The sequence below is a fragment of the Eretmochelys imbricata genome, chromosome 10 (genome assembly GCF_965152235.1).
Source record: "Eretmochelys imbricata isolate rEreImb1 chromosome 10, rEreImb1.hap1, whole genome shotgun sequence".
NCBI classification, from domain to species: domain Eukaryota; kingdom Metazoa; phylum Chordata; order Testudines; family Cheloniidae; genus Eretmochelys; species Eretmochelys imbricata.
Window position 1 is genome coordinate 47,348,334 of NC_135581.1, and position 144,179 is coordinate 47,492,512.

General features: G+C 45.7%; 2 protein-coding genes, 1 long non-coding RNA gene and 1 pseudogene across 13 annotated transcripts; all 4 read left to right on the top strand.

Annotated features, from left to right (window-relative positions):
• The first annotated feature begins 2,386 nt into the window (after positions 1-2,386).
• Positions 2,387-22,692, top strand: SCAMP5 (secretory carrier membrane protein 5). The gene is made up of 7 exons (XM_077828527.1): positions 2,387-2,518; positions 9,371-9,437; positions 9,859-9,987; positions 14,068-14,224; positions 17,225-17,326; positions 18,038-18,155; positions 19,582-22,692. The coding sequence occupies exons 2-7, from the start codon at positions 9,431-9,433 to the stop codon at positions 19,774-19,776; spliced, it is 708 nt and encodes a 235-aa protein (XP_077684653.1). The 5' UTR covers positions 2,387-2,518; positions 9,371-9,430; the 3' UTR covers positions 19,777-22,692.
• PPCDC (phosphopantothenoylcysteine decarboxylase) lies at positions 19,755-89,124 on the top strand. Of its 10 annotated transcripts, none has more exons than XM_077828519.1 (6): positions 19,755-19,772; positions 53,191-53,367; positions 69,446-69,541; positions 80,086-80,214; positions 83,265-83,433; positions 88,536-89,124. In XM_077828519.1, the coding sequence occupies exons 2-6, from the start codon at positions 53,215-53,217 to the stop codon at positions 88,619-88,621; spliced, it is 633 nt and encodes a 210-aa protein (XP_077684645.1). In that variant the 5' UTR covers positions 19,755-19,772; positions 53,191-53,214; the 3' UTR covers positions 88,622-89,124. The 10 variants fall into 10 exon arrangements, with proteins under 10 accessions (XP_077684645.1, XP_077684642.1, XP_077684646.1 ...); XM_077828516.1 differs by lacking the exon at positions 19,755-19,772 and adding an exon at positions 33,336-33,392; XM_077828518.1 differs by lacking the exon at positions 19,755-19,772 and adding an exon at positions 33,448-33,463.
• Positions 26,066-26,983, top strand: LOC144271211 (histone H3.3C-like; annotated as a pseudogene).
• A 7,392-nt stretch (positions 89,125-96,516) lies between the features above and the next one.
• Positions 96,517-116,448, top strand: LOC144271442 (uncharacterized). 2 transcript variants are annotated; one of them, XR_013347350.1, is made up of 4 exons: positions 96,517-99,602; positions 101,526-101,673; positions 114,525-115,073; positions 115,956-116,448. It is a non-coding gene; the product is annotated as an uncharacterized LOC144271442 (long non-coding RNA). The 2 variants fall into 2 exon arrangements; XR_013347349.1 differs by having other exon boundaries at positions 96,520-101,673.
• Positions 116,449-144,179: the final 27,731 nt, after the last annotated feature.

A 144,179-nucleotide genomic window follows, 5' to 3' on the forward strand; every position in this document is an offset into this window, starting at 1 on the left:
AACCTCAGCCTGGACCAGTCCACTTCCTGGACTCTACAGTGCTAATAAGTGATGGTCACATAAACACCACCCTATACTGGAAACCTACTGACCGCTATACTTACTTACATGCCTCCAGCTTTCATCCAGACCACACCACACAATCCATTGTCTACAGCCAAGCTCTAAGATACAACCGCATTTGCTCCAACCCCTCAGACAGAGGCAAACACCTATAAGATCTCTATCAAGTGTTCTTACAACTACAATACCCACCTTCTGAAGTGAAGAAACAAATTGACAGAGCCAGAAGAGTACCCAGAAGTCACCTACTACAGGACAGGCCCAACAAAGAAAGTAACAGAACTCCACTAGTCGTCACTGTCAGCCTCCAACTAAAACCTCTCCAGTGCATCATCAAGGATCTACAACCTATCCTGAAGGACGATCCCTCACTCTCACAGATCTTGGGAGACAGGCTAGTCCTCGCTTACAGACAGCCTCCCAACCTGAAGCAAATATGCACGAGCAACCACACATGACACAACAAAAACACTAACCCAGGATCCTATCCTTCCAACAAAGCCCGTTATCAACTGTGCCCACATATCTATTCAAGAGACACCATCATAGGACCTAATCACATCAGCCACACTATCAGAGGCTCGTTCATCTGCACATCTACCAATGTGATATATGCCATCATGTGCCAGCAATGCCCCTCTGCCATGTATATTGGTCAAACAGGACAGTCTCTATGTAAAAGAATAAATGGACACAAATCAGATGTCAAGAATTATAACATTGAAAAACCAGTTGGAGAATACTTCAATCTCTTTGGTCACTCGATCACAGACCTAAAGGTCACAATTCTTCAACAAAAAAACTTCAAAACAGACTCCAACGAGAAACAGCAGAACTGGAATTAATCTGCAAACTGGACATCATTAAATTAGGCTTGAATAAAGACTGGGAGTGGATGGGTCATTACACAAAGTAAAAACTAATTCCCCATGCTAATTTTCCCCCTACTGTTACTCACACCTTCTTGTCAACTGTTTGAAATGGGCTGTCAACTGTTTGAAATGATTATCACTACAAAAGTTTTTTTTCTCCTGCTGATAATAGTGCACCTTAATTGATTGGTCTAGTTAGAGCTGGTATGGCAACCCCCATTTTTTCATGTTCTCTGTGTGTATATATATCTTCCTACTATATTTTCCACTACATGCATCTGATGAAGTGGGCTTTAGCCCACGAAAACTTATGCTCAAATAAATTTGTTAGTCTCTAAGGTGTCACAAGTGCTCCTCGTTCTTTCTGCTGATACAGACTAACATGGCTACCACTCTGAAAAATGACTACTTTGTGTGTCATGCCTACTATTTTTATCTCTGCCTAGGAATTGCACTGCTGTCAGAAGAAGTGAGTTAAGTATTATGCTGCTGCATAGTTCCAATGGAAGCATTTCATAAAGTCACTGAATATGTGTGTGAGTTGTTATAGTTCCTATTGTCTGAGCTGTTTATCTCTGTTTGATTAAACACCAAATCACAATTACAAAAATAAAATAAAATAATCAACAGCAATCAACATGAATGGTGCAAACACTACATGTTACATTAGTGTTGCTGTGGTGTTTGAGGACTCTAAATACATATTTCAATAATTTTGATCGTTGTTGTATTATTAATAATAATACATTGATTTTCTATGGCACCTTCCATCTGAAAATCTTAAAAACCATTTATAAATGTGATGGAATTAAGTTTCACAGTCCCCATGAATGTATTTATACCTTATAATCAAGTAATCTCTCAGTCTTCTTTTTGATAAACTAAACAGATTGAAAGATACTGGAGAATCCTGTAGTGGTATAATTTTGGGGCCTCCAGCCTGCCCTGCCTATCTTAAAGCCTGACACCCCTAGACCAGTGGGCCCTTCTGTACTCCCTGCTCCGCTTAGGGCCAGGGGCCCCCTGCTCCACCCACAGCTTGGCCCTCCTGCCCCTCTCACAGCCTGGGGCACCCCAAGGGCCTGGGGCACCCCAACCCAATAAGACCCTGGTCCCTCCTGCCCCCCTCAGAGCCCAGTACCCTCTCCCCCCTAGAGCCTGGGGCACCCCACCCTCCTCAGAGCCTGGTCACCTCTGCCCCCCTTAGAGCCCGGTACCCCCTGTGCCCTAGCGCCTGGGGGACCCTCCCGTCTCAGAGATTAGAGCCTGGTCCCCCCTGCGCCCCCTTCCCCTCGCGCTGGGCGCCGCCGGAGCCAGCCCGGGCTGTGGGGATCGCACTCCGCGCCGCCACCGGGCTCAGGACTTTGGACAGCGGCCGCCAGGCTGCTCTGGGTCTCGCGAGAGTTGCGGGCCCCGCCCCTGGCGGGGGTGGGCGCGTGAGTGGGCGGAGCCAGGCGCGAGCCGCGGTCGCTGCGGCAGGAGGCGGCGGCGGCGGCTGTGGGGCGCGGAACCGGAGCTTCCTGCCCGGGACGGGGAAGGGCTGCGGGGCCTGACGCTCTGCACTGCACGGGCGCTGCAGGGAGGTGAGTCCCGCGGGCCCTGTCAGCCTCGTCGTGACGTCAGCCGGGCCCCGGCGGCTCCAGCCCCGCTGGCCGAGCATTGCTGGGGCTGGGGCTGCCCCTGTGCCGCTGCCAGTATGCGCGTGCCAAGGGGCCCTGCACCCCCCTACCCGTCGGTGCGCGCCAGTGCCAAGGGGCCTTGCGCCCCCCCACCCGTGGGTGCGCGTCCGTGCCCGGGGGGGGTGTCTTGTGCCCCCCCAGCTCATCTGCATGCAGGCACCCAGAAGGGGCCGTGCAGTCCCCAGTCCGTGCGGGAGCGTGTCTGCCAATATGCCGCCCACCCCCTGTGTATGTGTGCACCAGCACGCATGCGAACGGGCCGTCCATTTCCCCTGTGTGTGTGTGTGTGTGTGCGCGCGTTCGGCAGGGTCTCCCTTGTATGTGCATGCATGCAAAGGGGCCACCCACCACTCCTCTTGTGCGTGTGTGCAAGTGCACATACATGCAACGAACAAAAATACCTTTGCAGGTGTGTGTATGCAAAGGGGCCTTCTGTCCCCCTCTGTGGGTGTGTGTGCACATGCAAAGGGGCCTTCCACCACTTAATCTCTCTCTCTCTCTCTCAGTGTGCAGGGATTTTTTTTTGGAAGGCCTGATTGCCTTCTGCACAGTGACCTGATCAGTGGAATGCCCAACTGGCTTGTTTATTAACATGCAGTGAGTAACTGTCATGTGTATTGCAATGAAAGATGAGCCCAAGCGGAGGAAACCTACTTTGCTGATGTTGTGCGGTGTTTTGAAATTGGAACTTGGATTTGTATTTTGTCCATCTTTATAATGTGCTGAACCAAAACCCTAGATCTGAATGCCTTATCATGCTGGGGCACTGGCTAACCAGATGTGAGTCTTGTGTCTTGATTCCAGCTCCAATTACAATGCAAGAGAAAATTCCTTCCTAAAGTGGTAGGCGGGTGAATTAACGCTCCCCAGTTGAAATACACTGGGACTCTGTGCCTACTGCATGTGGGAGGTGGGTTAATATCCCAGTGACTCTCGCCACAGACCTCCCTATTGCAGGAGAGAGAGGAGTTGAATATTCCAGTGAAATCTCCACCACAGTCCTCCCTGAAGATGAATGGCAGGGTTGTGGGAGAAGATATTGTACCTGCGTATTTTTATGGTCCTTTTTCTCACTTGTATGTGTTTCTCTATCAAGGGGAAAGTGTGAATTAGTGTAAGCCCTATTACCACCCAGTATGTCACATTTTAGGGAGCTGGAGGTGTTAGCCATGTCAGATAAATGTTTAGGATAGATTCAGAGAGTGCTTTTTTGTGTATAGTATTGTCTATACAGCAAAACCGGGCCCTGATGTTGAGAATGTGGAGCCCACATGCAGCTGATCTGCAGGCAGTAGTGGGAATTTCACTTCATAAAGAGAAAATGTCTGTTACTTTTTTTTATGAAGGCCAAATGGTGGTCCAATTAAAGTCAATGGCAAAATGTCCATTGGCTCCAGGAGGGCTAGGATATTGTCCCAAATATGTGTCGTGTATTTGTTTAACTTTTCATCGCTCTTAGTTAACCTAATGGGCCTTGTCTGTGCGCATGGAGGGCTAGATAGGCCCCATTGGTGAAAATGACCCTGTCTCAACTGCACTTTTACCACAAATAATAACAGAGGGACTAGAATATTCAGCAAGCTGACTGTCCGAGCATGAACTTAATAGCTGTACTAGATGTGCAGGTGAAGGAGACAATAGACTGGGTTTGGATGGTTGTGTTGGGTGACTTTGTTTATGTGAAAGTGACTTAGTGTCAGTTTAAGCCCCATACTTGGGTTTGATCACTAAAGGGGCTTTACAGATTTGTGTGCTAGGGTTTTTGTAAACGTTTGCTAATTTTCTGTGCATCAGTGATGGGGCACTTAACTTGAGCACCCTTGGGGCTGATCTTTTGGAATTGCTGAGTAGCGCCGACTCCCACTGTCTGCAAGTGGAGCTATGTGTGCTCATCTATTTTTAAAAATCAGGCCCAGTGTGTCTTGTGTTTTGGGCACATGCAGTCAGAGGCCTCAGCTACTCATCTTGGCAGAAATGCCGAAGCAGTGTGTGTTATCCCCAATGCCAGACTTTCTTTTGCATCCTCCTGGGTGCCAAAAGCACCAGCTATCAGGACCTCACTTTCCCCTGGCACATTCTGTGATGCTCTTCTGTTTTCTATGCAAAAATCTCATCATCACTCCAATAACCACATTGGTCGTTGGGGCACCATCACTGATGAGCAATCAACCAATTGTCTCCACTCGTGACGATTGTGTATCAGTGCTTGAGTCTCCGCACAGTCCATTGCTGTCCACTCTTTTATGTTGTCAGTCCATCTCTTCTTCTGTCTACCTCTTCTCCTCTTCTTGTAGATTCAAAAATCTACAGCATGGTAAAAATTGAAAACGTGGAGATGGTATCCAATTGAGCTTCTTATCCAAATAATACGGGAGCTGCGGAACTGACTTATTTATTTCCATACTTAATTCAATGAAACCTCACTTTTTTACAAATGTTAATGAAGCTGTCTTGCTGCAAAATTTAGGTCCAGCTTGTCATTGGTACAAGGACTTAATAATAAGGTGCTATTTGTACATATCTATTTATGGGGTTTTTTTATAGCATTTAAGCACTATCACTTTGAAGCTCACCAAGGAGATACACTGGGAGAGCTTCAGACAGAGACCTACAAGATGAACATATGTCCCTCATTGTTAGTGAAATTAAACAGGTACCAGGTCTGTTATTGAGAATAATGCCTCCCTGTGAGAGGGCAAGGTGTCAGTGTAACTCGAGTGAGTGGTGGTTAGGCCTCTGCTACAATTAAGAATCTCGCTAGTGCAGCTTTGGTATCACCTGGAGTCCCTTAGATTTCCTTGATCCCTTTCAATCTGGCTTTTGGGTTGGGTAGTGTGACATGCAATTGACACTACTGCAGCCTAGTTGGTGAGCAAACTCTGCCTAATGATGGTCAAAGGGCAGGTTTCTATCCTGCTTCTTTTAGATCTGCCTGCAGCCTTTGGTACCATTATCTGTGAGGTTTTGTTTAGCTGACTGAAAGCGGTGATTGGGTGGATAGTACCACTCTTGAGTGCTTCCGGTTTTCCTCTCTGGAAGGATCCCAGAAGGTGTTTTGAAGCAATGGCTTACCTGTCTTGTGGGCTCATGTGCAGGCTTAAGTGGGGTTCTAGTCAAGGGTCTGTGTGCTCCCATTTCTTTCTCAGTGTACATATGAGGACGTTGTGGGAGCTAGACTATTTGAGCTGTGATGCAGTTAGTTCAGAGCTCTACAACTTCAGCAGACACATGCTCCATGTGGCGACTGACCTATTTGGCAACCTTGGTGTGTATATTAAACCGGTGTTCTGACAAATGCTCTGCCTTCTGGGTGCAGTTCATGGTGCTTATACTAATTTCTAATACCCTGTGTGTGCCTGTAGATCTATTAATCTAATTTCCTGAGAGAGACTTTCCTTCCCTATGCACAGCAGTAGTAGCTGAGGTCACTATGGGTCCTTGAGCAGTCAGCCCATACCTTTAAATGCCTGGGGACATGGTGTTCTAAGTGGATGGCCCTTGACTCTAGAATTCTCATTCCTTTTCCTCCTTCCCCACCTCCTCCCCCAGTTGCTCTAACCAAGCCCAAGTCTGCTGACCTTCAGGGCCTAGTGTAAGGCATTTGAGATTTATTCATTTATTTTACAGTGTATTGTTTTTTAAACTCTGCATGTGCCCAGAACTTGGTGCACTTTATAAAGCAAAAACGTTCCCAAGCACTTTAATTTCTGAATGCAAGTAAGTTGAGGATGATACAACTTTGTGTTGCTTCCCACTGCTCATTGTCTTATTCTGGTGATATCCTATGCCACAGCATGTCCCTGGATCAGGATTTCAAACTACTCACAGTCTGGGCTTTGATTCTTACCCGTCTCTAGGAAAATACAAACCCAAACTTGTGATTGTTGTGTAGCGATGTGATGAAGTGGGAATATTCATAATGTTTTCTCTGAATATTGTATGGGTGCCTCAGTTTCCCCTATGCAGTTCTTAAGTATCTTGGCGGGGGGATAAGCTGTGTGATTGTTGCAGAGCCCTAGAGGGACAGTGTGATGCTGTCTGCACAGAGAATGGCCGACACCCTGTCTCCTGGCAACTGATGGCCTGGGCCCCTCCCCTGCAAGGTGCCAACTGAAGGTGTTGGAGAACAAAGAGATCAGATGGCCTCCTGGCCCAGGAAAGAGACAAAAGCCAGAGGAGGGGCTGGAGAGTTTCAGTATGGAGCTGGCTGGGGAAATGGAGGGGGGCCCAGATGGGGCTCTGGCCTCCTTGGCCCCAAGATGGACCTGACTTAGGGCTCCTGTTTCCTGTACCTACAAGCTCTGTTTTGGACCATGTTCCTGTTGTCTAATAAACCTTCTGTTTTACTGGCTGGCTGAGAGTCACGTCTGACTGCGGAATTGGGGTGCAGGACCCACTGGCTTCTCCAGGAGCCCTGCCTGTGCGGACTCGCTGTGGGAAGCGCAAGGTGTGGAAGGAGATGCTGAATGCTCCGAGGTCAGACTCAGGAAGATCAAAGCTGTGTAAGCTTCTTGTCCTGGAGACAGTATGCTCACAGAGAGGAGGCATGCTCCCCCAGAGTCCTGACTGGCTTCGTATGGAGTAGTTCCAGAGCATTGCTCGGTGACTCCATGACAAGCTACAAGAGCTGAGCTGGTTGTTCCCAGAGAGCTATAATAATGGCCACACTAGGTTAGACCAAAGATCCGTCAAGCCCAGTATCCTGTGTTCTGACAGTGGCCAATGTCAGGTGCCCCTGAGGGAATGAACGGCTCAGGTAATCATCAAGTGATCCATCCCCTGTCACCCATTCCCAGCTTCTAGCAAACACTGAACAATGTGCTCCCTGGTGCTTCACTGGACTACTCCCATGGATTAGAGAGTGGTGGGCTCGGTGTTTTGAATGTGTCTCTGTCCTGCTCTCCAGCCTGATTGTCTCTCCTTGGAATAGACTACAGGTGGATATAGGCCACTTGAGTAGGAGGGCGTCTACACTTATCGGTAGATCCACACTGCTGCAATTGATGAAGGGTCTGGTGAAGACACGCTAAATCGATGGGAAAGCACTCTCCCATCGATTTGTGTATTCCACCTCCCTGAGAAACACAAGGGAAGTCCACAGGAGACGCTTTCCCGTTAACACAGTGCAGTGAAGCCACTGCGATAAATGGATCTAATTACGTCGACTTCAGTTACTTCAGTATGTAACTGAAGTTGCATAAATTAGATTGATTTACCAGGCTAGTGTAGACCAGGCCTAAGCCTCTCCTTGCCCCACATTGCTGAATCTGCTTTTACTCTTCTGGCTGCAGCCAGCACTTTAGTTGGAACACGTGTTTTAGGCCTTTGTAGCCAGTGGGCTACACTAATGGCTTTCCCAGGGGTGAACAATAGATCTGCGTATATGCATAAATACTGTAGAGACGTGTGTCTAATATATAAGCCCCTTCATTTACAGTTTACCCGTTTTTTACCCCCCAAAAATCCCAGGTTTTACAAAAAGTATTTTTGATTTTCACCCTACTTTTGGATCATTCAAATATATAAAAAATAACTTGTTTTTTAGGAAAACATACAATATATTGAATGAGATATATGTATTACGATATATGAATGAGATATATGTATTATGATAATGTATTAGTCTGCGTATATATGCAAAGCTGCCTGTTGAAGGAAGGCTATGTGTTAGTCTAGAAGATAAACACAATAAACAAACAGGCATGCACACAAGCTCTGAAGTGCAAGAAAACCTGAACAAACTGATGAATCTCATGCCTACCATGTACACATTTCAAGCTGTTAGCAGATAATGTTGTAAAGATCTGACACACTAAAATGGGAAGAAAACAAAAATCTGTATCAGAATACATTTCAGAACTCAAGGAAATATTTGAAAGTTTAAAAAAACAAACTGGAGAAAAGGATGAAGTTGAGTATATGTGCCTCAAATGGTGTGGCGCAATTATTAAATGTAAATATTTATAGGCTAATAGTTCTAAGTCTGCAACAGTAAACTGTTTGTTGGGGATTAGAGATATATTGTTTTCTTAAACTCAGAGGTGGCATTCTGTTTTGAGTTCTGTTTTAGTTCTGCAGCAAACCACACTGAATTCTGTTAATCAAAGCATTAATCTACTGAATACTTTCCCCCCGTCCTTCCATCGACCAAAATAAACCCCGATATTTGCCTAGAAAAATTAAGAGTTTTTTGCACCTGTTTTTGCTGTTGTAATAATAAACACAGATAAATTCCGAGGAAAAATTAAATAAAAATCGAAAATGAAGGGATATATACACACACACACAAAATATAGCATAAACAATGGGAAATTCAACCATGCCTTATTATAGCACTGTCCCTGGGAGCCAGTTATTTCTGTAAAGGGGTGATTTGCTGTACTGGGGGTTATTTTCATGTTGATTGAAGGTAACTGGGATCTTTCTGTCTGAGGATCATCCCAGGTACTGTCGCAGCGAAGGCAATTGTTTTGTTGTTGTTGCGGTTTTTGGAGGGGGAGAGGAGGAGGCCGGAGAGGATTCAATATACTCCCTTAATTTGGAGAGGATATACATTGGAGAAATGCCAAGAGACTACATGAATTTCCCCAGGCTTGAATCAGTGGGATGGTGGGGAAGGATTATGGTGTTAGGACATTTGAACTTCCGGTAACAGAGTAAATCCTGGGAGGTGGTTGAACGTAGAGGAAACATTATTTCCTGTTGTTCTCAGTGTCTGTTTCCTTAATGTCGTTACTGTCTTTTGATTTCTTCCAGTTTTGGCAGAGGTGCGAGCTGTTCACTAACTTAGCTGCGGAGTAGAGACAGACAGACACCATGGCAGGTAAGGAAAATCTCTGCTGGCTCTTGTAGAACCCTTTTTTCTATTAAAGGGCTTAGTGCTTTAATGAAGGTAACATATTGGCTTCAGTGGGCTCATGTGTCACAAAGGGTATAATTTGGTCTGCATGATCTTTATTCCTGGTGATTGTGTGTGGAAAGAAAGAGCCCAGCTGGACTGTCAGAGCTCAGACTGAGTTGCAAGGCTGGCAATGAGGGGAAATCATCTTTTTTTACTTATAAACTGAGCAAATCTGATCTGGAAATCGGTGAGACACAAACACGTAATCCCACTAGGCCACTTTCAAAGTCACTGCTCAGGTTAGATCAGCACTTTAACCAATCAGCAACATCAGATCAGTTTGGAGGAACGGAGACTTGCTTTGGGTTCTGTTCAGTGATACATATTTTATCTCTTGTCATAGAAAAGGTGAACAATTTTCCTCCGCTTCCAAGATTCATCCCCTTGAAGCCATGTTTCTACCAGGATTTTGATGATGACATTCCACCACAGCATCGCACCATGGCCAAGCGCCTTTACTACCTCTGGATGTGTGAGTCATCCCTGGGGCAGGCACCCTGTGTCTGCAGGAGGGGAAAGGATCAGATGGGTCGAGAGAGAAATGCTCATGCCTGCTTCTCTGAATGCTCTTCTCTAGAAGTGTTAGTGTAAAGAACAGAGTGGCACTAAGGGAAACATCATCCTGCCCCAGAGTCTAGGGACTTTTTGCCTCTTGCATATTTCCGAAGAGGTTTAAACTAGTGATGGGATCTGGGTCCTGTCATTCAGCTCCAAATCTCAGCTTCTCCATATCTGGGGAGTGGGGTTCTGGGCTGGGCCATTATAAAGAGGCCCCAGTCACAGTGTTTGGGTTCCCATTGGGATCTGGTTTTCTGAAAGGCTTGAGCTCATCTCTAGCTTTAACTCTGCTGGCGCCAGTCATAGAACTCGTCTCAGGGAGTCCTCCCCAACCCTCTAGGTCAGAGGTGGGCAAACTATTCCCACGGGCCACATCTGGCCTGCGGGACCCTCCTGCTCGGCCCCTAAGTGCCTGGCCCAGGAGGCTAGCCCCCAGCCCCTCCCCTGCTGTTTCCCCTGCCCCGCAGCCTCAGCCAGTGGCGCAGTGCTCTAGCAGCAGCTCTATGCTGCGCGGTGGCTTGGCTGGCTCCAGCTGGGCAGTGTGGCTGCCTGTCCTGGCGCTCTGGGCAGCGCAGTCAGGGAGCAGGGAGGGGATTGGATAGAGGGCAGGGGAGTTCCGGGTGGTGGTCAGGGGATGGGGGGGTGGATAGGGGTCAGGGCAGTCAGAGGGCAGGGGTTGTGAACAGGGGTGGTTGGACGGGGCAGGCATCCCAGGGGGGCAGTCAGGAAGGAGAGGAGAGGTTGGATGGGGCGGCTGGGAGCAGTCAGGGGCAGGGGTTCCAGGGTTGGTCAGGGGACAGGGAGTGGGGGGTGTGTGTGCATGGGGCAGGAGTCCTGGGGGGGCCATCAGGGGACAAAGGGAGTTGGATGGGGCAGGAGTCCTGGTGGGGCTGTCAGGGGGCAAGAAGCAGGGCAGGGTTGGATGGGAGCGGGTACAGCCTCCCCTAACCGGCCCTCCAAACAATTTCGGAAACCTGATGTGGCCCTCAGGCCAAAAAGTTTGCCCGCCCCTGCTCTAGGTGATCACGTGCACGTCACAAACCATAGACCACTCATCAACTCTGCTCCCTCACAGAGCCTGCCCTGAGGTGGAACAGATCAGCCAACAAGCTTCTCTTTGCTGAAGGATTTACTGCTCTGATTTTCTCCCTGTCAGGCTCCCTCAGCCAGAGAGCTCATCACTTGGGAAATGCCAGCACACTTCTGAGTTTTATATTGCAGCGATATCTGTGCTTGGATGCTCCCTTCTCTGCCAAAAAACCCATGCAAGGTTTCTGCAAATGGAGAGCCTCTTTTTTTTTCACCACCCAGACTCCTGCCAGGGCCCTCCTGAGTCAGGAATTTGAGCCAGATTGAGGTGGAAGCCATGGAGCTGTCCTCCAGCCCGGTGTTTTAGGTCACTACTCCCCCATTTCCCAGTTTGCAAATTCCACATCCAGCCCAAAGCAGCATGGCTGCCTCTGAAGCTGAAATGCCACTTTAAATTAATGTGTACAGGGCCACTGATGCAAAGTGCGGTCTTTTTCACCCAGCCAAAAAGTATAACCTCTGCAGTACCCTGCTCCCCAAGGTGCAGGTGCTTGAGGCTTTCCTCAGAGCCAAACCTCACCCACCCCTTCTGCAGCTGCTGTGTGATGTGCTCTCCGCCAAGCTGTGGTCCCTTGGGTAGTTCCTAATGCCACTGATGCAACTAGCTGGCAGCTGGAATAGATTTCCCTTGGATAGGGACCATCTACTAGTTTGACCTGTGGACAAGTAAAGCAGACAGAGTGGCAGGCTTCCCTATGAGGGGAAGAGAATAGGTTTTACACCCCCTTTGGGCTGCTCTTCCTTCAGGTGTGTTTTTTTTCCCCCTTCTGAAGCCTGGTATGGAGCTTAGGAAACCCGGCCAATGCTGAGAGTCAGTGTCACAACTGCCCGAACAAATTGGGGTATGCAGGAAATGTTTAATCAGAAATCCACTTCTGAGAAACCACCTCTGCATTTGGCATGATTTGGCCCCTTTACTGGCTAGCCCAGTGGAGAAGCCAAGGATTGAATGGCCCTTGGAAACTAAACTTGTTCCCAGAGGAAATCCCTCCAGGTTGAGGTTACAGCACTCCTGGCGGAGAAGCTTGCATGGCTACTCCACCTGACCTGTGCCTAAATTGAGGACTTCTGGGTAGCGGTGACAGTCCTAGTGACTGAAGTCACTACCCTTTTTTAAATGAGATCAAAGATTGTTCCATCTGTGTCCCTCCCTTCCCTCCCCACACCCACGCTGTTTCTGAAGCTTTACTGTTGAGTTTGCTGCTATGTAAACCAGAACAGTGCAGATGATTTTTTTAGCTAGAAGTTCTGAGATGGGGTGGGATGGAAGCAGGGAGAGGAGCAGCTGTTAATGAACATTTCCATCCTCCTCCTTGCGGGGGGGATACTACTGGGTGATTGGATGACACATACAGGGTCCTTGGGAGCGGGCGCCGGGCAGCCCCTGCCTTTAAGATGACCTCTGTTCCTTATCAGGTGTTCTCTCTGAACATTGAAAGCAAAATGGAGTGTTGCACTGAAGCAGCCTTCCCTGGGGAATGGTGTGTGCTCCAAGTGCAGGTTAGAAGGAGCTGAATCAGCACCAAAGGGACTGGGTGCTTGTGCTTTTAACTCATACATCTATCTCCTCCAATGGACTTCCCACCCTGCTGCCTTGCTCAGTTTTCAGCTTTGGTTCTGTGTCCTGCTAGGAGTCTGGAGCTGTGCTGGCTTTCCCCTTCCTCATTCAGGGAGGCTGTTATAGTGAAATTGACAAATTATTCTGTTAAGTGTATTTTGCTGGGTGCCGGGAGGGAGGTGTGCAGTCACTTTGATGCCCCATCCCTGATTTGGCTGCACTCATTACACTTGTATTTAATAGGCCCCTTTTTGTTCTCAAGCCTTGAAAAGCAAAAGCACAAACACCACATCTCTGTTGAACTTGCTGAGATTGTTTCTATTAACGTGCTGTCCAAGGAGACCCTTTAGGTGAGCCTGTTTCCTGGGGAGAAGACGTGTCAGAAAGGAGTCCAAACCATCCCCTGGAAGAAAAAAAAAAAAAAAGCTGGGGGGGCCTCAGACAGTGAGGGGATGTCCTTGAGTGCTGCATGATGTAATGCACATGTGGATGTCCTGCCAGTCAGATCACTGGGTTGGCTGAACATTTTCATCTTGTACAGCGAAGCATCCCAGCTGGCTGCTCCATTACATTGGTTGGTGGGAGGGCGTTAATTTTGATTGAAACAAAGATTCATCCTGAAGTTCTGAGGCACAGGAATGCAGATGACAGATTCTCCTCTGCATTGTCTAGTCTCTGGTAGGGTTCCCTTCATTTTAGTAGGCCTGTATCACTTAGCGTCCTAGTATCTTATTGGAGAAATATTTTTCCTGTTGAACTGATCTGGATGTGCCATAGACCAGCCAGGAACTTGTGACTTCAGTTCTCAGAATCAGTCAGTTGGTGTCCAATGGCTCAAGCAGATTTGTCCTGGGAAAGGCAGCTTGGCTGCTTGGTCCAGCTCGCCTGGCAGCTCACTCCCTTTAGAAGCCATTGCTGGTGGCAAGTGAGGAGTTTCCTTTACTTCTCTCATTATCATCCTTTGGTGGCAAGAGAGAAGATAATTGTGTTTCAGTTACTCCAACTCGTAGATGATTGTACTTTTCCGCCACCCCCAGACTCTCACCTCCTGTAATGGGTGACATATGCAGGGAACCCACAATTGGGCCAAGGTTCATAGATGCCAGCCTGCTCCGGCTAGCTTGGAACCATTGCTCCAGGGAGCCTGTTGGGTGTAGTAACTGTGACAATTATAGACGGGAGAAGAAGAATAAAACTGAAGACAAAATCCCACCCTTTGATTAAACCTGCCTGAACATTTCTGAACCCCATGGACGTAGCCATCTGAAGGGCCCCTTCAGTCATAGCTTACTTTCTTGCAGTGTGCTACTTTGCTCCCTCTGTGTGTCTGTATGTATATGTTTGCAGTGAACAGCATCACCTTGGCAGTGAATCTGATTGGCTGCCTCGCATGGCTGATTGGAGGCGGTGCAGCTGTTAATTTTGGACTGGCAATTCTCTGGCTCCTGCTCTTTACACCCTGCTCCTATGTCTGCTGGTTTAGACCTATTTACAAAGCCTTCAAGTAAGTGGTCACAGCTGGGCACAGCTTCTCAATGTCTTTCTCCTTTCTTCTCATGAATAACCAATGCTTAGGCTTGGTCACCTCTATTTGGGAATCCTTCCCTTCCCTTCCCACCTTTAACTTTACTTTCCTACCTTGAAAACTTGGATTTCAGGATTAAGATCTCAGCTCTCCATAAAGACTAATATATCAAATATATATTTTCTCTCTGAGTGGAGTTCTTGACAGTGAGTCATGGGAGATTGGGAAGTATATGTGAACAGAAAACTTTGAATGCTGTGTTCTATCACATGGTAACTTGAACTAGAGTCCACAGGTACAGTGCATAATGAATGGATACATTCCAGCTCTGTTTCTGTCAAGTTGACAGACTTTGTGCTTTTGCTGCAGAATGTGGAGGCTCCTAAAGAGAAATGCCTTGGGGATCAGAGAAACTCTGAGAGCCCTTCTCTGATTCTAGAACTGGAGATGGGAAGATAGGTCAATATTTAGATGAGTTGCAAGTGCTTCTTCCTAACATCACAGCCCCCTCGTTCCAGCTAAGAACTACAGGGTTCCAGCAATCCTAGCATTTACAGCACGCTTCTCTGACTCTAGGATCCTCTGCATTGAGTCAATAACCAAAGGGTTCTTCAGTCCCGAGAGAAAGAGGAGGGAGCAGCTAAACAGCTCCTTCTCTGACTCTGATTTAGCAATGTACTTAAGCTCCCGCTTAATTTTAAGCATGTGATTTGTTCCGGTGAAGTCAACAGAAAGTAGGAACATGCTTGTGTATCTTGCTGAATCAGGGCCTTTAATTCTAAGGTTCATGCTTTGACTTTCAGGTCTCATTGGGCCACGATGCAAAAGTGTGAGGGAAGAGGTACTGGAAGTTGAGGTTCTTTCAAATTCCTTTTTCCTGACACTAGATTCATTCGCAGGAAACCTGAAGACAGATCCTCAGCTGGTGTAAAGCTGCAAAGGTCCATTGAAGTCAATGGAGCTGTGGCAGTTTACACTAGTTGTTGGGTATCCAACTATCCCTTTACCTCAAGAGATGTGGCTCTGTGGACCTCTCTTTGTACTAGAGAACACACTAGCTCCAGAAACTCAGTTCTCTGCAGCCCCAGCTTGCAGGGGAGATCTGACACTTTTTTTTTTGGTGGTGAATATTTTCTTTCTACTAGAGGCTCCTTTTACAAACCTTTTGGGGGTGGATAGCATGTATTTGTATTGGTTATGTGTGCAGATTAGAGCAATCCACGCATCACCAAATGTAAAGTACACCATTCTAGCAGTCCCCTGCAGCTTGCTGAATGCTTCATTAGTTCCCTACTTGAGAGCAGGGTGGACTGATTTAAATCAATGTGATTTTAAATCACCAAGTGGAAAGCATTGAGTTAATCATTTTAATCAACTTTTCCATTTGTACTTCAGTCATTTTCTAAAGAGAGGTGCATTCTCATTGGTTGGTATAACCATTAAAGCATGTTCACTTACAACTAAATAGAACCTTTACATTAGTTTTGGTACATCTTTTTTGCTACCTAGGAGGGTATGCTATAACTATATACATGTATTTAAGCAGTTATATAGCTTCATATTTTCAGATTCTTATTCATTGTACATTTTAGTATCTTAGAAAATGGTAAATGGTATATTGCATATTTGCCAGAGAATTTACTTTTTGCTCTTGATTTGTGTCAAGCTGCATTGTGATGGTAACTGGAACTGAATTTAACACTCAGAACAGCATATTAAATTACTTTATTAAACAAAACAAGCTGTTAATACAGTACATGACCTACTGTGCCATATTTATAAAGCTTGACCTCAAAAGCTAGATGATGTCCCCCTGATTCTTTCTTAATACAGAAAAACAGCCTTTAACTCAGTTTTTGATACAGGCTTATGGATTTAGCTTAGTTATTTTTTATTTAAATGTTTTAAGAGCTTATAATAACTTTAGTCCTTAGCCAATTTCATTTTAAACAGGTTTATTTTTAATTTAAATAACAAAATAAAAAAAAGATTTTATTTATTTTTTTAAATCATTGATTTCTTTTTGTCCACCCTGCTTGCGAGGAGGAAGGATGGTCCAGTGGATAGGGCACTGCACATGGACTCAGGAGAGCTGGGTTCAATTCCCCAGTCAGACACAGACTGGTGTGACTTTGTCCATTTCCTAGCTGCAAAATGGGGATAATACTTCACTGCTTCACAAGGGTGTTGAGGATAAAATCTGCTAACTATGAGGTGCTCTAATAATATGGTAATTAGGGCTATGTATGTAGCTAAATAGGGTACATCTACACAGGGATAAAAGACCTGAGCATGGCTGCAGCAGGCCAAGGTCAACTGATTCAGGCTCATGGAGCTCAGGCTATGGGGTTTAAAATTGCTGTGTGGATGTTAGGGCCCCAGCTGGACTATCCACCCCTCACAGGGTTCCAGAGCTTTGGCTGCAGCCTGAGCCCAAATGCCTACACAGCAGATTTTTCAGCCCAGAAGCGCTGCAAGCCCGAGTCAGGCCAGTCACGGGTTTTTTGTCCCTGTGTAGACGTACCCATAGAGCCTTGGGGAAGCTCTGCCCTCTGAGTTAGCACAGACTGCTTCACATGGCTGAATGTGAAACTCTTACCATCTTTCAGACCCCCTCTACCTGACCTACCATCTACCTGCTGCCATAACTTAAAGGCCAGAGAAGCCTGTTTGCCCAGCTTGAGCCCCTCACATTTTCCTTTCTCCTTCCTTATGCTGTGATGTCACTATCCTGACTATTCTTTGAGGGCAGCTCTTGTTCGCACTGGACCATCCATCCCCATTCTCCTCCGTCACATCATGGGGAAAAAAAAATCTCTGCTGGAATAAAAGGGATTGTTTAGCTGAGCTGGTGGCAGAGATACTGGGTGTTCAGGGTGACGAGTGCTTCCTTGCTGCCATTTGGAGTGCAGCTGGAGTACCGATTGAGACACGGGTAGCAGTGAGGAGGAGGATGGCGATAAGTTGTTTCTCTTATAGGACAGACAGTTCTTTCAGCTTCATGGCTTTCTTCTTCACCTTCATGGCCCAGCTGGTGATCAGCATTATCCAGGCGGTGGGGATCCCTGGCTGGGGAGTCTGGTAAGGAAGACAAAAATCTGTCACATTCAACCTTTCTTCTCTTCAGGTGCTAGGCACACCTGACTCCTCTTAGGATGGAGGAACAAAAACATTCCAGAGTCCCCTGGCTCAGTTAGTTCAGGACATTGAGTGGGTAGAAGTGGGAGTAGGGAAGGAGTGCATTAGTGGAGTGGGAGGAGAAGGGTGATGAAGGATGTGATGTGGCTGAGGAAGGAGGTAGAACATAAAAAGAACATAAGAAAGACCATACTGGGTCAGACCAAAGGTCCACCTAGCCCAGTATCCTGTCTTCTGACAGTGGCCAATGCCAGGTGCCCCAGAGGCAATGAACAGAACAGGTAACATCAAGTGATCCATTCCCTGTTGCCCATTTCCAGCTTCTGACAAACAGAGACTAGGGACACCATCCCTGCCCATCCCGGATAATTGCCAGTGATGGACCTATCCTCCATGAACTTATCTAGTTCTTTTAGGAGGCTTTGGGGTGGTCCTTTAAGTGCTTGCTGGTTTCAGGAATGGCTTAGCATTATCTTTTGTCAGCCAGGGAAAGGGTCATCCAAGATACTGAAGAGTTTGGGAGAAGAATCATTTTAGAGTGAGGTTTGCCACTTGCAGCATACAAAGCCAATGGGTAAAAAAACATAGCTACTGGATATGCATGGCTGCAACAATGCCATTGTTTAACCAGAGCCCTTTTTCATCTCCCTGCAGTGGCTGGATCGCAGCAATATCCTTCTTTGGGACCAGTGTGGGTGCAGCTGTGGTGATGCTTATCCCCACCATCATGTTTACAGTCGTGGCAGTCTTCTCCTTCATTGCCCTCAGTATGGTATGAGTGCTGGATTAGCGACCCGAAATTGTGACATTTTCTGGGTGGCCTTTTGGGGAGGAGGTCAAGCTGGGATGTTCATTGCTTCATGGTGTTTCTAGAGAGAGCTCCACTGGGTACTTTCCATGCTTTGGTCTGTTAGGAGCAACCCTTTGTTCACAATTTCTGGTGCCACTGTAGCATTTAGGGCTGAAACAACTGTTTTTGCCAAACTTAGAACTTCTCCAAATCTAGTGCTGTCAGATCTAGGACAGGACTTGACCCCTGATATTTGAGTTTCCTTAGGCTCTGGCAAGATGCAGGTTGTGGGCTGCTGAATTTAAAAAAAAAAACAGACAAGAACTCTTATTGCTCAGTTCGTCCTAGAAGCTGGGCAAGAATAACTTAAATAGGAATGTTGCTTGCTTGCATAGCTTGGGCTCCCTTGGGAAATTCTTACGTTTGGTAAGAAATTTTTAGCATTTTTAAAAAGTTTAGCAAGAATCTAAAATAAACCAAACTCAAGTCTTCATTAAAGCCCCAAACTTCCCGTTTCTCCTGTTCCTGAACTTCATTCTCACTTACAGAGGTCTGCTGCCCTGTGATTGGTTCCTTGATGGTGATCTTTGTTTTAGAGCTAGGAACGAGATCTTTAAAGCCTTCACGTTATTTTTTTCCTGTCTTTGATGTGTGGGTTGCTCAGTCTTAATTACAACTTCTCTAATCCCCCAAAGCACAGACATGAGTTTTCTGAGGTTAGCAAGATGGGCGGGAGCTCTTGAGGTTAGAAAATGAGGTAGGTGTTTGTGAAAGGTGTCTGATGAAATGCAACTTTCGTTCTATCCTGTTTCCTGCCTTAGGAATATAGATATAGAGGGGACTGAATGACTCTGGGGAAGACTTGTAATAGGGTAGGTTGTCTGTTCCAATCTATAGTGACCAAACATAGTTACCTTCAGGTGATTGATCGGTGGCATATGTGCACTGAGTTGATTGTCTCATTACGGTTTCCAGTGAACAGTCACCCACATCATGAACTACCGTCCCAATTGGTCAATTTGCTTCTCTTGTTGGCCGTCTATGTAGAGCGCAAAAACTAAATGGAGATGGAGGACGAACTGCTTTCACCCATCAGAGTGGGTCCCATTAGGTCAGGGTTGAGCCTCTTTGGTGAGAAGAGTTGCACCGCCAGGGCTGTTGCGTGGAGCGTCCCCGTCTCCAGGGCTGTCGTTCCAACATCTGTCGGTTTCGGTCCTGATCCTGAGGGGTTGAGCACCTACAACTGCCCATGAAGTCAATGGGAGCTGCCAGTGCTCAGCACCTCTCGGGATTGGACACTTTTTGTGTTAGGTTCTGTCAGGTGAGCCAGACAATTAAAAACAATAGTTGGGGGCTCGCCTCTGTGAATCAGTGATTTCTTTTCTCTCTACCCTGCCTAAATAAACAGGTGCATAAATTTTACCGGGGCAGTGGAGGGAGTTTCAGCAAAGCACAGGAAGAGTGGACCACGGGAGCTTGGAAGAATCCGCATGTACAACAGGCAGCGCACAACGCGGCAGTCGGAGCTGCACAAGGGGCCACGATGCAGCACGAAACACAGTATTCTGCCACTCCTAACTACACCTATTCCAATGAGATGTGAGCAGAAGACTCTGTCCTGAGGTGGGGTGGGGAGGGGAGGTGGGGAGAGGAGAGGGAGAATACTGCTGAGCCAGTTCTGTGTAAGCATTTCAATAAGGGAAGTGTAAGATACTTGATTTTTTCCCTTTACTCTAGAACAGGGTTGGTTTCTTTTTTCTTTTTCTTTTTTCTGATTCTCTTTTCTCATTTTGAAGAAGCTGTGAGTTGACCTGCAGGACACTCGTGCTGTGTGGTAGTAACTGTGTGCTTGTGTTCCCCTGTGAAGTAGTGTACGGTGATTTTTAAATTACTGTGGTGATAGGTGTATGTAATAACATCAGCAAAAAAAATAAAACCCCAACAAGCTTACCAAAATGTCAAGAGCAAAACTGAAGATCCCTAACAACTTGGGAGTTCCAGTGGCTAATACTTCCAGTTGCTAATGTGTGGCTAGTAGTGGCTGTCTCTAGCGAGGACTGGTACCAGTTCATCCAATCCCAGGAATTATTTTTATTGTAGCAAGTTACTAGCTGATTTGGCACTTAAATTCTCTGAAGCCAGGAGGGGCCCCCGGTCCTTATCGTCCCTCCTAGGTTCAGAGACAACAGGTTCTCCTAATACATGGTGTTGTAATCATTTATTCTTCGATGTATTGTGAGGAAGACAGTATTGGTGTGTAACTGTACAGCAAGGGCCCCAAGGCAGTATTGGGAGTTTGCCCTGTTTGAATTGTAGTGGACCTTCCTTTTAGTGTGAAACTTTGGTACATTCCAAAAGCTCTGGTCTGAGTTCCACACTCCAAGCCCTATATTTTTAAGGTGTTCAGATGGGAAAAGTGATTGTAAAACTGGTGCAGTGTTTTTCAACAGATCTACTCTTTGGCATAGTAAGGGCCAAATCTTGTTACTAGAAACATTGCTTCAATGGTATTGCTTATGTAAGTAGTGTGACCAGGATTTGGCCCTTCAAATTATCAAGTCATCTGCTGGTTTTAGGCTCCTTTGAAAACCAGAGGCTAAGGGAGTGAAGTACCCAACTTCCCTTGAAATTCATTGGGATCAGGCTTGCTTGCTAATCCCAACTTTAATGTCGAAGTGTTTGCTCCTGTTGGCCCTGAAAACCCCATGCAGCTAGGGGAGAGCAAGTTGGATTCAGACGTCTTGCACATTGTCGGTGCAGTGGTCAACTAAATTTGCACTGTCACATTTGCTGATATAAAATGCAGAAGAAAACAACAACTTCAATTTCAGATCCTGGGTGGAATTTATAGCCCCGGCGGTTAAAAGAAAAATATTTTGACTCCGAGGCAATGGATGTTACTGGGAAGGAATAGGGGTGAAATATGCTTATTTTTAGAGAGAGACATTTTAGACTTTGAAAGCACTTTAAGTAGGGAGGCCAGATTTTCACCAAACCATAATCGGAAATTAGTTCACATTTAATCTAATCAGGCCCCTTTGATCAAGTTGAGGAATTTCTTTCTTCCCTGATCAATGCTCCCCAAAGTCTTAAACCTGTAGCAGCAGACAAGTGGTGGTCCTGTAATTTAGTGACTCAACATTCCACAGCTTATTTGTTTTCTAGTTGCCCTGCTTTTCAGGCCATCAAAATCCCTTCTCTTAGCTGTCTAATAATGTCTGTATATGAAATATATATGCAAGAATTATGCCGATATGAATGATTTTTTTCCAGCAAAGCCAACCAAGAATAAAGAAGTTTCCTTTTTAAGGATGCAACTTAAATAATTCTGCAGCAGCCAGTTTGTCTTTTGACAAGGCTGTGAAATAAAGGTATGATAAAAATGTATATATCTTATGGAGGAAAGGAAGCCTTCACTGAGCCTATTATATACTTAATCAGATTTTAAATATTGTGCAATTAATTATAGCTAGTCTAAAATGTATTCTACCAAACCTTGTGGTCTGTTAGTCCCCTGGTTGAGAATGTAGACATTAACAGTGATTATTTCGCCTTCTGTATTCATAGTAAGAAAGGCAACCTATTAAAACACGCAGTAACACAAACATACAGCTTTAGCCAACCCTCCTCTCTATTACATGCCCAAAATCTATGAATGTGACTGATCCTCAGTAAAATGACACAGAATGCATCAGTATGGCTGCCACCGATGACAGAAGCTGTGCAGAATACGGTACCTTGATTTAATTATTGTTTGTACTTAACCTGTGACTGCTAGCCGAATGGTGCCAAGAGTTTAGATACTGCTCTAACTCTGGAGAAACTCCAATGAAATCAAAGGATTCACAGTAGATTCTCACCAATATGAGATTACAATCTGCTCTGGCCCATTGGTGGAGTCAGCATTTCCAAAGGCAAATCGGATGCCAATGTAGCTTTTTGGCTGGCAGGTAGGGTGAGGGGGGTGTTACTTCAAAATAGCAACAGTTCATTGGCTATAAAGTATTCACACAGTTAAATTCCTCACAAATCTGCAACCCCCATTCTCTATCTTTTTGTCTGGAGATTCCTCACTCTGTCTTGAGTTTTATGTTCTACGTGTGTCCAGCCAATTCCGAAAGGCGGGGCTATAAAGATATGATTATGTCACAGTGATCATCACTGGCACAGAACTGTGAATTTTGCCATTTATGTGGACCTTGTTGCCACAGATTAACAGTTCGTTAGCTTTGATCTAGACCTGTTCCAAAGAGGACTATATCAAAGCAAACAGCAGCAGGGTCCACAAAGTTGCTCTGACCATAGCGTGAAACTATCTGTTTTTACTGTGATTGTGCTGTGAATTACGCATAATTTTACTATGACAAAATCTTAAGCCATAGTGATGCATCGTAGGCCCAACTTCCATTCTGAGAGGTGCAGGTATTTTGTTATCTTGCAAACAGTGGCATTTAGATTCCTTGACCACACAACTGGGAGTGTTTCATGCCTATTAAAAATATGAATATTGTTAAGTAAATCACACAGTCTTCTTTCCAACTGTATCTACTAAATGAAAAACAAAACATTAGAATCTGTGAGCACTGTCCATTTGTCTATACCTCATGAGTGCGTTGTGTCCAACCTTATTATGCACTAAATTATGTATGCTAAGATTTTAACTCTAGCATAAAGCCCCTACTACTTAACATAGGTCTTTCCAGAGACCTATCATTGGTCTAAAGACTGTATTATATAGAAAATATTTCACTCTTTACTCTCCAGGGCTCATCCGTCAGCTAATCTCCACCATCTGCTCTTTGGCTACCTGGAGTAATCCACTCGCCTCTTGTGTAGATCTAATAAAAACTGGTTAATCCTGCATGGATTAGACTGCAGTGTAGATGGGTGCTTTGAAAGCTCACTGATGCCTGGTGCTCTGCTCTTATCTTCTCACAGCTCTATTCCTTTCCCTTTCTCTTATTTTTTCCCCTCCCAGCAGCAAATTTCTTGCTAGCCTCAAAGTCTTATTAAAACACAACAATAAATGGAATCCTTGCTGGAGTAAACAGAATAATTTTCTGAGCACTTGAAAACCTACTTCAGCAAACTGCACAAGTTCTTTAAATGATGAGGTATGTTCATTAATATTTCTGGTCCTCTTCATCCTCGTGCCCTGGAAACAACTTTCAGAGGCCAGCACTCTTAAGTGCACAGATCGGCGCTGTGGCACTATAAAAAAAACATTTCATGAATTGAGACACTCACAAGTTAATATATTATAGCTATTTCCTCACTCTGTTAAAATGGAGTTTTATTCCTAATTCTGTCTGGAAAGAATTTGCTAAACTAGTGTGGAGTTTCAGATGGTCATAATTAAGGACATGCTGCTGTATTGAAGCAGGTATTCTACGATTAACTACACTAAAGCACCATATGCCATCCCCATTTACGGAACTGACTCAGGCCCACCTTTGTAACACAAAGATAAAATAATAAACCTCACAGCCTGGGAGTAAAGTGCCAGGCATAGAATGAGAAAAGGGACATGGGGCTCCATAACGGCATGAGAACAAATCTCTTCAAATCGTAAGAGAAAGCCCTTTGGGCGCTGGATAAGAATTAGGCTCAGTGTTCGAACTAGAGGTGGGCTGAGGAGAGTCGGTGCTTGGATCTGTGTCGGGTGAAGGTTGAAGGCTGAAATCCAGCAATCTTCTCTCAGGAGAATTCCATCATCTTTGGAGTACACCAAGCCAAACAAGATCCTGGAGAATAAAAGGTCCCATTGCTCTTTGGATTCAACCCTGATCCAGAATTAGAGGGGTGGGTGTACGTCTGTGTATTCAGATCCAACCTAGCATCTCCCAAAACTCCTGGATGTATGTACGATTCTAGCTCAGTCCAGTTTCTAGTTGGAACATTGCACGCCATATGTAACTTTTAATTTGTCGGTGGAGGCAAGTGGTGGTTGTGAGCATGGCCTAGTCTGTGACATAAACAGTCTTAAGGCGAAGTGGTCTGGAATCTAATAGTGTGCTTTCTGAGAAGGTTCTGTGGGAAATTTGCACTGAATTATGGTGGGTTTTGCTTCTGTAACAAACAGTAGAGAATGCTCTGGCATGACAGGTTCTAGTCAGAGTTCAGCTGGATAGTAGAGAATAGAAAAACCTCTATGACCAGTGTGTATTTCAGCATAGTTCAGTGTAGTGATGGTGCCATATAATCCTTTCAATGTATCAACAGTCAGGGTTTTTTTTAAATGTAAAACAAATTGGATGGATGGTTAAATATTTGGACCATTTGTGACTATTCAGAAAGCTGCTGTTTCCTTGAGTCATTCCGTGTCTGTCCTGATAAATCAGTGTCATTCTGGAGAATAACAATAAACAAAAATTCTCTAAAGCAAGGTGTGAAAATGTTGTTTGTTGCTCTTTATAAGTCAGTTTTGTGTGGGTAAAAAGTGTGGCTTGACATTCCTTAAGACTGAAGTCTCCTCTTTATCCAGAGGACAGTTACAGCACAGGAAACAGCAGTGCAAGCTTTCCTACACTTAGTTTAGAGAGGCCATTTCGATGATGTTCACTGTCTGTTAATAGCAGTCCAATGGCCTGCCAGATATGGAGTTGACATGTAAAGGGGGTACCTACACATTAGGAGCTGGAAGGAAACCACAAAGACCTTTTGCAATGACAAAAATCATCCATCTGCAGGTGATGACATTTGGTTACTGCCAGTGTCATTCCAGTTGAGACCAGTGATCCAGCACTCAAAGGGTCTGTATCACATCACCATTGCCTCATAAACATTTTGCTTTTAAATTTGCAATGGAGATACATAAAATTGTGGAGTGTCGAGCTAAGGAGAGATTAAATCTCATGCTTAAGGCAGTCTCTAACTATTGGAGCTCACGTACCCCACATACACCGAATAATAAATGGATATAAACTATCAACAAGTTTAGGCTTGAAACTAGATGAAGGTTTCTAACCATCAGAGGAGTGAAGTTCTGGAACAGCCTCCCAAGGGGAGCAGTGCGGACAAAAAAACCTAACTGGCTTCAAGACTGAGCTTGATAGTTTATGGAGTAGATGGTATGATGAGACTGCCTACAATGGTATGTAGCTGATCTGCTATGGTTACCAGCAAATATGTCCAATGGCTGGGGATGGGACACTAGAGTTACTACAGAGTGGCTCTGAGTTACTACAGAGAATTCTTTCCCATGGGTCTCGCTGCTGGGTCTTGCCTGCATGCTCAGGGTGTAGCCAGTTGCCATATTTGGGGTTGGAAAGAACTTTTCCCCCAGGTCATATTGGCAGAGACCCTGGGGCGTTTTTGCCTTCCTCTGCAGCATGGAGCATGGGTCACTTGCAGGTTTAAACTAGTGTAAATGGTGGATTCTCTGTAACTAGAAAGTCTTCAGATCATGATTAGAGGACGTCAGTGACTCAGCCAGAGGTTAGGGGTCTATTACAGGAATGGGTGGGTGACGTTCTGTGGCCTGCAATGTGCAGGAAGTCAGACTAGATGATCATCATGGTCTCTTATGGCCTTAAAGTCTATGATTCTTATGCTATCATCTGGCTCTGGCCAGTTTTGGAGATAGGATATTAACTAGATGGACCAGTGGTCTGATCCAATATGGCAATTCCTATGTTCGTATTTTCTAATGGCTCACAATTTGAGCAATCCACTCTTCTTGCTCCTGCTTTTTCCTGTGTAATATTGTCTCTGCGTTTTGAAGGCCAGCTGTAACCAGCTAGCTGAGAGTTTTATATATTACATCAACTCACTCTGAATTTTGCTGTTTTCTACTTGAACTTATTGCCTCCTGAGACACTAGCATAAGTCTTTTTATCTTGCTACTAGTGCAGTTAAAGCAGCGTTGGCTCCCTCACAACATCACTGGCAGCTAGGACAAAAAATGTCCTCCATCGGATTCATCTTAGTGGCTGCTGCCCACCCAATACCAATCACTTCCTCACAGTAATCCCACATCACTGTCTGCTGAGCCTAGTGCTATCTCCTTTCCTACTGAGTGCACAGCCAGTGCCTGCTATGACCGCAGAGTTGTGATTGAGGGTTGCTGAGAATGGCCAGGACCAAGCAGATCGCCTGTAAGTCCACCGGTGGCAAAGCCCCCTGTAAGCAGTTGGCCACTAAAGCTGCCTGGAAGAGCGCTCCTGCTACTGGGGGAGTGAAGAAGCCTCATCATTACCCACCCAGTACTGTCGTCCTGTGAGAGATCCACTGCTACCAGAAATCCACTGACTTGCTCATCTGCAAGTTGCCCTTCCAGCGCCTAGTCCATGAAATCGTCCAGGACTTCAAGACCAACTTGCACTTCCAGAGCTTGGCCGTTATGGCCATGTAGGAGGCCAGCGAAGCCTACTTGGTGGGGCTCTTTGGGGACACCAACCTGTGCGCTATTCTCATGCCAAGAGAGTCACCATCATGCCCATGGACATCCAGTTAGCCCGGCATATCTGAGGTGAGAGCTTAAAAGCTTACACCCACCACCTTTTGGCAACTAGGAAACTATTACGACTGCAGAAGCACGAGGGTTAGCCTCGCTGTGCCAAAGTGGGTTCCTGCAATACTCAGGAGTTGAGTCTTGAGTTTAATGATTTTTTAGGGATGTCAGATACTGCAGCTCCCATTCTCGGTGTCCCGTAATGAATCCTACTTCCGACTCTCTCATGCATCCATCCCACAGTAAATAAATGAACAAACAAACAAAACACTGGGAAAGAGACAGGATTTCCCTCCACCCCGTGAGGCCCCAGTGTCAATATGTAGGTATCTGTGTTCTCATCACCACCTGCATAAGAACTGTGGTCATCAGCTGAATTAAAGCATCCACCTATAACAAATATGTCTGTGAAAAGCCATGCTGAGTCTGGAACAGTCAACAGTGCCTGGTAATTGCTAGGACTTTAGAGGTGATTTCAGGAATGCATAGGCCTGTACCAGGATTTCTGCATCCCTCAGGATCTCCCACTTTACCCTCCAATACTGATCACCATGGAGCACTCATTTTGTAGCTTCCATCTTTCTGGTTGAGAGGGACTGGATGGGGCTCCTTCTACTACTCTTCAATACCCATCCATCCTAGGGTTCTCTTGACAGCCACCTGAACCACTCCCTCTTCCTCCATCACTAGTTAAACATGCTGCCTTGTAGCTCTCACAGTTCATACTGGCCTAAGCAACGGGATTAGGTCTTGCAGTGATAAGGGCTGACTCACTTGCCTTGGACCAGTTCGAGCCTAACATTTTCACAATTTTCATTTACTGGCAGGTGGGCCATTTAGGCAGGGCAGGTGGGGCTCTAACCCCCTCTGAGTTTCATACCTGAGGTCTGCTCCCAGCGCACACCCTAGCCCCAGACGGAGCTATTAATTGCAACACAGCTTGTGTGATATGTGATGAGCTGTGTGTTGCTCCTAACTTCTGCCTTTGGGCCAGGGAGTTTGTTTATACACAGAGGGAGGGTGATTAAGATAACAAATTTCAGAGTAGCAGCCGTGTTAGTCTGTATTCGCAAAAAGAAAAGGAGGACTTGTGGCACCTTAGAGAAGGTGCCACAAGTACTCCTTTTCTTTTTAAGATAACAAAAGGCTTGTCATCAAAGTAAATTAAGGATTGTTAGATGATTCTGAAAGCATTGCCAGGCACTCAAGTTAAAGATAGGAAACAAAGGATAGGAATAAATGGTGAGAATGGAAGAGGTAAATAGTGGTGTCTCCCAAGTGTCAGTACTGGGACCAGTGCTGTTCAACATTCATAAATAATCTGGAAAAAGGGGTACACAGTGAGGTGGCAAAGTTTGCAGATGATACAAAATTACTCAAGATAGTTAAGTCCAAAGGAGACTGCAAAGAGATCACACAAAACTGGGTGACTGGGCAACAAAATGGCAGATAGAAAAGGAGGACTTGTGGCACCTTAGAGACTAACAAATTTATTTGAGCATAAGCTTTCATGAGTTACAGCTCACTTCATCGGATGCATTCAGTGGAAAATACAGTGGGGAGATTTATATACACAGAGAACATGAAACAATAGGTGTTATCATACAACTGTAACAAGAGTGATCAGGTAAGATGAGCTATTACCAACAGGAGAGCGCGGGGGGCCGGGGGGGACCTTTTGTAGTGATAATCACGGTGGGCCATTTCCAGCAGTTTACAAGAACGTCTGAGGAACAGCGGGGGGTGGGGGGGATATACATGGGGAAATAGTTTTACTTTGTGTAATGACCCATCCACTCCCAGTCTTTATTCAAGCCTAAGTTAATTGTATCTAGTTTGCAAATTAATTCCAATTCAGCAGTCTCTCGTTGGAGTCTATTTTTGAAGTTTTTTTGTTGAAGAATTGCCACTTTTAGGTCTGTAATCGAGTGACCAGAGAGATTGAAGTGTTCTCTGACTGGTTTTTGAATGTTATAATTCTTGACGTCTGATTTGTGTCCATTTATTCTTTTACGTGGAGACTGCCCAGTTTGGCCAATGTACATGGCAGAGGGGCACTGCTGGCACATGATGGCATATATCACATTGGTAGATGTGCAGGTGAACGAGCCTCTGATAGTGTGGCTGATGTGATTAGGCCCTATGATGGTGTCTCCTGAATAGATATGTGGACACAGTTGGCAAACTCCACCCCCCCATCCCACCCCGCACGCTCTCCTGCTGGTAATAGCTCACCTTACCTGATCACTCTCGTTACAGTGTGTATGGTAACACCCATTGTTTCATGTTCTCTGTGTATATAAATCTCCCCACTGTATTTTTCACTGAATGCATCCCATGAAGTGAGCTGTAGCTCATGAAAGCTCATGCTCAAATAAATTTGTTAGTCTCTAAGGTGCCACAAGTCCTCCTTTTCTTTTTATCTTATGACAGTTGTTCTTGCTCTGTTCAAGTCTATGGGCACATTCTGGCCTGAATGCATGGGGATGGATGGAGTGTAAGACAGGAGAAATTGGACCTGTGTCTTCAAGTAGGCTTCTGATTCTTGAAGACCTGCCTTGTCACTTACTGTGTCCCAGCCCACATATTCTAAACTGCTGTATAGTAACTGTAAGAAGAATCCTACTGCCCTTTTCAATCAAACTCCAGTACTACAGAGCTCAGAATTTGGGGGCAGATAGTTGATATGCATAGGCTAGAAATTAAGAGAGCTGAAAGTAATTTGACTTGTGACTGTAGGAAATATCACAGGGCGTGGTTGCCCCCATCCTGAACTTTGTGGGATGATCCCAGTTGGAAATGGCCCACAAATTTTTTGAGGACATTGCACTGTTATATCACAATATGATTAGTGTGATGCTGATAATGACAATATGTTGGTTTGATCCCCTTGTAGGCCCCACCATCATATTACATCATGATGACGTTGCTTTGAAGGTACTCTTGTCCTGTAAAACATAATTCTTTACTGGCACCAAACATCACAATAACTATTATAAGCTGTAACGTTTTGGACTGAGATAAATTCTGCCCTCAGCACAGTACAGTGGATTTCCACTCAGTTTGTGCAAAGATGATTATTAATAATTCGATACCTCATAGAGGCTTCAGCTGAGATCCAGGCCTCAGTTGCACCGGCCTTGTGTGGCTCCCATATGGGATTGTAACCAGATGTGCTCCCTGCTCTGCCTATTCCTGGTCCCTCTCAGCATTGCTGCCCCCAGAGCCTCATCACATGGGGTGGGACAGTGTGCCTCCAATGGTTTCTTCTCTGCTCTAGTAGCTGGTTTGGCCCCACCAGGATCCCCTTTTGTTTCTTGCCTTTCTCTCCTGTGGGGTTCCCTGCCTGGGGGGATTGTCTGCAGCGCCTTCTCCTGCTGATCACTGGAATGACTGGTCCTTTCAGGACACCCATCATCTAAGCCTTCACTATGGGGCCATGAGGGCCAGCCCTAGGTGTTTTGCCACTCAGGAAGGTGCCCGAGTGGCCAAGCAAAAAAACCCCAAACCAAAAAAATGGATGACTAATGTTTCACCCTCTGGAAGTTGATGCCCAGGCAACCACCCTGACTGACCATCCCTAAAACTGGCCCTGCACAAAGCCTCTGGGGGTATCCTAGTCCCAAGAGCCTGCTGGGAGGCAGTGGGGGGCTGCAGGGGCTGTGCCAGGTGGATCCACTGCTGTAGAATGGGATGGCCATCCCCAAAAGGTGCTGAGGGCTTGGGGGACAAGTGGCCTACTACTTGCCTGAACCCCATTGTAGAAGCAGGATTGGTGGGTGGGCGCAGCACAAATTCCTGAGGGGTACGGAGAGGAGCTGGCTGCTCCTCCCAGGATGGTGGCGGGGCGGTGACAGATGTCTCACGCTTACAATCCTGGGAGAGGTGGAGTAAAGACTCTCAGGCCTCCCTCCCTGAAATGGTTGTCACAGGCTGGATCACTGGCTCCTCAGACTGGGATCTGGCCCCTAGCAGAGCCACACATGCCCAGGTGAGGTGGAGCTTATGATGCACCCATGAGAAGTGGGGTGGATCACTTTAGACCCAAGTCATGATCAAATGATCCCCTTAAGAATATGGGACCATCTGCTCTCAAACAGGATCCAGTTTGCAACTGTTGCTGGGGGAGAGAGATTTTCCTGTCCCTTTGAAGCCAATGTGCAAGCCCCTAAGTGGGAGATGAGAGGTCCAAAGCCCCAGGATATAGTCTTGATTTGGCTTTCTATCTTCTTCAGTCCTGCTAAGAGCCCCCTGCGGCCCATGTCCCCATTCCCACACAGGAACACAGAGCCTAAACACCTCCAGGACAGAGACTACCTGCAAGGCTGCCCTGATTTCTATTAACAGTCCATAGGATTCAAGTCTGTGTTTTATTATTATTAGCATTCACTATTTATTTTTATTATGAACAATAATATTAGAATTGACTATTTACTATTATCATTCAATATTCATTATTCTTATTAGCATTTACCATGGATTGTAATTAGCATTTGCTCTTTATTCTTAGCCTTAATGCTTACTAGTTATTTTTAATTACATTATTCCTTTCAGGGTATTCTGAACCCTATTTTTATATCTTTATTATAAATTATTTATTATACTACTTTTAGGGTGAGCTGGATGCAGTTGGGCTGATCGGGAAGGAGAGAATGAAGAGCTACTGTGTTGTTGTTATTAATGTTCTCTCTGAATTTGTTCAACTTCAGAGCTGGTGGGTCACTGTTTCTGCTGTCTGTCTGCTCCAGGACAAAGGAACAACTTCCTCGAGGAGCAGACACTGAGGACAATCTGTCTGTTGGTGTGACAGATGAATGTCCAGCAATGACGCAGTGAACCTTGGTGTGGGATTGCTGCTCACAGACGGGCCTCTGATATGTGGTAGTTCACTGTGGGCTTGGGAGTGTGAACTGAATCTTTCAATATCATGGTAACAGTTCCTGTATATAGACAAAGTGGGCATATTTCCATTATTTGAATTGTGTTAGTACCTACAGGTCTGTCAGGATCAGGCCCCAGGATTGCATTGGGCACTGTTCAAACGCATATGATTACAGTCCTTGTGAAGAAGAGGTGGCAGGAATCTGGCTGTGCCCATTACACCTGGGGAAGCTAATGGCGCTTGTTTCTGATCCTAAAAAGATGTCAGTAACACTGGAATAACTGTGGGCTGCTTTGTAATGTGCTATGAAATGCACAGATGGGCCTCATTCTTGCCCTGTGCACTGGGGACTGCATAGGGACAATTACTTTGGTTGTGGCCAGGGTGATTTTCCCCCTATCCACTTGCCGGGGGAAGTGGAGACGTTTGGATCTGGATCCAAAGTTTAAGGGTGCTGAGGTCCAGGACTTTGGTTGGGGACCACTTCTACCCTACACCCAGTAGTGTAGCTGGGGGGGAGCAGGGCAGCGGCTGCTCCCCCACCGAGCAGAAGTGGTGCCTTTTTAATTACTTGGCGCCTTTTAAATGTTTACTTACCCGGCAGTGCTCTGGGTCTTTGGGGGGGGGTGGTGGTGGAAGTCCTTCAGTGCTGAAGACCCCACTTCTTATGAGGGAGCCACTTTCAAACAATATTCCTGTCAGAGAGGAGCCAGACTGCCCTGCTCATCAACAGATTGGGTCTGGAGGAAGCACTGGTTTCCCAGTGGTCTCTGGGCACTGCTAGCTACTGTACTTGTCACCCCTCGGCCACCTGTCCCCATTGCCTCCAAGTCTGCTGGAGCAGAGGGAGCCCTTAGCAGCCGGGCTCTGTGAGGAAGGGCTCTTGGAGGCCAAGCTCAGGTCTGTGACAGAACCTGAAGCTGCCATAGCAGCAGAGCCCCCAACACCGCTCCATTGAGTATTTCCCCCTTTAGGAAAAAGAGGGGGGCTCATACCCTACCATTTTCAGGTGGGAGGAGACCTTGCAGGACTAATGGGGACCCTATGGTGCTTCCATGCACCAGGCTGCTGCAATCTGCCCCCATGCTGAGGCTGCGGGGCCGCACCTGCCAGGTGCACCCCCGATTCCGAGGCCCAGGGCAGGGCCCTGCCCTACTCACTGTAGGGGTGTCAGTGTCAGGTGAGCATCTGTCTGGAGCTTTCATCACGAGAGAGAATCTTTAATTCCTGGAGCCTCCCGGACAATCCTGGAGCTGGGTTGGCCGGCCTAGTTCTCTGCCGCAGGGTTTGGGGCAGCGCTGAGCCCTCCTAGGGCGCATTTCGCGGGCCCCGGAGCTGGTGTGCCACGGCGGCGATGCAGCTGTCTCTGGCCCCCGCCCGCCCCGGGGCCCGGAGGCGCAGCAGGGGGCGGCCCAGGGCCCAGCGCGCTGCCACCGGCAGACGAGCAGGGATGGGGGCGGGGATACCGTCACGTCACAGCCACCGCGCGTGCACGCAGCGGGAGCCCAGCGCCGGGCGCTCCTGCGTGTGGCCAGGGGGAGGGGCGGAGCCGAGGGTGCAGAGTGGAGGTAGGGGGGCAAGAGCCACTTTGCTTTCCTCGTCGTGTCACCCTGGTGATGTCAAGCGGGACCCCCGTGACGTCACTGCCTTGGGGGCGGAAAGGCCTCCCGCGTGTCACACAGCCCCGGCCCGCCACGGAAGGACTCAGCTACCTGGGGGTTGGCGCTGTCAGGGGCTCAGGGCGAACGAGCGCGCGCTCAGGGTGGGAACAGGGGGGTGCCTCAGGCGGAGGAGAGAACTACATCTCCCACCATGCTCTGCTCGCGCGGCCGCTTCCGGTGCAGGCAGCACTTCCGGGAGTGCGGGGTCGAGCGCCGCCGCAAGGGTGAGCGGAGCGAGGTTCGGGGGAGTGGGTCTGTCTGGCTGAGCGGGGCAGGCTGGACCGGCAGTGCCCCGGTAACTCGGGGGGTTGGAGGTGGCTCTTGCGCCCTGGTTGGCTGGTGCCATGGTTACAGGAGGGTGGGGGAAGGGGGGCTCAGGGACATTCGCCGCCTCTGCCGTGTAAAAGGGGGGGCAGCGACTTGTCCGCCCTCCACGCTCGCGCAGCACCCTGCGGGATGACGGCCCCTCCCCCGCGTTCACTGCGCCTCCCCCCCCCCGCCTTCTGCCATGACCTAGTAGGTGATATCAAAACATCCCTCCTTAGCGCCTGGGCGTTGCCATACCTCTCCCCCTTTCTGGGCACGCGGGGGGGGGCGAACCCCTTCCTCGCCCCATGCGCACCGCAGCACACTCTTTGGAGGGGTGCGGGGCTAAAAGCGGAGCCCTGTGTTTTACTGGCTGCTGCCCGTTGGTGTCCTACCAGCAGCAGTAATCAATGATGTGCTGGACCCTGAATGGTCAGGCGTGGTCTCCTGGCAAGACGCTGGGTGCAAAGGGACGCAGTGTGAGCGCTGCAGGTGCCCATGAAACGTACAAAGAACCTCTTGAAGCAGCAGGCTATTAGACTGCAAGTTCTTCAGGCTACCGTGTATACCAGGGGTCGGCAACCTCTCAGAAGTGGTGTGCCGGGTCTTCATTTATTCACTCTAATTTAAGATTTTGCGTGCCAGCAATATATTTTAACGTTTTTAGATGGTCTCTTTCTATATGTATGTATATATACATATAACTAAACTATTGTTGTATGTACAGTAAATAAGGTTTTTTAAAATGTTTAAGAAGCTTCATTTAAAATTAAATTAAAATGCAGAGCCCTCGCGGACCGGTGGCCAGGACCGGGGCAGTGTGAGTGCCTATCCCTGGTCTGTACTTTCCTGTGTTGTTTGAGGAGAATGTTGTGGACACTTATCAGAATACAAGTAATGTCTAGCTATAATACACACATGCTGCCCTTTTGCACACAATGTAAAGATCTGCTATGATTTTTCTTGTCTAACTAGGCACTCTACTGTTTTCTCCATTTTCTTTCTGTCGCACATGTGACTGTAATGCGTTTGCAGTGAACACACCACATGGATAAACAGATGAATGGACACATTTTAAGAGGACTTGCAAAGATTATTGAAAAAGGGCACAATTCTCTTCTGTTACACCAATGTAATTCTGTTCATGTGTATGGGGTGGTATTGGTGGAAGTGAAAGCAGAATTTGGACCAATATTTTTACATTGCTAAACATGGATATAAAGAGAGATTGTTAAGTTCTGCTGTGGCAAATTTTATTGATGAATTCAGCCCTATTGAGAAGAAAGGGTAGATGAAACCAGCAGTGTTTCAGATGGAAGAGGATTCATCAGTAACATGAACACTGTTGTTCTGTAACTGGTAGTTTAATAACATGGAGGGGATACAAAGGAAAATAATTTGTGCTTGTAATTTCTTAAACAGCTACTGACATCTAATAAAAATAACTTCAAAGGGCTCTATGTTTGGACCCAGTTCTGCTTCACTTTCATATTTTATTTCTCTACTTTTCTTTGAAGATCTTCCCATCCTTAAAAAATAAAAATGCTCTAGTATAATAACATGATGGTCCCAAACATTGCAGAAAATCCTATTATATGCTGTATTGTTGTGGAAACTTATGTCCTGATCCTGCAATGAGCTCTGCATAGGCCAACCTCTACACCCATGTGAAGTGCCACTAAAGTCACTGGATCACTACATGGGTTCAGTCTTCCATGGAGCTCGTTGCAGGATTAGGGCCTTCTTGTAGAATATTGTTATTTCTTTAATGCATTTTTCACATAGATATTTGTTTAGCAATTTGTCTGTTCCTGCTCTTGTTTCTTAGTATTTCCTAACCTTTGACTGATTGAATTTGTGGTTTTAATATTCTTCGAGGTAGTTTTTTTTAAATCTATAATTTCCTAGGTATAACACTGTCCTTCCCCCAGAATTCCATTGTATAGAACCATATTGAGTCCCCCACCTGCATAGGGCATAAGCATGGGTAAAACCCAAGATTTTTAGATCTGCAGCACAGATTCTGCTGCTTGAACTAAAGGGTTACCAGATAGCATTAGTAGGCTGCTGTCCTCTATATGAACCTACCACTAGAGGGGAATATGACACATTTTTCCAGTGTTTCTCACAGTTATTTGCTAAATAGCAGTGGAATGTTGGGAGTTGATTGTCGTCAGATGCCACCGGTGTGTTGCTCTGCTCTGTTCAATGTTGATAACAGTTAGCTGCGTGTGTGTGTTCCCTCTGTGTGCTGCCCCGACTCTGCAGATTGCTGACACAGCAGGCCCTGAGAGAACCCCCAATGATCACAGACTCTGTTAAGGTATGAAGGCACCCGGCCAGATTTATTGCCAAACGAAGCACAGTAATAGTTTCCCATAGACTCTACAGGATGTACTCGAATACATGCCCCCTGACAATGGACCGGCTCAGTTAGTGGTGGGACTTACCACTGTCCCCTAGGCCAGACAAAGATATCCACTCAGGGATGCATTATTATACACAGGTGCAAACAAGTTACGCATCACTCCAGATGCATTGTGGTACAACCCCTTTACGTGTTACGGTGCTGTTTCTCTCCTCATGTTGGTTCGAACAAAGAACTCTGTCCATCATATTATCCTTTTGACCTTGTCTTTAGGATAGGTCAGCCTGTTCCTCATTGTCTCTGTGGAATGTGTTCTTACCGGCATATTCTGGTGCCATCCTGGCACATGTATATGTGAAATAAGCAGCTGCCGTCTTGCCAACTTCTGTGAACGGGGCTTGCCTCTGGCTCACAGCTTAACTTTGCTTTATGTTAGAAAAGTCTTGACCATTACTTTAGTTCAGGCCTCATACTGGGCCTCTGATAAAAGGGTTTATGTTTCAGGGCCTCATCTTACTATATTCCCCCACTTTTTGTCTTTCTATGGGGAGGATGTTTACCCATCATCCCAGAAAAGCATAATGCATGGACTAAAGATAACCCAGTGGGCTAAACACGGTTATGTGGTTATCTTATTTTACCATCCATACACTCCTGCCCCACCTGTCTTTAGTCTGCACATTCCGTCATACGACTGATGGACAGATTTTATTTTCCAACTGATGATAGTCCCTTACAGTGGGCCTGGGAATGTTAGGCCAGGGACCATGACTGAGGAATGTAGTATTATAACTGAGCCTTAGAGGCACTCCCAAATAATTAATATATATGAATAATATGGATATGGCATATATATTTGTAGTGTATATGGGTATATATGTATAGTATGTATATGTACATATGACACCACCTTATATGCAAGCATAACCATGTTTTTCTAGTCTGGTGTTGTACTCTGGCCTTTTTACTTTGGTGCCACAGATAGAAACACACTCCTATTAGGGCAATTGCAGTTATCACCTGTATCATCATTAGTAGTAGGCTGAGTGTTTTGAAATACTGGGATAGGCATTGTTATAGTGTGTTCCACGGTATTATGCATCTGAGAAGTAAAACAGAAATTTGGAGTAGTGACACTACAAATGAGGCCTTTATATACAAATGTCTTGTAATTAGTTACTACCCAGTACTGGACATTCATGTTGTGGGTTACCCTTACTGCTGGTCATCGCCCTCTGGTAAGCTTTGCTGGGCAGGAAACAGGAATGGCTAGCTTCTCTGTTCCATGGGTTCCATTGCCCCCGTGATGCGCCAGTAGCTGACATAGATCCAGTTGTTTTTATGGATGATGTTTTTCAGAAAACCTACTGAATGGACAGTAACCAATTTCTCAAATATTGCTGTGTCAGGATTTGGTATTTGTACCCAGACACTGAACAAAACTGTTTTGAATAACATGTGCCTCAGTTAGGATGCAGTGTTACTGATCCCAAATTGTGACCGGTACTAACAGGGAATTTATATACCTAATTTGTAGTTGCCATGTAACAATTTTTTTTTAACGAATTTGTTTCTCCTTGCCTTCATGTTTGCTGCCTTTTGTTTGTTGATTTTTACCTGTGTGTTGGTTAAACAGTTTAGCAAGGTTATGCACATTGTAAATGTTGTACAGCAATAATACAATACCGCAATAATACAACAGTACAACAATAATACAGTAGTACAGCAATAATACAGTTGTTTTTACACAGTAACCAAGTTGAAATTAAATGACAGTTTATCCTGGTCCAGCTAGTGGTTTTTAGCTGATTGTTAACGTAATTGTCCATATATGGTAGATAAGAGGTGTATTTGACCAGTCTCTTATTTATAAAGCACTTCATTTTTCTTTTTTTGATGCTTGGGTTTTTTTTCACTGTGTACAGATATTTTTTGGTGTCTTCTGGGTGTGATATTTTCTGGTGTCTTTGGTCTGTGGAATGCAACTTAAACAACTTTTGTTAGTTAACATAGTAAAATTTTTTGTTTTGTTTTTGTTTTCAGTAACCCAAACTTAATACAAAGTTTAACTTAGTTTGTTTACAATGTAATAGGGACAATGTAATAGGGACGGAGTCTTTTATAACACAAGCTACACTTTTGCAATTGTATAGACATTCATTTTCATTTGAGGTGCATTACTAATATTTTATACTAATGCTTAACTGCTAAAATAAATGCTCACAATCTTCTGTGAGAAGGTGCATTGCTTTTTCCCCCCCCCCGCTGAACATTCTGCTAGCAAAAGAGTCAATAACATAATTTTTACCACGCTTTTTAGAGTTAATTTGCTTGTGATACCAATATCACTCTTGTTAACTGTTTAGAAGCACAAACTTTAACAACCACTGCTTCCCATTAACATAACATAACAAAAGTGTATGAAATCAAACCAAATAAATTTTAAATACAGGTCCATGCAAATACTTTGAGGATATTAAACTTTCATGATGCTTTGTTGTGTTTGGGAGCCAAAAGTGGAAACCTGTTGAAATTGTTTGGTTAGCTTTATGCATAAATTGTTATTTGTAAACGTTTTTGCTATCTTATTCTAATAACTATATTTAAAAGTGCAAACAAAGTTTATAAAAACCCAAACAAGAACTTGACATTTTGTTAATATTATTTGTATCTAATGTTGAGGTTTCCCCTTACATTTTTTCTTTGAATAATAAAAAAAATTAAAAAACAAAACTGTGATTAATAAAAGAGAATTCTTTTTGTTTGCAATTGCATTATTTGTTGAGGCAGAAATATACGTACATATATTTGTAATTGAAACGTTTTTGAACTTTGCACAAAAAAATTGGTATTAATAATACTATGATTATACCCCAACCATGATCTTAAAATAGTGACAGGTTTCAGAGTAACAGCCGTGTTAGTCTGTATTCGCAAAAAGAAAAGGAGTACTTGTGGCACCTTAGAGACTAATAAATTGGTTAGTCTCTAAGGTGCCACAAGTACTCCTTTGCTTCTTAAAATAGTGCAGTACCACATATACATATATTTTTAAAAGGGTATAACATTGACTTTTGTTACAACAAAATAAAAATAATAAAAAGCAGTCACATGACACACACAACAAACGACACAGATGACATACAGGACAAACTTGCAATTAAAAAGAAATGGCGACAGAATTCTATTAATAACTATATAAAATAAGGTAAACAAAAATAAAAAGGGTTAAACATTTGAATAAACAAGTTATTTACCTTATTTAAAACTTTTAACAATTGATTACAAATATATTAATATTTGCCAAATTTATTGTATTAATTTGGTAACAAGGAATTTTGAATTACTTTATATTTAACATTATTTTAAAACTCTGCTATATGGAAATAAGAAAAGCCCATGTTTCAAATATTAGTGAGTGGTTAGGATTAGAAGCAGAGTGGGCATTTCTGTTGCTTGGCAACCATATTTTCAAGAAAGTTAGGAATAATTCTAGCTGTTGCATTCCTGAAGGGTTAAAATAATTAATTTACCGGATTTATTTAAAGTAAAGTTGTTACCTCGTTTTCTTTTTGTTTCTTGTTCTGTTTTCAATTGCTTTATCTTTTGGAGGTTTTTGTAAAAACTATAACTTTTACAGAGAAAGAGTCGAAGTGAGGAGAGGCATGGAAAAAGCAGGGGCGGGAAGGTGAAGGTAGTGAGACTTGAGCCAAGAGACATTAACTCTTAAGGTACAGGCAGCAGCAGCAAGCTTAGGAAATTGATAAAGGATATAAAAGAAAACATACTGGTATGTAAAAATATTTGAGAAAGGGGGTTATATTTTTAGCTGAGTGCGGAGTGTGGTTCTGTGGGTAAAAGCAGTTGGGAAACCGCACCCTGGGTTTTTATCCTGGCTCTGAGATGAGAGTGGAGGTAATTATCTGCTCTTGTAAAACCTGAATTTGTTCCCCCGCTGTCTGTTTTTGTCTGCATGCCAAACAGATTGCAGAAGTGTCCTTTTCTTCCCTGCAGTTAACTGTTTTTGGAAAAAGAAAAGGAGTACTTGTGGCACGTGTATCCGATGAAGTGAGCTGTAGCTCACGAAAGCTTATGCTCAGATAAATTTGTTAGTCTCTAAGGTGCCACAAGTACTCCTTTTCTTTTTGCGGATACAGACTAACACGGCTGCTACTCTGAAACCGGTTTTGGGTAACTCTATATGTTAATGCATCAATTTTAGGTGTTAACCTGTTCAGTTGTAGTTTTTGACTTTGAAATTCCTTTTTATTCACTCCCCTGTGATTGAGTCGCAGCTCCTGTCTTGTAATGTGCTCTGTGAACTGTTCCATTTTTTCCTTCATTTGATTTACCAGTTCAGTGAAAGTACTGTGTGCTGCTTTTTCCATCTGTGCATTTACTTGTCCCATTCTGACAGGCACCAGTCTAGGTCCTGCTTTAGGTTTTACCAGAACCTGGCTTTTACCATAAGGTAGTGGTTGCACAGCAGTGGACCCCGTTTCATCTTTTAATTTTACTAGGGCCACCTTTTTCCACTTCTGTCCCCATTCTTCAGGCACAGGGTAGCTACCTGAAGTCTGCTGTTTACCACCAATATTTATAACAGGGGACGGCACATGTATTTTTTGTAGGTTCCTTGCAGCTGTCTTCAATGTTTTGCTCTGTTCCAATGCTGGTTGTCTCTGGACTGCTTGCCACCCTGCAAGGAGGGGTGGGAGCATTCCAGGGCTGTGTAGCTTCTTTTGATTCTTTTAACTCTTTCTTTGTTACTGTTACTTGCCCCACCAATTCTGTGGCTTGCAGTTTTAACCATTAACAGCCATCGTTATAGTTTGCAGTATTTTATAGTTTAAGGCTACAGTCTCTGCCCTAGCCTTACAAATTACATTACATGTTTTTTTCCCTTTATATTTTTTAAACTCTGTGGGGATTTGCAGGGAGGGGTTAAAGGGGTTCCCTAGCTTGTGGTTTTCTATCATGTTAGACAGCGATTCCTACAGCGGACAGCTCGCTTACTCACCAGATCAGTGGTTGGAGTCACCAGTGTTATCAGATGCCACCGGTGTGGTGCTCTGCTCTGTTCAATTATGACAACAGTTGACTGCGTGCATTTGTTCTCTCTGTGTGCTGCCCCGTCTCTGCAGATCGCTGACACAGCAGACCCCGGGAGAACCCCCAATGACCACAGACTCTGATAAGGTACGAAGGCACCTGGCCAGGTTTATTGCCAAATGAAGTACAGTAATAGTTTCCCGCAGATTCTACAGGACATACTATGAATATGTGCCCCCTGAATACTACATTCCTCAGTCATGGTCCCGGGCCTAACATTCCTAGGCCCACTGTAAGGGACTATCATCAGTTGGAAAATAAAATCTGTCCATCAGTCGTATGACGGAATGTGCAGACTAAAGACAGGTGGGGCAGGAGTGTATGGATGGTAAAATAAGGTAACCACATAACAGTGTTTAGCCCACTGGGTTATCTTTAGTCCATGCATTATGCTTTTCTGGGACGATGGGTAAACATCCACCCCATAAAAAGACAAAAAGTGGGGGAATGTAGTAAGATGAGGCCCTGAAATATAAACCCTTTTATCAGAGACCCAGTGTAAGGCCTGAGGCCTGAACTAAAGTAATGGTCAAGACTATTCTAACATAAAGCAAAGTTAAGCTGTGATCCAGAGGCAGGCCCTGCTCACAGAAGTTGTCAAGAAGAAGGCTGCTTATTGCATGTATACACATATCTAAAAGGTATCAAGCACTAATAGGATGAACATGCCAGGATGGCACCAGAACATTCTGGTAAGAACATTCCACAGAGATAATGAGTAACAGGTTGACCCATCCTAAAGACAGGGTCAAAAGGATAATATGGTGGATAGAGTTGTTTGAACCAACATGTACCAGGAGAGAGGCAGCACCGTAACGCATAGAGGGGTTGTACCTCAGTGCGTCAGGAGTGATGTATAACTTGTTTGTACCTGTGTATAATAATGCATCCCTGAGTGGATATCTTTGTCTTGCCTAGGGGACAGTGGTAAGTCCCACCACTGACAGAGCCGGTCCCTTATCAGGGGGCACATATTCAAGTATGTCCTGTACAGTCTGCGGGAAACTATTACTGTGCTTCGTTTGGCAATAAACCTGGCTGGGTGCCTTCATACCTTATCAGAGTCTGCGGTCATTGGGGGTTCTCTCGGGGCCTGCTGTGTCAGCAACCTGCAGAGTCGGGGAAGCACACAGTGGGAACACATGCACGCAGCTGACTGTTATCAACATTGAGCAGAGCACCACAGTGGTGGCATCTGACGACATCGATATTGTTGGATTTCATTCTTGTCTGTGGAGATGAGAGAGGTCCAATGGTTACAGAAAGCACAGCCAAGCACATAGAGTGGCACATTTATTCTGAAAGTAACATGGCTAACTGAGATGTTGGTCAGATGTTAGAGACACATGGGACTGTACTGTGTCTCTAAAATGCACCTCCAAATGGAGTTAGGCGCCTAAATATCTTTGAGGATCTGGACAAGGGATTTATTCCCAGCTCTTCCTGAAGTGGCCTTGTGCAACCTCTCATTTTCCCCATGTAAAATGGGGGGAGTTATACTTATCTGCCTTCTAAATTAGGGGAATGAGGCCTTGCTCAATAATAAGGGCTGTGAAGAACGTGGAATTATCGACACCAATTGATGGAAGAGCTGAGACAACAACTCATGCGCCCTTCCGGCTCTCAGTTCAGCATGCCTTCCCATAGGCCAAAGGGACAGCAGCTTTTGCTGTTGCAGTGTTCTCTCAGGAGCTCAAGGTCTGTGCAGTTAGGGAGCATGCTGAATGCAGACTAAATCTTCAGAGATTTTAGCAGCAAACCTCTCTAAGATGTTCTGAGTATATGTAAAACTCTGACCTTATTCTGAAGAACAGTTTTGTTTTGTTTTTTTATTAAACAAAAATCAGCCTGAGGCAAAGACCAGACCAAGCATTTCAGCCCAAATGATTGAAGTCTGGCAAGGTTATAAAGACTTGAAAACAGTGCATTAAAGTGGAAGGGGTTTGGTAACCTTAACTATGATGTCACTACCAACTCCACGTATAATAGGGGCTTAGCACTTTGAGCATTTGGAAAATAATATATAATTCAAACATTTGGACTAAATAAACCAAACACATCCAGCAAATCTTGTATATAATTGTAACCAAAGCTTTGCAGTCTTCTACATTTCCAAACCACATGCATAAAGGGTCTTATCTAAAGTCGATGGAAAGACTCCCATTGACTTCAGTTGACTTTGGATCAGAACCAGAAATCCCTAACATTTATTTTACATTTAGTCTGGGAAGTTGTATATCACGTCCCCCAGCTTCCACCACTAGCTTTATATATTTATTTAAAAATGTTTAGTGTGGTATAAATACCTAGATTATAGATATTCATTTGTTTGAGTGTTATATATGTTTTGAAAATTAAATAACATCCTATGTGTAATATGCATTCCTACACATTTGTTTATATCTCAGTCTTCCCCAAATGAGTTTAGTTAATCAATTGTAGTTAATTCTGTATTCCACCTCTCTAGCAATCTTTCAAAGTATCCCCGTGATTATCAGTCCTTTAGTTCTTGCTTGTATTTTAATCATTTTACTTTCCAAAATATTCATTTAAGGCTCTTCCAGTTAATTTCCCAAAGCTCCAGTTAAATAAAGAATCAGAAGAAATAACTAGCTGGAATATCACACTTTTAATTTTTTTCATTAATCTTTCAAAAGGATATTTATTAACCTAATTGTGTAATTTTCTTTTGCAAAGTTTAGGACAGGGATAGGTTGGTGATTTAGAGTTATTATTTAATAGTCATATGGGAGTTATGCCAAAAAAAACCCAACCCCTGTTCCTACTGAATCATTTGTGATGGCCTTAATTTCATTTAAATTGAATATAGATAAAACATTATAAGATGTTACAGTATCCTGAGTTACCTTAGCCAATACATAAATCGAATGTCCCTGTTCCCAAGACAAAAGAAACTGAACCTTTGAGCAATATTTTGGAGGGTGGGTTACCTATATATCCCTTGTATTATAAGACAGCATTAACAAAGTTAGGCTCTGATCCCTCAACTTATGATGTGTGGATGGACCACTGCGATCTGAGCAGATTTCCATTGACTTCAGTCATTTTAATATAATGGCCATAATGAAAATGAATTTTAATTTTCTAATGTGTTAAAATCTCATGCCAAAGTTAAAAATTTGTTACGATGAGTGGTTCATGTGTGATGGCCTTAGTTTCTGTGCAGTGAATTGCAGGATCAGGGGTTAAATTTGCCCTGGGTGATTTTGTTTTTCATTAAATTATAAATAATCGATCAAGTATTTTGGAAAAATGTCATAAGTTCATAGGCAAACAATGGAAAACATATAAAAATTTCAGGAGCATGTTCATTTTTAGGATATTAGATCTTTCTATAAACATAAATGATCCCTGTGTTTTTGTGGGTAATTTATTCAAATTACTTACTACCATATCTTGCTTATTGATAGAGACCCATCACCCATTTGCCCAAATTTATCTGAAGTTCATTTTAAAGAGAGGTGTTTTAAGTAATCTTTACTATTTAATGGATTTCTCCCAAATGATTCAGAGTCCTGAAAAAGTCATTATTATTACCATTTATATCACAATATTGCCTAGAAGCTCCATCAGAGATCACATACCTATTGTGTTAAGCGCTGTGCAAACACTTATTGAGAGAGAGGCTATGTCTGCAGTACAGTGGCATTGCTGTGGTGCTGTAGCTGTGATACCATAACCCTGTAATGTAAATGCAATTTAAGCTAACGAAGGGGTTTTTTCATCGAACAAGGAACACCACCTCTCCAAGTGACGGTAGCTAGGTTGATGGAAGCATTCTTCTGTAGGCTTAGCTGAACCTGTGTGGGGCTTAGGTTGGCATAGTTTCACACGCCTCAGTAATGTGGCTATGTCAACCTAAAATTTTAAGTTTAGACCAAGCCAGACAAAGGGTGGGAGAAAGGAAATATTATTCTCCCCATTTTATAGATCAGAAGTACAGGGAGACTAAGTGTCTTGCCGGACATCACACAGGTTCTCTGTTACAGAACTGGGCAGTGATTCAAACTTGAATCCTAGTCTTGTGCCTTAAACGTAAGTTCATACATCAGTTATTTCAGGAAGTGTAACTGCTTGTGGTAACTCTAATCTGCTTCTGCTGTGATGCACAAGATATTAACACTCTTGGCTGGCATTGGTTAGGCAAGTGGCAAGATGTGACTTCTGCTTTTCTGCTAAACTGTGTTTGCTTCATGGCTATCTCATCCTCCACTTCGTTGGTCTGTTTTGCCCACCTATTACATCAGGGGGTCTAATCTCTGACTGGGTTCTTGGTGCTCCTATGAAGCAAGTGATGATGCTGATAACTCTTGTATGAGATCCAAATCTCTAACTGGGTTCTTGATGCTCCTATGAAGCAAGTGATGATGCTGATAACTCTTGTATGAAATCCAAGGTGCATACATGTGACTGATTTATTAAAAAACAACCACATGCATTCTTCTTTGAGTGATTGCTCATGTGCATTCCAGTAGGTGTGTACGTGCACCGTGTGCACGATCGCCAGAAGCTTTTCCCTAGCGGTACCCGTCGGGTCGGCTGTGGAGTCCCTTAGAGTGGCGCCTTCATGGCGGTGTATATATGTCCCTGCTAACCTGCTGCCTGCTCAGTTTCTTCTTACTGCCCATGACGGTCATTGGAAAAGCTTAGTCTCTTGCTTTGCAAGTGCCTTACCTAGTGGTTCCCTTGTTTCTAGTGTAAATAGTTGTTAATAGTTGTAGATTAGATTAGTTTATCTTACTTTGGGGAGGGGGGTGTTTCCTGTTATACTCTCCCCGCGCCGGGGCGTGCCTCGGTTGCAGGGGTTTAAAGTATGCGAGAGGTGTGCAAAACCTGTGTCAACAAGTGATCCGCATGCCGCCTGTCTCAAGTGCCTCGGGGAGGGCCATTAGACAGATAAGTGCCCTATTTGCAGGAGCTTCAGACCCAGGACTAAGAGGGAGCGGGACTATAGCCTGAAGCTCCTCTTGATGGAGTCGGCCCTTCAGCCACAGCCTGAGCCAACACTGGCACCCTCGGTGCACAGCACACCCGCCTCGGTGCGGGATGTCCCAGCACCAAGGAAGGACTCCACCAAGGAGCCCCTGCACCGCTCCCCAGCCCGCAAGGCCAGTGCCTCACGGTGGCACTCTTCACAGTCTCAAGGGAGTGCTGCATAAGAAAAAGAAACCAGACGGGGACGTTCCCCTGTCAGGAAGCCAAGGGGGGATTCCAGTGGGGTGCGTCCTCCGGCGGGACGCCCTCGGACTGGCCCCCAAGAACCGGCGCCGTTGACTGCGGCGAGAATGGACTCGCCTACCTGCGACGATTTGGAGGAAGAGCTTCAGCTCCCCTCCACTCCGGACACATATGGGGCGCCTCAAGACCTCATTGATATGACGGCGCAGTACCCGGCCCTGCAAACTCAGGCACCGCCAGTAGCATGGGCAACGGCACCGACTGTGGCCTTGTGCCCAGCACTGCGGGCAATTACGACACCAGTCATGACACCGATGCGGATGGCGGTGCCGAAGCCGTGGATTCATCATCGGGGGAAGCTCATGATGTTGTGGCGCCAAGCTCCGTCTCCCCGATACTGCTCCCCGTCGGGCTCCGCTCCCCCGTGGTTGGGTACAGAATACTTGTCAGAGTCAGATGTGGAATCGTCTGTGTCCAGATGCAGCCACTACGACTCCCAGTCCCAGCACCGATCCCGGCACCATAGGTTGGCAGAACAACCGGCACCAGTTGCCACTTGGCCACCCCAGTGACTTGGGCCCAGTGCAATGGCCTTTTTGGACCCCCTGCGCCTACCACCAGGCTCAAGGTCAGGGATCTAGGCTGGTATCCGTGGTATCGGCTCCCCCGTACCCCTCCATCAGCGACGTCGATGGAACGCCACACCCCTAGGGCCCCTGAGGATCCCTTACAGGACAGGGCTGTTGAGTGGCCACAGTCAAGAACGCCCCCTCCTCCACCGACGTCGGTGGCACCTGGACCTCCAGTCGCAGGGTGCTCTGAGGCACCTGACCCGGCCTCCAGAGAACCCGAGGGGCAGAAAGACCCTGTCCTAGGAACCTCTTCCTTCTCTTCGCTGGACGAGGATACCAAAGGCCCAAAGGATACCAATGGATACCAAAGGCCACCAGGACCTGCGTAGGAGGGTAGCAGTTAACCTCCTCTGCCTGGAGGTTGAGGTTATGGAGGACTCAGATCCGATGGTGGACATCCTCACCACCGAGGGTCCTTCCAGAGTAGCTTTGCCCCTCATAAGGACAATTCAGGACACCATGAAGGTGCTCTGGCAAACCCTGGCCTCTACACCACCAGTGGCTAAAGAGGTCGAGGGATGCTCCTTTCTGCCACAAAAGGGCTATGAGCACCTGTTTACCCACCCCAAACCGGGGACTCTGGTGATTGATGTGGCAAATTACAAGGAGCAGCAGGGTCTACCAGGCCCCACACCTAAGTCACATGACGCCAAGAAGCTGGATCTCTCTTGCCGTAAAATCTATTCGACTGGGGGGGCTCCAGCTTCGGGTAGCGAATCAGCAGGCGGTGCTTGGCCGATAAGCTTTCAATTCCTGGAGATGGTTGGCTAAATTCCAAGAGTTAATCCTGGCTGATTCTCGCAGGGAGTTCTGTGCGCTCCTTGAGAAGGTAGAGTGGTCTCTAGGATGGCCCTCCAGGCAGCCGTGGATGCAACGGACTCTGCAGCTAGAACCATGGCCACCGCCATGGCTATGAGGCGCAGTGTGTGGCTTCAGGTTTCAGGGATCCCACCTGAGGTCCAAAATACAATTCAGGACCTCCCCTTTGACTGTGCGGGCCTGTTTGCTCAAAATACGGACATGCGCCTTCACAGCCTGAAGGATTCACGGGCAACTCTGAAGTCTCTGGGGCTACACAACCCAGTGCCTCAGAGAAAGCCCTTTAGATCTCAGCCCCTGTCCTGTTTCTACCTGGGGCTCCCTCGGCGGGATCCACCTAGGAGGAGGGGCAGAAATAACAGGAGGCGCCCACCGCAATCCTCCTCGGACCAAGGCCAGGGTTCAACCAAACAGCCCCCCAGCCCCAAACCCAACTTTTGAAGATGCGCACGAGGACGGCGCACCAGTCGTCTTCTTGGATCCTTCCCCTTGCTTTGTGAATTGACTTTCCCGCTTCTACCGTGCTTGGTCTCAGATCACGTCAGACTGCTGGGTCTTCAGCACAGTGGGGCGGGATATTCTATCCAATTCTGTTCCCTCCTGCCCTCCCACCCCCCTTCCCCATCCCTCTTCAGGGACCCCTCTCATGAGCAACTCCTTTTACAAGAGGTACAATTGCTCCTAGCTCTAGGGGCAATAGAGGAGGTTCCTCAGGAATTCAGGGGCAAGAGGTTCTACTCCCGCTATTTCCTCATCCCCCAAGGCCAAGGGCGGTCTTCGGCCTATCCTGGACCTACGAGACCTCAACACATACATAAAAAAGGTGAAGTTTTGCATGGTCTCTCTGGCCGCCATCATTCCGTCCCTGGATCTGGGAGACTGGTATGCCGCCCTTGACTTGAAGGACGCGTATTTTTACATTGCTATTATTCCAGCCCACAGATGCTTTCTCAGATTCATGGTCAGCACTACCAGTTCGGGGTGCTCCCATTTGGCCTTTCAGTGGCCTCCCGGGTGTTCACCACGTGTATGGTGGTAGTCACAGCCTTCCTTTGCAGGTGCAGGTGTTCCCATATTTGGACGACTGGCTCATCAAGGATGAGTCCCAAGCACATGTGGTGGAGCACGTATCCCTGGCCTGGGCTATGTTTCACAGGTTGGGACTTGTATTGAATGAGCCCTAGTCCACATTGATTCCACACACAAACAATAGAGTTAATCGGTGCTCTCTTGGACTCCACGTGTGCGAGGGCATGCCTTCGGGAACTGCGTTTCAAAGCGCTCACGGACATTATCCAGACCCTCCTCCACTTCCCCACAACCACAGCCAGGAATTGTATGAGACTACTGGGGCATATGGCGGCCTGTACGTACGTGATACAGCATGCCAGGCTGTGCCTCTGGCCCCTCCAGACATGGTTAGCACAGGTGCACAGACTGGGTAGGGACCCATTGGACTCAATCCCGCCTCAAATTCTCCACTCTCTCCAATGGTGGCTGCAACCACAGCTGGTTTGTGCAGGAGTACCCTTTGCAAAACCCCAACCCATGCTTTCCCTTGTCACAGATGCCTCGGCGCTCGGTTGGGGAGCGCATCTGGGCAATATCAGAACCAAGGGCCTCTGGTCCCATGCAGAGCTATTGCTGCACATCAACGTGAGGGAGCTGAGGGCAGTTTGCCTGGCATGCCTAGCGTTTCAGGCCTGTCTGCAGGGCATGTGCGTATCGGTGCTCATGGACAATACTGCAGTGATGTTCTATATAAACAAACAGGGTGATGCTCGTTCCTCTCCGCTCTGTCGAGAAGCCCTCACGCTATGGGACTTTTGTATCATCCACTGCATACACCTGCAGGCGTCGCACCTTCTGGGGGTGCAGAACGAGCTGGCAGACTGCCTCAGTCGCTTGTTCCATGGACACGAGTGTTCCCTCAGACCGGACATCGCTCACTCAATTTTCCAGAGGTGGGGCTCTCCCCACACGGACCTGTTCACGACGCAGAGCAACAGGAGGTGCCCCAGATTCTGCTCCTTCCTCAACCACAGCCCAGGCTCCACCGCAAATGCCTTTCACCTGTTATGGACGGGTCACCTGCTGTACGCATTCCTGCCATACACAGGGTGCGCCTCAAGACTCATCAGGACAGGGCTTTCTTAATTCTCATAGTGCCAGCATGGCCCCGCCACCACTGGTTCCCCATGTTACTGAACCTCTCAGTGAATAGACCAGTAGCGCTCCCTCTCTGTCCAACCCTAATCTCACAGGACCACGGCCGTCTACAGTACCCCAACCTGGAGTCACTCCACCTCATGGCATGGAAGCTCCATGGCTGAACCCTCTTGTGCTTCAGTGCTCCCACTCGGTTAGGGAGGTCCTGCTGGGGAGTAGGAAATCCTGCACTCGAGCCACGTACCTGGCTAAGTGGAAGCGTTTCTCCATTTGGTCTCGACAAAGGGGAACTGAGCCGCAATCAGCCCCAATTTCCTTTGTTTTGGATTATCTTTTAGAGCCAAGCACCAAGGGTTAGCAATATCATTCCTAAGGGTTTCAGAGTAACAGCCGTGTTAGTCTGTATTCGCAAAAAGAAAAGGAGTACTTGTGGCACCTTAGAGACTAACCAATTTATTTGAGCATAAGCTTTCGTGAGCCACAGCTCACTTCATCGGAATGCATACTGTGGAAACTGCAGAAGACATTATATACACAGAGACCATGAAACAATACCTCCTCCCACCCCACTCTCCTGCTGGTAATAGCTTATCTAAAGTGATCACTCTCCTTACAATGTGTATGATAATCAAGTCGGGCCATTTCCAGCACAAATCCAGGTTTTCTCACCCTCCGCCCCCCCCCCCCCCACACACACAAACTCACTCTCCCGGGAGAGTGTTTGTGTGTGGGGGGGGGGGGGTGAGAAAACCTGGATTTGTGCTGGAAATGGCCCGACTTGATTATCATACACATTGTAAGGAGAGTGATCACTTTAGATAAGCTATTACCAGCAGGAGAGTGGGGTGGGAGGAGGTATTGTTTCATGGTCTCTGTGTATATAATGTCTTCTGCAGTTTCCACAGTATGCATCCGATGAAGTGAGCTGTGGCTCACGAAAGCTTATGGTCAAATAAATTGGTTAGTCTCTAAGGTGCCACAAGTACTCCTTTTCTTATTCCTAAGGGTGTACCTTGCGGCCATTTTGGCTTTCCACCTGGGAACGGCGGGGGGTTCAGTGTTTGGTAATCCCATGGTGAGCAGGTTTCTTAAGGGCCTTGACAGACTTTATCCTCCAGTACGTTGGCCCGTCCCCCCCGGGACATCAACCTGGTCCTGTCCTCACTCATGGGTGCCCCCCTTTGAGTCCATGGCTACCTGCCCTCTCTCCTACCTTTCCTGGAAGGTGGTTTTCCTGGTGGCTATAATCACCACTAGGAGGGTATCCAGACTCGGGGCACTGTCCTCTGAACCTTCGTACACAGTATTTTATAAAGACAAGGTGCAGCTATGTCCCCAACCTGCATTCCTGCCTAAGATTGTCTCCCAGTTTCATGTGAACCAGGACATAATTTTACCTGTGTTCTTCCCTAAACCCCATGCCACACAGAGGGAGCGCATGTTCCATTCCTTGGACGTTAGACAGGCCTTAGCATTTTACATTGAATGCACAAAGCCATTTCGTAAGTCACCACAGCTCTTTATTGCTATTGCACAAAGAAGGAGGGGGCTCCCGATCTTATCACAGCGCATATCGTCATGGATCATGTCCTGCATCAGGACTTGCTATGACCTAGCTAAAGTTCCAGCCCCACTGATTACGGCTCACTCTACCAGAGCGCAGGCAGCATCCGCAGCTTTCCTGGTGCAGGTGCCTATCCAGACATTTGCAAGGTGGCAACCTGGTCTTCAGTCCACACCTTCACTTCCTACTACGCCATTACCCAGCAGGTGAGTGATGATGCTGGGTTTGGTAGGGCAGTCCTGCACTCGGCAGTTAGGTGAACTCTGACCCCTCCCCCACGGTAACTGCTTGGAAGTCACCTATTGGAATGCACATAAGCAATCACTCGAAGAAGAAAACATGGCTGCTTACCTCTCATAACTTGTTCTTCGAGATGTGTTGCTTATGTACATTCCAAATCCTGCCTGCCTCCCCACTGTCGGAGTATTCCGGCAAGAAGGAACTGAGCAGGCAGCGGGTCGGTAGGGACATATATACACCGCCGTGAAGGCGCCTCTCTCGGGGTCTCCACAGCCGACCCGACGGGTACTGCTAGGGAAAAGCTTCTGGCGATGTTGCACGCGGTGCGTGCACACACCTATTGGAATGCACATGAGCAATCACTCGAAGAACAACAGTTATGAGAGGTAAATAACCGTTTTTTTGTTACTCCTGGTAGAGAATGAAGGTATCCAGCTCAACTGAGTCACGTGCCTTTTCCATATTAACAGCAGACTCTAAATCCTGTACCAATTTGGACAAGTGAAGTAGCCTCTTTACATTTATTTCTGTTGACCTTCCAGAACAAAGCCTGACAGGTCCTGAAGCATGAATCTAAGCTGTCTATTTTCAAGTCTTTTATTTAAAAACTTATTTAATGGTGAAGATTCTGCAAGGTACTGAGTATACTGATCCCAAGCCGTGGGGGCCACAGACTACTCATGTACTTAAAGTTAAGCAAGTGGTTAAGGGTTTTTCTGGATCAGGATCAGATTGCTTATCACCTCACAGGATTGAGCCTAAAACTAGGTGACCTGATTTAGGATCTACTAAGATCCTTCCACTTTTCAATAATGTTGATAATTTTGCTTCCCTTAATAACACTGGAAGGGATCCCTTCCATTGTGCCTCTCTGTTAATTGACAATAATATGGGATTCCTCTAAAGATTTTGAAACGTTATCTCAAGACCACCTGTTTTACCTCCTGGTATCCTGTAAATACTTTTGCTAGCTCACTTTCACCAATTGGGCTATTCCGGATGTGGAAAGGATCCGATTTACTTCAATGAGAGGTGGATCAGAGTTCCCGACTCTGAGGATTTGCATGTTGCAAATGTACCCTACTGGTGAGTGTGTGTTACATGTGTCCCTCCGTTCCCAATCCACAGAGCATGTGAGTCTGTTACATCCCCACACTACAGAACCTGACTCTTTAGCTCATGCTGTAGCAACATATCCATTTAGCTCTGGATCAATTTCTGGTGGCCTCCAAAATGGCAGCCATCATTCATATAACCCTTGATCACAAGCAGTCCCTTCTGGTGAATGCACATTGAGCGCTTTGAGCCATAATACCTGATATTTTTTAAATTGTTAAGTTAATTTCACAGTTAACCCTGATGTGACCTTTAAAATAATACGTTAACTGCTGAGGAGCAGAATGTTATGGTGACCTTCCCACCTGATTACTAAAAGAAGTGTGACACTTCATGGATCAGTTTATATTGTTCTGAACTGAAGAGTGTTATGAGGACACTTACTGATATTCTGTGTAGGGAAGCAAATCACCAATTTCTCTGCACGTCTATCATTGGGTAAATCCAGCTCTGAGTTTGAAGGAGGGCTGGTAAAGTCTGTTTCTCCTTGTTTGTAGATTTGATTGTCGTCAAAGTGCATAATGGAGCCCTTAACCCTTACAGAGCCACAGCCTTCCCCACAAAACAGCTTGCCCACACCACAAAAGAAGTACAATGTCCTGGTGGGTGTTACTGGAAGTGTGGCTGCCCTGAAGTTGCCTATTCTTGTCTCAGAATTGCTGGAGATTCCTGGGGTAAGTAACTTATGCTCCAGTGAGTTAGAAGAGAAACTGTAAAAATGGTATCTTCCTGTTTCCTTTTTATCCTCTCTTAGTGGAGATCAGATTGGGTCAGTTAGAGTTTTAAAGCTGATTCTAGATGCTGGTCCTGGGGTCTGAAAATCAGGCTCGGCATTTTTCTGTCTCTTTTCCTATGATCAGTAATAAAAAAACTCACAAATTCTCACAGTAAGAGCTTACCTGACAGTTTTGTTGGTATCACACAATACATGATGGAAACCAGCTTTGTGTCTCAGCATTATGTGGGCTTTGCAGGGCTCAGTGCTGTCAAAACTTAGATGTCAGTAAAGTCGTCAAATCTGAATTTAAGAGATACATATAGTAAAAAGTGCCATATGCTCTCTAAAACTCCAAATTTGTGGTTCAGATTGTGCCATATAAATAGTCTCAGTAATTGAGACATAGAACTTAAAAGTTGGATGCTAGTATAAGATGGAAGAGGACAAGCTTAAAAAATAAAGAAGCATCTGTATGTACATTAAAAAAAATATATTATTACCTACAGTAACCAATTTTTCCAGCAGATGGCAGTATTAGCCAGGAGTGAATAGACTTACATTCCAAAAAAAGGGAAATATAATAGCTTTTGCTAAAGTAAAAGGAAAATTCAGAATGCTCTCACATTTTGGAACGAACCCAATTATCATGGTTCATTTAAAAAAGAGAGAATGAGGGGAGAGAGAGAATTTGTGGCACCTTCTTTCTTAAACATAGGCCAAATACATAATCCACTTATATTGCTTGGGTTGCTAGATGGCCTGGTTTAATACCCTTTGGATGATTCATATATTTGGGATTCCTTCACTCCATAGCTCAAGGTAACCCATGAGATTCGTACACAGGAGATGATATTTTGGAAATGTAATTGTGAAACTGATTGGTGGTGGTAATAGCAAATCTGGAAAGGCTGTTGAAGGTACACAGAGCTTCAGGGTAACAGTGCTGTATCTTGTCAGCTGTTGGAAACAAAGTTCAGCTGGCATGTTGGGGGCCTTAGTTAAGCTTTTCAGTTCCAGTAACTAAAAGAGACTTAAGGTTCCAGACCAGACTGGGAAGGGTTGGGGGTGGAAACGGACAGAAGAAAGTGGTGCAGAGATAGGAAGAGATCATGTCAGAACCTCAGGTCATGTGTTGCTACGTGTATGGAATGTAGGTTATGCAGGGATTTTCCATTCCCCCAGCTCTCATCCACAGCTTTCTGGATTTCCATCTTAGCAACAGGAGCTGCCTGAACGATAGAGCCCACAGCATTACCCCCCCCCCCCCCAATCCTGTACTGGTATCCGAAGGACCTCCCTCCACTCTATAGGTGACAGGAAGAGAAAAAACTACCCATTCTGAAGGAGTCTAGATCAAAGCACATCCCTTCTCTGTGAATATTTTGATCATAAACTTTGCAGCAAGCTGGATCCAAATTTGATAGCAAGGCTCCTTGATTCTGTGATCCTCCTGTGCAGGAGTCTGCAGATTTTGTGGCAACTTCATTTAAATTTAAAAATAGAGGTTTTCACTGAATGAAATATAAAGAATCCATTCGGTGTAGGAGCCCTGGTAATTTATTTTGGCAATAAATTCAATTTATTTTTTACTGTCTGTACAATTTCAGGGCCTGAGCCAAAGCCAAATGAAGTCAATGGGAGTCTTTCCAATTACTTTAAATCAGGCCCTCAGTTTTAACTTGCTGCAGATTTTTGTGCTGACAACGGAGAACCGTCTTACGAAAGTTGTCAGAGGAACTTGGGTAGAAAACAGCTGAAGTTTTTGGATCATTAGGAAATGTGCTGAGAGGTTTAGGGTGGTAGGCTAAGCAAGTTAGATTGAACTTTCTGCTTAAATGATCAGCAGTGAAATAGTTGACAATTTAAATATCAATGTTGTAATCAGGTTTCAGAGTAACAGCCGTGTTAGTCTGTATTCGCAAAAAGAAAAGGAGTACTTGTGGCACCTTAGAGACTAACCAATTTATTTGAGCATGAGCTTTCGTGAGCTACAGCTCACTTCATCAGATGCATACCGTGGAAATTGCAGCAGACTTTATATATACACAGAGAATATGAAACAATACCTCCTCCCACCCCACTGTCCTGCTGGTAATAGCTTATCTAAAGTAATCATCAGGTTAGGCCATTTCCAGCACAAATCCAGGTTTTCTCACCCTCCACCCCCCCACACAAATTCACTCTCCTGCTGGTGATAGCCCATCCAAAGTGACAACTCTTTACACAATGTGCATGATAATCAAGTTAGGCCATTTCCTGCACAAATCCAGGTTCTCTCACTCCCTCACCCCCCTCCAAAAACCCACCCCCATACACACACAAACTCACTCTCCTGCTGGTAATAGCTCATCCAAACTGACCACTCTCCAAGTTTAAATCCAAGTTAAACCAGAACATCGGGGGGAGGGGGTAGGAAAAAACAAGAGGAAATAGGCTACCTAGCATAATGACTTAGCCACTCCCAGTCTCTATTTAAGCCTAAATTAATAGTATCCAATTTGCAAATGAATTCCAATTCAGCAGTTTCTCGCTGGAGTCTGGATTTGAAGTTTTTTTGTTTTAAGATAGCGACCTTCATGTCTGTGATTGCGTGACCAGAGAGATTGTAATCATTAGGTTTCAGATTCAACCACTCGTTGAGATGAATGAGGTAGTTAGTACATCTCATAGCCATCAGGTTAGGCTCCTGCAGACTCAGGATGTTAACAGTGCATCAGTTAACATTTTAAAAGTTTTCTTCATAACCATAATGGCTGTTGAAGTACAAAAAAGTGCTGTTTTATCCAGGCCAGTGGAAAATTCTGATGGTCACGTATGTATTTGCTCAGGGTTACTAATATAAGTCAAGTCACCGCTTTCTTGACTCTTTAAAATGGCACAAACATGTAAACATGGGAAAAAATCAGGCTGGCAGAGCATTGGCTAGTGGTTTCTGTGTAGAGACAGCAAAGCAGGAGATCCAAGCTTAGCCCTGGATGAAGACTGCCACTCCACTAGCCTCTGGGTATTTCCTGAATCTCCTCATGTAAAACACACACCTTGTGACTCCAGCACACTTCTTTTACCAGGTGACGTGTACATCAGCTTGTATCAGCAGTTAAACAGAGGAGTCATATGCTCATTTTCTATTTTACCTGTTATAGAGGCAAACAGAGGCTGTTACTGGTGTATAGAAAAGAAAGAATACTGATCTCTTTCCAATTTAGGTGGAGGGACATGAAAGTCCCGCTTAGGATGAGTAAGCAAGAAGCCCATCCCTGCAAAAAAGAATTTAACAGTGGGAATAATTAATTAATGGAACAGCTTACCCAGGAATGTGTTAAATTCTCTATCATTTGGAATTTTTAAATCATGATTGAATGTCTTTTGTAGCGCATAGGGCTGGCCTGCTTGCTTGCTTATATCCTTTCTTATGGGTTTGTTGATAATAGGATTTATAGCTTTGTATTAGAGTAGTTTTTGGCAGTAATGCAAGAAACCTACAGGCCACATCCTGTATGATGAGTTAAAGCAAGTTAGCGTACATATGTTTGTGACCTTTGACATAGAGAAGTTGCGAAGCGACTGTGCTCTATAAACTTAACAGGTACACCACAAAGAACATGGAAATAGCCACCAAACTGATTCAGGCCAGAAATAACAGATGTGAGAATGAACACCCCGATTTGATGTGCGTGAGGAAATTGGACATGGAAGGTTGGGTACACAAGAGGGCAAACCACCATGATTAGGGTTAGGTTAGTTTTTTCTTGGGTCTTTTTTGGCTTAGTTTTCTGGTTTTGTAGCTTTCTAGCTCCTCCTAAATTTTTCACCTTCCACTCAAACATTGAGGAACCTGGACCTACTCTTTTGGCATGCCAGAGACGAGGCTGGTCCTTTGTCTCTTACCACCAGGTTCTCAAGGAAGGATGACAGTATGTTAATCTAGGAAGTTTTATAGTAAAGGATACCACATGTACCTCTAGAACAGTCCTATTTCCTTTTTAATTCTGGTTGATTACTTTCCACTTGATTACTTTTCCACTTATGTCAGTAAAAGTATCTATGGCTGTATTGTATTCTCAGCATAAGTGTCCTTGTCATACATCCCGAGGGTCCTTGCAAGACTCTGTGTAGCCTGATTTCGGGACAAGAACCATATTTTCTGGTCAGATCAATTGGCAATCCTTTTAATTTATATAAATAATAATATTGATCCCCTAAAATCCAGCAACACAACTGTTATAAAGGGAAACAGAGGCTGTTACAGATATGTAGAAAGGAAAGAATACTGATCTCTTTCCACCTTAGGTAGAGGGACATGAAAGTCCCACTTAGAATGAGTAAGCAACAAGCCCATCCCTGCAGAAAAGAATTTAACAGTGGGAATAGTTAATCACTGGAACAGCTTACCCAGGAATCAGAGTAGCAGCCGTGTTAGTCTGTATTCGCAAAAAGAAAGGGAGTACTTGTGGCACCTTAGAGACTAACCAATTTATCTGAGCATAAGCTTTCATGAGCTACAACTCACTTCATCGGATACATTCAGTGGAAAATACAGTGAGGAGATTTATATACACACATTCTCCATCACTTGGAGTTTTAAAATCATGAGTGAATGTCTTTTGAAAAGATGTACTCTAGCTTAACCACAAAATATTGGGTTCAATGCAGGAATCCCTGGGTTCACTTCTCTGGCCTGTGCTATACAGGAGGTCAAACTAGGTGATCAGAATGGTCCCTTTTGGCCTTAAAATCTGTGAAAGAAATGGCAGAAAGTGAGTGGTTTTTAAAAGTGCCTTGGCTGCAGCTATGTGTTTGTTTTGAAGGTCTTGTCTACACTAGAAAGGTTTGCTGCCTTACCTGTACCGGTATAGTTAAAGCAGCAAAAAACTTCTGTTGTGTACACAATTATATCAGTATGAAAATTCTTATATCAATGTAGCTTATTTTGGTTCAGGAACTGAAATAAACTATATTGCTATAAGGCACCTTTATATTGGTATAACTGTATATATACTAGAGCTTTTACTGGTATAACTACATTGGCAATAATAATAATAATTAATATATCACACCCCTAACCAGTGTAGGCTTTGTGTATACTAGAAAGTTTATTTATAGCTATACCGCCCTCTAAGGCTATGTCTACACTGTGCATCTTAGAGCGACACAGGTGTACCGCTACAGCAGTGCTGCTGTAAGGTGTGCAGTGTAGCCACTCTTTGTTAGCCAGAAAAAAAGCTCTCCTGCCGACAAAATAAAACCACCTCCAACGAGGCACAGTAGCTTTGTCGTTGGGAGAGTGCCGGGATGGCCTAACCATGAGATGAACTGAGGCGGGCGCCTCAGGTGCCAGACTATGTGGGGACGCCACTAGGACCCAGAGTGTAGAAAATTGTGTCTGCTGCTGGTGCATGTGTATTCTCTCTGCTCTAGATGCACAGAGACGGTGGAGTGCTGTGCTGGAGGAAGGAGGGTACAAGAGACATAAAAGGCAGGCAGGAGAAAAGGTGAGAGGGAATAACCGAAAGCAGCAGAAGCTGCAAAGAGAGAGAGGAGGAGCCTCTTATGTACCTGTCTAGCACCCCCAGGAGCCTGGACTGATTAACACCAGCTTCTCAGGGAGCTTCCTGTTTCCTGCTGCTTCCCTGAACTCACTTGAGGAGAACAGGCAGTCAACTGAAGTAGTAGGAGCCAGTTAGGCCCTTAAGACGCTGATATCTTCCCTCACTCAGGCCCTGCTACCAGCCTGCTTATTTGTCCTTTTCAACCGAGTGTTGAGAGCCAGTATAGCTGGCACAGAACAGTAGTCATGAGTGAAAGAAGAAAACACCCCTCTGATGTCCTCTGGGGCAGCATTCAGAAAAAGAAAGAAAGCAAAGGAAGCTTTTCTATCTAAGTAGGAAGGAGCTCTCCTGAGATACATAGACACAAATGTTCACGGTGAGCCTTCTGGCCCCAGTGAGGATGTGAGTGGTGAGGAGATGCCTGATCTTCCAGTTAGTCAGAGTCCAGGTGACCTGTCAACTACTGCAGCATCCATATCTCCATCTCAAATGGATGTAACCATTCACATTCCTGATGAAAAGTGTAGATCCCAGAAGAGTGTGGTGGAGGCACAAGAAACAGCTGCTGCTGAGTTTAGTTCCTTAAGTCTAGATGATCTAGGACTGTGGACCGACTTGAGCAGTAGCCTGAGGGACTTCCTTGTACTGCATGGGCCACAGCAAGTGAAAAACTTCATGTTCCCCAAAGACAATGAAAATAGAAGTTTCCATCCAACACATTATTGGGATGAAATCCCCAATGGTGACAAAGGGGAGAGGCCATGGCTTATGTACTCAAAAACTCAGAATGCTGCATACTGTTTTTGTTGCAAACTCTTCCAGTCTAATGTTCCAGCCACATTGGGTTCTACAGGAACAAAGGACTGGAAAAATCTGGCTAGAAATCTGGCATGCCATGAGAAGGCAGCAAATCACCAGAGAGCATTCCATAGGTGGAAAGAGCTTGAGATGAGACTGAGGTTAAAGGCCACCATAGATGATCAGCATCAAGAGAAGATTGCATCAGAGTCTCTTTACGGGCAAAATGTTCTGAAAAGGCTCATTGCGATTGTGAGAATGCTTACTACCTAAAACCTAGCACTGCATGGCACTTCAGATCAGCGGTTTGTGCCAAACAATGGAAACTTCCTTAAAATTGTGGAGCTGATGGCTGAGTTTGATGCTGTACTCCAGGAGCATCTAAGAAGAGTCACTACCTAAGAAATGTACACACACCACTACCTTGGAAAAACAATTCAAAATAAGATCATTCAGTTACTGGCAACAAACGTCAAACAGAAGATTGTGGCTGATCTGAAGTCAGCAGGTTATTACTCTGTTATTCTGGACTGCACCTCTGACATCAGCCATACGGAACAAATGACTTTTAATGGTGCATTTTGTAACAACAACAGAACCTAGTGAAAATGTCCCTGCAATGATGACTGTCAGAGAGCATTTTCTAGAATTTATTGACATTGATGATACTACAGGAGCTGGTATGACAATTGTGCTTCTTAAAAAGCTGGAAGATATGGGAATTGCGATAGCTGACATGAGAGGTGCCAACATGAGAGGAAAGAACAGAGGAGTGCAGACACGGATCTGAGAGTTAAACCTTCGAGTTTTTTTTGTCCCATGCAGTTCTCATTCATTGAACTTGGTGGTCAGTGATGCAGCATCAGCTTCTAGTGAGGCTGCTGAATTTTTTAATGTAATTCAAAGCATCTATGTATTTTTCTCTGCATTAACTCATTGATGGCAAATTTTGAAGCAACATCTGGGAACATCCTCTCTGACACTGAAACCACTGAGTGCAACACGATGGGAAAGTCAAGTGGAGGCAATAAAGCCTATCAAACACCAAACTGGGAAGAGAGATGATGCCATAGTTGCCATTATGGAGGATAACACTATGACAGGAACTGTTCGTGGGAGAACAGTGGCAGAGGGGAATGGAATCACCAGAAACATACATAACTTCAAATTTCTGTGTGGCTTAGTGTTGTGGCATGACATACTGTTTGAAATAAATGTTGTAAGCAAGAGACTTCAAGGTGTTGACCTTGATATAGCTGGAGCAATGGAACAACTGGACAAAGCAAAGTCATACCTACAGTCTTACTGGTCAGATGAGGGATTTCAAAACATTCTGAAGAGTGCACAGAAGTTGGCAGGGGAACTTCACACTGAAGCTATTTTCCCACCCATTCAAGAATACAAGAGTCACCAAAGAAGACATTTTGATTAACCAGGTGCTAGATTGTGCAATACAGTCAGTTGAAGAACGTTTCATGCAGCTCAAGCAACACAGCAGTATATTTGGGATGTTGTATGATATTCTAAAACTCCTCCCTATATCTGAAGAAGACCTACACCAGCAGTGCAGGGCACTAGAGACAGAGTTGACACAAGATGACATGCGTGATATTGATGCGAGTGATTTAGATGATGAACTGAAAGCCCTTTCAAGATACATTTCAGCAGGAATAACTCCAAAGGTTGTTCTGGAATATATATGCCCAAATAAGATGACCACACTCTTTCCAAATGCTTTTGTTGCTCTGCGCATACGTCTAATGCTTCCTGTAACAGTTGCCAGTGGAAAATGCGGCTTCTCCAAGCTGAAGTTAATAAAAACACATCTACACTCCACAATGACACAGGAGAGGTTGGTTGGCCTTGCAACCATCTCATAGAATACCGGGGTTGGAAGGGACCTCAGGAGGTCATCTAGTCCAACCCCCTGCTCAAAGCAGGACCAATCCCCAATTTTTGCCCCAGATGACCCCTCAAGGATTGAACTCTCAACCCTGGGTTTAGCAGGCCAATGCTCAAACCACTGAGCTATTCCTCCCCCCAAATGTAGCACTTGTGTTGACATCAATAGCCATTAATCTCTCCACATGTATGAGGTGCCGTTCACCTTCCTGTGAAGTGTAAAGACTTTTTTGGAGGCCCCCTTCATCTCAATAGAGCATGAGCTGGCCCAGACTGTGGACCTTCAGGAAGAAGTTCAAATCTTTGCAACCAAGAAGGCATGGAAAGAACCACTTTGATTATTCAAACAGATAAAAATACCAGTGTTTACTATGCAGACAAGAAAAGTTACATTTGCTGTCCAGGCGTTTGAAAGTTAAATTCCTGAAGGACGATTCATCACTCTCACAGCTCTTGGGAGACAGGCCAGTCCTTGCTTACAGACAGCCCCCCAACCTGAAGCAAATACTCACCAGCAACCACACAACAAAAAGAAAAGGAGTACTTGAGGCACCTTAGAGACTAACCAATTTATTTGAGCATAAGCTTTCGTGAGCTACAGCTCACTTCATCGGATGCACAAAAACGCTAACCCAGGAACCTATCCCTGCAACAAAGCCTGTTATCAGCTCTGTCCACATATCTATTCAGGGGACACCATCATAGGGCCTAATCACATCAACCACACTATCAGAGGCTCGTTCATCTGCGCATCTACCAATGTGATATATGCCATCATGTGCCAGTAGTGCCCCTCTGCCACGTACATTGGCCAAACTGGACAGTCTCTACATAAAAGAATAAATGGACACAAATCAGACGTCAAGAATTATAACATTCAAAAACCAGTCGGAGAACACTTCAATCTCTCAATTATAGATGTGGCAATTTTTCAACAAAAAAACTTCAAAAACAGACTCCAACAAGAGACTGCTGAATTGGAATTAATTTGCAAACTGGACACCATTAACTTAGGCTTGAATAAAGACTGGGAGTGGATGTGTCATTACACAAAGTAAAACTATTTCCCCATGTTTATTCCCCCCCCCACACACACACTGTTCCTCACATGTTCTTGTCAACTTCTGGGAAATGGCCCACCTTGATTATCACTACAAAAGTTTGTGGGTTTTTTTTCCTCTCCTGCTGGTAATAGCTCACCTTACCTGATCACTCTTGTTACAGTGTTTATGGTAACACCCATTGTTTCATGTTCTCTGTGTATATAAAATCTCCCCACTGTATTTTCCACTGCATGCATCCAATGAAGTGAGCTGTAGGTCATGAAAGCTTATGCTCAAATAAATTGGTTAGTCTCTAAGATGTCACAAGTCCTCTTTTCTTTTTGTGAAAGTTAAGTGTTACTTAAAATTTTTGAACAAGGCATTTTAAGTTGTTCGTTCTCCTTTAGTGGGGTAGGTAGCAAAGCAGTACCATGAGAGGAGCAGAACAGGAAGAAAGCAGAATTGAGACCTTTCAAAGTTTTGGCCCAAGTGAGGGGGCATCGGGGCATCATTTGAGTTCCCTACCTCAGGTGCCAAAATATTGTGGGCCGGCCCTGGGAGAGTGTCTCCTGCTGATAAAGTGCTGTCCACACTGGCGCTTTTTGTCAGTAAAACTTTTGTCGGTCAGGGGTGTGTTTTTTTCACACTCTTGACTAACAAAAGTTTTACTGCCGAAAGTGCGATGTAGACATAGCCTTAGTGTAGTTGCAGCTTATAGCAGCAAAACAGTGCTTTTGCTGGTATAGTCTATACCAGTTACCGAACAAGGAGAATTGCACCCAGTGATTCCTGCATTGAACCCAATATTTTGTGGTTAAGCTAAGGCTTTTATTAATATAGAAATGTCATTAAAAATCACATCCAATATTAGTATTCTGGCTAAAGTCTATAGTATGGATCTGGCCCCAGTTACGCTAGCATGCTTCAAAAGATTCCTGGTGCATTTTAACGTAGAATGGGACTACATCAACAGACGCTAGGTGTGTCATTTCAGAGTGTGTCAGCAGGGTCTACGTGGGGCAGTTTCAGCACAACATTTTAGAATGTTCTACAATTTACACCGCTCCGGTGCACATTGACACACGTTGTAGACAAGTCTAAAGAATGCAGTTGCTGTATAAAATCAGCATTTAAATAGGCTGTGTGGGCTCTGAGGTAAACACCTCATTGAGGCAAATAGGGTAGAAGTGCAGTTAGCACCTTTGCTGCTGCTGCTTGGCTGGAAACAGTTTTGTGCAAAGTGAGGTTAATGGAGAAACTCTGGTTGTTGCTCTGAAAATGATTTTGACACTGGAAAGGGCCAGACGTGTGTGATTTCAAATGAAAGCTATGGAAAATGAGCAAACATTTCAGAAAGAGCATAATGTCCCAGGGTATGATGCAGAATAACTGGAAAGTGCCCTGCTGTGAAGAACAAGAACATAAGAACACCCATACTGGGTCAGACCAAAGGTCCATCTAGCCCAGTATCCTGTCTGCCAACAATGGCCAATGCCAGGTGCCCCAGAGGGAAAGAACCTAACAGGTAATGGTCAAGTGATCTGTCTCCTGCCATCCATCTCCACCCTCTGACCATAGGTGCTGACTTTTCATTTTGCCAGTGGGTGCCCCACCTGGCCCTACCCCTTCCCTGAGGCTTCACCCCCACTCTGCCCAAGGCCCCATCCCCACGCTGCCTCTCTCTGCTTCCCCCCTCCTGGTGGCTTGGTCTAGCACCTGACTCCACCCGCTCACTCAAAGTGACACAGGAGGTTCCCCTCTTCAGGGTAGGAAAGGTTGCCTACTGGTTAAAGCACAGGCTTGGAGCTCAGGTGTTCTGAGTTTGATTCTCTGCTCTGCCACAGACTCCCTGCTTAGTCTCAGGAAAGTCACTTCATCTCTTGGTGCCCTAGATCCCCCCTTCCAAATGGGGCTAATGCTTCCCTGCCTCGCAGGCTAAGTCCATTTATGCCTGTGTGATGATGGGGGCAATGGAGGTATCAAGGTTTTGGCATTCAGAGCATCCCCTGACAATGAGTTCCACGGGTTGATTATGTATTGTGGGAAGAAATACTTCCTTTCTAAGATGCCTGAGGGTGTATTTCCAGTAGATACAAATGTTATCATATATTTCCAATGTCAGTGTGCTTTCTTTTCCTATTAAGTTACTCAGCAATTAGAAATAAAGTCTTAAAAACATTGTAATCTATTTATACAATGCATTTGATCTTTCTCCAGCACAAATGAAAACACACTCCAGTTCAAGATATTAAAGGTATAAAGATTCAAAACATAAAAACAAATTTAAAAATTGAACTTGCATTAACAAATGACTGATCTAAAAGGCTGTTTTAGCTCTGGAAACAGTTCAGTTTTACAATATAAGAAATCCTGAGTATGTATCTACAGTGACTGAACTGGATGATTCTTAACTGTGTCTTAGTGAAAATACAATATGACACTATATGTCTTAAATGTTAAGAAAATTTGCCCTCTAAACAATGGGTTTCAGAGTAGCAGCCATGTTAGTCTGTATCCGCAAAAAGAAAAGGAGGACTTGTGGCACCTTAGAGACCAACAAATTTATTTATAAAGTCCTCCCTTTCTTTTTCCTCTAAACAATGTCATTTTAAAGGGCATACTCAAATGTTAAGGAAGTTACTCAAGAGACCTGTTCTAAGGCTGTAACAACCAGGTAGAATTAAGAGCACTCCGGGGAGGGTTTTTGTTTTTTTTTTATTTTAAATTAACAAAAGTCCCCAGGATCCATTGACTATTTCAAGAAAGAAGATTGAGAAGCAGGGGTAATTACAATAATACTTCCTCTGATCTCCATCAAGAGCAACTGAAATGTCTCAGGGAAGCACTGACTGTGACGATGAAAATAAAACCGATCAACTTTGTGGGAGAGACTTGAGATCAGCACTCACCACGTCCCTTCTCTTGGCCAAGGGTAGCCAGAAACTGCTCTCTCCGGGGTCTCATCCTATCAGCTGGGTGCGAGCTATTTACCCACATGAAGTGCTTTGAGTGCACCTCTGGCCCAGGGGCTGCTAGCACTGCTGCTGGCTGTGGGGGGGATTTCTAACTTGCACAGGCTCTCAGCCACTCAGCCTGAGGGGGCATTTGAGAAACTCATTAAAGACTCCCTCTGTGTGCGAAGGGGTGGGGCGGACAGAGCAATCCAGACAGCTCTGCTGCTTCCAGCCTCGGGGCAACAGCAGCCCACAGAATGGGGAATTTACATTTCCCACAGCCCAGAGCCAAGGGGGAGAGAGGAGCTGCTGATCCAGCTCCTCCGGATAGCCGTATCAAGTTCTTGCTCAGGGAGGAGTAAAAGCCTGCTCTGCCCTGGAAACGGACCACTTTTACCTGCCATGGGGGCTGGGTTAGAAACTGCAGCCACACGGGGCTCATCTGGTGGCTCCCTGCCAAAACAGCTGATAGGCGGCTGCGCACTACAGTTAATTGGTTAGAAACAGCTAATCCAGCCACCAGCCAAAAGTTCATGGGGCTCCGCATGCGCGAGAGCTGAGTTGCAGCTGCCACAACTGATTATCCCGGTGGGTGCAGAGCACCCACAATTTTTTTTCTGTGGATGCTCCAGCCCTGGAGCACCCAAGGAGTCCAGGCCTATGCCTCTGACAAACAGAGGCTAGGGACACCATTCCTTACCCAGCCTGGCTAATAGCCATTAATGGACTTAGCCTCCATGAATTTATCTAGTTCTCTTGTAAACCCTGTTATAGTCCTTGCCTTCACAAACTCCTCAGGCAAGGAGTTCCACAGATTGACTGTGCGCTTAGAGAAGAAGAACTTCCTTTTATTTGTTTTAAACCTGCTGCCCATTAATTTCATTTGGTGGCCCCTAGTTCTTATATTATGGGAACAAGTAAATAACTTTTCCTTTGCATCCGATGAAGTGAGCTGTAGCTCACGAAAGCTTATGCTAAAATAAATTGGTTAGTCTCTAAGGTGCCACAAGTACTCCTTTTCTTTTTGTGAATACAGACTAACACGGCTGTTACTCTGAAACTTTTCCTTACTCAATTTGTCCACACCACTCATGATTTTAGATACCTCTATCATATCCCCCCTTAGTCTCCTCTTTTCCAAGCTGAAAAGTCCTAGTCTCTTTAATCTCTCCTCATATGAGACCCGTTCCAAACCCCTAATTGTTTTAGTTGCCCTTCTCTGAACCTTTTCTAATACCAGTATATCTTTTTTGAGATGAGGAGACCACATCTGTACGCAGTATTCAAGATGTGGGTGTACCATGGATTTATATAAGGGCAATAAGATATTCTCCGTCTTATTCTCTATCCCTTTTTTAAATGATTCCTAACATCCTGTTCGCTTTTTTGACTGCCGCTGCACGCTGCATGGATGTCTGCAGAGAACTATCCATGATGACTCCAAGATATCTTTGCTGATTAGTTGTAGCTAAATTCGCTCCCATCATATTGTATATATAGTTGGGGTTATTTTTTCCAATGTGCATTACTTTACATTTATCCACATTAAATTTCATTTGCCATTTTGTTGCCCAATCACTTGGTTTTGTGAGATCTTTTTGAGGTTCTTCACAGTCTGCTTTCGTCTTAACTATCTTGAGCAGTTCAGTATCATCTGCAAACTTTGCCACCTCACTGTTTACCCCTTTCTCCAGATCATTTATGAATAAGTTGAATAGGATTGGTCCTAGGACTGACCCTTGGGGAACACCACGAGTTACTCCTCTCCGTTCTGAAGGTTTACCATTTATTCCTACCCTTTGTTCCCTGTCTTTTAACCAGTTCTCAATCCATGAAAGGATCTTCCCTCTTATCCCATGATAACTTAATTTACGTAAGAGTCTTTGGTGAGGGACCTTGTCAAAGGCTTTCTGGAAATCTAAGTACTGGATCCCCCTTGTCCACATGTTTGTTGACCACTTCAAAGAACTCTAATAGATTAGTAAGACATGATTTCCCTTTACAGAAGCAACCACAGAACCCAGCCTGGAGGAGGGAGAGCTGAAAGACATGCGCTCAGATAGTGCTGGCTGACTCCAGCTAGCTGCTTGCTTGTTAGATTGCAGTTCATAGGTACGTGCCCCCACTATGCTTTGACATTGCCACTTTCAAAGCAACATAAACTAAACTGGAAAAGAGCAGTTTTAGTCCAGAATAAGAATATCAACCCAGTGTGATGTACTGCTACACCTATATTACTATAAATATACCCACATAGAGAAATTTACCTGTATATACTATGTAGACAAGCCCTCCTTAGATTCTGAAATAAACAGCAAAAGTGATCAAAGACTGTGAAGTTTTGGAGCTGGAATTTTCCACTGCCCCAGGTCATCCTAGGTAACAATGGTGGAGGTAGATAAGCCTAGGAAGATAAAACAGACAATAAAAGATAAAACAGGCTATAAAACAGTCACTGTTTGGGAGATAGGTTACCCTGTTCCCAAGCCTCAACTGCTGCTGTTGGAAATTGTCAGTAGCTTTTGCTCACAACAGAGGTGTATAGAGGCTAGCATGATGAGTACACCTAGAAAGCCCATAATCAAGTATATTACTATGGATGTGCCTACACAGAGGTTTTTTTTTGAAATTCTCCCACCACTGGTGGAAATAATGGCAGGAAGTGCTAGCATATACTGGCCGTCATCAGTGAAGAACAAAGTCTTTTGTCCTTTTTAATGTTCCACTCTAGTCCATGTGCTGTTGATGAGCCTTCCTTGTTAGCCATTTTCTGTTGGAGATAAGCACTTTACACGAGTTAATGACTCTTGCACGTCTGGTGATTTACACAGAAACTTACAGTGAAAACACTCAAATATTACCTTATGATATGGGATACAGATATAAGTGAGATTAATGCATGCAGCAACTTACAAGCATTCCATAAAATCTAAACACTAAATGCATTGTTATTCTAGTACCGATCTTAACAATACTAACACACAGGTGAGCCTGACTGATTTCAGCCATGTATTTGTAAGTATTCAGTTGAGGCATGGGGACCTTGGCATAAGCTGGCACCTGGTATGCCAGCGTCACACTCCATAATAGGTAGTAAGTGTACATCCTCACTGGTGCTAGGACAACAGCCAGAAAATTTGAGAAAAGCCTCCTTGCAGTTAAAACCATTGAGTTACACCCATAATCTCCCATGGCAGGCAGACTGTTTACATGCAGTTTGCTTGCAAATGCAGCAGGTGTAGTTAGACACAGACGGATGAACAAAAATCCTACCAGGCAGAAATAGCCCTGGGAAACAAAAAGTTTTATTATGGTGTCTTCTTGTTCAGGGCCATGTGGTGCCATGGTTAAGAGGGCCTTCCAGAGCCAGGCACTTTCATGCCCTCTTTCCATACACATCTCATGATCAAACAAGGATCTTGTAGGGAGCTTTGTTTTTCCTGGCAGCCCTCTTTTCTAAACCACACCTCTCTTCTGTCTGTTTTGGTCATCTTCACTGGCCCAACTGCTGGTTGGTTATTTGCATATGCTAGGAACCAAATGACTAAGGCCCAGCCTGCTCATGTGAAGAACAGAAATGAGTATCTGGCTTGCATTGCACCTGTTGGTGCCTGCCCTTTCAGCAGTGACTGGAAGTGGTTATGCAAATATGAATTGTAGGGTGAAATCTTGGTGTGAAGGCCTGATATAAAACTCTTTGCCACCCAAGTCCTCCTTCCCTTTCCTGCCTTAGGGCTTTTATGTTATAAGCTAATTGTTTGAGTCTCCTCCTCCTTTTCTCTCATTAGCTGAAAGTGCGTGTGGTAACAACCGAGAGGGCAAAACATTTCTACAACCCCCAGGAGATTCCCGTAACCCTCTACAGTGACACTGATGAATGGCAGGTCAGTATCCCTCTCCTACCCAATCTGATCCATTCTCCATGGTTGCAGGGGACACCTAAGTCCCATGCCAGCTTCACTTTTTATATAGGATTTGTTTGTTCATTCAGTTGACCTAGTCTTCCAGAAATGGCCAATAGCTGATACTTCAGAGCAAGGCAAAACCCTCTCCCTCCATAATGCACTTGGTCAGTTGTGCAGATGCTGGAATTGGGGTAGTCAAAGAATTCCTTCCTGGTCCCCTTCAAGTGATCAGTTTTTCAGAATGAGGCTGATGGACTGATTTCATTCAGTTTTACAGAGCTTTTGAATCCAAGTAGAAAGTATTAACAACATGCAAATAATATGATGTTGCCCTCTCTGGATGGTGGTATTTATTATTATTACAGTAGTGGTTAGTGGTCCCAACCAATATCATAACCTCATTGTGGTAGGCACTGTACAAACACATAATAGACAGGCTCTGTCCTAGAGCTTACAATATACAGGAAATAAATAAATAAATAAATTCCTAAATAAAGAGGAAAGGCTAAGTGTGGAAGAAAGCAAAGATTGTTAATGGGTAGGGGGACTGGGCCGGGTTGTGGCACTCTCTGGTCAGACACCAGTATGTTGTGAGAAGACCCAAGCACTGGATCTCATGTGCTTCTAATACTGCTGGGTCTAGGTAAGCACTGGTCACTTCCTGTATCTGGGTCTCTCGGGCACACTCCCTCTACACTATAGGTCCAATTGTGCCAGTGCAATTTTCTGGCATGGTTAGGGAACATCTGTATGTTGTCACATTTTTTGTTTGTGATGACCTGGGACTGTAGCACAATTCCCAAATCACATGGTCTCAACTACACTAGAAACAAAGTATTAAAACAAAGGTTGCCCTCACTATGCCAGAGAACCACATGACACACAGATGGATGAGGGAGGGAGTTTAGGGTAAGAGGTAGTCTCTGACCACTCAGGACTTAAGAGCTATCCCCATCTCCCTGAATAGCAGCCGGAAGTGAGTAGGAAGCCACTGAAGAGCTGTGGGGCATGGGCAGCGAGTTCTATGGGCCAGGGGTGCCTGGGCACCAGGAATATTCCTGATCCGGCTCCAGCAATGTTTGAGGCCGGGTCTCTCCCTTGGCCCGTCCCCGGGCACTCCCCCCTGTACGTCCCTGGGGCGATTTAAAATGGCCTGGGGCCCCCACCTACCACTGACAGCGCAGTGGAGCTGAGCAGCTTCCTGCCTGCTCCATCCACGTGGCTGCCGGCCCCTCCCTGCAGTCCGTGGGTGGGGGGTGGTCTGTGTCTATGTGCGCTGCTCCTGCCCCAAGGAACCTTGCAGCCAATAGGAAGTTCCTGGGGGTAGCAGCACATGGAGACCCCCAGTCTACCCTGCCTAGGAGACCCCCAGCCCACCCTGCCTAGGAGCCTGCACCCCCACCCCTTTCCCACACCCCCACCCCCAAACTCCCTCCCAGAACCTGCACCCCTCACCCCCTGCACCCCACCCCTTTCCCACACCCCCAGAGCCTACACCCCTCACCCCCTCCTGCACCCCTCACCCCCTGCCCCAGCCCGGAGCCTGCCCTCAAACTCCTTCCCAGAGCCTGCACCCCTCACCCCCTCCTGCTCCCTCATCCCCTGCCCCAGCCCGGAGCCTGCACCCAGCACCCAAACTCCATCCAGGAGCCTGCAACCCAGACCCCCTCCCCCACCCAAACTCCCTCCCAGAGCCCAACCTCTCACCCCTTCTGCACCCAAAATCCCTCCCAGATCCTGCACCCCTCCTGCACCCCAATCCCCTGCCGCAGCCCAGGGCCTGCAATCCAGACCCCCTCCCCCACCCAAACTCCCTCCCAGAGCCCAACCTCTCACCCCTTCTGCACCCAAAATCCCTCCCAGATCCTGCACCCCTCCTGCACCCCAATCCCCTGCTGCAGCCCAGGGCCTGCACCCCAGACCTCCTCCCCCCACGCAAACTCCCTCCCAGAGCCTTAGGCAGGTGGGGAGGGGCAGGCTCTGGGCATTCTGGGCACCACCAAAATTTCTACAAACTTGCACCCCTGATGGGTGCAGAAGTTATGCAATCATTATGCCTCATCCAATTTAGAGGACAGCAGCTTGATTACCCCTATCATTATGTTAGCCTGCAAATCTACAGACATTATTAATAGTAATACAATTATCCAGCCCTGTTTAAAATCTACCTTCAGCATATGACTCAATAACCTCCAGCACCACTGAATTTCCCAGGCTTATTATAGATCATATGGAGTGTAATAGAAGTTCTAGATTCCCAGCCTCAGATCTGATGCCTGGGCACCCGGAGAAAAAGTTCATCTGTGCCCAGTTTCATTGCGGAGTCTTAACTCATTCAGAACTTCAGTGTTTTGCTGTTTTGGATGGTTCCCTCCCATTCATTTTCCTCCTGTAATTTAATACTAGTTAGGATTCCAGATTGGAGACTATGGCACTGAACTGCCTTTCTTCTTAATCCTGGATCATAACATGAAATCCAGCCAATCAAAACAGATGGTTTGTGTGGTGAAAAATAGTTCCAGATTATGTTTCTGGCAGCCGGAGGCAGCAGTTTGTGCTGCATGAATGAATTGCTCTGTACCATTCTTTATCATCTTATGATTAGGGCTGTGAGACGGAGACCTGGGTTCTATTCCTGGCTCTGCCACTGACTCATTCTTGTGACCTTGGGTGAGTCACTTTACCTCTTTGTGACTGTAGTGGATTAGCAGCAGGGGCTCCTCCCCATCTGGGTCCATGGGAGGCCACTCTGCCTCACCACATGTCTGTTCATTGCCTACGATGGGGCATTAGCGGGTTGACAACAGTCTACCGCTCGAGTCTATAACTCAGGCTTGTGGTAAGGGCCCAGCAACGAAACACAGGTAGGAAAGCCAGGCCCTTAGTCAGGGCAGGGCAATGAAAGTCTATAGCTCGGGCCTGCTTTCAGGGTCAAGTAGCAAGGGGTTCAGGCATCCTAGCTCCGGCGGATGCCCAAAAAGCACTGGCCTTTTAGCCTAGAGGGGGGAGACCGCCACAGCAGAGGTTGGGGTGGCAGAGGGGATGTAGGCCCACCCACTCCACTGCATCCCGGCCCAGGGCCCTAACAGCAGTAGAGGGGTCTGCCACTGGGTCAGCAGCGATCCTGACCACAACACGCTGACTGGGTCTACGGCAACAACGCAACCAGACTAGGGTTGTCTGTCCCTGGGCCACTTCCTAACTTCCCCTCGGGGCGTACCTGGGTCTCATCAGCATTTGGGGAGAAGAGCTGTCCAGTCCCAGCTGCACTCCAGTCGTAGGAATTATGATACCCATGGACAGATTTCACGATGCATGACAGAAGGGGCTATGACCGGGACACAGTGCAGTGCAGGGTCAAAGCGAAGGAGCTGCGAAACGCCTACCACAAGGTGTGGGAGGCAAACCGCTGCTCTGGTGCTGCGCCAATGAGCTGCCGTTTCTACAAAGAGCTGGATGCGATGCTCGGTGGCAACCCCACCTCCACTGTGAGACTACTGTGGAGACTTCAGTGGCTTGTGTGCCAGTCGAGAGTGGACCGGGCCAGGAGGAGGAAGTCTTGGATGAGGATGTGGAGTGGGTCAGGGGGACCCAGAGGGGGAGGACGACTCGGAGGTCAGAGATGCATACAGCCAGGAGCTCTTCTCTACCCCAGAGGAGGCTAGCCAGTCACAGCTGTCGGAGCTTGGCGAAGTGCAAACTGGAGAGGAGGAGGCTCCTGGTAAGTGGCTTTAATTTTTGGGAATCGCTGAAGCGAGTTGTTGCGGGCAGGAGGGTTGCAGAAAGCAGGCTTGTGTCTGTATGATTCGCGTACCACCACATGCCTAGTCTGAGTGGTAGAACAGGGTGTTGATGGACTCCCACACTTCACAAGAATCTGCCTCAGAGATCTCCACAAAACTCTCGTGGAGATACTGGGCAATCCTCTGCTACAGGTTCTCTGGCAGAGCTGCTTTGTTTCTTGCCCCTGTGATACAGCATGGCCAGAAGGCAGCAGGAGAGAGAAATAGGAGAGATATGTAAGTCCCAGGACGAGGAGAAGCCCATTCCCTGGAAAGGGAAGAAAGGTTTCTATAGATTAATTAAAAGTACCTGAAGCCAATTAGAGCACCTGAAGCTAGTCACCTGGTAAAACCCCCTGCTTCAATCAGCCAGGGGAAGGAATTGGAGCAGAGTGGTTTGGAGTTGGAGCAGAGAGCAGTTTGGAGGAGTTGAAGTAGAGGAGAGTTTGGAGAAGTGCTGTGGCTGGCTAGAAGACCAAGACCCTAGGTAAAGAGACACCCGGCTTGTGCAGAGAGAGAGGGCAGGAAGCCCCACAAGCTGAAGAGCAGGAGAGGGAAGTAGCCCAGGGGAAGGACGCACTAGTTCAAGTGGTTTACCACTATCCCTGGGGTCCCTAGGCTGGGACCTGGAGTAGAGGTTGGGCCCGGGTCCCTCCCTCTTCACTAACCTTCTCTGGGTTACTATTGGGACAGTAGATACCCTAGTTCAGGGGCAGGAAACTGCGCCCTGAACCCAACCCCCCCCCCCCCCGGCCGCCCAAGAAGAAGTGCGGGACCGATCATAATCGTACCGGCAATTTGCCACACCCCATTAAGGGTAACTTTTCTGCACCACTCTGCCATCACTGGGGGGGACCATTGCTGCACACAGGCGAGCTGCATAAGGGCCAGAGCGGAAGCTGCAGTCTTGGAGAAGACCCTCCCTTGATTCCCTGCTCACCCTCAGCAGCGAGATATCTTCCATAATGATCACATCCTGTGGAAAATGTGGGGACAGTAATGATTATCAGGCTACCCCCTACAGTGCTGGCTCTCCCCAAGAGCCACGTGCCCAGTGTACAGTTCGGTCTTAGAACACTGATTTCCCCTGCCCCTGCGGTTACTCACCATTTTGGGGGTCTTGTGGCTCGTGTGTTTGCCTGGGGTTAGCCAGTTAGTGACAGGTCTGTGAACAGTGGCTGTGTTTTGAATCACTGAATCAGTGGTCTGTGTGTTGCAAACAATACCGCTTCTGTAAAATGTTGCAGTTTGGCTTCACAGAGATGACCTTGGGAGCCCAGCCTCCCTCTTTATCGCTGGCTGAACGGCTGCGCAGAATTAGAAAGCGGTCACAGAGAACTAAAGAGGACTTTCTGCGTGATGTCACGATGCACTCTGCAGCCGAAAAACAAGAATTGAAGGAGTGGCGGGACAGCGAGAAGAGGGACCAAAAGGAGAACATGGCGCGCCAGAACAAAGCCACGGAGCACCAAGTGCACGTGCTCCAGGTGCTACTAGCACTGCAAACCAAGCACTCCACGCCCTCCCTCCTCTGCAGCCACTGTCACAAAACTCTTTCCCATGCGCCCCCCAGACACCGCCAACACACTCTTATCAACCTCCTGGCTCCAGTCTGTATTCGCTGCATTCCAACCCTGCCCTGACAGAGTCCAGCCCTGCGGCTTCCCAGTACCCACTGCACTCAACACCCGTCCCTCTGCAGTTTAGCCCTGCTGAAGTAGAGTACCTGCTGCACTGTACTCCAAAGGGCAAAGTTGCATATGATCCCTGGACATACACAAATCTTTAACCATCCCGGGACCCCACCTCCTCCTGGGACCCTCCCTTCCCCCATCCCCCACAGTGCTGATGTGTTTTTTGTTTGTCTCTCTCCTCCAGTTGTTGTTTTTTAATGAAAGAATTGTTTTGGTTTGAAAGCAATCTTTATTCCATTAATTGTGAAAGCAAACAGAGCCCTGCAAAGCAACACGCAATTTTCTTAAACCTTCATAGTGCACCGTCTGCACCAGTCACAATCACCTCCTGTCATTACAAGCACTGCACTCCCGAGCATAGCAACAAATATTAGCGGATATCAGCTTCAAATTGCTGCCTCAAGGCATTCCTGATCCTTATGGTCCCATGCTGTGCCCCTCTAATAGCCCTGGTCTCTGGCTGTTCAAATTCAGTCTCCAGGTGCTGAGCCTCAGCGGTCCATCCCTGAGTGAAGCTTTCACCCTTCCCTTCACAAATATGGAGCGTACGGCATGCAGCTATAAGCATAGGAATATTGTCATCGGCCAGGTCGAGCCTCCCATGTAGGCAGTGCCAGTGGGCCTTTAGACAGCCAAAAGCACACTCAACAATCATTCTGCATTTGCTCAGCCTGTTGTTGAACCGCTCCTTGTTGCTATCAAGGTGCCCCGTGTATGGCTTCATAAGCCACGGCATTAAGGGGTAGGCAGGGTCTCCCAGGATCACAGTGGGCATTTCGACTTCCCCTATGGTGATCTTCCGGTTCGGGAAGAAAGTCCCTGCTTGCAGCTTTCTGAACCGGCCAGTGTTCCTAAAGATGCATGTGTCATGCACCTTTCTGGACCAGCCTGCATTAATCTCTGTGAAAATGCCCACCGTGATCCACAAGTGCCTGGAGAAGCATTGAGAAATACCCCTTCTGATTAATGTACTTGGTCGCTAGGTGGTTTGGTGCCAGAATTGGAATATACATGCCATCTATCACCCCTCCACAGTTAGGGAAGCCGATTTGTGGAAAGCCATCCACAATGTCACGCACGTTGCCCAGAGTCACAGTCTTTCAGAGCAGGATGCGATTAACGGCCCTGCACATTTCCATCAACACGAGTCCAATGGTCAACTTTCCCTCTCCGAACTAGTTAGCAACTGATTGGTAGCAGTCTGGAGTAGCTAGCTTCCACAGTGCAATTGCCACATGCTTCTCCAGCAACAGGGCAGCTCTCATTCTCGTGTCCTTGCACCACAGGGCTGGGGGGGAGCTCATCACAGAGTCCCATGAATGTGGCTTTCCTCATCCGAAAGTTCTGCAGCCACTGCTCGTCATCCCAGATGTGCATGACGATGTGATCCCACTACTCAGTGCTTGTTTCCTGAGCCCAGAAGCAGCGTTCCAATGTGGTCAGTACCTCCATGAATGCTACAAGCAATCTTGTGTCGTAGCTACCACACGTGGCGAGATCAATGTCAAACTCCTCTTGCCTTTGTAGTTTAAGGAATAACTCCACAGCCATTCGTGACGTGTTAGTGAGAGCATGCTGGTCAACAATGCGTGATCCATTCCTGCAGACAGAAGAGGCAGAGTGCGCAGTACACAAACTGTTGAAAGATGGCGCCAAATGCAGACGGAAGCACAGGGATTGCTGGGATGCAAAGCAATGCATCCTGGGTCATTGGGACAGGACCCAGGATGCCCCACAACCCCATCCGTCTTACCACAGCTGTTAGTGGCAGAAGAGGAAGAGATGCTCTGTGGGATAGCTGCCCAGAGTGCACCGCTCTGAATACTGCTGCAAGTGCCCCAAGTGTGAACATGCTATTGCACAGGCAACCGATAGTGTGAACACACAACAGCGGTTTCCCTTCAGCACTCTCTGAGTGGCGCTGTAACTGCTGGTGATGTAACTGCCAGTATAGACATACCCCAAAATCTCTTTGGCTTATCTCTGCTGGTTCTCTGTGAGCTAAAGTTCCCAGTGCACTTTTCAGTCAGAGTAAGGGATACTCTGGCTGTTCAGACTTCTTAACATGCCCTTAGTCTGTCAACCAGCTTCTCCTGTTCCAGACAGTGTGTGAATTGTTGCCAAGTGCAGAATGGCTGCTGTTTGTCCAGTGCTTTCTAAAGCACTTTGAGGTACCCTAACTGCAAAGGGGTGGTTGAATAAATACCCACATTCTATTCTCTGCATCTCCCTTCTCTCAGCTTTGCAGTTCTCCCACCTTGAGTGAGTACAAGAAGACCTGCTCATCACCATGTAAGCAGTCCTCTGTTTTTGCACCCACAAGCATATGTTGCTTTCCTTCACAGAAAGGCATGTTAGTGGGAATGAACAGAAAGCTTTCCAGTCATTTCAGAGATCATTGTGGTTCATTGGCAGAGCTCTGTTGCGGCTCAGGTCTGGAATAGCAGGGGGGCTGCAGGTCAGAACTGAGGTGCATTGGCTGTGCCATATGGGCTTGCAGTACTGAAATACCAGGGAATGTTGCAGATCAGGATTAAGATGCATTGGCAGAGCTGGGCAAGGGGTGTTGCAGGTCAGGACTGAGGTGCATTGACAGAGCTGTGTGAGAGGAGCCTGCACAGCTCCTGCTTGCATTATACGTGGCTCCAGGGCCATTCCTACCCATATGCAAAGTACGCAGCTGTGTGGGGCTCCGCCTCTTCCCCATGGCCCCCGCCTCTTCCCACCCCTGCTCAGTCCCAGCCCCTGAGGACTGCAGCAGGGTCAGGCCTGCACTCACCAGCGGCGGGAAGTGCAGCAACCGCCAGTGAGTGCTGGGGGGCGGTTCCTTCCTGCCCCCCGAGCCAGCCCCTCCCTCCCCGCAGAGGCCTGGAGCCACACACCCTTTCCCTCCCCCCCGCCCTAGAATGGCTAGGGATGGCCCTGCCTGGCTCCAGAAGAATGGCTAGGGATGGCCCTGCCTGGCTCCAGAAGAATGAAATACAAAAAGTTATTTTAAAAAGAAAGCGAGACTCTTTAATGTACTTAAAAACTAAAAAGAGAGTGAAGAGCTCTACTTTGGGAAGGGTGGGGAGCACTAGTTATTCCGGATGCTGCCTCTTTGTTGTGGTTGTGTGTGACTCATAGAGTGAGCAGTTTGTGGCCCTGATGCACACCTCTCACTGGCCTGTGGTTGTGCCTGGTCTCTGGAGGTAAGACACATCATCTCATTTGCTGCTTCTCTTGACATTTTACCAGCTCAGATGCTCCATGGAGGTCAGATGTGACAGATATAGCAATTTCCTGCAATATCCAGGACAAACCTGATTGGATTAAGTTAAATCTTTTTGAATTAAGTTTAAGTATGTTTGCAGTCTATTGTATTTTAAATGTGAAGTTTGTTTTATTGTGGGATTGTATGTAACTTCTTCTGGGGGAGACATGGCCAGTGTAAAACTTGGGAAATGTTATGAGCTTCAGAGGAATATTTTAAGCAATGTGCCAGACAAACAAAAATAAGTGGGGTTCTAGGAAATACCTGCAGATTGGTAAATGCAAATGACTACTTCTGGCTATACAGAGACCCAGCCTTTTGAAGCTTCATCCTGAGGAGGGGACCACTGTCTGGCTACTTAGTATTCACGGTCTCTGCAGATCAAAGACCCAAACTGTGTAAAGGGGTGACTCTCAGATTCAGGCTGTGCTTGTTCTGAGCTAACTGCCAGTATGAACTTGTGACCACAGAAAACCCCAGTGGTGGAGTTTGAAGGACCAACGACATGTCAGAGCCCTTGTTGGAATTGAGGTGATCTCCGGTAAGCTGATTAGTATGCAGCATATGTGTAGTTTCTTTAACTTTTTTAATATGTTTTCTCTGTAGTGCTTTCACCTTAAGAATAAATGTACTTGCTTAGGACAAGCCGTTTTGTAATTTATACCTATCGGCAATTACACTGTTTGCTGAGGCAAAGGCAAAGCAGGCTAGCTTAGGCAGTCTGACTTGCTGGGGAATTCACAGTGTAGGCAGAGAGCTGTGCAGTCTGGAAAAACCCCAGTCAGGAGGGAGAGAGATGTGTGTCTCCAACCAAGAGAGGTTGTGGCTGGGGATCTGGAAGCCTGAGAGTGGGTTTCCTTTGCTGGATCATAGAGGGGGAATACAGGGGCAGTTGCACTGAACTGTGACCTATATATCTTCCCCCAGATACTTCTGAGGAACCCCACTTAACTTTGTTTAAAATAGTCCTTTGAAGTTCACAACATTTCCCAAGGTTTACAAGTCTCCACCCTAGTGAAGATACATACAATCCCACAATAATACATACATATTGGATTTTTAATACGAAGGGCTCCAAAGATACTTAAACGTAATTCAATAGGGTTTAAGTTAATTCAGCAAAGTTTGCTCAGGATATTGCAGGAAATCGCCATGTCTGTCACACAGAATTTCCAGGGCAGCATAAACCTTCTGGGTAAACTAGAATGATCAGAGTTACAAAGGTTGGAGCAAGAAAGACCTAGCTGGCCTATGGGGTTTTGGCCAGGGTTGTTCAAAGCAGACTAGTTTTCTATGGGGTTTTGGCCAGGGTTGTTCAAAGCAGACTAGTCACCAGGGTAAAATTTTCAGGAAGCTTTTCTAGCTGTTCCTGAGATTCACAGGTGCCCTGTGGTGAGTGTGATGGGGAAGCCTGTGCTGGCATGCAGGGTGATGTAGATGTCTGACATGTAGCTAGACTGCTCCAGGGAGCACTCAGTTTCCTTGATGTTTATCTGTACGGTGCCTATCACAATGAGGCTCTGATCTTTGATTGGAGTTTCTAGGTGCTACCACAATATAAATAGTAACTATAGGAAGCGCGGAGCAAGAGAAGAGTGAAATATGAAGAAGCAGCTGCAGCCCTGCTGTCTCAGAGCCCCATTGTGATTGGGCTTTGTTCCATGTGAATGTTACTCTTTCCCCATGGTTTGACACGGCATTTATGCATGTGGGGTTGGTACAGTGTCAAGCACTCTGTGTATGAGTGACTGTCTCAGAAGGGTTCAGTGATCCAGCTTCCTCTGTTTTCTACAGCTGTGGAAAGGGCGTACGGACCCAATCCTTCACATCGACCTGAGGCGCTGGGCCGACCTGATGCTAGTGGCTCCTCTTGATGCAAATACACTTGCAAAAATAGCGAATGGCATCTGTGACAACTTACTGGTGAGTTACTGTCCGCATCTGGACCATTAGTTGCCCTGAATACTGGCTGAGGACATCTCTCATGCTCTATTTCCTCATTCCTCTATTTCTTCCAGTGTGCCTCTATTCTGTTTTCCTTTTCATGCAAGCTCTTTGGAGCAGGGACCATATTGTTCTGTGTTTGTACAGTGCCTAGAGAAATGGGACATGGATCCATCACTAGGGCTTCGAGGCATTAAAATACTACTATTAATAATAATAATAATAATTAATAATGCCTGCTCTTTTCAATGCCTCCCTCCTTATACCTCTCTCTCTCTCTCTCCCCCTCCCTCCACATCCTTCTTCATCTCCCTGGCCCTTCTCTCATGGTGTTCACCCGCCATCCCTTTCCCTATATTTCCTCCTCCTCCTCCTTTGCCTGATGCATGATTCTTCTTCCTCTCCTGCACTTTATATCCTCTTCATCTCTCTGTCTCTCTCTATCTCACACACACACTTTCTCACTCTCCAGTTCCCCTTCCTTTCTGTGTTTTAGATGCAGTCTGGAAAGACACCTGTGAGATCAGATAAGTTTGTTTACTTCCTGCTAGTCCTCACTCCCTCACCTAAAAACATAACGTGGACATCCACCCACCCACACTCACACATTGCAGCCACTTCCAGTTTCAGCCACAGGTCTTTTTTTGGGCAGTGCTGTTTTCTGATACCTCAGGTAGTTTGCGGTGGTGGAAGAAGGGAGTCAGCTCCTGCATTTGGGTAAGACAGACTACCCAATAGCCCCCTGTACACCCACGTGCTTTGGGACCAGAGCTAGGTGCTCATTAGATAGGGAAGGTCACAGAATTTTTTAGGCACCTAAGGAATCTTCAAAGAGAATGCAAATCTCCACATGCAGCGCTGGTGTAACCAGTTCAGTGTCCCTCAAAAATGAGTGGAGGGTGGATGGAGCTAGGGATGTAGGCACACACAATCTCAAAAGGAAATTTGTGTGGACAGGTGCCATTCAGGTCATGAAACTCTGAGTGGCTGAACCCCAGTGCTAAGGAAAACCACAGTGCCCGTAAATGAGTAAAATACAGCTGGAGTGACAGGCTTCATCTGTGTGAGCATGTAGAATGTCTCTGGAGGTGTCGGCTTAGCAGGAGGAGCATGACAAGGCCCAGGAGACAGATCTCATCGGTCAGTGACACACAAGATTACAACTCTACAACTGCTAGCCTTTTTTGGGAGGAAAATAAAATAGCATAGATGTACAAAACAGGCCATTTTATGGTTTCCTTTGGAAGCTTGGAGGGGATCAGACCTAACAGAATTAGATTTTGCCTGTACTGGAGAAAGTTCACATCATACAGTACAAAACAACAGATAAAAAGTTTACTGAACACAAGATGACTACAGTCGAGATACTATTCCAAGGACAAATGCAACTTGTTCTTTGAGTAGTGTCCCGATGAGTGCTCCACTGTAAGTGTATCTGCACCCCTGCACCTCTAATCACCGATTTTAGGTAGTGGTGTCTGTTCAGCCCATACATGCGTTCTCCCTCCCTCGTGGTTTTCCTCGAGGCTGTCTAACTGTTCGTGCGAGCGAACCGTCTTTGGCGACAAACGGAGTGAACAGTTGTCTCTTCCTTATCTGCATCATTAGTATTGACTCAAAGACTATCCAAATGGGTCTCTAGTTGCATTAATTACTGTTATCAAGGGCACACCCTGTTTCCTCCATCTAGAATCCGTACGCACTCTGCGAGGTCAATTTCTACCTTGGTCGCATTCCTTAATGATGTCCCTATCTCAGAAATCTGCAGAGCAGCGACTTGGGTCTCTGCCCACACTTCTGCAGAATATTATGCTGTCACTCCGATGGCATCTTCGACTCCACAGTACTCTCTGTAGTAACAGACTCCACTCCGAAGCCTCGGCCCTCCATGGGGGATGCTGCTGTAAAGTCACTTGCAGTGGAGCACCCCTAGGGGCACTACGTGAAGAAGAAGAGGAAGTTACTCACTTTATGCGGTAACAATGGTTCTTTGAGATGTGTCCCCCAATTGGTGCTCCACAACTCGCCCTCCTTCCCTCTAGCGTTCTCCATAAGGGGATTTGTGGTAGAGGAGGACCTGAGGGGGGTTCGCCTGTGCAGTACTAGATAGCCTCTAGGCAGACCACGAGGGAGGGAGAGCGCATGTGTGGGCTGAATGGACACTGCTACCTAAAATCTCCAATTAGAAGAGTGGGGGCGCAGATACACCTACAGTGGAGAACGCCTAGGGAGACACATGTTGAAGAACCATCGTTACTGCACAAGGTGAGCAACTTCCTCTTGTCCTTTTGTCTTTAGGATGCTGTAGCAAACCCTATCTGCCTATCTGACATGATAATATCTTGCTAGTTCAAGAAGCCAGACAGAGAACTGACTGCGCCCTCTATTAATGATCTGCAAACTCTGTCACTGTAGATTCTGATGTGATCCCTTGTAATATGTAGGAGCTGTTTGATGGCTGGGAAGCTGAGGGCATGTTTTGATATAGGTCAGCCATGTTTCTTCTACTTGATGCTAGTTACATCCATGAAAGATGGGATGCTTCTTTTGATTGCAAAAGTGACATATCCAGTCGACACAGCACTTAGGCAAAATGACTGTACATCTGGCTTCCCTCACATATGGTCTAGAGAGTTGTACAGTATGGTTTGTGGCCACCCTCAGCTTTACTGTGGAGGTGCAGCCCAAAGAGGCTGTTGGCTTCTGCCAACTGTAATGTTCCAGCTGGATCTGAGTGCGCTGCTCACTTGACTCAAGGAAAGATGAAGCATGTTGTTCTGGGACTTGCACTCTTTATAGCCCTGCCCCCTTTTCCCTATTGGAAACGAGGCTGCTGCAATCTGATGTCATTGAGTGCCTATTGGTTGCAAGTCCGGAAGCTGCTGACAAGTTTCCAGCATGGCCGGGCAAAGTTTGGGTACCTTTGGCTTGGCAAAGGGCTTCTGCAGCAGCATGATAGGAGATGCAAATAGGAAAGGCAACAAACACGCTAGGGTTGGATTTCTTGTCTTTTTTTTTTTTTTCCCCAGACCTGTGTCATCCGCGCATGGGATATGACAAAACCCCTGCTGTTCTGCCCTGCTATGAACACAGCCATGTGGGAACATCCTATTACAGCTCAGCAGGTGGAGCAACTAAAGGACTTTGGCTACATGGAGATCCCTTGTGTGGTGAAGAGGCTGGTGTGTGGGGATGAAGGTCAGTCTTTATCATGGCCTCTGGCTACTTTCCTGTGTGCTTTCTCTTATGATGATCATGGAAATGTTACGCTGACGGTGAGAGAATCTTCTCATCCTGTGAACTTCAGTGTGTTGGGTTGAGGTGAACAAGTACAGTGTGTGCTGTAACCCTCCATAGCCAAAGTTTACAAAAATGTGTTGAAATTGGGTCTCAGACCAGCCGTGAAGAAAATATTTCTTTTCTTGCCAATTTTCAAAATTCATGCAGACACTGTGAGATGCTAGGAATCCAAAGCAGAATCAGGAGTAGGAATTTGGGGTTAGGGGTTTAGCTTATCTTAGCTTCAATAACTCAGATCAACCTAAGATTTGAAAAATAAATGTTGCCAACTATTAATTCATGATAAAAGCATGAGAGAGAGGAAGGATGGGCCAGTGGTTAGCATGCTATCCTGGGCCTTGAGAGACCCAGATTCAATTCTCTGCTCTAACACAGGTTTTCTGTGTGAATTGGTCTAGTCTCTCTGTGCCCCAGTGGGGATAACAGAGGACAGTAGCACTTCCCTGTCTCACAGGGGAGTTGTGAGGGATAGATACATTAAAAAATGGAGGCACTCAGATACTATAGTAATGTGGGCCATATATGGATAGAGAAGGAAAGCTGTTTCTTTGGCATGTTATTCGTAACAATAAATCAGCTGTAGCACCTGTATAGAATCATGTTTGAACAAGCACATCTGTGTTAATATTTTAATAACTTTGCTTTATAGTTTGATACCAAGCTCTATGGTGTGCATTGACACAGTGCATAGAAATCTGTCTGGAAAATAAGACACATTTAAAAATAGTCTTTGTGGTTGCTGAGTAAGGGTTGGCTTTCACACCTCCTGATCTCTCAGGTAAATAATGTGCATCTCTAAAAGAGAGGCCTTTTGGAACTGAATACCAATATACATTTGTGGTTGGATAAACAGATTTGTAAGTTATTTAAATCAGTAAAAACACACCGGGCCATAACTGTTCTGCTGGGGTTCTTACAGCTCATCACATCAAATTTCTCACATGTCCATGATTACTGTAAATGGAAATACTCAAATGAGGTCAAACCACACAATAGACTTTGGCAAAAAGCCATCTGGATCAACATGCCTTCCCTTTTTTGTCTTTTCCTTTATCTATTTAACTAAGATCCCCCATTACCGTGGTGGTATCTGAGCACCTCGCAATCTTTTATGTATTTATCCTCACACATCCCTGTGAGGTAGGACAGTGTTATTATCTGTACTGTACCGGTGGGGAACTGAGGCACAGAGAGGATCCATGACTTACCCAAAGTCACACAGGAAGTCTGTGGCAGAGCAGGGAATTGAAGCCAGGTCCCCCAAACGAGCACCCTAGCCACTGGACCATCGTTCCTATGTATCCCTCACTACTGATATCTTATACCCATCAATCACCTCCATCTCCAGAAACAGTTGTGGTTTTTGGGTCTTGTCCACACTGAAGTTTGCTCTGATCCCACTTGTTGATGCCAGCAAGGTTCAAACCCGTAGAGTAGAAAAAGAAAGCTGCAATTTGCACCAGTCAGTGTTTTGCCTGTCTAGTCTACAGGTTTGTGTTGGTGCAGTTACACTGATGACAGGCCACTGTTGGCTGGAATTGGGGCAAAACCTCAGTATTAGCAAGGGCGTCAGCACACAGTCTTTGCTTGAATTACTTTCCCTTGTAATTTCTCTCCCCTATTAGACCCAAGAAGTCTCTAACCGTGTCTACACCCGGATTTTTGGATCTGTAATTCCCAACAGATTCCACTCCCTCAATGGATGCTGTAATATAAACAATACTCAGATGAGCTCAAGTGTTTTTATCACTGTATTGCTTAATCTTTCTGGGACAGTAAGACAGACTGGCCTGCAGCAGCTGACTCAGGCAAAGTACTTCCTAATGCTTACACTTTTCATCCTGCTTAACCAGTATTCTGTGTCATGAGCTATTAGTAGAGCCTACCTAGCTAAGCTTTTCATCATGGTTAAACTGAAGAATGTTTCTCTTCTGTTTCATGACTATTTTATTTGTTTTCTTATTTTGTTTGTGATTGTCTCTCAGAGGTGCATAGGTTTTGTGTCGGGGTGGACTTCACCCTGTATGAATAATTTGTGGGTTCAGGACACACTGCTTACCAAGGTTTGCACAGCTAAAAAGTCCAGATGTGACTTGCCAAAGGTGAAATGGAAGTAGTTGGGAAAACACAGGCAGGTCTTGGAAATGTTATTTATGGATCATGAAGATTAATGGCTCTGTATGCAGAACTGTAAGGAGCAGAGGTGACATGTAACTGTTGATAGTGGAAGGCACAATTTAAAGGTTTCAGGGGGGACCTGACCACTCCATGTGTTGGCTCTGCTTCCCACCCATGTCCCCTTTGCATGCTCTCCTCCTTCTGCCTCCTCCCGCAGCTCTCCCTCTTGCTGTCCCCACCCCCAACCCCGCTGCTTCTCCATAAATTGCCAGCAGGGTGTATCCCGCTCCCAGCCGCTGTGTGGAGAACCAGCCCCCCGTGAGAGCACTCAGAACACCTGCAGCCTTCCCAGAAGACTCCTTCCTTCCCCTCTGCCTCTGGCCAGGACAGCACTCCGGGAAAACCCAAGACCCTCGCACACAGGGCGTGGTCCAGGAGGAGACGTGCCCTGCATGTACCAAAGCTGTCCAGAGCCCTGTGCAGCACTGGCATGGGGAGCCTCTTTGCCCCGCAGATAAGCGCTGGAGTGGGGTCTGGGGAGTGATTTCCAGCCTGTTCCCGCCCTGGACTTGCAGGCTCCCTGGCAGCCCCGTGGGCAGGGGCTTAGAGCCCTCTTTTCACCTCTATCAGGCCTGGGCCCTGGCCCCAGGGAGCGTGGGGCTGCTCTGTCCAATAGGCTTTGTGCCCAAAGCAGCAGCCACATGTGGCGCTGCTCCTCCCTTGCTGAGCCACCTCTGGCTGGGCTTTGTGGCCGCTGAAGCCCCTGCAGTGCCCAGCACCTGCAGCTGGTTCAGGGAAGGTAGCGATGGATCTGCTGGTCCCCCCCAGCCCAGCTTTCTGCTGCCGGGCACCAGCAACGGCCCTTCCCTGCCTGCTGCCACTACCTGCTCCAGTGGCCTTGCCCGGTTCCAGTGTGCTGCCCAGCTGGATGGTCCCTCCACGGAGAGCCCCAGGACTCAGCTGCTTCTGCTGAGCCCTCTGGACTGCGATGGCTCCGCCCTGCAAGCCCCCCAGTGCTGGTGGACGCGTGGCTGGAAATGGAAGGCAGAAATCTGGGGGGCACGTGACCCCGTGTGCCCTCCTCCCACACGTTGCCTCTGGTAAGGAGGCAATCCAAGAGGATGTCTCTTGTCCATGTCTGTTGGGCGCTGCTCCACCTGTTCAGGGTTAGACAGCATGGAGATTAACACACAAGCCTGCCTATTCCTTATCTACAATGCAGTCCACCAGCAGGAGTTCACCTGTTGGGAATTATGAGTCTGAAAAATCCTAGTGGAGAATGAAGGTTCTTTCAGCTTTTTAGGAAAATAGTTCCTTTGTTCTTTCAAAACCATCAGTCACCAACAGGTGCTGACAATTATGGGGCCTTCCTAAAGCAAGTCTAAGGTAACTAATTTCTGATTAGGAACTAGGTAACTAACTAGAAATTAGGTAATTAAATTTTAAATTAGAAATAAGGCACACTTTTTTAACAGTGAAAGTGATTAACCTTTGGAACAAATTACTAAGGAAAGTGGTGGATTCTCCACATTTGAAGTCTTCACATGAAGACTGGATGCCTTTCTGGAAGATATGCTTTAGTCAAACCAAATTATTGCTCTAAATTCAGGAGTAGCTGGATGAAATTCTATGACCCGTGTTTGACAGGAGGTCAGACTAGATTATCTAATGATCCCTTCAGGCCTGAATATTTATGAATCTATGAAAAAAGACTTCAGGAGTGAAAGCAACATCTCCACTGAAAGATTTAGTGCACATCTGGCAAGTAACCAATCCCAAAGGAAGAGTTTTTACGTTTTGTTCTTGTCCTTACATTTCCAAGAATTAGTTCAGGATGCAAGCCAAAGCAAAGTCAGGACAATTTTTACTTGAAAATAGTCTTAATTTCATTGTATATTGAAAGCGTACAAAAATACAAAGTGTTCATGGTTTTGACATAGAAAAAAACGGCCATTTTGCATCAATTTCACACAGAAATAAAGTTTCTGGGTTTCAAAATGAGAAGTTAAATGAAAAAAATTCTCACATTAATTTGTTTTGGTCATTTCTACTCAACTTTTTTAATCAACCAATTGGCATTTAACCAGGACACACAATCCACATAGACCCTGGAGAATCGATGAGGCTCTGTGGCTAGTTCGTGGGTATTTTTCACTTGCCCATATGGAACACAGTTGCTTTCTGATATTCAGGCCACTATGGGAATCAGGTGGGCCACTCATGAGGACCCATAATTTGTGGCAGTGTCTGGCCCCTTGGAGTTTGCAGTGGGAGCCATAGGCGCCGATGCCATGGGTGCTCCAGGGCTGGAGCACCCACAGGGAAAAATTAGTGGGTGCTCTGCACCCACCGGCAGCCAATCTCCCCTCCCCGCTCCACCTCACCTCCTCCTCTGCATCCTCCCCTGAGCGCGCCATGTCCTCCACCTACCTCCCAGCGCTTGCCGCCAAGCTCCAGGAGGAGCAGGAATATGGTGCGCTCAGGGAAGGAGGCAGGGAAGAGGCGGGGCCGGGGCAGGGATTTGGGGAAGCAGTCAGAATAGGGGCAGGGAGGGGGTGGAGTTGGGGCAGGGACTTTGGGAAAGGGGTTGGAATGGGGGCGGGGCAGACGGTAGATGGGGGGGTCGAGCACCCACCGGCATGAGCAAAAGTCGGTGCCTATGGTGGGAGCTGATCTTCACACTAGCCTTGTTCTGTCTTGCCAGCATATCTGGTGTAACTCGCTGCAATGCACTGGTTAGAAAATACACTGGAACATTGCATTGCTGTGTGTATGGGAAGGAACAAGGCCAAATTTCAGCAGGGCTTGTGGTATGTCAATGCTTAGCAGTTGTGCAGCCTCCCTGGGACCTGAGTTTTACTGTGTGTGACCTTGCTCTCCAGGTCGAGGTGCCATGGCGGAAGTATGTACCATTGTGGAGAAGGTGAAGGTGATCCTTTCAGAGCGGGACTTGCCGACACAGAGATGATTCCTTGATGTAAATCACGTTTGCCCCCCTTCTTGACAGTTTTTCAGTGTGAGGATGAAAGCAATGGGGAGCTGAGATGGCATGTGCCTCCAAGAACATTGCCATCAACTGAAAGAATAAGATGTTTGGGATCCAGTGCCATCAGCTGCTCTTACATTAAAACCTCTTACATCATTATAGACCGTCCAAAACTGAAGTCAAGTTTCTATATATGATTATGTGGGGGCCGTCTGCCATACCTTATACACAGTTCACATACAAACATCTGTATAGAGAGGGACTTATATCATACTAGGCCTCTTTATCCTGAGTATTTTATATGGAATAGTGTTTGAAACATTGAAAAGAGAATTTCTTAGTTGCTCTATGTCCAGCATCAAGAGGAGTCAGAGAAGAGAATGGTGTAAAACAGTGGTGGGCAAGCTGCGGCCTGTGGGCCACAAACAACCCGTCAGGGTAATCCGCTGGCGGGCTGTGAGATTGTTTGTTTACATCAACCGTCTGCAGGCATCGCTGCCTGCAGCTCCCAGTGGCCGCGGTTCACCGTTCCCAGCCAGTGGGAGCTGCGGGAAGTGGAGGCCATGAACTGTACTGGCCGCTGCTTCCCACAGCTCCCATTGGCTGGGAACAGTGAACCACGGCCACTGGGAGCTGCGGGCAGCTGTTCCTGCGGACGGTCGATGTAAACAAACTGTCTCGCGGTCCGCCAGCAGATTACCCTGACGGGCTGCAGGTTGCCCACCACTGGTGTAAAAATATTTATTATGGGAATGCTCCCAGCCTCCCACTAAAAGTCACTGTAGCGAATGTTGTAAGAGCGCTGGTTTTGGAAAGCTCCTATAGCAGCTGCTCTAGTCTTCACCTTTCCAGAAGGAAGCCCTATATTATTGATATTTCCCCAAGAAACTATAATGGGAAAAGGCTACAATTTTACATTTGAAGGCCGTTTGACTCAGTCTTTGCATGTTTTTGGTGCCTGATGTGCACTTTCTAAATTACTTGAATGTTGTTGTTTTTTAACATCACAGGAGAAAAAAATACATTGAAAGAGAGCACACAAGGCCTTGTATTGACCTTTGCCCTTTTGTATCCATTGATGTGTGGAGATGCAGACGTCAAACGTAAACCAAAATGAACTTTTGCTCAGCCTGGCAGGGCGCTGCAGGTCTTAGAATCAACATGTCTGGCCACTCTGGAAAGCCTGGGGAAGCTGTTCCCAAGAGACTTTAACACTCCTTTTGAAATTGAAAAATTAACTGCGTGATGAGGAAGTTAGGAAATCCTGACCATGGACACCAGCAGTTAGACATGAGAGGGCCCCACAGTTCATCCTCCTCCTTTGAAATGCAATCCTTCTACCTGAAGGGGACGGGAGTGGACTGGGGAGGGTGCTGCAGCAGCAGACCACAGCATTTGTTTACAGATCCTAGAGTTTATTTTTAACTAGTCACAATCAAATATAAGACCTTCTGTACAGAACCTATATATTAGGCAACCTTTGAGCTCCTTAGCACGAAAGGTTATCATGGAGTGTTTAGTTTCCTTATCGACGCTACACAAATAAAAAGGCTTCTGAACTTTCCCACTTTGGCTTCTTTACTGATGTAGAGTGGGCCCCATGGGGGCCCAGAATTGCTGGGGATAAGGGCAGAAGGGAGTCTAATGACACAGCCTTAAGAGTAGCAGGGATGTTCGGCTGGGTGATACTGTTCCACAGTAGCGGTAAGAATCCTCGTTTTATAGCGGTGGCCCGGTGGCTTCTAGTCCTCTGTCTGGCCTCCAGCAGTGACCTACCTTTAGCAGTGCTATATTGTGAGGGTGACTGTCTTGTGGGGTTTTTCCACGTTTGTGGGAAAAGTCTCTTACTATTAGTCTATTAGAATAGCTTTGTGATGGTGACACAGGGTCTGATCCAAAGCCCATTGACATCACTAGAAAAGACTTCCATTGACTTCACTGGACTTTGGATCAGGCCCTCACTGAGTGACTACAGAACCTTTGAAGAGAATGTGTTCTGCTGGTGGTTACAACGGGATGGGAATTGGGACTCTTGGGTTCTATTCCTGGTTGTGCTACTGATTTGCTCTGTGGGATTGGAAAAGTCACTTACCCTCTCTGTGCTGCAGTTTCCCCATCTGTAAAAAAAAAAACAGCTAAACTGGAAATAACACAAAACTATCTTGTGAGGCTCATGTAATTGTAAAGCACTTGCAGATCATTGAATAAAAGGAATTTTATAATTTCAGAGCCAAGAGAGAGAATTCAGTGGAGATTATGTCAATGAAGTTGTATAGATATACATTAAAGTAGAACATGATCCATAGCATGAGGAAATATGAGCAGACAATGAGATGACCACTTAAGGAAGTAAGAGAGAACTGCCTGAAAAATAAAGGATGGAGCTTTTTCTTAAAGGACCCCATTCTGTTTTACCTGTGGTACAATATCAGACATTAGTGTGCCATTGTGTGATCCTTGGAAACGTGAGTAGACACTCCTCAGAGTACCTTCTTATTGGATATGGGTCATGGTGTCAGCATGGGTTAGTTTAAACTTTGTTGAAACCAGTGGGTGTAACAGCTACTCTTCATTTGAGATAAATGTAAGAGACAGTTCGACTCCTGTATGGAGCCACATAGCTGAAACAATAGCAGCCTCCATCCAAAACACAAGAACATGTGACTACCGTGCACATGGGGACAGAGGGGTTTTGCTGGGTATTGTGAATTTTTGTCTGTGGAAGAGAGACTGAAAGACTAAAGAAGGCAACAAGGAAGCATCAGACACAACAACAGAAGCAGTGTAGATCTGAGGAAAAAACTAAGAGTGCGCTTTTGGGCTGAGTTCTGGCTAGAAAGGGGCTTGAAGCTGTGATCAAAGAAACTGTGTCCTGCTGTTTGATTTTTGCTGTGCTCAGACAAACAGGACTTCATACATACTTTGTAAATAAACAGAGTTGCATCAAAGACACCTGCTCTATCATCAGTTTTTCCCTGCCAACTGAAACAGCGTGCAGGACCCTGAATTTTGGCTAACCACTTGGGTCTAAAAGGGGTAACAGTATATTAGGCATCAAATGAGGGATATCTCATAAAGGTGATCTTTGAAACAGAGAAGAAGGAAAACTGGACTTTTTCCCTTTTTTTTTTTTTTGCTGCTTTTGGATGTACAGCAGACCTGAAATGTTTGGGGGGAGGAGGTTTGTTTTGGTTTTTTGACATTATAAATTCTAGCCTTATCTGCCCTATTTTTCTTGAAAATCTCCATGGATGACTGGAGGATTAGTATGATTGTGACATCACAGACGGCATGCAAGTGGAAGCCAATTAACTGATGTTGTTTGTTCCCATTTTGTTTAGAATTCTTTTTTTTTCTTTTTTTGGAGGGGGTGGGGGAGCAGCACGTGTTTCAACTCAAATGCCTGAAAAAGTAATTGGAACTACAGCTCTTTTTGTTAAAGATTCAGTGCCCATTCCCCCTGCTTTTAAGGGCTAAGAAAACTCAGGATCCATATCTAGGGCCTTTATCTAGAGTAGGGTTTGGAAGGCTAGCTGACATCTGAACAGACTAGTGCAAACAAGGCAATGTGCCTTTAACACATGTTAGTTATACTGGCTGAGTTAAAGCCTAGAAACTCATCCAGTTTAATTCATGTTAAAGGGTGTGTCTTCACTGCAGGGTTAACTTGAGTTATCTACACTTGAGTTACTTCTCTAGAGTTAGCCTAGCTTGAGTGAGGGTATGGGCTTGTCTACACTTGAAACGCTACAGCAGCACAGCTACAGTGCTTCAGTATGGACACTACTCCACTGACGGGAAGGGGTCTCCTGTTGGCATAGGTAGTCCACCCCCCCGAGAGGCGGTAGCTAGCTAGGTCTACATAGGGACTTAGGTCAGCTTAACTACGTTGCTCGGGGATGTGGAATTTTCATGCCCCTGAGCGACGTAGCTTGGTAGACCTCACTTTTTAGTGTTGACCTGGCCTAAGAGTGACCTGACCACACCGTGAAATAACACTTGAGTTGCTGCATCCACACTGGTACTGCAGTCACTTGTATGGGGTATTAAGATTTCTGGGTGCACGTTCCATGCTTCTTTGTGCTGCACTAAGCTGCGTCTGGTGCTCTGTGAGTTCTTTCCTAGTACATTATGGGAGAACTTTTCTATTCTTTCTGGGCACATGGAAGAAATTGTGGGAATGCTTTGGAGGCAATCAAATGGAGCTAGCTTGTGTCCACACTACTGAGTGGTGATGTTAGGAGCCTAAAAATTGTGCCATCTCAGGCTCTACCCTTCCTCAGGTCAGCCCACTCCAGATAAAAGCACCACCATGAGGGAATGAAGGGTTTTCATGTGTGGACCGGTTACAAGCTAGGGACAGCACTGAAGTTATAACTTGAAATAACTTTCCAGTGAAAACAAGCCCACAGGCGCACTACTTTGTCAACATGAGGCTGTTAGCACATTTTAGCAAATGCCTTCTAAAGCCTACTCTAACAAGGCCTAAAACCTCCAAAGAGATCTCCAGCAAATCTCAGAGAACACACAATGTGATATTTCTGATAGTACTAAAGTGAAAAAACAAGCAAGTCAAAAATAAATCTCCCATATTCACACTTTCTTTTATTACAACATGAACAATTAAAAAAAAATCACAAACCCAATTCTTTGTCCTTTGCAGATCATTTATATGTATATATATATATAAAGATTGATCTGCCTGCCAATCTATCACCCTGGTATCTGGTAGAGTTACCAGAGATGAATATGATCCTAAATATTTTTCCTCTGCTATCTTTAATAGGTATTTATAGGGTGCTTGTCATCGTAGTAAATGCTGTGAAATATCTTTTTTAAAAGCCCTGACTCCAGAAGTTTGTGTGCACTGGCTCCGGGGTTGACTCCTGTTTGAGGTGGGTGGTGGGGTTCACACTTTTGCAGCTGTTAGGCTGGAGACGCCTTTCTGCAAGCCAGGGAAGTGGTGTGGCTTACACCTTCGAAAGCTCTTTGCAACAGGAAGTGAGGTGCTTTTCTTTTTGAAGAGAGCAGATTTTACAGAGTTCAGCAGCAGGAAACTCAGCAAGAGGCAGAGAGATCTCAACATCACAGGGGTTGCGCAAAGGCTTTCCCTGCAGCTCTGAGTGGGCTGCGACCTTAGGAAGAAGCACTAATGGTGATAGATTATTGGTGATGATTAAGAATAACACCTGTCCATAAACATATAGTCTTTAGCTGTAGCTTATCTGACAAAAAGAAAAGGAGTACTTGTGGCACCTTAGAGACTAACAAATTTATTTGAGCATAAGCTTTCGTGAGCATCTGATGAAGTGAGCTGTAGCTCATGAAAGCTTATGCTCAAATAAATTTGTTAGTCTCTAAGGTGCCACAAGTACTCCTTTTCTTTTTGCAAATACAGACTAACACGGCTGCTACTCTGCTATCTGACAAAGGCAAAGCTGAATGTAATTAACCAGCAATGTACTTGAATTTTTTTATCTGGACTGCACTGAATTTTGAGAAATGGCAACATCCAACCCTTATGGCCAGATGTAACATCCCAAAGGACTGTGTTATATTACAATGCGGCCACACATAGAAGTAAGATTCCTTTTGCTTACTGCTTCTTCTTGGCCATTGTTTATTTTACAATGATCCATCATTGTGGTAGAGTGGCAAAAAACAAAACACTCATCCTATAGAATGGTTTAGATAGAGGATTCAAAAACAGTGTCCCAGTATAGCCCTATAAATGACATAGGATCATTGAAATCAAAGGGGGGTAATGCTGGAATTGAGATCTTAAATGATATTTTATAAAGGGGATTGTAACAAGGAGGCCTTGGCCAGCCAGCCCTGTTCAGCTAGCCCTGCCCCATTACACCTGGACTGCATGTTGGATTTAAAAGGAGGAAATACAAGCAACTAGAGACTGGCTATAGAGGACAGCAGTTAAGTTGAATTGGAGGGGAGAACTATAGGAGTGGAGCTAGCTCCTTTGGTGGGCCTTGAACCAAGGGCAAGGGTCCAGGCAGGCAGCCCTGTGGACTGCTGTTGCTGAAGAGCGATGGAGAGCTCTAGAGGAGCCTGAGAAGGGCGAGACGCTCAAGCTCAAAGAGGGACAGAAGATGCTTTAATAATATTTGATTTTGTTTGTAGTTTTAATTCTTTTGAGGGGTTCCCGGGATGGGAGAAGCCCTCGGTTTGCTACCCTGAAAAGAAGACTGTGACTCCATTGAGTTTCTGCTTGATTTTTAAAGACTTTGCTGCTGGCCCAGATGAACCCAAAGCAAGGGCCTTTGAAGAGGCCAGCTGAGAGAAGCCAGCTTAGGGTCTGACCAGTTACTTAAATACACTGGAAGGGTTTAAATTTGTTTAGTACTTTGGCCAGAGAGAATGGGAGTGATCAACTCATGCAGGAAAAGCCAGGGAAACCCACTCCAGAAGAGGGAACAGAGGCAAGGAGTTGACCAAGAAGGGATGCAATGGGGCGACCATGCCTGTGACAAAGATGAAGAGTCATTTAAAGAAACAGTAGGACAGTACAGGGAAGATCACAGAGTGATAGCAACTTTATAGTGATGGAATTGTGTAAAGATGACCAAATGTGAGAGGTGATTCTCCTGTATTGGCAGACCCAAAGGAAGTACCACAACAACAGAGGATATGATTTCTTTGGAGATGGTTTGCTGAAGGACATAGTGAAAAATAATTCAAGGTTGTTGGTGGTGTTCACAGAGCAGCTGCAAATGGTGGAGCACTGCTTCTGTGCCCAAGAAATGAACATTGACTGCTGGGATTGCATCATAGTGAAGGTTTGGATGATGAGCAGTGGCTGCAAAACTTTTGGATGTGAAAGCCCAAGTTCCTGGATTTGTGGGCTGAGCTCCCTCCAGCGCATGGTCACCAGAACGAGAGCTGCATTGACAGCGAAGAAGTGAGTGGCGGTTGCACTCTGGAAGCTCACAATGTCAAAATGCTACTGCTCAGTGGGAAATCATTTTGGAGTTGGAAAATCCACAGTTGGGGCCGTTGTCATGCAAGTGTGTAGGGCCATTAGCTGTCTTCTGCTACACAGGACTGTGACTCTTGGCAATGTGCAAGAAATAGTGGATGAGTTTGCAGCAATGGGGTTCCCAAACTGCAGGGGAGTGAGGGAGTCCCTATTTTGGCATCAACCCTCCTTGCCCCAGAGTACTCAATGGAAAAGGTTACTTTTCTATGGTTATGCAAGCATTGGTGGATCATTGGAATGCTTCACCAATATCAATGTGGGCTGGTCAGGGAAGGTGCACGATATTCGCATCTTTAAGAACACAGGACTGTTCAGAAAGCTGCAAGCTGGGACATTCTTTCCCAACTGGTGGGTGCCCACTGGCAATATTGAAATGCGGCTGCCAACAGTGATTCTGGGGGACCCAGCCTACCCCTTGCTCTCCTGGCTCCATACACTGACCACCTCTACAGCACTAAGGAAGGATTCAGCTACCAGCTTAGCAGGTGCAGAACGACCGCTGAATGTGCTTTTGGTAGACTGATGGGACACTGGCATTGTTTACTCTCTACATTGGATCTCCGTGAGAAAAATGTCCCAATGGCTATAGCTGCCTGTTGTGTCCTGCATAATATCTGTGAAGCAAAGGAGGAAAAGCTGCCTCCAACGTGAAGAGATGGAGTGGCTCTCTGCTGACTTTGAACACCCGGACACAAGGGCTATTTCAGAACCCCAACGTGGATCTATGTGTTTGAGGGAGACTCTGAAAGAGCACTTTAACAGTCAGCTCCAGTAGTGTTTTCTGCTGGAGTTTTGGTTTCTGCTTAGGATTGGGTAGTGCCTGCTGTACATTTATAAATATGACTGTGTGTTTTCCTTAAGCTATCAATAATGTGACGCCCTTAAGCTATGAATTGTGTGGTGCTTGCTGTACATTTATAAATATGACTGGGTGCTTTCCAGAAGCAGTGAATTCTGTGATGCTTGGTGTACATTTACAAGTACTGTTTCCTTTGAACACCGTTCTGCGATATATGTTGGAACTAATAAAGGTAATTTGATCCTCCAAAAATAGAACTTAAATTGGTAGGAAAAAATACTGCAGAAAATAATGTGCAAAAAAATCCACAGGCAATGTTTTATGAATTTTTTAACATAACTTCATGAGGTGCAAATTTAAAATTAGAAAGGAAGGAAACATTTAAGTCCATTTGAATCCACAAATGTAGTCCGTCGTGGGTATACACACACCAACTGTGGTTGTCACAGGTCAGTGTTATATGAAGCTGTGGTTTTCCTTGCTGTCTTCCAGTGTGGAGTGGTGTGGGTACTGGTGCACCCCATTATGCCACATAGTATGTTCAGAGGGTTTAGGCATTCTTCAAGAACTGCAAAGAGTGGAGAGTTCTGGATTTTTGGACCTGTAAATCAACCAGGATCTGAAGCATTTGGGTTTGCTACTTGAGAAGACCCATTATGTCCTGGTGCATTTCCCTCTCCTTTTCCTGATGGAACGCCTGGGCTTTTTTCCTATCTTCTGTGTCTTTCTACATGCTGTCGGTCATATGGGCCCTCCAGATCCATTGGTCACAGTCTGATGCTTGGCTTGCAGGACCTTGCGAAACACGTCCTCAGCCGTCCTCTTCTTTCTCAACAGGATAGGCTTTCTGCGGGTGTGGAGGGGGCACCCTGAAGGTCGTGACACCAGAAGCTCCTCATAAAAACAGACAGATACTGTGATTTACAGTCGCAATGGAAAGGGAAAGAAAACTTTCAAACTCCCTCTCCTTATTCCCATCAACAATGTTAATGTGACTTGCTTATTGACACCAGCTTTGGAGCACCACAGCACAGCACCACTCTCGACCCCAGCTATAGTGAGTGATTTTCTGTTGCACAAAGCTATAAAATTTTCATCCCTATTCCATGGATCTAAGCATAAACCAATGGCACTGACTATTGGCACTAGTTTCAACAGAAGGTAGTGATTTTAGCTGATATCTCACTATGAAGGAAACAAAGGTACAGAGAACACAGCTGCTGGCATCCTGAAGCTGCCCAGGCCCATATGCCACTAGCCTGTTTACTGCAATGTCACCAACCAAACTCATCACAAAGTGGTGTGAGAAAGTGTCTTACCGTGGAGGAAGAAATAAGTCAGCCATTCCTAGAAATTTTTGGGAGCAGATTGCATAGTATCTCCTTTCATGGCGATCTTTCAGGAGGATAAAAGGTACATTTTTATGCATATAAAAAGTGCTCCAGATGGACCCCACCCTGCCTAACCCAACAGGGGAAAGGAAGGCAGGTGCCAACTCTACCTTTCTTGGTTGTACCTCCACCTCTTCTTGTACAAATAAAACAATGAAAAGTTGATACCTTTGTCTTGTTAACTTGGGGATGGGCCAGGCACCATCTTTAAATTTCAATGCTCTAAGGAAAAATATATGCGCACTCCCGAGTTCTCTTCCCCTTCATCAGGCTGATCTGTGCTTGCCTGGTGGGACTGGCTAGACTGTGGCAGAGACTCAAACAGATCCTGGCACGCAGCATGGCTAGAGTCCCCTGCAGTGTTTCCCTCCCCTCCCCTCACTGTTCACAACAGGGGTCTCTATCTCGGGCTCCTCTGAAGCATCCACAGGGGTCTGTGGGGTGCTGGTGGAGTCTCTGCCAAATAAGTTCCTTGTAGAAGCAGCAGGTCTGTGTCTCAGCACCAGATCTACTGTTGCGCTCCCCGCCTTGTGGTATCCCTGGTGAAGTTCCTGGACTTTCACATGACACTGCTGCTCATCCCAGTCATACTTCTTTGCCTATATCTCCAGGCAATCTGCTGGTAGGTGTCCATGTTTCCACAGCTGGGCTGTAGTTATGCTTGCGCAGCCTCTTCTCCCAGCCGGTCTAGGAGCTCTAATAGTTCCTGTTCACTCCAGGCAGGAGTGTGTCTAGTGGAGCTGGCATGGTTGCCATACCACAAGAGAGAGCTGCTAGGTGTGCTGCCAAGGAGGGCAGTCAGGAAAAGGCATTTCAGAATGTGGGGAGAGGGTTGCTTCTGGCCTGTGACTCCTGGGCAGTTGAGTTTACAATGGTGATCAGAGAATGAGGCATTGTGGGACAGCTGCTGCAGGATTGTGAGGGTTGACACAGGTCATGCATTGTCTATGCTTGCACTGTCATCCTCAGTAGGTCAACCATAGCTCTACGCTATTTGGGGAGGTGGTTGCAGTGCCATAATGGGGCAGTTACATCAGCCTGAAACAAATTTGTGCATAGACACATGCACAAATAGATCAATGCAAAGTGACTTACATGGAACTAACTTTGTAGTGTAGACCAGGCCCTAAAGTAAAAAGCGCCTCTGAAAACATTTTAAAGTTCTCCAATCCCTTTTTCTCACTTGTTCTGCAGAGCAGGGATGTTCTCTCACCCTGCCTTGGGGCATGTCTATGCTTGCCATTTAAAGCGGAAAAAGTCCCTTTTTTTGTGCAAAAACCATGGGAGCGTCTACACTCTCCAATGACATTTTGCAGTGAAACTCAGATGTTTCACCACAAAAAGCAAACCACCTCCATGAGAGGCATATAGTTCGTACCAGTGATGCTTTTGCGGTGACGTGCAAGTGAAGACACATTCTTCCCAGTGGCGTAGCCAGGTGGAGAGAAGAGGGGGAGCGGACATAAAAAAAGGCACCACCTGCTTGGACTCACCCGGCGGCGCTCCGGGTCTTCGGCGGCACTGAAGGACCCCCTGCCGCCGAAGTGCCACCGGAGACTGGAGCGAGCGAAGGACCCGCTGCCGAAGACCCAGAGCGCTGCTGGGTGAGTAAAAATTAAAAAGGCGCCACGCCCGCTTGGTGGGAGAGCAGCCGCTGCCCTGCTCCCTCACTAGCTATGCTCCTGATTTTTCCTGTTTACACAGCTTTTCGCCTCCGCAGGATCTCCCACAGTGCCTGGGTGACCACTCTCGCCAGCAGCTCTGCCGCTCTGACGCCAGGTAAACAGACATCCACCCCTCCCCCTGTAAAGCCCCGGGAACTTTGAAACTCCCGTTTTCTTGGCAAGGGCTCACTGATCTGGCCAGGTGACAATGCCTGCTCCACGGAGCCAACGATCCCCTGCTCCCCTGGAGCAATGCTGAGCTACTGGAGCTTATCCGTGTTTGGGGAGAGGAGGCTGTGCAGGGACCCAGGATGCCCCGCAATCAACACCCCTTTCCCACAAGACCCATCGTCAAACTGGAGAGAGCTGCACTGTGGGATAGCTGCCCTAGAGCACTGCTCTCATCCGCGATGGAAGTGCTGCTCATGTAAACACTCTCTGACACCTGAGGAATTAAGTGAGTACACAAACCAGCACTTTTCTTTCACCGGTTCCCTGTCACCGGTGAAACTTACAGCGCAAAAACTCCGCAAGTGTAGACTTACCCTTGGTTGGAAGGATTCTCTCTGTCCCTTCATCCTTAGAAGATGAGCACATGACCCTTCAGACTTTTTTTTACAGTGTTGTGTACAACACCTAGCACACAAATGGGGCCCTGTTCTGCATGGAGCCTTTGGCTGCTGCCACAATATAAATAGTAATATTGTTGTGCTGAAAGGCGTTAACGGCTGCCAACAGGTCTGAAACACAATCACAGACTTTGTTAAAACCTGTGTGTGTACCAAGCACTCTTAACTTGCCTTGTGTGGTTGAGGTGCAGCACTGGGAAAAAAACCCACCTCCACGAGGGGCGAAGCTCCCAGCTCTGGGGCACTGTTTACACTGGTGCCCGAGACTTGCTGCACTCAGGGGGGAGGTTTTTCACCCCCCTGAGAGAGAAAGTTGCAGCACTGTTAATTGCCAGTGTAGACAAGCCCTTATATGCTCCACAGAAGGAGCAATCAAGCTTCTTTGTGTAGTAAACAAAGCAATGGCTGCATGGCGGGCCCTGAACTAGCCCCAGTAGATTAACAGGGCAAATGCAGGGGCGACAGGCTTGTCCTCACCTACAGCATAGTGCAGCTTTGATGCTGTGGTGCTTTAGTGAAGATGCTAGGACACCGATGGGAGAGCTTCTCCCTTCAGGGGAGTTAATCGACCTCCCGAGAGGCAGTAGCTACAGCGCTGTCCAGGGTGGGGGGGATGGATTTTTCACACCCCTTTGTGATGGAGTTATACTGATCTAGATCTGCATAGTAGACATGGTCTAAGAGATCGGTTGTAAACTGTGTGTGTTGAAGAAAGCCCGGTAAAGGAGTGAGAATGTGACTGTGAGAGGAAGCAGAGGGACATAGCTTCTTGGGCACAGACCTTGCTGGAGAGGCTAACTTGGGGATTTCCAAGCAGGGAAACTGCCTACGGTTGTTTGTTTCTGCTGTGTTCAGGGAGACAGGCCTGGGGGTACATTCTTTGTAGGTAAAAAGATTACACCAAGTGTACACTGACACAAACCCCAGTTTCTCAGCCGAACGGAAATGATGCTGCTTGACTGACTGCCCGGACCACTTTGACTACAAGCTTCAGTCCACCTCTTCCCAAAGGGGGCTCTGTGCAGCTGCAAAGCCAGTTCCTCATTCCTGAAGACTCAGCAAAGACCTTTCCAGTGCGCAGGCCTTGTGGGTGGATAACTTGGGGACAAAACTAGACTCGAGCTCCACCCATAGGTATTGTTTTTATTCCTGTAGTGCCCAGAAGCTGCAACCAAGATCAGGGCCCCATTGTGCTAGGCACTGTGCCAACACATAGTGAGAGTCAACCCCTGCCTCAGAGAGCTTAGAATGTAGAGAAGATAAAGGGTGGGGGAAACTGAGGCACAGCAAGGGGACGTGACTTGCCCAAGGTCACCCATTAGGCCAGTGGTAGAGCTGAGACAATAACTCAGGTCTCCTGAGTCCCACCCTTTTGTGCCTTTTCATAGCACTTACCTTCTTTGTTTTAGAAGCTGATGGAAACTGATCAGAGCAGTGTGCCCTGTCTATTGGCCTGGGAAAGCCAAAGTAGTCCATCGTGCTGTGTCCCATTTCCTTCTCCCTGCCGTGGTTTTCCGTTGACTCTAGTGATGGTCGGCTGTGAAGTCTCTGACACAGGTGAGGAGCCTGTCATGCTATACTATCAAATTACAGTTTTATGCTGGAACACAGGATTAAGCAGATTTTCACTTAGTGCTTAAATTCAGCAGCTCAAATTAACTATTAGCCAAACTCTTAGCTGAGATTGTCAGACTCGTGCATAAAAGGCTAGTGATAGTTCTCCCTCATTAGATGTTGCTTACAGAGACTCATTTGTCGGAGGTTCCACAAAAAAGAGGTGCAGGATCTGGGAGCAGAGTGGATCCTCTGAATCCTCCTTCCTTCTCAAGGGTCAGTGTTATGTTCTCTCTCTGTTAAAGCCCTGCATCTATTGAAAGAACTTGAGCTTTTTAGGTTTGTTCATGTTTGTGATGGATTTGGTGTATGATTTGCCTTCTCAGCTCATCAGAAAGTAGGGGATTCTGTACTAGTTTCTAGTCCAGTTCTTATTGGCACTGGACCCCTTACATTGGACAGTCACTATAACTTTGGCTCAGAGCTGCACTGTATTTAGGATTGGAAGGAGGGATTCTGGTAAGAGATCTGGATGATTAGCCGAAGTCTCAGATACACTCTGACTTCCTTAACATAGGATAGGGTGTTTAAACTAGCAAAGTTAACAGCTGTGTTCCATTGTGGTGGTTTCAGAGCTCATTCTATATGGATTTATATGCTCATTCTCTCAAATGGTTCTTAATCTAGTCTACTCTGTACTCTATTCTGCATTTTAACTTCTGATCTGCAATTTATGGTTTTTCTCAGTCATCTTTGTGGTATTACTTTCCAGCTGCAGCATCCTTTCACTCTCAGGTCCTTTACAGGTCTTCCCCCAGTTATGTTATAGATAAAAAGCCAGCTTAGCTACAGAATTATTTGATAAGGGAAGTCCTTGGGTCTTGAGACCAAAAAGCTTTGTACAGACTAGTCAGCAGCAATTACAGCGATATCTCTGCTTTGAACCAACTAACTCCCAATTAAAATGTGCAGGTGCAATGATCACCCACAAAAAATTCTTCCCAGAAATAATGATGCTTAATTAGGAACGTGAACTCCCTGGGGACATGCTCCTCCATGTTAATGTTCTGTACTGAGGCCTGGGTTTGATTTCCCAGTCTGGAGCCATCGTCGGTGGTGGCAGTGAACAGAGCTGCTTGCCCCTGCCAGGGGTTGTGCTCATTGATGGAAAAAATCTAGGTCTGAATAAACATGCAGACTGAGGCCCTGATCCTGCAAAAATGAACTGAGGGTCTTATTTTAAGCCCAATGTTGTGATGACATTCTTTGGAGGAGCATGTAGGCAGGTTACAATACTGTCTGCTGTAGGTTTTGGGAGGAGGATAGTCCAGTGGATAAAGTACTAGCCTGGGCCTCAGGAGACCTATTTTCAATTACCTGATCCACTGTAGCCTTCCTGGATGACCTTGGGTAAATCACATAGGCCAGGTCTACGCTCAGAAGTTAAGTCGACCCAGCTACATCACTCGGGTGTGCAAAATCTACACTCTTGAGCAAAGTAGTTAAGATGACCTAAGCCCCAGTCTACACAGTGCTAGGTCTATGGAAGAATTCTTCTGTCAATCTAGCTACTGCCTCTCGGGGAAGTGCATTAAGTAGGCCAATGAGAGAACCCCTCCCATTGCTGTAATGAGTGTCTACACCAAAGTGCTACAGCGGTGCAGTGGCAACACGGCAGCTGTAGTGTGTCAAATGTAGACAAGCCCTGAGTCTCTCTGTGGCTCACTTGCTCATCAATAAAAACAAGATAATAGACTTCCCTACTTCACACAGGTGTTCTAGGGATAAATGCATTAAAGAGAGTGAGGTCCTCAGATACTGTAGTAATGTAAGTACCTAATAGACTAATAGTGCTCATGAGAAATTTCTTGACCAACTCTTAAGACACTCAGAACTACGTTTTATTCACGGGGCATTGTAACTACCCAGTCTAGAGGTCTGCTCAGGCCTGATTTTAAAGCCTGACCTAGACCATACCTGGGAGAAACACAAGAATGTCAAATGCAGTATAGTTGTAGCCATGTCAGTCCTAGGATATTAGAGAGGCAAGGTGGGTAAGTTAAGATCTTTTACTGGACCAATTTCTGTTGGTGAGAGAGAGAAGCTTTCGAGCCACACAGAGCTCTTCTTCAGGTCTGGGAAAGGTTCTCTGAGCCTCCCAGCTAAATGCAATGTGGATCAGATTGTTTAGCATAAGTAGTTAGCACTAGGGCTGTCAAGCGATTAAACAAATTAATCACGTTTAATCGTGTGATTAATCACACTGTTAAACAATAATAGAATACAATTTATTTAAACATTTTTGGATGTTTTCCACATTTTCAAATATATTGATTTCAGTTACAACACAGAATACAAAGTATACAGTGCTCACTTTATATTTATTTTTGATTACAAATATTTGCACTGTAAAAATTAAAAGAAATAGTATTTTTCAATTCACCTAATACAAGTACTGTAGTGCAATCTCTTTATCATGAAAGTTGAACTTACAAATGTAGAATTGTGTACAAAAAATAACTGCATTCAAAAATAAAACTGTGTAAAACTTTAGGGCCTACAAATCTACTCAGTCCTATTTCTTGTTCAGCCAATCACTCAGAGAAACAAGTTTGTATACATATGCAGGAGATAATGCTGCCTGCTTCTTGTTCACAATGTCACCTGAAAGTGAGAAGAGGCATTCACATGGCACTGTTGTAGCCGGCGTAGCAAGATATTTACACGCCAGATATGCTAAAGATTCATATGTCCCTTCATGCTTCAACCACCATTCCAGAGGACATGCGTCCATGCTGATGACAGGTTCTGCTCAATAATAATCTAAAGCAATGCGGACCAATGCTTGTTCATTTTCATCATCTGAGTCAAATGCCACCAGCAGAAGGCTGATTTTCTTTTTTTGTGGTTTGGGTTCTGTAGCTTCTGCATTGGAGTGTTGCTCTTTTAAGACTTCTGAAAGCATGCTCCACACCTCATCCCTCTCACATTTGGAAGGCACTTCAGATTCTTAAACCTTGGGTCAAGTGCTGCAACTATCTTTAGAATCTCACATTGGTACCCAGGGCTGTCCCTAGGGGGTGTGGGGCCTGGGACAAATCAGCCTCTGCCAGTTTGGGGGCCCGCTCTGCATCGGCGGCTTGGCCAGCAAGATGTATCTGGCCTGGTGGTGGGCCGCCTGCTGCTGCTGGCAGTTGCCGGCGCCTACTGCAGGGCTATTGTTGGCAATATAGCGCCATGGCTGCTCAGGGCTCCGGCCAGGGTGAGCGACTCGCTGCATCAAAAGGCGGGCGGCCAAGCCGGGGGCTGTCTCTCCTAACTGTCAACAAGACGGCAGGCCCTGCGGAAGTGATGGATTTGTCTTCCGGCAGTGGTGCTGGAACATTTTTAATAGGGGTGCTGAAAGCCAGCCCTAGTTCCCGTGCCTATGTCTTCTGGGACCGACCATGCTAGCCAATCGCACCGGCTTGCAGGGTCCCCCCAAAGCACGGGGCCCGGAGCGGTCAACCCAGTTCGCCCTACCCAAGGGACGGCTCTGTTGGTACCTTCTTTGCATTTTACCAAATCTGCAGCGAAAGTATTCTTAAAATGAACAACATGTGCTGAGTCATCATCCGAGGCTATGTAACATGAAATATATGGCAGAATGCAGGTAAAACAGAGCAGGGGACATACAATTCTCCCCCACGAAGTTCAGTCACAAATTTAATTAACACATTATTTTTTAACGAGCATCATCAGCATGGAAGCATGTCCTCTGGAATGATGGCCGAAGCACGAAGGAGAATATGAATGTTTAGCATATCTGGCACGTAAATACCTTGCAACGCCAGCTAAAAAAGTCCCATGAGAATGCCTGTTCTCACTTTCTGGTGACATTGTAAATAAGAAGTGGGCAGCATTATCTCCCGTAAATGTAAACAAACTTGTTTGTCTTAACGATTGGCTGAATGAAAAGTAGGACTGAGTGGACTTGTAGGTGCTAAAATTTTGCATTGTTTTGTTTTTGAGTGCAGTTATGTAACCAAAAAAATCTACATTTTTAAGTTCAACTTTCATCATAAAGAGATTGCACTACAGTACTTGTATTAGGTGAATTAAAATATACTATTTCTTTTGTTTTTTACAGTGCAAATATTTGTAATCAAAAATATAAAGTGAGCACTGTACGCTTTGTATTCTGTGTTGTAATTCAAATTAATATATTTGGAAGTGTAGAAAACATCCAAAATATTTAAATAAATGGTATTCTATTGTTTAACAGTGCAATTAATCTCACGATTAATCATGGTTAATTTTTTTAATTGCTTGACAGCCCTAATAATAATATAAAGTGAGCAGTGTACACTTTTTATTCTGTGTTGTAATTGAAATCAATATACTTGAAAATGTAGAAAAACATCCAACATATTTAATAAATTTCAATTGGTATTCTATGGTTTAAGAGTGCGAATAAAACTGTGATTAATCGTGATTAATTTTTTTTAGTTAATCGTGTGAGTTAACTGTCATTAATCAACAGCCCTAGTTAGCACATATTGTCTCTCTCACCAACAGAAGTTGGTCCAATAAAAGACATTACCTCCCCCACCTTGTTTCCCCCGAGAGTGTCAAGTCGTTTTTAGACCCAGCTTGACCCAAATCTGACATTCCTCCCGGAACCAGTGTCAGTTCTGCGGCTTCGTCCTTGGGGCTTGGCCTGGGAGGAGCTTCCTGCTGCCGATCCCCGTGCCAACTCCTGCTACAGGGAGCAGTGAGGTGGCAGTGGCTGGCAGGAGCTGGGCATGCAGCCACTGCAGCGCCGACCCCACCGACAGGAGGAGGTGAGCACGGACGACCCAACCTCAGCCTGGGAGGGTTGGGTTGTTTTCAGACCCAACCCAACCTCGTTTTGACACTTGTATTTGGGTCCTGTTGGGTCAGGTTGGGTTGCAAAGCTCTGGAGTATGAAGTCCATTCAAAGAAGCATCACAGCCCAGGTGTATACATTACATAAAGGCCATTTTTATGGTTCACAAAGTAGAGAATCTTGGCAAAGGAGAAGTCACCCTGGTTTTCTTCTTAGAATTAGGAAAGAACTGATTGAGTGTGAAACTACAGGAAGGAAGCTTGGGGCAGTGGCCACAAACTACTCACGCTCATAACACTAAGGAATGGATTGACTGAGCACAGCACTACAATGTGGTAGTCTTCAGCTAAGCAAATTCTGGAGGATGAAGCTATCTAGTGAGCAAGATGCGTTAATGGGGGGGTTTAGATGATTAATATTGATGAGAATGGAAATAGGCTGGAAGATCCTAAAGGACATCATAATCAAATCACATCAAATGTTGGCTGCAAGGACCAGTAGCCAATAAGTTGTAAATAAGGACGGCTCAGAGATGGGAGGTAAAAGTAACTTGAAATGGAAACGGGAAGAGACATGGGAAGAATGCCCCATCAGTTAAAGGTGACTCACAGAATGAAAATGACAACTGAAGTACTCCCAGGCACCACTGCGTTCAGATGCCATGAAAATGGTTAAGTAGAAATACACAGAAAGAGAAACCTCGATAGTATTGAATAAGTGCATAAGAACCGCCAGACCTGTGAGGCCATATAGTCCAGTGTCCTGGTTCTGACTGGGGCCAGCACCAGCTGCTTCAGAGGAAGGTTTAAGAACCCAACGGTAGGCAGATGTGGGGATAATCTGCTCCCCATGAAGATCTCACCCTGATCTTTAGTACTTAAAAGTTATCTTAAATCCTGAAGCATGAGGTTTTATGTCCCTTCCAAAACTTGTTAGCATTAATGATTATACCTTTGGATATTCTTTTTACCCATATAAAAAATCAAGTTCCTTTTTTGAGTCTTGCTAAGTCCTCAATGACATCCTGTAGCCATGACTTCTGCAGTTGAATTATGTGTTGTCCCCACTAATCATGCTGTGGAAAGCATGAAGTACACAAATCGGGTTTGACTTTGTTTTTAAATTCCTTTTCCCCACAAAATCCTCTCGGTGTTTCCTGGTTCAGTGAAGAGATCCTACAGTGTGCCTCAGTTTCTCCATCTGTAAAATGGGGGTAATGATATTTCCTCCTTTGTTAAAGTTCTTTGAAATGTCCTGATGAAAAAGTGCTATATAAGAGGAACTAGTGTTATTTATTTTTTCAGTGTGACATCCCAGATATCAGAGTATTTATAACAAGACACAGTGATGCATTCTGGGATACCTTTAATGAACAAAGAAATACCAAAGGTGAACTCTTGGCCTTATTGAAGGGAGTTTTGATATGGACATTGATTTAAATGGGTCCAGGCTTTCACCTCAAGAGTACATCACAACGTGTGCGCATTGAGGAGGAGAAGCAGTTATCCTGCCCTGGCTGAATGAGGCTACAGTGATTCTTTTCCAACAAATTTCTCCGATTCACTAGAGCAGCAAAGCATGACAGGACATGTATTGTTGTGCTGGAATCACACTCCCGGGGTGTGTCTGGGAACCACTTAAGAAGGGTTATTATGGTCCAAACAAAACAAATATCTCGTGCCCTGGAGCATCAGATTGTGATAACATAAATCTGAGTTGGAGACAGTCGTGTATTTTTGATACTCTTCCCTCTAGGCTTCTCACTTACAATGCTTCTACTGAAATCGCTTTTTACAAACAAAAGTAACTTTTTTCATAAAAACATTTCCTCTATGAGAAATAGTTTGAAGGAGGAGGGTGGGAGGAAAGGCTTTTACAGAAAGGTATCTCCATCCAGGCTCGCGGAGGTGAGAATTGACAGAGCACTTGCCCACAATACACATCCATGTATGTCTGGTGTTCTTGGCCCCAAGCGCAGACAGGGAATAAAGCCTCATTCTCATTTATACTAAGGCCCCTTTACTTCACTCTGGCAGTTCAAAGGGGCTTTAACACGGGCATAAATTACATTTACTCCAGTTTACTGCCAGGACCTTTGTGTAAGTGAGCATCAGCTGCTCATATCCAGACTCAGGAAAGTATATTGGAATTCACCAGCCACCCAGCTAAGGTCCATCCTGTTTCTACACCCTTGAAAGGAGCAGAGGGTCTGCTTCTCAGTTACTCTGTTCTTGTCTGTGAGACGGGAAGGGCCTTGTATTATGGGGCCACGTAGGGACTTACCCTGTCCCTGGTGTAAGTGAGAATTGGGGAAACTGAAATTGGCACATTCTGAACCAGATGGAGGAGGATACTACTTGAACCGTGGTGGAGTGCGCATTGATGTTTGGCGGGAGAAGTACACCAGCTAGTTGGAGCTGTAAAAACTGGTCACTAATGCCCAAATGGTGGAGCTCTTGACTAGAATATGGAAGGAGATTTCATTTTCATTTTTGCATTAAGCAAAACTGAGTGAGTCGCTATCATTAATTTCCTCAGTTTACACGGGCAGCGATAAATATCTGTACCTGACTTATGGTATTGGTGGCTTCCGATGGCTGAGCACGGTATATATAGACATCTCAAGTGAAGAGTCAACAAAGATAAAAAGTGTGCTATTGCTGGAAAGCATATGAAAAGAATGAGAACGTGCCAGAAGAAGTGACTGAGACATGCTGGGAAGCACTAACAGTGTGTTTCATTCCAGAGAGAAATCTGTCATGTGCCAGATACCTGTTTTGGAACCGAGCACAACACCAGACAGAATCCATAGACAAATTCACCACACAGCCAAGAACTTTAGGAAAGGCTTGCGGCTTTGCTGACCTGGAAGATGAAGTTAAAACAGAAGATAATTGTGATCTATCTTAATTATAATAACTATAATTATTAATAATTAAGATTTTATGATTATCTGGACAGTTAAAGAGACCTGATGGAACTCCAGCAACACTTCAGAGGACTTAAAATCTTGGCACTTCTTGCCAAAGACAATGAGTCAGGCATGAACAAACTGCAGGTGTGCCGTATAAACACAAATCATAGAGCAGTGATAAGATAGAGAACCTTTTGCTTATGGCTTGTCTGCAAGGGGTCATTGACTGGAATAGCTATTGAGGAATAAGCTATTATTCAACAGCTATTTTGGAATGGCACCTGTGATAGGTTATACAACCCTTGGGGCAAGGATGGACACCTCTCTTGTCTAGGACCTCCTTCCCCGAACAACAGTGTTCCTGGAGATTAGTTTCAGAGTTCAGGGCACAGCCCTCCTACTGTGGCTCTTAGGGAATCTCCCCCATCCCTAGAGGTGAAAAGTACTTCAAATGAAAAAAGCAAAATACTTCCACAGCACATAAAAGGCAGTGACCCTGCAGCCCCATGCAGTGTAAGGGAGAAACAGTTCCTGGGAGTGGATGTGGGTGTATCCAAACACCCAGGTTGAGCCTCAGGACTCCAAAAAGAAAAGCTGGTCCCCCTTTTCCCTCAGAGGGCCTGGTCAGCCAGGGCTGTCAAGCAGTTTTTCCAGTAAGTAACGCTTGCTTCCTGGGTCTAGGAAATCTAGCTCTGCTTCCAAGTGCCACCTCTCACTGAACTGGGATGATCCTTTTAAGGGCCTGGCCCTTCCAAGGCTTGACAAGCCTCATCTGCTCCGTGGAGAGGAGAGGGGGCTAACTGTGACCAGAGCAGTTCTTTAACCCCTTCCTAACTGCCCCATCACAGTGCCCTATGTGGACATTCTTATTCTGGAATTGAAGTGTCCACATGGGGAACTATTCTGGAATCATTACTGTGGAATAGTTTATTCTGCAATAGCTAGTCTGTCAATTTTGCTGTGTAGATGAACCCTTAGAGAGAAAAAAAACATACTGCAGATATGGAATGTCAGACTCACAACAAGATACCTTCCCTGTAATAGGAAAAACATGCCAACTACAGCAAGAGAAATTCGAAAGAGACAATGAACTAGCCAGGGGGGAAAGAATCTCATTCAGGGCCCGATTTTGATGGTTTCACTCATATTGAGTAGCTCCTTTCCTCCACTGACTATTTGTAGAGTAAGGTACTATCCAACAGGAATAAGGGGATCAGAACCTGGCCCTTGGGAAAGGCACATTTATAGCACCTGAAGTTGAGACCCGTATGTGGAAATGGAACTAGTGTGTTGAGGAATCACGAGATAAAGAGGATAAATTTGTGTTGTCAGGTTGGTAGCCTTGAAAGTCCATACATAGCATTAATGCTGGTACAAACCATTGGTGAATTTCTAAGAGCTTCTGGCACATCAATCAGCCTAATAGATGATGTGCACGTTCAAAGTCTGTAGTCTGAAGCTCCACTGCAATGGGCATATGGTAGTGAAAACTCCTCTCCCATGGCACAGCTCGCTTGCAATGACTGTTGTGACATTCTCGGGGCACTCAGGACTGTGAGTCACCTTGTTATTCCCTGCATTTAGTGAGAAGGGGTCTTTCTTGTGGTAGCTGGGTGTCAGCTTCCTGACACTGCCAGACCTTCAGTTACTCAGGATCCTCCTCTGGGCTTATGCCTGCCCTTTCTTCACCTTTCAGGTTAACAGTAGGTGCACCCTGGGATGGTGTGTCCACCCCAGGCAGGACTGGAAGGGGTTAAGGTGGCCAGGTAGGCCTATTAATTCCACCAGCTGCACCTGGAGGAAGAGCCAGGGAGCAGGAAATTGACTGCAAGCAGGTGTAGCTGTGCAGGAATAGGTGGGGCCTATAAAGCCAGGAAGCTGGCAACAGACAGGGGTTCCTGCTGGGAAAGGGCAGTCATTCCCTCCATTCCCTCTGGAGGCTGCAGAGATGTGTAAGTGGCAGTTGCTCCCTTAGAGGAGGGAAGAGGGTTTGGATCTGGTACCCCCAGAGAAATGGGGGGGAACCAGGAGTTGTAGGAAGAAGTCCAGGGAAGGAGCAGCACTTGTGCACACTTAGAATAAACCAAAGTAAGTTATATTTAGGAAAAAATCAATATTTAACTAGAAAGTCGAGAGATGGAAACAAGTGGTTACAATACAAAACATAAAATGCCAACCTGGGTCTACTCTGGGTCAATGATAACCTTTCCTATCTAATAAAATAGATTCCCCCCCCACCCAAAAGAAAAAAAAAAAAGTCTGTCTTTTGCAGAGCTGGCTGATTTCAGAAAAAACAGAATACAAGTGTTCATGAATGCCCCCTGATCCCAACACCTCAAGGGGTTTCCTCAGTGAATGGATGCAGGGTGTCTTTCTTCTCACTCTGTTATACTGAGAGCAATCTTTTGTTTTTATTCATAGACAGGGTGAACCCCTGTTTTGTTGTAAAGATTCTTTTTTACTTTTAAGTGGTTTTGACTGTCCTTGTTTCTGATGATTTCCCATTGAAAGTCTTTGTATTGTGCAATGCTAAACAGTTGTGCCTGGCATTGCATCAGTGGCCAGACAGGGCAGGGTGACAACACCCCCTTGCCGGAATAGACAGTTATCGAGACATCCTGGTGACTAATCTTTAATTTTTATTCCAAGTTCATAACGCATATTTTCAATATAAATATATTGTCCCTTAAGTATTACCCATACATACATCTCACAATGATTAGGAGTCTTGACAAGTTATGAGCTTTCTGTAGACACATCATGTGATATCCCTTATGGATAAATACCCTGCAAGACGTGTTTGGTGTGATGAGTTTGTCAGATCTGAGGTGAGAGCTGTTTACAAAGAACAGGGGACTCTTTGCCAATGGGCCTCTGTCACAACTGTCTACAACTATGAAACCTCTCTAGTTGCACTATTTCATATTGACAAAAGAGCACAAGGTAATAAGCCTTATAAGTCTGGATAAGAAGTCATCAACAATCCAGGTCTTATTTAAATAGTAATTCACGGTGAAAGACCAGATTCACATATGACAGAAGATGTAAATGACCTAAGTAAATAATGTCTCATTATTTCAAGAATGATCAGGTACGTTTTTCACAATGACCAGACTGATATTCTGGTGGCACAAAATACCGCCATGTATCATTTCAAATGTTCAAAATAACCTTAGCCTTGGTGAAATTAGCCATATTTGGAATATCCAAGCAGTTGGACCACTGAATTTCTGCAGTTGACAAAACTGGAGAACTTCTAGTTGCCAATATTCACCAGGAGAAAAAAAAGTCTGAAAACAGCAATCAGGAGAGAGTGGAAGATTCATAATATGAGCTTCAGGTGACGTTATTTATCAGATAACAGGTTTGTTCTCCAAACTAGATTCAACCAAGGAATTATCACTATTTAGTGCTGGATGAAAAATCAAGACAGTGTCCATGCATGTTGGCTTCCAAAAACCTATTATATGAGGTTTCCTCTGTGGCCGAGGTCTTTCTGAATTACATACCTCAAATGATATAACCCTTCGTGAATGCCATCAGAATCAGCTTTGGCATCCTTGTAAATTATGAAACTGATTCTGCTTTAAGAGAAATAATCTTTTGAGTGTTTCAAGAGGCACAGTTTGACCATATGCAAAGAAAAGTCTCTGATATACAAAGGAAATTGAAACTGTGGAGGAATGGAAAATAGAACCTTATCCTTAAAAGGGAAACTCATCATAAAGATGGAGAAATTGAGCAGCACCAGCATATCAAGTCATTTCTAGGTCTGACCTAGCCGTTGCTCCTGCTTTATCTCTATACATGCAACTCTAAGAGCTGCCCTGCATGAGTTAAAAAGAACTTCAGCTTGTTTGGACTCCAAGTTGTAACCATGTCTTTGAAAATATCAAAAATGACTGGTTAGGGATGGCTTAAAGTTTTAGGATGATTTGAGGACATGGTTAAGGTTCCATCTTAATGGAACCATGGTGTAACCTGTTTGGTTTATACTACACTGTAACTGGGTTCCCCAACAGGGTTGCAGTATAGACAGAGCCTTTACAATGCTGTCACATTGGGTCACGTGACAATCCTTAGATGTCTGAGCTGATTGTGGGTGCTATTTCTCTGGCACTAGGGGGTGTCTACACTTTGGGCTGGAGGGGGTGATTCTCAGCTCAAGGAAACATACCTGTGCTACCTCAGCTAAAAATAGCTTGTAGCTGTGTGGCATGAGCAGCAGGGAGAGCTAGCTGCCCCGAGTACAATCCCATCTATGACTGTAGGCACATGCTTGGGGTGGCTAGCCCCTCCTGGTCCTCATGCTGCCATGGCTACACTCTTATTTTTAGCACACTAGCTCAATTAGAGCTCGCACAGGTGTGTCTCCTCGAGCTGGAAATCATACCCCAGCTTGAAGTGTAGACATTCTAATTCTAGGTGTATAATTCTTGTAAAAGTTGGTGACACAGGTTAACTGTATTGTTATGGCAGGTGTCACCAGGCGGTGCTGTTACGTACAGTCTTCCGAGTTCTTTTTCTTAGTGTGAGAGCAAATGTTCAGTCTTGGGAAGACATGCTGTGTTGTTAGATTTTGTTATGCAAGGTTCTGTGTAGTGGTAGTGGTTTATTGCATGGGAACTGTGCAAGCAGCTGAAGTTTGTTCTCTGCCGTGGTTTCTGATTAGAGTCAATTCCTGAGGCACAGTTGCTGTATGGCAGTGTCTCTCCACCTTTCCAGGCTACTGTACCCCTTTCAGGACTCTTTGCCCTGGTCTACGCTATGGGGTTAGTTTAAATTTAGCCACGTTAGGTCGATTTTAAAATGGATGCGTCCACACAACCAACCCCATTCCATCGACTTAAGGGGCTCTTAATATCCACATCTGTACTCCTCCCCGGTGAGGGGAGAGGCATTAAAATCGACCTTGCTGGGTCAAATTGTGGGGTAGCGCGGATGCAAATCAGTAGTATTGGCCTCTGGGAGCTATCCCAGAGTGCTCCATTGTGACTGCTCTGGACAGCACTTTGAACTCTGATGCACTAGCCAGGTACACAGAAAAAGCTTTTCTATGTTCCTTTTGAATTTCATTTCCTGTTTGGTCAGTGTGGCGAGCTCAGCATCACAGGTGACCATGCAGTCCCCCCAGAATCGCAAACGAGCTCCAGCGTGGACCGAAAGGGAAACACTGGATCTGATTGCTGTATGGGGAGAAGCATCTGTGCAGGCAGAACTCCAAGCAAAAAGAAGAAATGTCAATATATTTGGCAAAATCTCACAGGGCATGATGGAGAGAGGCTACAAGAGGGACACACAGCAGTGCTGCTTGAAAGTTAAAGAGCTCAGGCAAACCTACAAAAGACAAAGGAGGCAAACGGGTGATCCGGGTCAGAGCCCCATACATGCCACTTCTATGATCAGTTGCATGGCATTCTAGGGGGGACCCTACCACTACCCCACCACTGTCTGTGGACACCTGCCAGGGGAGAGTCTCACGCAACAGGGAGGAGGATTTTGTGGATGAGGAGGAGGAGAATGCGCAGCAGGCAAGTGGTGAATCCATTCTCCCCGGCAGCCAGAACCTTTTCATCACCCTGGACCCAATACCCTCTGAAGGCTGGATCCCCGACCCTGAAGCCGGAGAAGGCAGCTCTGGTGAGTGCACATTTGTAACTACAGTACAGGGTTTAAAAGCAATAGTGTTTAATGTTAATGATTTGCCCTGAAGAATTGGGATGCATTTGAGGCCAGTATAGCTACTGGAAAAGTCTGTTCACATGTCTGGGGATGGAGCGGGAATCCTCCAGGGACGTCTCCATGAAGCTCTCCTGGAGGTACTCTGAAAGCCTTTGCAGAAGGTTCCTGGGGAGGGCTGCATTATTTCGTCCTCCACGGTAGGACACTTTACCACGGCAAGCCAATAGCAAGTATTCTGGAATCATTGCAGCACAAAGCATGGCAGCGAATGGTCCTGGGTTTTGGTCACATTCAAGCAACATTCGGTCTATATCTTTCTGTGTTAGCCTCAGGAGAGTGATATTATTCATGGTCACCAGGTTGAAATAGGGGAATTTTTGTAAGGCAAGAGTAAAAAGACCCCGTTCATGCTGGGCTGTTTGCACTTAGCTAAAATAGGATCATCCTGGAGAATAGCCATGCGGTGGGGTGGGGGGAGGTGTGTGCTGCACATCCACCCGAAAACTGAAGCCCCTCCTTTTAAATGTGAAACCCAACCCACTGCTCGCTATGGGAAAGGATAGCGCTGCAGTTTGAAACCACTCCCACATGTTATGCATAAGAAGCCAACCCCGCGTACCCTGTGCCTTACCATGGCTGCCCTGGAAACCGAATTCTGTTGCCCAGCAATGTGTGATGTATACTGGCAGGTGCTCAATATAAAAGGTAAAATGCAACCTTGTACCTAAAGCACATGTGCTGTCTGCTGTGAATTGCTTGATTCACTGTAAAAGAGTATCCCTTTTGTTCTCAAAAATATATCATCTTAAATTTTACTCTCCCTTTTTATCTCCCCCACAGGTGCAAATGTTTCTACGCTCCCCATATCATCTCCGTCCCTGAGGTTATCGCAGATTAGAAGGCAAAAAGAACGCACTCGCTGGAGTCCATGCAGGAAAAGGAGAGGGAGATGCACCAGGACATAATGGGGCTTCTTGAGCAGCAAACAGAGATGTGGCAGACTCTGGTGGACCTGCAGGTCCAAGAATTCCATGCTCTCCTCTCTTTGCAGCCCATAGCCAACTCAATGTTGGGACTTTCCTACTTGACCCCCCCCCCACCGCCCCACCATTCTACATGACATCAGGGGCTGCTGCACTACCCTTGCCTCTCCACCTAAGAGGACATTAAAAACAATCACAGCTGTACATACGCTGACCTGTGAAAGCCATGGTTGGTGTACGTGTACCTGAAGTGGGAATGGCTGTTCTTTCCCTTCATTTATTAAGTTTTGCTAAGTTCTAAATGTTTTTTTTATTTGCCTGGTTCATATTACAGAATAAAACTCTGTTTTTTGGAACATAATTCATCTTTATTAGTTCGCAACATATGTTGACTGGTGCTGATCATGTCTGACAACCATCAATTTTCTGTTACTTCATTTTGTCAGAGCACCCATAACATTCTCAGATATTAATAGGTGCACTGAAAATGTTATATTCCTATACACACAGTACTCGCTACAAGATTCATGCTGGGCTGAAAAAGAGCAAGGCCAGATAGAGCACACTACAGTATCACACACTACTCTGGCTTACTATTAAAATGGTCTTTCAAAGCCTCCCTGAGATGTGTAGCTCTGTGCTGAGTTCTTCTTATAGTCCTTGTATCTGGCTCTTCAAATTCAGCAGACAGCTGCTCCACCTCTGCCTTCCACTTCAGTGGAAACTTTTCCCCATTTGCTTCACAGATATTATGCAGGACACAGCAGGCAGTGATAACCCTTGGGATATTTTTTTTTCACTGAGGTTCAATCTCCTAAATAGACAATGCCAGGGACCCATAAATGACTAAAGGCACATTAAACTGTCATTCTGCACCTACTGAGCCTGTAGTTGAAGTGCTCCTTGGTGCTGTCAAGGTGGCTGGTGTAGAGCTATGGGAGCGAAGGGGAGGCTGGGTCTCCCAGGATCACTATTGGCATTTCAACATTCCCAGTGGTAATCCGCTGGTTGGGAAAGACAGTCCCGGCTTGCGGCTTTCTGAACAAGCCTGTGTTCAAACCATCCACTGTGTCCTGCACATTGCCCAAAGTCACAGTCCTGCATAGCAGGAGATGATTCATGGCCCTGCACACTTGTATCACAACCACCCCTGCGGTAGATTTCCTAACACAAACTTGCTTCCTGACTGACTGGTAGCATTCTGATGTTGCAAGTTTCCACCATGCAGTCACCATTCGCCTCTCAACTGTCAGCACGGCTCTCATTTTGGTGTCCCTGTGCTGGAGGGCTGGAGCTAGTTTGGCACACAGATCCAGGAACATGGCCTTGTGTGTCCGAAAGTTCAGCAGCCCCTGCTCATCATCCGAGACCTGCTTGACAATGCGATCCCAACCGTCAGTGCTTGTTTCTCAGGCCCAGAACCGGTGCTCCACCATCTGCAGCTGCTCCGTGAATGCCGCCAACCACCTTGAATTGTTTCTTTCTATGTCCCAAAGCAATTTAGCCTCCAAGGAATCATCATGTTCTCTGTGGCTCCTCTTGTGGCTCTTCAAATATTGCAGGATGGGGTGTCTGTGCTTGCAACGCTCATGACAATAGTGCTGAGCTGTGCAGGGTCCAGGCTTTTGTCAGAGACGGTGGACAGTGAGGAGGGATGTGCGGGTTTGTGGGGATTTTGAAAAGAGGTGCAAAATATAATGGGATGCAGATGAAATTATGGGATGGAGACCATTGCATTATGGGAAATTGAACCGATGCTCCCAGTGACCCCTGCAACTCATTTTGGCCCCATGAGGTATTGAAAAAACTTCCCAAAACACCCTGCGCTGGATGGTGGTGAGTTGCACAGTGGGATAGCTACCCATGGTGCACTGCACTCTGCATTGATACAAGCGCTCCTGGTGAGGACGTGCACTGTTGACACAGGGAGCATCGCGTGCACATGTACAAGTGATGTAATAACTGTGGCGGCTGTATGCTGACATAACTTAAGTCAACATAGTTTTGTAGGGTAGACATGGTCTTTATCTAAAAACCTTATATAATGACAGAGGTTTTGGAACTTAGTTAGGGAATGAAACTGCGCATCCCACCAGTTACAACTGTTGACCTGAATTTATAGGGCTAGTTTATTATGGCTTGCCAATGATCTGACCAGAAGTTACTTAGGTTCTTGTCCCAAATTCAGGCTACAGAATTAGAGAACATAGGGAGTTTAATGTCTTGTAGGGACCCTTGGGATGTGTGGCAAGGATGCTCACACTTAGGACAAAACCAAAATTTCAAGATCTTTATTAAAATAAATGAGAAAGTAATCAAAGCTATAAACCACTGAGCCATAAAGAAGTAATACAGTTCTATAGTCCTTGGTGATAACATCTCTTTTCTAAAAGGCTACTTAAACTAGCATACTCACACCCTTCCTTGGAGACCTGGTAGTGGGAGACAGAGGGCCAGCCTCATCTCTGGCATGCCCAATGAATTCGATGGTCCAGGCTCCTCAATCCCCAGCTGGTAGAGATCAGGTTTGAGTGTTGAGTAGCTAAGCTATACTGCAAAAACTGAGCTGATAGCTTAACAGAAGATAACGAAGAGGAAAAGCGACCACCCAGCATGGATCTTATAGGGTCCTGGCACTGCCCTGAATATTCATATCAATGCCCAACCTTCTATGCCCAAATCTTATTTCCTCACTCAGATAAATCTTTGGGTACACTTACTATATAGGGTAGCATATTCTGACATATTCATACCATATCCATACATATTACTATCGATTATCTCATCCTTGAAACTGTTACCTTTGGCCTAGATCATTACTTCCATGTTCTGTGGTGTACCTTTATGTTCCACAATTTTGATAACCACATTCAGTTCTCTGTTCAGTTCTCCATTCAGTTCCCCAAAATAAAAGCGCAACCAGTAGGCCATTTATCTATGCCAAAAGGTACAAACACTTATGCTAACTTGCTCTAGCTAATCATACAGGATACAGGCCTGTAGATTCCTTGCATTACAGCCAAATAATGTGCACTGGAATTATTCAGTACAAAACATAAATCAAGAAAATAATACAATCAATCAAACCAATAAAGAAAATCGAGTATATAATATAGCAAGCTTGCAGGCTAGCCCCATGGGCTACACAGTGAAGAAGAGGCATAGAGCCAGCTCTTTACTTTACATCCAGGGTGTCTGTTTCTGTATTCTGTACAGTACTGTACTAATTTCTGATAATCTTGGATTAAATAATTCCAATTGAGCCTGTTATTGAACAATCTCGAATCGTCATTAACTTCAGACACGCAACAGGCTGAGATCCCTGGAAGATATAAATCAAATTACTCTTAGAATAGACCCGTATTCTGCATTAGGGATTTTTTCCTTCACTTGGAGGCTGATGAGCAAGGCCCTGGACATCTTCTGCTGGTCAGCTGAGAGGTGGCACTGGTTCTGAACAGGACACCAGTGTCTGAAGAAGGGACCTTTATGAGCCATGGGTTGTAAATGATACCTGCGGTTGCTGTGAGAAGTCCTTGTCATTATGTGGGAATGCACCTTCCCTAAGTCTCTGGCAATTCAAGAGGTCCTGTCTTAGGAGCAGTAATTGGCAGCATTACTTAGATGTTAATGATTACATTTGTATTACAGTAATGCCTAGAGGCCTTAATCTGTACTGAAGCCACTTTGTTTCAGTTTTCACCAAGAAGGTTGGTGGCGATTGGACATCTAAAATAGTGAATGCTAGTGAAAATGAGGTAGGATCAGAGTTTAAAATAGGGAAGAACAAGTCAAAAATTACTTAGACAAGTTAGATGTCTTCAAATCACCAGGTCCTGATGACATGCATCCTAGAATAGTAGAGGAGCTGACTGAGGAGATATCTGAGCCATTAGCGATTATCTTTGAAAAGTCATGGAAGACTGGAGACATTCCAGAAGACTGGAAAAGGGCAAATATAGTGCTAATCTATAAAAAGGGAAATAAGGACAACCTGGGGAATTACAGACCAGTCAGCTTAACTTCTGTACCCGGAAAGATAATGGAGCAAATAATTAAGCAATCAATTTGCAAACACCTAGAAGATAATAAGCTTTCTTTGACAGGGTAACAAGCCTTGTGGATGGGGGGAAGCGGTAGATGTGGTATATCTTGACTTTAGTAAGGCTTTTGATATTGTCTCACATTACCTTCTCATAAACAAACTAGGGAAATACAACCTACATGGACTTACTATAAGGTGGGTGCATAACTGGTTGGAAAATCATTCCCAGAGAGTAGTTATCAGTGGGAAGGGCATAACGAGTGGGGTCCCGCAGGGATCTGTTCTGGGTCCAGTTCTGTTCAATATCTTCATCAATGATTTAGATAATGGCATAGAGAGTACACTTATAAAGTTTGCGAACAATACCAAGATGGGAGGGGTTGCAAGTGCTTTGGAAGATAAGATTAAAATTCAAAATGATCTGGACAAACTGGAGAAATGGTCTGAAGTAAATAGGGTAAAATTCAATAAGGACAAATGCAAAGTACTCCACTTAGGAAGGAACAATCAGTTGCACACATACAAAATGGGAAATTACTGCCTAGGAAGGAGTACTGCGGAAAGGGATCTGGGGTCATAGTGGATCACAAGCTAAATATGAGTCAACGGTGTAACGCTGTTGCAAAAAAAGCAATCATTCTGGGATGTTTTAGCAGGAGTATTGTAAGCAAGACATGAAAAGTAATTCTTCCGCTCTACTCCAAGCTGATTAGGCCTCAACTGGAGTATTGTGTCCAGTTCTAGGTGCCACATTTCAGGAAAGATGTGGACAAATTGGAGAAAGTCCAGAGAAGAACAAAAAAAATGATTAAAGGTCTAGAAAACATGACCTATGAGGGAAGATTGAAAAAAATGGGGTTGTTTAGTCTGAAGAAGAGAAGACTGAGAGGGGACATGATAACAGTTTTCAAGTACATAAAAGGTTGTTACAAGGAGGAGGGAGAAAAATTGTTCTTCTTTACCTCTGAGGATAGGACAAGAAGCAATGGGCTTAAATTGCAGTAAGGGCGGTTTAGGTTGGACATTAGGAAAAACTCCCTAACTGTCAGAGTGGTTAAGCACTGGAATAAATTGCCTAGGCAATGGTGGAATCTCCATCACTGGGGATTTTTAAGAGCAGGCTGGACAAACACCTGTCAGGGATGGTCTAGATAATACTTAGTCCTGTTTTAAGTGCAGGGGATTGGACTAGATGACCTCTCGAGGTCCCTTCCAGTTCTATGATTCTATGATTGTGCAGGACATTGGATACATAGAATACATACACCAGATGCCTGATAGGAGCTTCTCCTTTCTCTTTGCATGATGGAGGAACAAGTTCTCACTTCCTGAATTGAAGGAAGCTGGTACCCACTTCTCCCCTCTTCTTTTGGGGACAAAGGAGAGACCTGGGGAGTGCTTGATGGGGCCAAGGGCTTCAGGATTCCTCTGGGTTGTTTGAAGGGCTAAATAGCAACTGATTTCTGCAACTCCCAGAATTTGAATATTATTTGAATAGGTTATTCATCAGGGCCTAATGTGTAGGTTTGATAATTAGCATGGTGGTGACATGATCATTGGATGGGAGTGTATATGCTTGCCCATGGGCTGAGGAATTTTGCAAGACTTGGGTTGGACAAAGGAGGGCTCTTCCCCTGCTGGATAGAGAAAATACCATGCACGTTTATGGTGCTGGGTGCTCAATAACACAGATCAGAAATGACTGACAAAGAGGGTGAGAAACCCGAAGACATCTCCCCCACTCAAAGAAAAGGGGAGGGAATTTTGCCGTTTCCTTTCTCACGGCATTTTAGCCTCTCCAGCCTGTTGCTGCTAAGAGATTGATCTTTTGTGGAGCTATGAAGGTGTGGGATTTTATAGGCTCTGTGGAAAGACATGGTCCAAAGCTCAGAGGCAGGTGAAGACTGTGTTTGCAAATGTCAATACCACATGCAAATCATTTGCAAACTGGCCTTGCAAATTTGTTACTGTTTATTCTAAGCCTTTATAAAATGTGAGTGGGTTTGGCGTATGTTTTCCAGGGATCAAAGGGTAGACCAAGCAGATAGAGTTGCTGAGTCACCATCTGGGCTTTTGGGCTTTGCATATTGCACAGGCCTTCAACATCACAATGGCTTGTTTGCCCGGATGTGCTGAGGAGCAATTTGTGGGCTTTGCTCTATTTTATTTTTCTTTCCCTGCTACAGCTATGAATTAAATATATCTAAAAGCTAAAAAACTCTACATACCAGGAATTGGGTGGCTTAGGTAATATGGAGCCTTTTGCCTTTAGTCTCTTTGAATTTGGTCCAGGTCAGTAGTGTCTTGTAAATTGCAACCATCTGGATTTTGTTGAGTGGTCTGTGTGAAATGAACTTGGTGGATCTCAGCCTGTTTCCTCTGCTTCATTAAAAAAAAAAAAAAATTGGTTCCTTCACTGGAAAGCTCAGCAGAGAAGCCAAATATCTACTTAGATTGTAAGCTTTAGGGGGCATGGATCATCTTTTTATTCGGTGTTTGTACAGCCCTTAGCACAATGGGGTTCTCATCCATGACTGTGGCTTCTCAGCTCTACCACAGTACAAATCAATAGTGATAATAATAATAAAGATGAATTGAGCCACACACTCTGAGCTCCATCCTCCTAGAGGTTCCCCTTTCACTCCTAGAGGTGGCCCTTTCAGAACAGGGTTGAGGTCCACTGGTGGAATAGGTTTTAGACCAATGTTTTATTGTTTGTTTAGGCGAGGTTTTTGTCTAAGATATCCCAGTGGGGTTTGCAGTGGACACTTAACTAAGGGAAGCTGAACTAAGGAAATTCCCAGCCCACCCACACATGACACGTAACTATGGCTTTTACCCAGGAATATTCAAATGTGGCCTCCATTTTGTGTGTGTGTGTGTGTGTGTGTGTGTGTGTGTGTGTGTGTGTGTGTGTGAACACTTCGACACTCATTTTTGAGCACTGTCACCTGTGTGCACAGGTGATGGTATTTAAAAATACATGTGGTAGCATGTGCAAAGTAGCACAAATGGAAACCAGGTTGAAGCTCCTCTGAAAACTTGATCCAAAATATTAGCATGCTCACTATACTGGTGGAGAACTTTACCCCTGCCTGGAGGTTGCTCTTCAGTTTTACTGGCTCACTAAACATCTGTACAGAATTGAGCAGTTCTTGGCTCTGGTTCCCCAGGTGAACATCATCTAAAAGAGGAAAATTACTGGGAGAAAGCAATAGGAAAGTGCATCATGCTTTAGGTGGCATTGATGGCAAATAATATCCTCTCATGTCCATACAGAGAGTCTTTAATTAAAAGGAGTAATTAGAGCTTATACTAACACAAATTCATTAATTCCTATAGCACCCCACCTATGTAACGGAATAGGGGAGTATTAGTGCTCCCATTGTACAGGTGGGAAACTGAGACAGAAAGGCCTGATTTACAACTGCTAAGCACCTGCAGCAGCCACTGCCTTCAATGAAATTGAAAGGGGACAAGTTAAAAACTGATCAAAGGGAATTCCTTTTCACATAACACATTGTTAGACTGTGGAACTCATTGCCACAGGATGTTGTTTAGGCCAAGAACTTGGTAAACTTCAAAGATGGATTAGACATTTGTATGGACAACACGAATATCCAGAGTTGTAATAATTAAGGATAAAATAAGAGTGTTGGAAAGGAGTTAGAGATTGGGGTGGGCCCTTTTGCAGGGAAGATTCTCCCACATTTGCCTGTTGTGGGATTTGTGTACCTTCCTCTGAAGCTTCTAGTGCAGGCCAGCATTGTGATACACAATACAGGACTTTCATGAGCCATAGGTCTGATCCATTCTGGCAATTCCTATGTTCCCATGACTTGTTTGGCATTGTGTATGCTCAGCAACCCTGAAAATCTTGCTCAAAGCTACCCAGAGGTGGCCGTATCAGGAATAGAACCCAGGAATTCCTCGTTCCCAGTCTGGTGGTGTAACTGCTAGTCAATGCTGCCTCTGATGGCACTAACAATCCCATGACACTTTCAATAAGAGAGTTTTCTGACAACTTTTCTTTGGTTTTCTGACAAAATGCTGCCTCCAAAGTTGTCCTAAATATTCCCTGTCGATTTAACTGGATCATCACAAATGTTATGCAGTGTCCCTGGAGCTGGTAACTCACAAGCTGCATCCCACCCCAAAGGAGGTTTCTATTTCAGTAATGAGCAAAGACAGCCTCTGGTATATGAGTGTAGAAACACGTTGGAGTCCAATTCTTTTGTGTGAAAGGTGCTGAATAAACATGAAGTAATTGCTGTACCATGGTTACACTAGGAAGAAAATTGTGTCTTATGCCTGGCTGATGACAGTCTTGTGTCAGGTCAGGTCATTGCAATTGTTTATTTCTACAGGGGTTGACGGTGCTGAGGGCTGGAGCTTTGTTGACCTATAAGGTTGCAAAATTTAAATAATAATACCTAGCATGTCTCATCTGTAGATCTCAGAGCATTTTACCCTGATTTCCAGATGGGGTAACTGAGGCACAGAAAGATGAACGGAGATGCCTAATGGCCAGTGGCAGAGGTAAGAAAGAACCCAGGTCTCCTGAGTCCCAGTCCAGCGCACAGCCACACTGCTTCTCATCAGTGAATGAATTGCGATTGTTTTACAGCTGAATGAAAATGATTATTCACCACTGATAAGACAATTGGACGTCATATGCAAATTCCTGCTCTCTAATGGCCTCATCAAAGCTTTTTTCTGAACCTCAGCCTTCTCTACTCTTTAAAATGACAGTGTAATTTTTTTTTTATTTTGATGCTCAAGAGCTTTATCATCCAGAGATTTCTGATAAAGGACGTTCAGAGCCATGTTTTCCTGGAGGCCTCAAATGGCTTTCTGAATTGGAGGGGTCAAAGCTGTGTGAGCCAGCACCTTGTATTTTCGCCCACACAGTAGTAGGTAGGTGTCAGTCTGCCAGATTTGCATAGCAAAACATAATTTGCCAGTGCAAACATGGGCTTTTTGCATGTACACAAAATCGTGGGCCCAGATTTAGAGGTTTCTGTTGAAAATATTGCTACTGGGACGTATGTAGCAAAATGTATTAGGTCAGTTCCTGTCCTCCACTGCAGCCACTTTGCACCAGTCCACAAGCTCAAGGTACCAGGAAGCCATCTGGTCTGGCTGCCTGAGTATTCCATCAGTGTAGGGAAGTCCCTAGATGGCTTATTGCTGGTATGGTGGCTCTGACTCCTCACCCCTCTCTGCCCCCTGACATAGGTGGCATGTCTGGGTGCCATTGCATCCAGCTGAACCCTGGCTGCTGGAGCTGTCCCTATTGACTTTGGGCAGCCAACACAATTTAGAGCAGCCCCAAGAGTACTCTAAGATGTGCCTTTGGACCAGACTGACAATTTAAGGATTGGGGTGGTTTAAATCCTCTGTTAACTACTCTCTCCTGAACAGCACTGTGTACAGAAGGGTCAAACTCCAGGATCTGGTCCATTGACTTTATATTTTGATGAGTATCAAGATTTATAGTCCCTCTAGGTCAGTGGTCTCCAAACTTTTTGGTTCGCGCACCCCCAGGGTGAAGACCGGAAGACCTGCCGCAGACGCGCCGCCAGAGGGGAACACCAGCCGTGGACGTGCAGAGCTGCTGCCAAAGAAAAAGAATGGCGAGGTGCCATCTGGCGGTGCTCCTGCTGCCGCGCACCCCCTGGGATCATCTCAAGGGTGCGTGCATCCCAGTTTGGAGACCACTGCTCTAGGTAGTCACTGACCCTCAGCACAAGGTCCAGTCTTTTCCCCTGTGGTCAATGAACCCTGAAGCTTACTTCAGTGGAAGTCAATATTTATTCTTCTTAATCATTTGTATTTATTGGTACTAAAATAAACGAAAGCAGAACAAAGTAGTTGCCTTGTTCCACTGATTTTGTTGGGCACAGCTTTGTTCAGAGCTGAATCACATGATCAGACTTTCCAACACTGTTTGGGCAGTTGATAGCCAGAAGAGCTGACACTAGCCAAGGGAAAACTGCATGTCACACCAGGAGGGATGCTGACCTTGCTGGTTAAATTCCTTGAAGTGGTTTCGCATGTGTCTGCGTTTTTACCTATTCCAGTCACTTCCTCCTCTCCCTGTGAAGAGCTTATGAATCTATGTGGGAAACACATGCTCATCGGTTTGGAGCCCATCAAAACATTATCATCTCAGCAGTGGGCTGAGTGACTTTTAAAAATCTCTCTGATTCATCCAACATGTGGAAAAACTGGGTCAGGAGCCAAAGAAGTGATGCTAAGAAAGAAGGTGAAGTCGCAAGACGCCTTTCACTTTTATGGAGCTTTTGTGGACTTGCACGGGCAAGTCACAGCCTGGCATCATTTATGTCTGGTTTGAGACAATATTGATATTGGTAAAAGATAAGTAATGTAATAAAGGATGTCAGTTTGTCAAATGATTTCCCAGACCTGCAGTGCCAGCTGCATTCACTGAGTATGTAGGTGCCCGTGTTCTGTATCTGAAGTTCAGAGAATTATTTGTAGGACTAAACTCAGGGCTCATCAGTGGAGTTTACACCAGGAATGAATCTGGCCTGGATTTGTTATTGTGGGCCTAGAAATCCTAAAGGAACCTTTTCTTTCCTGTGCCCTCACTTTGTCCTGCTCCAGGCCAGGAAGCTTCTGCCCTAGAATGTCAAGGTAGCTAAGGGGATATCCCCTGACCATTTTTGGTTATGATTTCCCATTCTCCTCTTCCACTTTATTTCTCTGTGTTTTCTTTAGGGTCAGGAAGGCCTTTTCCTAGATCACAGTGACAGCAAGCTGCGGGGGGGAAGGGAGAGGGGGGGTTCTCCTTCCTGTGGAGTACCGAGCCGGGCTCATGCTCACCTATAAGACTCAAGTTGGTGTATTACATACATCTCAGGGCGCGAGAGTTGGGGCATAGGTGAATCTTGGTTCTTCCCATCTTTGTCTATATCTCCAGTTGTTGTGGGCAAGATGATTCATTCCTTGGGCCAGTGCCAAAACTTGGCAGCTGGGGGTGCTTTCTGTGGGACTTCCTATCCCTCTGCAGATTTTGCAGGGGCTTAGAGATTGATCAGTGCAGCACATGGGAACTGGTGGGATTTCTGTGGTTAGAAGCTGGAAGTAAAAGCTGAGGTGGTTTGAAGACTAGGCCAGCCTTGAAATAGGGAAGAATGGAAGGTAAGAGGAACCAAAACTGACCCTCAGAGGAACAATAGTAGGCTCTAGGGAGAAGTGAAAACAGCTGTGATTACTAAAAGCAGTGATGTGAAACCGTGGGAGGGCTATTTGTGTTTCTTTCACTTCACTGTCTGGGCAGCTTTTCTTGGTTCTGACCCTTTCGTGCAGCCTTAGCTACAAATTCTTTCCTGCCCTGGGCTGGGCCATTGATGTCGGTGTATCTTACTCCCTCTAAATGTGGAGCCTGCAAAAGGCATGGAGGGGTATGGCCCACTTCTGGAAATGGGGGAGGGAATTCTACCACCAGATTGGCACCATTAATCTGGCCAGTCTAAAACCTTGAGAGGGCTGGCTGGGGTAGGAAGGGAAGGCTCTTCTCTGCCAAGCCCCTGGGCTCTGGAATTCTCCCCGTCAGTATACGTTCAATAGCATCTTCCAGGGCCAGCATTATTTCAAATGCAGTTGTAGGTGGTGGTCTGAGTCTGTTGTATGGAGTGTGATGTTGCGCACTGAACATTTCCTTCCCACTCTGGGATGTATCTGGGCATGCTCTGGTGGTTTATCTTTCGGGTTTTTTGTTAAGGTACTCAGAGGTGACCCTCAGTGCTGTTCCAGGCATGACAATCTCTAGGCAAATTTGGTGTGGGGGAGGGGGTGCTTGGAGGGGCGGAAAATAGCACTTGCTTTTTAAAGACGCTGAATTGAGCTGCCCGAGCAGGAGAGTTGGGATATTCCATGCGGCTGAGGCTTGTTTCTAGTTCTACCCACGCATATTCTTGCAAGGCTATTAAATAATAAGCAATGCCTCATTGGAACCATCAAACATTCCAAAGCGCACGCCTGTTGTTGGTTATTTCACTTTCCCACTGGTCCTTTTTGCTGACAGATTCTAGAAACTTTCCCAGTTGGACCCTTCACCTGTCCCTGATGATGTGTGGGAAAACCCTCCTTCCCTTCCCCACGCAGCCTCTCTGGCAACATCCTTTCTCACCAAGGGACTGGGTTTTGCTCCTAATGCAGGACAGGGTTAACTCCTTATTTCACCTGAGTGTGGAGTGGGCATGGTGGGTTTTCTTCACTTGGCACTGTATAAAGGGAAGGTGCCAGGCTCTGGTTGTGAGTCAGACCACAGCACTCACCAAACATTTTACAAACAGAGAATGCTGTTCTGAAGAGGAAAGTTTGAGGTCCTTTGTTTTTTGGCGCTCTGAGAAAATTTGTGCCAAGCCAAACTGTTGATGTTGGTTGTTCGCTTGTTTCTGCGCTCACTGCATTTTTTTTTTTTTTTGGCTGATAATTTGCTTTGCATAAATTACCTTTCTTCTGTTCCTTTTAGAGTGGACTTGTAATTGCACTTTAAAAGGGCAATGATCTGCTTGGTGGTGCTGCCTTATTAAAGCTTGGCCTTCCCCTGTGCTCAGATGGGCTCAATTCTCAGTTACTCTGTCCCTGCCCTTGTGGCAGATACAGGTTGAGGTATAGGTAGTGTTATTCTGGGGCTGTGTAAGGCCCTACCTTGCCTCAGGTGTAAGTTAGAGCAGCCAGAAGTAGCTCTAATTTACACTTTGTTTCCCAGAACCCCCTGATGCCTTGGGAAGCAGAGAATACCCATAGTGCAGTGTACGTTGGCCAGGCTCCTGATGCAGTCTATGCTTGGGACTGGGTTAGGAGTAGAGCTCATGTAGAGCCCTTATGCCAGCTGTACACCCAGCGGGGAGGCCCCGCCTGCATTAGGGATATTTTCAGGTGGCTATTTATGTACATTTAAGCCATCTTTACACTGTCAAAGTGGCCTAAATGTAACTGAGAATGAGGGCCAATGTCTATTTCTGCAAATCTCATCCTGTGTGTGAGGGCGTCTGTGTATATGCCATGCAATTGCTTCTTAACGGTGATCTGTAAAGCACAGGAATTTTTAAGTATGGTCCCTTTTTATTTATTTATTAGGGCTGTCAATTAATTGCAGTTAACTCACATGATTAACTAAAAAAAATTAATCGCAATTAATTACAGTTTTAATCACACTGTTCAACAATAGAATACCAATTAAAATGTATTAAATATTTTTGGATGTTTTTCTACATTTTCAAATATATTGATTTCAATTACAACACAGAATACAAAGTGCACAGTGCTCACTTTATATTACTTTTGATTACAAATATTTGCACTGTAAAAATCACAGACAAAAGAAATAGTATTTTTCAATTCACCTCATACAAGTACTATAGGGCAATCTCTTTATCGTGAAAGTGAAACTTACAAATTTAGATTTTTTTTTTTTGTTATATAACTGCACTCCATAACAAAACAATGTAAAACAAGTCCACTCAGTTCTACTTCTTGTTCAGCCAATCGCTAAGACAAGCAAGTTTGTTTACATTTATGGGAGATAATGTTGCCCGCTTCTTATTTACAATGCCACCTGACAATGAGAACAGGCATTCTCATGGCACTTTTGTATCCGGCATTGCAAAGTATTTGTGTGCCAGATACGCTAAACATTCATATGCCTCTTTATGATTTGGCCACTATTCCAGAGGACATGCTTCCATAAGGATGGTGCTCGTTAAAAAAATGCATTAATTAAATTTGTGACTGAACTCCTCGGAGGAGAATTGTATATCTCCTGCCCCATGGTTTTACTCACATTCTGCCATATATTTTGTATTATGGTAGTCTCGGATGATGACCCAGCATATGTTGTTTGATTTAAGAACATTTTCACGATAGACTTCACAAAACACAAAGAAGGTTCCAATATCAGATTTATAAAGATAGCTACAGTACTCAACCCAAGGTTTAAGAATCTGAAGTGCCTTCCAAAATCTGAGAGGGACAAGGTATGGAGCATGCTTTCAGAAGTCTTAAAAGAGCAACACTCTGATGAGGAAACTACAGAACCTGAACCACCAAAAAAGAAAATCAACCTTCTGCTGGTGGCATCTGACTCAGATAATGAAAATGAACATGCGTCAGTCTGCATTGCTTTGGATCATTATCGAGCAGAATCTGTCATCAGCATGGACACATGTCCTCTGGAATGGTGATTGAAGCATGAAGGGACATATAATCTTTAGTGCATCTGGCACATAAATATCTTGTGACGTCGGCTACAACAGTGCCGTGCAAACACCTCTTCTCACTTTCAGGTGACATTGTAAACAAGAAGTGGGCAGCATTATCTCCTGCAAACGTAAAAAAACTTGTTTGTCTGAGCAATTGGCTGAACAAGAAGTAGGACTGAGTGGACTTGTAGGCTCTACAGTTTTACATTGTTCTGGTTTTGAATGCAGTAATTATTGTACATAATTCTACATTTGTAAGTTCAACTTTCATGATAAAGAGATTGCACTACAGTATTTGTATTAGGTGAATTGAAAAATACTATTTATTTTGTTCTTTTACAGTGCAAATATTTGTAATAAAAAATAAATATAAAGTGAGCACTGTACACTTAGTATTCTGAATTGTAATTGAAATCAATATATTTGAAAATGTAGAAGACATCCAAAAATATTTAAATAAATGGTATTCTATTATTGTTTAACAGCACAATTAATTGTGATTAATTTTTTTTAATTGCTTGACAGCCCTATTAATTATTTATTATTATTTTTTTTTTTATTATTGCTTTTTTAATTTCTAAAGGAGGCCAAAAGGGTTTCTTTATCACTTTTTAGCTTCTTCTGATAATAGCTCATCTTAATTAATTATCTTCTTAGAGTTGGTATGGCAACTTCCACCTTTTCATCTTCTCTGTATGTGTATATATCGTCTTACTATATTTTGCATTCTATGCACCTGATGAAGTGGGTTTTAGCCCATGAAAGCTTATGCTCAAATAAATCGGTTAGTCCCTAAGGTGCCACAAGAAGTCCTGTTCTTTTTTTAAATCAGAAATTCAGATCTTGTCTCCCATTTTTCCTGAAAAACTCTATGGGCAACTGGAGAGTTGATAAGATTCTGACACCAGAGATCCCAAGCCAGGAAAATCTGACTAACTAAAAGAGAAAAGGATTTTTAGCCAGTTTGTTGAAAACTCTTGCTTGTTTTTGTGTTAGCTTTTGAGCTAGGCATTTCAGCTAAATAAGTGCTATCTTTGTTAAAGATTAAACACTACAGCCAGTCCATTAAAGATTCAGAACTCCCAGTTCACATCTGAGAAAGTTTCTAATGAGTCCTTAGATGCATAAAGAAAATTTCTTAAAGGGCCCAATTAAAAACTATCAGTTAAACTAATTAATGGATTTACTTGTAAATTCTCCAGAAAAACCATTCTATGCTCACAGAATAAGTTTGGAAAGGATACATAACGAGAGGTAAGCAGGCACATTCTCCATGAGTGTAAACGGGTGCCACTCCATTGACTTCAATGGAGTTTCACGCATTTACAACAGCAGATAATTTAGCCCAAAATATTTCCTAGAGCAAAGCTTTTTGTAAAACATCCACTCTTGATTTAAAAATTGTCAGTGATGGAGAATCCACCATGAAGCTGAATAAGTTGTTCCAATTGTTAATTACTTTCACTATTAAAAATGTATGCCTTATTTCCAATCTGAATTTATCTAGCTCTAACTTCCAGCCATTGGATCGTGTTCTACCTTTCTCTGCTAGATTGCAGAACCATTATTAAATATTCATTCCCTTGTAGGTACTTTTTGACGGTAATCAAGTCACCCCTTAATCTTCTCTTTGAAATGAAACTCATCCCAGCCTGGCCACCTTCCCCTCGCAACAAAGGCCTGAGTGGTCCGTTTCTATTCAGCTAAGCACTTAAGCACCTCGCTGTGTGTCTGAAGTGAATGATGATTCAAGATTGTTGAATAACAGGCTCAACTGGAATTATTTAATCAAGGATTATCAATCAGAGATTAGTACAGCACTGTACAGAATACAGAAAGAATAGATACATTACCACCCTGGATGTAAGGTAAAGAGCTGGCTCTGTTTCTCTTCTTCACTGTAACTGGTGGGATGCGCAGTTTCGTTCCCCAACTAAGTTCCAAAACTTCTGTCATTATATAGGGTTTTTAGACAGAGACCCTCTTTGCCAAAAGTATTCTCCCAGAACCATATGCTCTGATGACATTTAATATCTTTCAGTGTGTCCTCTTTCCTCCATACTCATTCTTCCCTGTTGATTCCCCAGTAGGAAACATTATATATATAAAGGGGATGGTTTCCATGAACATCTGGAATTTTATAGACATGGAGGCACCAAAGATTATTAGATACAGCCTAACACATAGAATTCCTGAATAGGGTTACTTGTCGGTTAAAGGCTAGTATTCTGGGCCTTAGAATTTAAACATTCTTTTTGTTAATGTCATAAAGATTCTAAAGAATATAGTTAATACATAAATGAGTCAAATATACAGAAAGAAAATGACCAAAAGGGTTTATACTTCCTAACAGGTACTAACAACATGACGTAAACCCATTCGCTTCTATGGGACTTAAGTATATGCTTTGTTTAAGCATGTGCTAAAGTGCTTTGCTGAATATGGATTGGATTAAGTGCATGCTTTGCTGAACTGGGTCCTGAGCCAGCAGAGAGCTCATGCAACATCCTGTGAAGTTGATGACAAAGTCAGGCTCTGTCAGACCAACTAGGAAAATGAGTAATTATAACGAATGGGACAAGGAACACCCAATAAAGTGGAACTACTCGGGGGGGATATCCTTTAGCTTCTTCTAGGACCCAGGGCATGGGGACAGATTCATCCCTTGTGTAACTGCACTGAAGTCAGTGTAGTTACACCAGAGATGAGTTTGTCCCCTGGTTTAGGTTCTGGCATATAGAGTAACTGACCATCTTTTGAGTGAATGTAGTGTCGGATCCAATGTCTGTTGAAATCACTGGGAGCCTTTCTGTTGAAATCACTGGGAGCCTTTCTGTTGAAATCACTGGGAGCCTTTCTGTTGAAATCACTGGGAGCCTTTCCACTGACATCAATGGGCATCGGCTCAAGCTCTTCGTGCTGCCGAGGGGTGCTGGACTGACAGCCACAGAGAGAGAATATAGCTCGGGTGGAAGCAACACAGGCTTCCCCCTACAACCCATCAGTTTCCAGCCTTGATCTGGAAGGAACCATCTCTTGGGTGGGAGGGGAGGATTTGGTTTTTCTTTGGCTTCTCCATTGAACCTGCCAACTATTGTCCACTTTAGAAGGGACCATTATGATCATTTGTCTGACCTCCTACATAACACAGGTCAGGAAACCTCACCCAGTAATTCCTGCATCAAGCCTATGACTTCTAATTGAGCTAGACAGACACCCAGTCTTAATTTACAGTTTAGGGTAGTGTGTTTGTGATGGCGTTGGGGCTTATTTGGCCTAATCTTTTTCTAAGTGCCAGTTTAATGATCTGCTCCTGCGTGCTTGAAAATAACACCACTGCTTGGGCCAGAAACCAGATGTGGGTTTTGGACCGTGGATACCACTCTCAAGTTTGCCTCACTCTCCTTGTGCCATGAAGCCACTACATGCCTTGGAATGGCTCACGTGGGCTCAGAAGCTAATGATTGTTCCCAGCTGTTTCAGGGAATTATTTGCAGCCTGGTCATGTGTCAGCCCTGTAATTACACATACACGCGCTGCCTGGCAGGGACATGGTGACAATTAGGCCTGGAGAGTTGGCGAGCCACCCAGCCTTGTGAACATGCCATTGTTCTCCCAAAAGAATTCCCCCCTCAGTTCGCTTCATCAGAAGGGAAAACAACTTGTTCCTCCTGTTTCATCATCTATTAACCCTTCTCACAGCAACCAACTCAGCCAGCCATGGCCCTGGTCCATGGCAGCTATAGAAGCATTTGTTTAAAACCAGCAAAATAAGGGTCAATGTGTTTTTTACCTCTGTTGGCTCAAGGCAGTTTGGCCCTAGGCTCTAGTAAGGAGTAAAGGGAGCTACGAGAACAAGGAGTAGAGAGAGCTGAATGATCCTTGATACAACAAGGCCATAAGCTAAAGTTTCACATGGAAGACAAAGAGGTTCCTGTTAAAGTCCTTATCATTAGCGTCTACATTGGATAAGACACTCCTCTATTTGTCTACGCCAATGACAACCCCCTCCCCCACCCCACTCCCCAAAGGAATGGGCCTTCTTGCTAGCTGCCTGAATAACTTCTGACTTCTGTTCCAGCTCATGAGTTAAAACAGTTGTTTGCTCCCTGGAGTCTCTATGATCATTTTTTAGATTGCTTTAGCAGCTTGGGAAAGGCACCACATTGACAACCCTGGAGACTGGAGCCCTCCCTCTGTCCCAGGTACAGCACATGAGCATCAGTGGAAGCTTTCATGCCTCCTGGCTCAATGGCTCAATCCTGAGGAAGAAGGACCCAACTCTGGGGGTTGAGAAGGGAGTTCATTCCCCATGTCCTTTAAATCCTTGGCCTCTCTACAGAGCCTGCCATTAGGAGAGCCTGGTGGTGCCAACTATAATGTCCACTAGAACTGGGTTGAAACTAGGGTGACCAGATGTCCCAATTTTATAGGGACAGTCCTGATATTTCTGGTCTATGTCTTATACAGGCACCTATTACCCCTCACCAGTGGTGAGCTGGAGCCGGTTCGCACCTGTTCACTAGAACCGGTTGTTAAATTTAGAAGCCCTTTTAGAACCAGTTGTTCCACGAGGGACAACCGATTCTAAAAGGGCTTCTAAATGTAACCGGCCAAAAGTGGCGCCTTAGGTGCCAACTCCACGGGTGCTCCAGCCCTGGAGCACCCAAGGCGAAAATTTGATGGGTGTAGAGCACCCAGCGGCAGCTCGCCGCCCCACCCCTGGCCCCAGCTCACCTCCGCTCCACCTCCGCCTCCTCCCCTGAACGTGCCGCCCCACTCTGCTTCTCCGCACCCCCCCGCCCCGGCTTCCCACGAATCAGCTGTTCGCGTGGGAAGCCGGGGCAGGCTGAGAAGCAAGCGGCGGCTTCCCGCTCAGGCCCAGGGATGCGGAGGTGAGCTTGGGCGTGGGGGTGGGGGGAGCGCGAGGAGGGCCGCTGATGCCGCAGCAGGTAACCCAGGGGCGGGGGGGGTATGCGCAGGGGAACCGCTCCCCGCCCCAGCTCACCTCCACCACCCTCGTCCTGAGCGGGAAGCTGCGGCCTGCTTCTCAGCCCTCCCCGGCTTCCCGCCGAACAGCTGATTCGTGGGAAGCCGGGGGGTGTGTGCGGAGAAGCAGAGTGGGGCGGCACGTTCAGAGAAGGAGGTGGAGGTGGAGCGGAGGTGAGCTGGGGCCGGGCGCAGGGTGGGGAGCTGCCGGTGGGTGCTCTGCACCCACCAATTTTCCCCGTGGGTGCTCCAGCCCCGGAGCACCCAGGGAGTCGTGGCCTGAGGCGCCACTTTTGATGTGATCAATGGGGGAGTGGTCGCTCCCCCTGCTCCCCCCCTAGCTACGTTCCCCCACCCCTAGGAGCCAGAGGAACCTGCTGGATGTTTCCTGGGAGCTGCCCCAGCTAAGCACCGCCGGGACTCCCACCTCGGCCCCCGGCAAGTGCCTCTGGCTTTTAGGGGTGGGGTGAGCACCCACTACGGTGGCCCACGAGACCCTCCTGCCCGGTTCTGGGGGCAGTCAGGAGACAGGGGAGGAGGGTGGATGGGGCAGGGGTCCTGGGGGGGGGGAGCGTCAAGGAACGTGGGCGGGTGAGGAGGGAACCCATTGTTAAGATTTTGGCAGCTCATCACTGCCCCTCACCCCCGTCCCAATTGTTCACACTTGCTATCTGGTCACCCTAGTTGAAACCAACAGCTTGTTGCATAGGAACATAGGAATTGTCAGACTGGATCAGACCTATGGTCCATCTAGTTCAGTTTTCTGTTGTGGCCAGCACCAACTGCTTCCTACATTACTACTGCCTAGCCAGTTATTCCCCATTTTGTAGGGGATTTGTCGACAAAAATTATGTCGACATTCAAAAAGCGATATAATAAAAATCGGTATTGAATGTTCATACATGCTCCCTCTGTCAGCAGAGCGCATCCACAGTTGAGGCACTATCATCGACAGTGTGAGCAATGCACTGTAGGTACCTATTCCACAGTCCACCTCGACACCTTCTGTCAGTAGGTCTTGTGGGAAGGTGGAGCAGATCACGGCGCATCTTGGGACCGGGCTCAATGTCCCATGATGCATTGTTTTCTGTCCCAGCACTCCTTGGGCTTTCAGCTTTCTTTCACGGCAGTTTTCAACAGCCCTTGTTTGCTGTGCAGCCCGGCATCTTTGTGAGAAGGGATGGATCCCACACTGCTCTCCTATGCTTTGATAACTGTCATTAAGACATTGTGGATGGTCGTGCAGTTAATCACGAAGTTCCTAACTGAAGAAAGAAAAGGAGTACTTGTGGCACCTTAGAGACTAACAAATTTATTTGAGCATAAGAAGATTCCCAGTTGCCTGACATGCTGTGTGATATGGATAGGAGCAACTTTAGATTGCTTTCGGCATTCACAGAACAGCTGCAGATGGTGGACCGTTGTTTTTGGGCTTGGGAAACAAGCACTGAATGGTGGGATCGTATCGTCATGCAGGTCTGGGATGACGAACATTGGCTACAGAACTTTCAGAGGCGGAAAGCCATCTTCCTGGAACTGTGTGCGGAGCTTGCCCCAGCACTATGGCACAAGGACACAAGAAGGAGAGCTGTCCTATCAGTAGAGAAGCACATGGCAATCGTTGTGTGGAAGCTGGTGACTTCAGACTCCTACCAGTTGGTTGTGAATCAATTTGGAGTCGGGAAGTCGATCATTGGGGCTGCATTAATGTAAGTGTGCAGGGCAATAAATCGCATTCTGCTACGAAGGACTGTGACTCTGGGTAATGTGTGTGAAATAGTGGACGGCTTTGCAGAAATGGGTTTCCCTAACTGGAGGGGCAATAGATGGCACATATTTTCCAATTTTGGCACCAGACCACCTTGCAATGGTGTTCATCGATAGGAAGGGGTACTTCTCCATGGTGTTGCAGGTGCTTGTGGATCACCGTGGGCGTTTCACTGACATCAGCGCGGGATGGTCTGGGAAAGTGCATGACACACGCATCTTCAGGAACCCTGGCCTGTATAGAAAGCTACAAACGCGGACTTTCTTTGCAGACCAGAAGATTACAGTGGGGGATATTGAAATGCGCATAGTGATCCTGGGAGATCCGGTGTACCCCTTACAGCCATGGCTCATGAAACCTTACACGGGAAACCTGGACAGCAGTAAGGAGTGGTTCAACAACAAGCTGAGTAGGTGCTGGATGACAGTGGAATGTGCCTTTTGCAGATTAAAGGCATGCTGGCGATGCCTTCATGGCAGGTTAGACCTCAATGAGGATACTATTGCCATGGTCATAGCCATGTGCTGTACATTGCATAATCTTTGTGAAGCTAAGGGTGAAAGGTTTGCTCAGTGTGGGAGTGTTGAGGCAGACCGCTTGGCTGCTGATTTTGAGCAGCCAGATACCAGGGCTATCAGAGGGACCCAACAGGGGACAATTTGAATCAGGAGGCTGTGAGGCAACACTTTGAAAATGAGAACCAGTAACCTATATCTCTATGATTGGTGCTGCAATGTTACATTACATATAGTTTGGCTAGGAAGCAATGGTGAAATCTGGGGCCTTACATTCCTGTACGCAAATGATTAAACTGCCTGTGTATGTATTAGTAGTGCCTGCTATCTCAGTTTGTAGGAAACAAATAAAGATGAGTTACCATTAAAATACTTTGCTGTTATTGCACAAGAAGCAACACACACAGGGGTGGCAGGTTTGTAGAAATTTTGGTGGTGCCCAGAACCCTCCCCCACCCAAATTCCACCTCCCCCCCCAAAACTCCCCCCCCCCACCTGCCCAAGGTTCTGGGAGGGAGTTTGGGTGGGGGAGGAGATCTGGGGTGCCAGCCCTGGGCTGGGGCAGGGGATTGGGATGCAGGAGGGGTGCAGGGTTCAGGCTTTGGGAGGGAGTTTGGGGATGGGAGGGGGTGTGGAGGGAGGGGGCAGGCTTTGGGAGGGAGTTTGGAGGAGGCAGGAGGTACAGGGGTGGGGCTGGGTTTGGGGTGTGGCTGGGGATGAGAGGTTTGGGGTGTGGGAGAGGTTCAAGGCTAGGGCAGAGGGTAGGAGTAAGGGGGGGTGAGGGCTCTGTCTGGGAATGGGGGGTTTGGGGTGTTGGAGAGGCTCAGGGCTAGGGCAGAGAGTTAGGGTGTGGGGGATGAGGGCTGTGGCTGGGACTGAGGATAACGTGTTTGGGGTGTGGAAGGGGTTCAGGACTAGGGCAGAGGGTTGGGGTGCAGGGGGTGAGGGCTCTGTCTGGGGCTGGAGATGAGGGGTTTGGGGTGTTGGAGAGGCTCAAGGCTGGGGCAGAGGGTTGGGGTGCTGGGGGGGGTCAGGGCTCTGGCTGGGGGTGTGGGCTCTGGGGTGGGGCAGGGCTGGGGATGAGTTTGGGGTGCAGGCAGGCTGCCCTGGGAATGGGGCCAGAGAGGAGGACTCCCCTCAGCCCTCTCCCGCCGGCAGCAGTGAGCTCTGGGGGAGGGGCCCCCCCTTTCCCCCAGCAGCACACTCACCCCCACCACTGTCACTGCACGTGCTCCTAGGGCCCCTCTCAGGTCCAGAAAGCCTCCTCGTCTCCCCTGTGGTGGATACCGGGGTTGGGGGGGGGGGGCTGCCATCACATGTGCGCCTCCTCCCCTGCTGCTGCCCCTCACTGTAGCCTCACTGGGGGAGGCTGGGGGACACGCGGGGGAGGCGCGGGGGGGCAGCAGGTGGGGCTGGGGAGGAGACCTGGCCCCAAGCATTGGTGGAGCCGGGCCCCATGGCCCTGAATATTGCTGGAGCCCAGGCACCACGAGTGTATATAACTCGCTGCCTGTTGTGTCTGGGCTGAGGTGAACTTTTCAAGACTGAGTTACATGGTTTTGCTTGGTTTCCTAATGAAATATAGCAGCTGGTCACATGACAGGGTCTTTTGCCCCACTCCCAGAATCCACTGACCCTCAGGTCACCCAGAGAAGTGAACAAAAGGTGCCAATTTCATTTTGATTTTCAACTCTGGCCACGTGGGTTCAGACAAACCTGTGACTCAAAATGAAACTCTATGTGAATAGAACCTGTAGGAGCCAGGGATGTGCGCAAGACACTCCCTAAGTCAGTGATACCTGTGACATCTCCTAGGTGTAATACTTCCAACCCAGCCACCCCGCCAAAAGAAATCCATCAATCCCATATTCTTGCCTCTGCCCCCGAAAACATATCCATCCTTTAATCACCTGCCGACCCAGTGCCTCTCAATCCACCGTGCTTTCCCCTTCTCAGCACCACTTCGAGGTTCCTCAAGGTGGCTTCCCTTCCAGGCCCCTATTCCACACAGCAGCAGTAGTAATGGCAGGTGGGTTTTCTGTCTGGCTGTAGGGTAGCTGGCTAGCTACGGGGTAGCCTGCTTTCACACTGTGCTGGATGGTAGGTTGGGGAACGGGGTCCTTTATTGCCTGGGGTGGGTTGCTGTGGTGGGAATGGGTTTGGCTGGGAGGAGCAGTCCCTGTGGCTGGTGGGAAGATAATATCCCTTGGCTGGTGGTGGAATGCAGGACAGGGATGGGTTTCCCCGACCTGCGCTGTGGATCCTAGAAGAGAGAAGGCGGTGCCAGAGTCCCTCCTAGTACTGGAAATTCCAGTTCTGAGCTGGAGATGCGCAGAGCCGTGCCCGTGCAGAGGTAGCCAACCAGGTTTATACAACGTGCACGGTAGGTAGCCATTCAAGAAGGCAGCCATAGCAAAAGGTGTAGAAAAGCCAATGGGCAATACTGCCAGTCCATCCTGCATCCATGCATTCTTAGACATCTCCCATTACTCACCCTGTGCCATGGCCTGAATGACGACAGTCTGTTACTCACTTTTCACTGACAATTCTCTTGTGGTCCAGGGGCTTAGAGCCCGCTGGCTGCCGGACCTATGCCTCAGCTCTGCCATCACCATCCAGTTCCAGTTCCCCTCACCTGCTTTCAGCTCCTGAGCACCCTCAACCCTGCCCCGATCAGTCATGTTTGCCGAGGTTATGAAATTATCACTCTCTGCCCCCTCAGGCAGGGGTGTTCTGCCACTCATGGCTGCGTTTGTGCTGCATGCAACACACCAGGAATTTCCTGCTAACTCTTATGGATACATGTTGTCATGGATGCATTAACTGTCATGCCAGCCTGAAGCAGACCTGAATATCAATTTGAGACGACCCAAAGCCCTCTCAGTGACCATTCTGATAGACCCTGGGGCCTTGGTAGCTCCATGTTGCACCTTAGCATGAAGGTAAAGCAGTCAAAAATCATGAGACTGAAAAAAACGGTAATTTGGGGGCTCAATTTATTTTTTCTTCTTGTTTCTGTGTCTTTAGACGTGGGTCATGTTTCCAAGCTTCTGTCTGTAACCACAAGGGCGAGAAGCTTACTTTACCCTCCTCCCCCCAAACTAAGGCTGTAATTCTCAGGTAATCATGATTCCGGATGCTGGAGCTTTGAAAAACCATTGAATAGTGCATGATTTGTGATAAAATCTTGAGAACTGGCAACACAGCTTCCCAGGGACATTCTGTGGTTTGATCGGTTCAGATTTCTAAAGCCCTTAGATAGCTGTACTTCCAACTCTCACAAATTGATCCTACGTCTCACAATATTTGGTGCTTTTCTTAAAGCTCCAGGCTGAAGCCTGTCCGCTTTGTTTGTTTGTTTGAATGGTTCTAGCTCTCCTGGTTGGTGACAGAAGCTTGAAAAAGTGAACCCAAAGGCACAGTAAACCTGAAGGCGAGCAAAAGGACTTAAAATATATGATCTTACAACATATCTCATGATTTAAACAATAATTTCTTGATTTTTTTCAGGCCTCACATGATGTTTGAACTTTTGGAGCCATGATGTTCCAGGTGCTACAGAGGGGTACACCATTATTCTTAATACCCCAGATCTGAACGCCTCCAAACTTTAGGGAAGTTCGGATCCAGTTTCAAACTTTGCTTCTCGCACCCATCTCTAATAATTGTTATTATTTGGTCGAGAATAACAGTAATAATACCCAGCTCTTACATCGTGTTTTGCATTAGTAGCTCTCAAAGCATTTTACAAACGAGGTCAGGATCATTACTTCCATTTTACCAATGGGGAAATTGAGGCACGGGAAGCCAAAGTGACTTGCCTAGTGTCACTGCACTGGCCGGTGACAGAGCCAAGGATAGAACCCAGCTCTCCTGACTCCAGAGTTATGAAGTTTATACTTGGGTAGAGCTAAGAGGCATGGTGGTGCTGCCTGCACCACACCTGTGTGTCTTCACGGTATTCAAACTGACACCTTTCACCAGCACAAAATTCAACTACATAAATAAATAACAAGAAGAAGAAGAAGGAAAAAAATACACAGGCCCAAGCAAGCCCTTGATTGCATCACACAGAAAGAGGATCATAAGGCCCACTGGGTCAGATGCCTGGGAGCCAAGCCAGCCTGGACGGTGTTTAAATAGAAAGGTTATGTACGTGTAAGATTTATTTAATGTTTTAATTAGTTGCTTGTTTATATGACTCAATAATTCTTTCGTAATGTTTGCTTTGCTGGCTCGAAGAGCCTTTCAAAATCCCGGCTGTACAAATTTCAAGCCCAGCCAGTGTTCTAGGGAAGCCTTTGTTCTCAGCTCCTGCCGTTCAGTTTTAAACCGGACCAAAATCATAGGGCCCTTTGCTTTGGGGGAGATTGCAACACTGCTAGCTGCTCCCCACTTGCGGGGTGTGTTATCTAGGTCTGAGAGGAGGTGGGGTGAAAGGATCTTGTGCAACTGATCCCAAACACAGCTACGCTGGTGATCAGCTGGTGACATGGCTATGGTCCTGTGATCAGTAAAGGGTTTGTCTACATTAAAGTAGGCAGGCTATTCATCCGGTTTTAACCTGGACAGCCCTAATTTTAAATGCTTTGTCCCCTGTCCGGTACTGAGATAAAACTGGTTTTGTCCAGTATCACGGACAGGGGATGCCTTTCGGAAGAGCACACTGTTCTGCCCCCAACCAACATGACCTCACACAAACTGTTCCCATGAGATCACACCTGTGGGGTGGGGTCACGCCATTCCTGGTAGAACAAGAATGTCTGGTATTCTGGGGGTGCATGAATGGCCACCCTACATTAATGTCACTGTGTCTGAACCACCCTGTTAGCTAACATGATACTGAACATGGCTTAACAATCAGTGTAAACCAAGACAAGCTGTGTCCAGCGTCGTGTCAGTATCTGCAATCGCTGGCTATCCTATTCAGACGTGGTAATAGTTTGTAGGGTGAACTGGCCCCAAGCAGAACTGGCCAAAGCTCTGGCTGCACAGAGCCTGCAGGAAGCATGATACAGCCTCTGCTATTTTATGGCAGCTCTTGCTTCCTTCAGTGTGTGTGAACCACCCGGGAGCCTGAAGGAGGAAGCCTGGTTGACTCAGCCTGAGTTTGTGCTGGAGGCTCCATCCTGGATCACCAATAAAAGAGCTTTCATATGGAAGGCGATGCTGTGGAGATGGTACCCCAGCCATTCAGCATGGAAAGGGAGGCTCTATGCAGGAGACCTTCCTCCACACACCGCCCTCCTCACATGCCCATCCCTCCGGGGCTGGAAATAGCACACTCCAACTGGAAAAATCCCATCTGTGACTGCGTCAAGTTTAAGTTCAGATGAAGCAGGCAAATGGTCACTCACCAATGTTCATGACTCTTTCAGTCTCCTGAAAATTAGGCCCTTAAACTGGCAAAAATGCTAATACATTTGCAATAAGGAATAATCCTGCGCGGACAGGGAGACGGACTGGGTGGTCAAATGGGATTCTTCCGTCACTAATATCTATGGTCCCGTTATTCTCCATGGAGCATATCACAAAACACAGCTGCTCAGGTCCCTGAGGTTTTACACTTATTTATATGACTCAGGTTTTTATATCAATTACAACTGCTGTAGCTTTATCTATCAGATAAGGACCAGGTTCAGAGTAGCAGCCGTGTTCGTCAGTATCCGCCAAAAGAACAGGAGTACTTGTGGCACCTTAGAGACTAACAAATTTATTTGAGCATAAGCTTCTGTGAGCTACAGCCCACTTCATTGGATGCAGTGAACTGTAGCCCACGAAAGCTTATGCTCTCATAAATTTGTTAGTCTCTAAGGTGCCACAAGTCCTCCTGTACTTTTTGCAGATAAGGACCAGACATCCTACCCTCCTCTTCCCCTCTAACTTTTAACTGTCCAGGCCAGTCATTATGTGAGGGATAACAGACCACTGGGGCCATCCTTATTGCTGAAGCAATGCAGATGTAGTAATTTATGAGTTCTTCCCCTGAGGGTTAAACTACATTCTGGTCTCTTCCATTTTAACATTCCTCTGGATTCTCCAGAAGACAATAGCAAAAATAATGCCTTTTCTGGAGTGTGTTAAAGATCCAGATCCTCAGCCAGTGTAAATCCATTAACACTGCTTTAAAGCAGTAGTTCTCAAACTTTTGTACGGGTGACCCCTTTCACGTAGGAAGCCTCTGAGTGCGACCCCCCCTTATAAATTAAAAACACTTTTTTATACGTTTAACACCATTATAAATGCTGGAGGCAAAGCGGGGTTTGGGGTGGAAGTTGACAACTCGCGACCCCCCCATATAATAACCTTGCGACCCCCTGGGGGTCCCCATCCCCAGTTTGAGAACCCCTGCTTTAAAGCTAAGCCAATTTACACCAACTTTGGATCTATCCAAATGCTTTTTTAAATGACTGTGGCAATATATTGTGTAGATGCATAATTATCTTTCAAATCAGTTTTAGCGCCTCAACAACAAAACCAGCAAATTGCCATGAAAAGGGAAATTTAAATACACTTTTTGTTTGTTTGT

Bases quoted from the DNA above. Each gene is read 5' to 3' on its own strand.
- SCAMP5 (XM_077828527.1), top strand. The intron at 17,327-18,037 runs GTAAGGAAGACA...ATCTCCCTGCAG, and splicing joins ATCCCTGGCTGGGGAGTCTG to TGGCTGGATCGCAGCAATAT. The intron at 18,156-19,581 runs GTATGAGTGCTG...CTAAATAAACAG, and splicing joins CCTTCATTGCCCTCAGTATG to GTGCATAAATTTTACCGGGG.
- PPCDC (XM_077828519.1), top strand. From the start codon at position 53,215: ATGGAGCCCTTAACCCTTACAGAGCCACAGCCTTCCCCACAAAACAGC. The intron at 53,368-69,445 runs GTAAGTAACTTA...TTCTCTCATTAG, and splicing joins AATTGCTGGAGATTCCTGGG to CTGAAAGTGCGTGTGGTAAC. The intron at 69,542-80,085 runs GTCAGTATCCCT...TGTTTTCTACAG, and splicing joins GTGACACTGATGAATGGCAG to CTGTGGAAAGGGCGTACGGA.